This window comes from Musa acuminata, chromosome BXJ3-2, assembly GCF_036884655.1.
Source record: "Musa acuminata AAA Group cultivar baxijiao chromosome BXJ3-2, Cavendish_Baxijiao_AAA, whole genome shotgun sequence".
Classification (NCBI taxonomy): Eukaryota; Viridiplantae; Streptophyta; class Magnoliopsida; order Zingiberales; family Musaceae; genus Musa; species Musa acuminata.
The window spans coordinates 14,062,501-14,167,500 of record NC_088350.1 but is presented as its reverse complement, the minus strand read 5'-3'; the positions used below and the strand labels follow the sequence as shown (position 1 = coordinate 14,167,500).

The 105,000-nt window shown below is 38.5% G+C and overlaps 4 protein-coding genes and 2 pseudogenes across 8 annotated transcripts; 1 reads left to right on the top strand and 5 right to left on the bottom strand.

The window, feature by feature from the left end:
• Positions 1-17,505: 17,505 nt before the first annotated feature.
• On the bottom strand, positions 17,506-26,054 carry LOC135586905 (uncharacterized protein At4g15970-like). Of its 2 annotated transcripts, none has more exons than XM_065138788.1 (5): positions 25,789-26,054; positions 23,633-23,998; positions 22,879-23,360; positions 22,634-22,753; positions 17,506-17,962 (listed from the first exon to the last, which is right to left on the bottom strand). In XM_065138788.1, the coding sequence occupies exons 1-4, from the start codon at positions 26,002-26,004 to the stop codon at positions 22,732-22,734; spliced, it is 1,086 nt and encodes a 361-aa protein (XP_064994860.1). In that variant the 5' UTR covers positions 26,005-26,054; the 3' UTR covers positions 17,506-17,962; positions 22,634-22,731. The 2 variants fall into 2 exon arrangements, with proteins under 2 accessions (XP_064994860.1, XP_064994861.1); XM_065138789.1 differs by lacking the exon at positions 17,506-17,962 and adding an exon at positions 17,992-19,722.
• Positions 26,055-26,981: 927 nt separating this feature from the next.
• LOC135632170 (small nucleolar RNA Z103) lies at positions 26,982-27,073 on the bottom strand (annotated as a pseudogene).
• Positions 27,074-27,141: 68 nt separating this feature from the next.
• On the bottom strand, positions 27,142-27,259 carry LOC135632172 (small nucleolar RNA Z103; annotated as a pseudogene).
• A 536-nt stretch (positions 27,260-27,795) lies between these two features.
• On the bottom strand, positions 27,796-29,189 carry LOC135630754 (transcription factor bHLH52-like). The gene is made up of 3 exons (XM_065137918.1): positions 29,124-29,189; positions 28,078-28,782; positions 27,796-28,002 (listed from the first exon to the last, which is right to left on the bottom strand). Exons 2-3 carry the CDS (start codon positions 28,762-28,764, stop codon positions 27,796-27,798), a joined length of 894 nt encoding a protein of 297 aa, XP_064993990.1. The 5' UTR covers positions 28,765-28,782; positions 29,124-29,189.
• A 19,727-nt stretch (positions 29,190-48,916) lies between these two features.
• LOC135632060 (uncharacterized protein At2g24330-like) lies at positions 48,917-62,070 on the top strand. Its single transcript, XM_065140398.1, has 5 exons — positions 48,917-49,470; positions 52,774-52,918; positions 59,871-59,980; positions 61,118-61,532; positions 61,639-62,070. The coding sequence occupies exons 1-5, from the start codon at positions 49,192-49,194 to the stop codon at positions 61,857-61,859; spliced, it is 1,170 nt and encodes a 389-aa protein (XP_064996470.1). The 5' UTR covers positions 48,917-49,191; the 3' UTR covers positions 61,860-62,070.
• A 631-nt stretch (positions 62,071-62,701) lies between these two features.
• Positions 62,702-93,827, bottom strand: LOC135631715 (THO complex subunit 1-like). 4 transcript variants are annotated; one of them, XM_065139500.1, is made up of 21 exons: positions 93,589-93,827; positions 92,091-92,174; positions 88,286-88,360; positions 87,092-87,185; positions 86,800-86,945; positions 86,604-86,675; positions 85,400-85,472; positions 85,255-85,320; positions 85,087-85,133; positions 81,887-81,958; positions 81,626-81,757; positions 81,269-81,334; positions 76,944-76,985; positions 76,347-76,463; positions 76,107-76,189; positions 65,393-65,459; positions 64,262-64,333; positions 64,048-64,098; positions 63,757-63,816; positions 63,509-63,658; positions 62,702-63,211 (listed from the first exon to the last, which is right to left on the bottom strand). In XM_065139500.1, the coding sequence occupies exons 1-21, from the start codon at positions 93,691-93,693 to the stop codon at positions 62,924-62,926; spliced, it is 1,962 nt and encodes a 653-aa protein (XP_064995572.1). In that variant the 5' UTR covers positions 93,694-93,827; the 3' UTR covers positions 62,702-62,923. The 4 variants fall into 4 exon arrangements, with proteins under 4 accessions (XP_064995572.1, XP_064995573.1, XP_064995575.1 ...); XM_065139504.1 differs by having other exon boundaries at positions 63,071-63,211; positions 63,509-63,636; XM_065139501.1 differs by lacking the exon at positions 81,269-81,334.
• Between the last annotated feature and the right edge of the window lie 11,173 nt (positions 93,828-105,000).

Below are 105,000 nucleotides of genomic sequence, written 5' to 3'. Positions count from 1 at the left end.
TGGAACATGTCAGAAGATTGGACGTCGAGCCGGAGGATCGGTCGACGTATCGGTAGAAGTCTTTAGGCCATGGGTTCGGGCATCGGGTCAAAAGAGCGAAAATTTCACCAAGGAAATCGGAGTTGCAGAGGTCAACTAGCCGATTGAGAAATAGGCCGCAAGAGAGGACAATGTGTCGAAGATTTGGACAAAGCATCGATGAACCAATGACATGCCGGACAACATTTGATTAGCTTTATACTAATTGTCTAGATCGAAGTAGGTTTTAGGCATAATTGGGTTAGAATTGGGCCAACTCAATTAGGGGTCAATTGGGCCCAATTTTGGACTATGTTAGGTCAAGTGAAAGGCCCAAACAGTGACCCAACATGTGGAGCCATCATGGCATAATCTCCGAGATTGTGTCAAGTAGTGGTACCGCCCAAACGCAGTCTCCGAGAGACTATTAGGCGATGGTACCACTAGACTGGTCAGTGGTATCGCCTAGTGGCAGGGTGTCAAGTGGTGGTACTGTTAGGATCAAGAACACTAAGAGAGGGGGGGGGGGTGAATTAGTGCAGCGGAAAACCTTCTACGAAAAATAAAATCTGCGTTCGTTCGTTAAAAGTGATTTTGGTAAGAAAGTCGATTCGTAAATCACTTTAACTTTTGTTTAAGCAAGATGCAGCAGAGATATAAATGTAGTTTGCAGTTATGATTCTAATCAGATAATAGGTGCAAACTGAAGTATGATATTTGTACGAAAAAACTGCTTTACGTCTAAATGTTGATTCGTAAATCACTTGATTAAGCGAGATACAGTTTAAGCAAGGATATAAAGGCAGTTTGCAGTTGTGATAGAAATCAAAACGTAAACGCAAACAAAAATATGATGATCGTACGATGAAACTGTTTTACGTCTAAATGCCGATTCAGAAAGTGCAAAGCTTGAAACCCGATCGTATATGTTCAGAAAGCAGTAAGCTTTAGAGGAGGTTTGCACTAAAGATAATATGCTCAAAGTAAATGCAAACCGAAATTTAGAGTGGTTCGGTTAATCTTGACCTACTCCACTTTTGGCTTCCTCCACCGACGAGGTCACCGACGTCAACTAGAGGCCTTCCTTCAATAGGCGAAGGCCAACCACCCTTTTACAGTTTCACTCCTTTTGACGAGATTAGGAGACAACCCTTACAGAATTTTCTCTCCTCTCTTTAAAGCTCAGAACTTGGAAGAAAAGAGGGAGAAGAACTTTTGGCCTTTACAATAATTTTGAGCTCTAAAAATCACAGAACAAGATCAGGATTTCGGTGTATATGAGTTGCCTTTCAATGCTGAATGGGTGGGGTATTTATAGGCCCCAACCCAGTTTGAATTTGGAGCTCAAAACTGTCAATTCCCGGAATTCCGGGATCTGGCGGTTGCACCTCCTAACTAGAGCGGTTGCACCGCCTGGCAGAGCTCGAAGACTGAGCCTCTAGGCGGTGCCACCTCCTGTCAGGGGCGGTTGCACCTCCTGCCAGAGCTCAAAGACCGAGCTCAGGCGGTGCCACCTCCTGACTGAGGCGGTTGCACCGCTCAGCCAGAGCTCGGAGACCGAGCCCAAGCGATGCCACCTCTGTCGAGGGAGGTTGCACCGCCCAGTCTCGCTCGGAGACTTAGCCCAGGCGGTGCCACCTCCTAGCTTGGGCGGTTCAACCGCCTGGCAGAAATCAGGGTCCGAATGGGTTGATCCATTCGGCCCAATTTGGGTTTTTCAAGGGCCCAATTGCCCCAAGATTAAGTTAATGGGATCACCTCCCATTTCCAACTTAATCATTGTGCTAACTATGATTTTTCCTAAGATATTTACTGCAACTTGCTCCGGTGTGTCAATCGCTTCTTCCGGCGAGCTTCCGACGAACTTCCGACGATCATCCGATGAACCCTCGGTGATGCTCCTGCGGACTTCCAGAAAACTCCTGGACTTGTGACGATCCACTTGGCGAGTTCCGACGAGCTTCTTTGGCAAGCTCATGGACTTCTCGGATTTGTTCCCGCAGAACCTCCGACGACTGTCCGAACTTCCGTCGAACTCTCGAACTCCCAACGTGATCATTGTCTTGACTCTGACGCAACTCCTGCTACATATCTTACTTTCATCGTAGTTAATCCTGCACACTTATGTCAACATATAGATTAGATAACAAATGACAATTGACTTCATCATCAAAATCCGAGATTCAATAGGTACCGCCTAGTGTTAGTGATGTAGGCGGTGGTACCGCCCAACATAAGTGGTGGTATCGCCAGTACCCCAAAAACCGACAATAAGATACTTTTAGGCTCCAAATTTGAATCTACTTAAGGCCTATAAATACCCCTCTTATCCCTGGTTAACATATACATGAATTGAGTGCAAAAAATGAAGAAAATGTTATTGTAATCTTGTGAGAACTCCTCTCAAACTCTTAGTGTTAGTCTTAAAACAAGAATCTAAGAACAAATATGAACCTAAAAAGAAGAAGCTACAAAAGAAAAAGAAAACACTCAAGGTGGCTTGGGCTGAATCAAATTCATCCGAAGATGAAGAACAAACCAACAAAGGCGAGGTGACAAATTATGCCTTAACGGCTTTCGAAGATGAGGTAACCAAAACCCTTTGCTTTATTTTGAAATTACTTGGTGCATTTTATGAGTTGTTTTTTAATTAATTAGTAAAATAAAAAATATAAAAATATAAAAAATCTCATGCTTCTTTTTCTAGTGATTTAAAAAAAATTAGCATGAAAATTACATGTTAAACTCCTAGCACTAAGAATGAAAAGTTAGATTCATTTAAAAAGAAAAAATACATTACAAACAAAATGATTTTGATTTTGATTTTGATTGAAAATGCTTTATGTTTAATGAAATCATGTTTAATGATTTAATAATGCATAATGATGTAAGAAGTAATAAAAATGTTAAAAATTTTGGTGCTATGCTTAATGATTTAATTATGCATGATGATTTGAAGTCTTAGTGATTTTTGTAATTAATCTTTGTCTTTGTTTTTCGGTCTTAAACAATAATGCATGTTTTGATTTAGCATAAAAACTTGGGCATGCTAGTAAGAAATCAAATCACTTAAATTGAAACAACTAAAAAGTGGAAAGTATTTTTCTTGAAAATTTTCTCTCTCTATCTTATCAATTTTTCAAAAAGAGATTAATGACTCTATTCTTGAACTATTAAAGTGACTTTGTTGATTTGTCAAATTGAATGAGTTGAAAATAAATGATGATTTTTCTCGTGATTATAACTTGGGATATTTTTTATATGAATCATCATCTTGATTTCTCGATATTTGATACATGAGATTTTTCTATGAATCAAGATCTTGTTTTTGAACTCCCATGTTTCTTTTTGCTAATTACTAAAAAGAAAAATTATTTAGATGAATCATTCACAATTGATCTTTCTTGTTCTTCCATCTTTCAAGTCATGATTTTCATATGACACCTTTGTATTTATGTACTGCTTAGAGCATTGATGTAAGAAGGAAATAAATTGTACCATTATAAAATTCTCATCTTCTTCTTTCTTATTTAAAATGCAAATGGGGAGAAAGAAAATCACTAGCATCTCAAGAGATCTTTCCAATCGAATCATGAACCTTCTCTTGATTTCTTTACTTGAGATTTTCTTTTATTCTCATGTGATTCTTGCATTTTGAGAAAATTTTCTATATGAATCATGTCTTTTGGTATTCAAATAATATTTGATATTATATATTTCATGTCATTATTTATTTATGATACTACCTTGTATTCATAAATTATATACCTCATTATATTTGATTTAAATTTATCTTTGTCATGATGTGAAAATTGATGTAAAGGGAAAAGAATTATAAAATTGTATTCTTCCCCTCTTTTTGACAATGACAAAGGAGGAGATAAAATTTACTTGTTTGCACAATTCAAGAAGAAACAAATTACGCTAGCTTGCACATCGCAAAGAGAGGCCAAAACTTGCTACTTGCTCATTTCAAGAAGATGCAAAAATAGGCCATCTTGCTCATCTCAAAAGATGCAAAAAAAAGTTTTATCAACTTTCATATTTGAAAAACTTACTAGCTTGCATGTTCTAAACTTGCTATTTATTATCTCGCATTTTTTTTCAAAAACTTACTATTTTGAACATTGCAAAGGAAACAAAAATTACTAGCTTGCACTTCTCAAAAAGAAGAAAGAACACACTAGCTTACATATTCTAAAGTGATGAAAAATTTGCTAAATAGCTAAACTTTCATATTTCAAAAACTTGATAGTTACACTTCTCCTTTTTGTTGATGATAAAGGGGGAAAAGATATTATGACATGATGATCATATATGGTAGGATGTAATATACTTTGATATTTTGATACAATGATGATTTGAATGATGCATGCAAAACTTATGATAATGATACATACAATGCAATGATATGCATATAATGTATTGCAAATATTCATGATAAAATATTGCTTTGACTTGAATTTAATTTGAATTCAAGGTTCTATCAATATGGCATATTGATAGGGGGAGTTAAGATTAACTCCATCATCAATTGGTTGTCATCATCAAAAAGGGAGAGATTGTTGAATCTCGGATTTTGATGATAAAACCAATTGATGTGTTTATGATCTGATCTGCATTTTGAGTGACTCAGGAAGCTTCGATCAGGGAGAGATAATGAAAAGCAAGAAGAATCATGTTGGATCGGAGTGGACCATGTCAGAAGATTGGACGTCGAGCCGAAGGATCGATCGACGCATTGGTAGAAGGCTTCGGGCTATAGGTTCGAGCATCGGGCCAAGAAGAGTGAAAATTACGTCAAGGAAATCAGAGTTACGGAGATCAATTGGCCGATTGGGAAATAGACCACAAGAGAGGACGATGCGCCGAAAATTCGGACTAAGCGTCGATAAACCAATAACATGCCGGACAACATTTGATTAGGTTTGTAATAATTATCTAGATCGAAGTAGGTTTTAGGCGTAACTAAGTTGGAATTGGGCCAACTCAATTATGGGCCAATTGGGCCCAAGTTTGAGCTATGTTGGGCCAAGTGAAACGCCCAAACAATGACCCAACAGATTGAACCGTCGTGGTATAGTCTCTGAGACTATGTCACGTGATGGTACCGCCTAGATATAATCTCCGAGAGACTATCAGGCGGTGGTACCACTAGACTGGGCGATGGTACCACCTAGTGGTAGGGTGTCTGGCGGTGGTACCGCCTAATGTTAGTGCTGCAGGTGGTGGTACCGTCAGTATCCCGAAAATCGGGGATAAGACACTTTTAGGCTCCAAGTTTGAATCCACTTGAGGTCTATAAGTACCCCTCTCATCCTTGGTTAACATACACATGAATTGAGAGCAAAAAAAGGAAGAAAACGCTATTGTAATCTTGTGATAACTCCTCTCAAACTCTAAATGTTAATGAAATTTAAGAGATGAGGTAGTAGGGGTGTAAAGGTTCTCTCTTGAACCTACAAAAGGAGAATAGAGTTGTAAGAAGGTAGTTGGTCTTCGCCTAGTGAAGGAAGACCGTTAATGGATGCCGGTGGCTTCGACGGAAGAGGAATCGGGAGTGGATGTAGGTCACAACAACCGAACCACTATAAAACTCAATTTGCATTTACTTTAAGCTCTTTACTTTCATTGCAAACTGCGTTACTTACTTTACCTTCTCATTACACTCTTCCGTATGCTTTTAAGTTAAACTCACATTTCCGATATCGGTTTTCATCAAACATAAGAAAGATTTTCAAAACCAATGTTTTTAACTACTGCACTAATTCACCCCCCTTCTTAATGTCGACTCAATCCTAACATCTCCATGCGTCGCGATCGTCCAAATCGACCTCAAGGGTTCCGCCACCTCCAGGCTTCCGCCATGCATCTTGTATAATTACAATATAATTACATGCATGCATGCCCAACAATGAACGAAAAAATGGAGGCTTACGACCCCAATAATAACAATCACATACACACATTACACGATCCATGATCATCCTCCCACATCATACATCACATGTATATATTATCATGTAAGATTACTAGATAAATAATAATAGTTAATTAAACTTTTTTAATTAACTAATATTTTAAGAAATTAAGGACATATAAAAAAAATTTTAAATTATGAAGGGTATTTTGGTAATTTGGGTAAAAGGATATAATATGAAATTTTAGAATTTTTAAGGGGCAAAATTATCCTTTTGCCAAAAAAACCCTACGGCCCTTGCGGTTGTCGCCTTGCCACTAGCAGTCGCTAGTGCGGCGTCGCCATGTCCAAGCAATTGTCGCCTCATGCAACCGCCTCGTGCATAGGCGGTCGCCTCCGCGGCGCTGCCCCACGCGTGGGCGGTTGCTTGGTGAAGGCGGCCACTAGTGCGGCAGTCGCCGCACAGGTGGCTGTCGCATGCAAGGCGGCCAACCTTGCGGGCAAGCCCTGCCCTGCCTGTAGGCGGCTTGCCCATGGGTTGGCGCCGCCAGTCGGTGTCGCCTTGCCCGCAAGTGCCGCCTTTGCAAGCCGCTAGCCGCCAGCAAGTGTTGCCTCGGCCTACGTGCGACCTGCTAGTCATAGGTGCCCAGCAATCCAATCACGTGAGTGATGGCACGTGTGACTTATACAGAATCTTTTTGCTTATTATATTTTGGTGTATATCACTTTATAACTATTGCATATGTGCATATATATATTGTGATTTCCTTGGATTTGTGCAATAGGAATCGGATCGTGATGAGATCACGATAATGAGATCGATTCACCTTTAAACACATATCCTAAATAATCCCGGTCATAGGTTACTCGAGAGAGACATCGTGATAACCGGACAGACTGGTGCGCTGTATACCCATCCATATGATGGATGCAGCTGGTCTCATAGCTGCTCATGTAAGGACACTAGGGATACAGTACAAGTGCTCATTGGAGAATGAGTTCACTGATTGATCCGCTTACGGAATGCTGGATGGTTGATAATGCCTTATTGTTAGATAGCGATTCCGTAGTCCTAGTGGTGTATTTGGTCCTTAGACTTGAGACACCAAGGATGTCCGGTATGAGTGCTCCACTCTTTGATACCAGACTTATAGGTTTGGCTGTCCCAGATCTAGTATAGCTGGTCATTGGGAGTGGTAGTCGACCTTACGAGGGCTATTGAGTGTCGATAGAGGATCATCCACTCTCGGCGTCATGAGAGGTATATCCCATGTGTTCTTGCTCAGACAAATCCCTAGCTAGGGTCATTCGGGTTGAGAGAGAAAGAGTTCTCCAGGAGAATCCGATTAGAGCAAGACCCGAGTAGAAACTGTATGGGTCTGACAGCACCATGCTCGATATATGGTCTCTGGGATATTAGAGGGATAAGGGACTATAGGTACACGGTAACTGAGGACAAACAGGTCCAATGGATTGGATTCCCTTGTATCGTCTTGGGACTACGGCGTAGTGGCCTAGTACGTCCGTAGTTGATGAGTCAGAAGGAGTTCTGACAGGTATGACTAACGGCCAACTCGATATTGGGCCTAGAGGGTCACACACATATGATAGGCATTGCGATGAGTAGAGGTTCGGATATGAGATATCCGATGGAGCCCTTGTCTTATTGGATGCAAATCCAATACCCACTAGGGGAGGACCCATTAGGGTTTGACAAGGGACCTCTATAAATAGGAGGGATTCAGAGCCTTATAGGCTAGAGTCTTTGCTTGCCTTTCCTATTCTCCTCTCCCTCTCCACCTCAGAGCAAGCTTGGAGTTTTGAGTAGCGTCGTCGCAACCCTACTGTGTGGATCACCGCTAGAGAGGAGGACGCTTGACCTCCTTCACCCTCTCCTAAGGATCTGCAAGGAAACAGGGATATACGATCTCCCTAGGTAACACAATCTACTCTATACGCGGTTTTAAGTTTCGCGGATTTTGAGCACCAATCTTCGCACGACGACGAACATCTCTTTGGGAATCGGGGATTTTGTTTTCTTGTTCTTCCGCTGCGCATATGATGTCGCCCCCAAGATTTCCCAATAGTGGTATCAGAGCCAGGTTGTTCATGCGAATGATTGGTTTTGAACTGTGTGTGTTGTGTTTAGGAAGAATTTTGACCTCAAAATCGTTGACGCAAAAACAAGGAAGGGCAGCAATAGTTGCTGCCCTCGATCTGCGTGCGTGCAACGCAGCCGAAGGCGGGCAGCACAGGGGCTGCGTCTGTAGCAGCCGACCGACGGCCTGCTTGCAGCAGGCTTACGTCCGGCGGGGTTGGCAGCCCGCGGGCAGAGGCGCCTGCGGTCGCTTCTCCCGCGGGGTGAGGCGCCGCAGGGCAACGGTGCTTGCCGCCGCTGCTCCCACGGGCGAAACCCCACCCACAAGGGTGGCCGCTCGACGGGACAGCACCGCCTGCGGGCGTTGCCTCGCTGGTAGAACCGCCCGCGGAGGTGGCGACGCCCGCGGAGGCAGCGGTGCCCGCGGGGGCGCCCACCTGTAGCGGGCGTGCCGCCTGCAAGCGAGGGCAGCGCCCTCGCCCCGCCACACAGGCCGCCGCCAGCAGGGTGGCGACGACGGCAGTAGTAAGAGGGAATTAGGGTTTTGGGCAAAAAGATAGTTTTGCCCCTGTGAATTTGAGAAATTCTAGTTTCTATCTTTTGTCTAAATTATGAAAATACCCTTAGGAATTGAGAAATTCCCTACATGTCCTTGATTTCAAAAAATATTGATTGATTAAAAGGTTTAGTTGATTATTATTTTTATTATTATCTAGTAGTCCTACATGATGATGATTATTTATACATGTGATGTATGATGTGTGAACGGATAATCATGAACCGTGTGATGTGTGTACTTGTGATTATTATTATTGAGGTCTGCGAACCTCCATTATATTTCTCGTTTATTGTCGGGCCTGTGTGCCTATGATTAAGTTGTAATCACATGAGGAGGCGTAGCGGGAGCGTGGATGCGATAGCGAGACCCACGAGACGGACGATCGTGATGCAAAAAGATGCATCAAGATGTCGACGGAACCGACGAGGACGAGATGGACGATCACAGGGCATGGAGATGCACCGTTGCACACATAGATCTTGATGTGAGTGATTAGGCCTATTGGCTCGGGCCTAATCATATTAAGTTGTGGTCCATGATCATCTGGTGTGATTGCTTATACACATACTAGATATGTATATATATTTGCATGCGATGTAGATATATATTAAATATGTATATGTGTAACATATCATATTAGAAGAACAAATCATAGAAACATCTCTCGATAATATTAAGTCGGTAAACGTGAGGTAATTAGATTGACCCACGTGGCCTTCCATCGTTATGAGTAGGAACCGATTCCCGGTGTAGGTTAAGTTGGTCGAGTCCCTCGAGACTCACCTATATCGTGATTTGCTATCTTGCTTACGACATAGAGATGTCACCAGTGACCTAAGGGCATGGTATGCTTGGTCAAGTCCCTCGAGGGTATATCATCAAATCAGACTCATCTTGTAACGAAGGTGTTGACTTAACCGAGCATCATGGTTGGTCGAGTCCCTCGAGGCCATGGTGATTCGGAGGCCGAACAGGACGGGAATCACAAGGAGTTGTGATCGGCAAGAGTTGCCTACCTTTTAGGCTTAGTGTGATTGGTCGAGTCCCTCGAGGTTACACTGAGACGCTGATTAGATCCTGATCCCCACTAGAAGTCTGCTGGAGACTTCCGTTTCACGTGCTAAGGGTGTCGCGTGACTCGTTAGTAAAATAGTGGGAGCATATTAAGATAGAAGTCCATATCTTGATAGTTTATTTCTTACAAAATCTGCATGTTATTCATTTCTTCTGCATCTTTATTTTTAGAAAATATCGCTTTCAAATCCCTTACGTGGCATACTTGATGTCAACCGCCTCACTGGTACAAATTATACGGATTGGCTCCGTAACTTGAGAATTGTTCTCACAGCGGAGAAAATCGTGTACGTCCTTGATACAGTGATGCCTACGCCTGAAGAAGGGGCAAGCGAGGATGAGATCGCTCGCTACATGAAGTATATTGATGACTCCACTCTTGCTTAGTGCTATATGTTGGGCTCTATGACTCCTGAGTTACAGAGACAAAATGAAAAAATGGATGTCAGATCCATTCTCCTACATGTCCGCAAACTGTTTGAGGAACAGGGAAGGACTCAGCGATATGAGATATCCAAGAGCCTCTTCCGCGCTAGGATGACTAAGGGGACACTGGTTCAGAACCATGTCCTAAAGATGATTGAGTGGATAGAAAAAGTCACAAGTCTAGGAATGGTCCTAGAGGATAACTTGTGTGTGGACATTGTGCTTCAATCCCTACCAGATTCATTTTCACAGTTCATAATGAATTTTAATATGAACAAGCTTGAAGTGACTCCCAGAGCTCCTCAATATGTTGAGGGAGGCAGAGAGTACTATTATGAAAGAGAAGCCAGTTCTCTACACTGGTGAGACTAGAAAGAAAAGGAAAGCAGAAAGGTCCCTTAAGAAGGGAAAGGGCAAGGGCAAACCAGGTAAAGCAAAGGTTGCTAAGAAAGACCCAGCAAAGGATAAAGGCCAGTGCTTCCACTGTGGCAAAGATGGGCATTGGAAGAGGAACTGCAAAGAGTACCTTGCAGAGAGGGCGAAATAGAAGCTTGGAGAAGCTTCAGGTACATTCATGATCAATCTCTAATTGTTAGATTTTTATGATAGTGCATTGGTATTGGATACCAGTATTGCTTATCACATCTATAATTTATTGTAAATTCTAGCAAACCCGAGGAGAGATTGACGAGAGGAATATTGCATAAAGGTTTGTTTATACTAGATACTACTCCACATATCATGAATGTAAGTGTATAAGAGGAAACGAGATGAGGTGAAAAGTGCATACCTATGGCATTGTAGGCTAGGTCACATCCATGAGGGAATGATTCAAAAGTTGCTAAATGATGGATATCTAGATCCATTCGACTATGAGTTATATGCAACTTGCATGCCTTGCCTTCGTGGAAAACTGACCAACTCTCCATTTAGTGGAACTGGAGAGAGAGCCAATGAGCTGTTGGAACTCATACATAGTGATGTATGTGGACCCATGTCAACTCATATCATTGGTGGTTACTCCTACTTCATTACCTTTACTGATGATTTCTCAAGGTATGGATATGTGTATAAGAATGAGGTGGAGAACCAGACTGGAAAGAGTATCAAAACTCTTCGATCAGATCGAGGAGGTGAGCACTTAAGTACAGAGTTTACTTAGTTCCTCAAGGACCATGGGATATTATCCCAATGGACACCTTATACACCTCAGCTCAATGGTGTCTCTGGAAGGAGGAATCGTACGCTATTAAATATGATACGGTCCAAGATGAGTTTTGCTGACCTACCCATCTTATTCTAGGGATATGCCCTAGAGACCGCAGCTTACCTTTTGAATAGAGTTCCAACTAAGTCGGTAGTGTCTATACCATATGAGATATGGAAAGGGAAGAAGCCTGATCTTAAGGTTGTTAAGATTTGGGGTTGTCCTGCCCACGTTAAAAGATACAACCCCGATAAGTTAGAATCAAGGACAGAGCGATGCAAATTTGTGGGATACCCCAAGGAAACTTGTGGGTATTATTTATATCATCTCGAGGACCAAAAGGTCTTTGTAGCTAAGAGAGCAGTGTTCCTTGAGAAGGAACACATTCTTGGCGGAGACAGTGGGAGAATGATAAAGTTGAGCGAGGTTGGAGAACCAAACTCAAGCACCACTCTATAGCCCGAGTCTGTTCAGGTACCTAATACACAAGTTTCAACTTTACGCAGGTCTGATAGAGTATCCCATCCTCCTGAAGGATATGTGGGACATATTAAAGGAGAGGATGTTGAGGATATTGATCCTTAGACCTACGAGGAGGCTATTATGAGTATAGACTCCGGGAAGTGGCAAGAAGCCATGAATTCTGAGATGGATTCTATATACTCCAATAAGGTTTGGAACCTAGTTGATGCGCCCAAAGGTATTGTACCCATCGGTTGCAAGTGAATCTTTAAGAAAAAGATCAGAGTAGATGGAAAGGTAGAGACCTATAAAGCAAGGCTAGTGGCTAAGGGGTATCGTCAAAGGCAAGGTGGTGACTACGACGAAACCTTCTCACCCGTAGCAATGCTAAAATCCATCAGAATTCTATTGGTTATTGCAGCACACTATGATTATGAAATCTGGCAGATGGATGTGAAAACTGCATTCCTCAATGGAAATCTCGAGAAGGAGGTGTATATGATGCAACCTGAGGGATTCGTATCCAAGAACTGCCCAGATAAGGTGTGTAGGTTGCTTAGATCCATTTATGGACTAAAGCAAGCTTCCCGAAGTTGGAACATAAGATTTGATGAGGCAATCAGATCTTATGACTTCGTTAAGAACGAAAATGAGCCTTGCGTGTATAGGAAGGTAAGTGGGAGCGCTATCACCTTTTTGGTGTTATATGTGGATGACATCCTCATCATTGGGAACGACGTAGGAATGCTATCCACAGTAAAGGCTTGGTTATCTAGACACTTCTTCATGAAGGACTTAAGGGAAGCATCCTATACCTTGGGGATTAGAATCTATAGAGATAGATCTAAGAGGATGCTTGGCTTGTCCCAGTCCAGGTACATAGAAACTATTATCAAATGGTTTGGCATGGAAAATTCCAAGAGAGGTCTCATATTGATGAGACATGGGATATCGCTTTCTACGAGTATGTCCCCAAAGACTCCAAAAGAACGGGCGAACATGGATATGATACCTTATGCCTCAGCAATAGGGTCTATCATGTATGTCATGCTATGTACTAAGCCTGATATAGCGCATGCTTTGAGTGTCACGAGCAGGTATTAGGCGGATCCAGGCTTGGAGCACTGGAAAGCAGTAAAGTGTATCCTTAAGTACTTGAGAAGGACTAAGGATCTTTTACTAGTATATGGAGGTAGTAGCCTTAAGGTTGAAGGCTACACAGACTCAAGTTTTCAGTCTGATGTCAATGATAGCAAGTCGAATTCAGGGTATGTGTATACCTTAAATGAAGGAGCAGTGTGTTGGAAGAGTTCCAAGCAAGATACTACTACTGACTTGACCACAAAGGCGGATTACATTGTTGCATCAGATGTAACAAAGGAGGGAGTCTGGTTGAAGATGTTCATCACAGATTTGGGAGTCGTGCCGGGTAGCGAGGAGCCTATCTCCCTATATTGCGACAACAACGGCGCGATTGCTCAAGCGAAAAAACCTAGGTCTCATCAGAAATCTAAGCATGTTCTGAGGAGGTTCCACCTTATCAGAGAGATCGTAACCCGAGGAGATGTAGCAGTGGAAAGAGTTCCATCCGAATATAACATTGCAGATCCACTGACAAAGCCGTTGTCTCAGATTGTCTTTGAGCGTCACAGGGGTCTGATGGGGATCAGACACATAGGTGATTGGCTTTAGGTCAAGTGGGAGATTGCTAGTCATAGGTGCCCAGCAAGCCAATCACGTGAGTGATGGCACGTGTGACTTGATACAGAATCTTTTTGCTTATTATATTTTGGCGTATATCACTTTATAACTATTGCATATGTGCATATATATATTGTGATGTCTTTGGATTTGTGCAATGGGAATCGGATCGTGATGAGATCACGATAATGAGATCGATTCACCTTTAAACACATATCCTAAATAATCCCGGTCATAGGTTACTCGAGAGGGACATCGTGATAACCGGACAGACTGGTGTGCTGTATACCCGTCCATATGATGGATGCAGCTGGTCTCATAGCTGCTCGTCTAAGGACACTAGGGATACAGTACATGTGCTCATTAGAGAATGAGTTCACTGATTGATCCGCTTACGGAATGCTGGATGGTTGATGATGCCTTATTGTCAAACAGCGATTCCGTAGTCCTAGTGGTGTATTTGGTCCTTAGACTTGAGACACCAAGGATGTCCTATATGAGTGCTCCACTCTTTGATACCAGACTTATAGGTTTGGTTGTCCCAGATCTAGTACAGCTGGTCATTGGGAGTGGTAGTTGACCTTACGAGGGCTATTGAGTGTCGATAGAGGATCATCCACTCTCGGCGTCATGAGAGGAATATCCCATGTGTTCTTGCTCAGACAAATCCCTGGCCAGGGTCATTCGGGTTGAGAGAGAAAGAGTTCTCCGAGAGAATCCGATTAGAGCGAGACTCGAGTAGAAACCGTATAGGTCTGACAGTACCATGCTCGATATATGGTCTCTAGGATATTAGAGGGATGAGGGACTATAGGTACACGGTAACTGAGGACAGACAGGTCCAATGGATTGGATTCCCCTGTATCGTCTGGGGACTACGGCGTAGTGCCTAGTACGTCCGTAGTCGATGAGTCAAGTGAATTATTACAAAGATAATAATTCACTGAGTTAGAAGGAGTTCTAACATGTATGACTCACGGCCAACTCGATATTGGGCCTAAAGGGTCACACACATATGGTAGGCATTGCGATGAGTAGAGGTTCGGATATGAGATATCCGATGGAGCCCTTATCTTATTGGATGCAGATCCAATACCCACTAGGGGAGGACCCATTAGGGTTTGACAAGGGACCTCTATAAATAGGAGGGATTCAAAGCCTTATAGGCTAGAGTCTTTGCTTGCCTTTCCTATTCTCCTCTCCCTCTCCACCTCAGAGTAGGCTTGGAGTTTTGAGGAGCGTCGTCGTAACCCTACTGTGTAGATCACCGCTAGAGAGGAGGACGCTTTACCTCCTTCACCCTCTCCTAAGGATCTGTAAGGAAACAGGGATATACGATCTCCCTAGGTAACACAATCTACTCTATACGCAGTTTTAAGTTTCGCGGATTTTGCGCACCAATCTTCGCACGACGACGAACATCTCTTTAGGAATCGGGGATTTTGTTTTCTTGTTCTTCCGCTGCGTATATGATGTTGCCCCCAAGATTTCCCAACACGACCTACGCGCATGCGGGAGAGCTGCGCCCTTATGAGGGAGTATTGCCCCTACCCTCAGGTGGCCTTCCCACGAGCTCCTTGCCCACGGACACTGCCTCGGCGGACAAGCGATTCCTCTACAACTTTTGCGCACACACCGCCTCTGTTCGATGCACTAGGCAGCAATAGTTGCCATCCCAGTTTCCTTCATTTACGTTAACAAATTTGACATTGAAGGATAGTTCTAAGGACAACAAAATAAGGCATCTTTCATATTGAAAAATTACGTCAAACGCAACAAGAATGCGTAAAACAATTCTACGCGATTAAACATAACACATGTAGTTTATAAGCCAATCATCGCATGACGAACCTAGCTCTGATACCACTATTGAGAAATCATTGGTTAACATCTCATACGCAGCGAAAAACAAAAATAAAATAAGATTTTCTAAAGGTAAGTACTTAGTTGTTTTGCAACGATTAGTGTGCGAGAAAATCATAAAATCGAAAAATCACACATATTATATTAGAAGTGTCACCTAGGGAGATCATATATCCCTAAAATTTTCAAATCTGATGGAGTGGATGAAGGAGAACTCACATACTCCTCTCTAGTAGTGATCCACACAGCGGATGCAATGATGACGCTCCTTATATCACTGCAGGATCTCCCTCTCCACGCACACCGCAAGGCTACTAAAGCTAAGGAGGAGGAGAATAGGCTAAGGAGAATAGGAGGGGTGACCACCAGTAGTTCTAGCTTATGAACCATGAGGTTTCTCCTATTTATAGAGATGCAAGTAGCCTCTACTCATCGTAACATCCACCGTTTGTGTGTGATCCTTTAGGCTCGATACCGAGCTGGTTATGAGTCGATCATATCATAGCTCTTTCTAACTCAGAACTCCTTCTAATATAGTAAACTATTATCTCCATAATAATTCACTCAACTCATCGACTATGGACGTACTAGACCATTGCGCCATAGTCCCCAAATAGTACAAGGGAATATAATCCATTAGACCTATCTGTCCACAGTTACCATGTGTCTATAATTCTTCATTCATCTAATATCCCTAGAGATCGTATATTGGGCATGGTAACGTTACGGAATCATGTCTAAGTTTTGTTCTAATCAGATTCTCCCGAAGAACTCCTCTCTAAATTCGAATGACCTTGATCAGAGATTTTGTCTGACCAAGCACACGAGATATTTTTCTCGCGATACTAAGAGTAGATTATCCTCTATTGATACTCAATTACTTTTGTAAGGCTAGCTATCATTCCCGAGAACTAGTCGTACTGGATTTAGAACTTCCAAACTTATAAGTCCAACGTCAAAGAATGGAGTACTCATATAAGATATCTTTAATGTCTCAAGTCTAAGGATCAAACAGCAACTGGAACTATGGAATCGCTATCTGACGTTAGGTATCATTAACCATCTAGCATTCCATAAACGGATCAATCAATGAACTCATTCTCTAATGAACACCTATACTGTACCTTTAATATCCCTACACGAGCGACTATAAAACCAATCGTCTTTATCATATGGATGAGTATACAACATATTGATCTAACTGGTTATCTCGATATCCTTCTCGAGTAACCTATAACCAGGATAATTTAGGATCTATGTTTAAAGACGAATTGGTTACATTATCGTGATCTCCAGATCCAATGACATCACAATAAACATACAGATAATATTTGATAAAATATCAATAATAAACAAAAAGATCATTGTTATCGATATTATTACTCACATTGACTTGATATTATTACTCACATTGACTTGTATAACACTTTTATAACTAATAGAAGATTATTAATTGAAGCTTTCCAATGGTAGATGTACTGACAGACCAGCTGCTACGGATTGTAGCATGCATCAAAAAAAGAAAAGAAAAGATCTAATAATTAGAGCTTTGTGATTATAGAAATGTATTGGTAAGATCATAATCATGCGATCTATCACGGCGACTATTGTGAAACCTTTCAATCCTGCAGAATTTGGTAGCTTGATGACATGGCATTAAAAATATAACAATAAAAAAAGGAAAAAGTTTAAAAGCCATTTATCGAACTTGTATCACCTAATTCTTTAAGTAAACTTCAGCACTGCAGAATTTAATAATCCTGCATCCAAATTTATAACAAGAGAAAAAAAGCGCCAAATCACAAAAAGCAGCATGTTAGTCTTTCTCTTTGGAGCAAATGATGACAAAAAATCATCTTAATTTGTAGCACATGTAGTTGGATTACTAAGGCTAATGTTCCCCATCATGCAGTAAATAGTTTGGACCGGAAGCTGACCTCATCTCTAAATAGTAAATACTTGTGGGATAGGAACCACAACTGCAAGCTGCAACCGTGACTTTCCATGTTTTTTTGGCTCCAACTGTAAAGACCATTCTCAAGAGAAGGAGCAAATTTGATAAAGCAGTTAATACTGTGAACTCAGATTTGTAAATATTTTGCAAAAGAGTAAAAAACTTCATTCCAAAGGACCTCATGGAGGAAAACTTTAGTATCAAACTCAAAAATTTCAAGTCATTTCACTAACTTTTCTGGTCATACTTTAATGAGATGAGTAATATAGGATGGTAAAAAGAAATGTATAGTTCATCTTATCATGCCTTCTGGTGTAGTATGGTATCATATTGCTAGGAAACAAAATATGCACCGTCTTGAATGATGTGTGTACAAATTTGGAAAATGACAGGGCAGAAAGGACTATTTCCATTAGGCGAAGCCTATCTGGTGGTCTTAATGCATAAGCTGTAACATGCTCTTAGTCCAAAAACAAACCAGATGTATATGGAAAAAATCATCTTTGTTGTTGAGAATTTTGATTAGGGCAGGTCAGGATTTTTGCCTTCAGTTGCCAAGACAAGGAACATCCAGATCTAGGTTGCTGTTCTGAGACATTACATGAGTATTGCTTTAGAACAAAGTACTGAGACGCGGGTTTGTATTGGTCAGAAACAAGATTCACATCCTTTCGATAGATCTGCAACAATAGAGAATCAAAGAATATTAATCACAGGAATCTAATTTTTAGAAACATAATCAGAGACAGCATTCCTTCCAAAATATATAATACAGTACATGCTATTACGATTATCCTCAATCAGCATCCAATGTCTGAGAGCAATTAGTGATTTTAATCAAAAGCAAAGAACATATTCATTGATATCACATTCCTAGTAAATTTACTCTTTTTTGTTTATCTTCCGTTTTCCAAATTTTGATAATTCCTTGACTTCTAAAGTATATATACACACATATCTGAACAACAAGAAACAGATGAACACTCATGATAGTCACACACATTAATGCTAAAACTCCATCTAACTGTAATCCAATTTAGATATCACATCTAACCTCTTACAGAAAGTACAAGACAAAGATACCAATAAACTGAAATGAAATTTTACTGTCTAACAGAAGACCAAGAAAGCCAAAAAAAAGAGATAGAAAATTTGTAAATCTAGAACAATGTTGCTGAAGTTCCCAACCAAGGCAGCCCAACCTAACTTGAGTCACTCTCCCAAGAAAGCAATACTATCAGTCCAACAGATGGACCCAAGAGATCCGACTCCTCAACCAACTCATCCAGAAGTTGGGGAGCCACTCGCAAGTGTCACTGGATCCAAATCAACCAGACTGACTAGTCAAGGTTGGCATTGCTATGCCAGTAGAAAGAAGGAACAAGCTGGTCAACTTGGAAATCTTCACTTGGGTCAACTTCCTATGCCACAACTTGGCAGTCTTCGCTTGGGCACGAGTGGCATGTCGAGCATTGACCGTGCTGTGGCACACAATCAGCTTAACATCGACCTATCCAATAGAAGCCAAGGAGATTTGCCCCAGATCATCAGTCAACAATTGTAGAAGTAGATAGATTGATTGTAAGACGCTGACTTTACTTGTGAGGTCTTATCCTGAATGGCTTGTAAATATAGTTCTTGTAAAGAATAGTAATGAAAAATGATAAATGTATTGATTACACTTGATCTAACAAAACTTGTTCAAATGACAACTTCCCTTTGCCTCAAATTGACATGTTGGTCGACTCCAGTTCTGGACATGAATGATTAACCTTTATGGGTGCATTATCAAGGTATAACCAAATCAAGATGGCTTTAGAAGATGAAAAGCACACCTCATTCATCACCAATAGGGGCTTGTATTGCTACAAGGTTATGTCCTTCGGGTTAAAAAATGCTGGTCTCACTATCAAAGAATGATAACAAGATGTTTAAACACTAGATAGGTAGGAACATGAACGCTTATGTGGATGTTTGAAAAGCCGAGTAGCCAACACCCATTTGGGTGATTTAAAAGAGACATTCAACAATAATAAAACAAACTTAATGTGGCTGAAATCATCCAAGCATGACTTTGGTGTTGGCTTTGGGAGGTTCCTTGAATTCATGATCCATCGAGGGGGAATTGATGCCAATATGTAGAAGGTCAAGGCCATATAGACGAGAAGCCTTCGATATCATTCAAGGAAGTTTAGTAATTGACTGGTTGAATCACTGCTTTAAGATGGTTCCTCCTTTCTTCCAGACCTGGTAGGTGTCTTTCTGTCTTTTAAACCTTAAAGCGATCGAAAGAAATTCAATGGATTGAATAGTGCCAAATGGATTTCGAGCAGTTGAAGGAGTATCTTAGCTCACTTCAATAACTTTCAAGCCCACAACCTGCTGAAGAGTTACATGTTTATCTATCAGTGATGCCCCTGGCGGCTAGCTCCATGCTAATCTACAAAGAGAGCAAAATCCAGAAGTCAATTTATTACAGAAGCCACATATTGAAAGACATTGAACACTACTATCCCAACTTTAAAAGTAGGCATATGCTTTAATCTTGGCAGCCAGAAAACTCCATCCTTACTTCCAAGCCAAAATGTGGAGGACTTCCCCAGTGTGCCCTAAGTTGAAAACGCTAATGCACAAATCAAAGTTAGGATCTGGTTGAGGACTATGGGACTCCACTGCTCGAAGGATTTGCCTCCGAAAGGGCAACCTCCCTTTTAGTAGCAACTTCGACCCCTTCGAAGGAGGAAAACTTCCCAGCCAACAACAAAGGTGGTGATGGGACCGACTAGGGGTGTTCAAACCGGTTTGAATCAAACTGTTAAGGGCTGAGATGAATTGAACTGTTTTTTTGGTTCGATTCAGTTAAAATAAGGTAGTTTGAACCGAAACCGATCTGGACCTACCTAATTGAACCAATTCAAAACCGATTAATCCAGTTCAGTTAATCAGTTTGAAATTTTAAGTAATTTAAAAAATATATATTTTTCAAATGAACCGGTTCAATTCAATTGAACAGAACCAAAATCTTGATCCAATTGGATCGACACGACAAGATTTATGAAATTGAGCCCACGTTATTTGTAAAATTGGGCCTTTGGGTCAGTTTGATTAATCAATTTGGACTGGTTAAGGGCTTATGATAATAAACTCAATCGTACTAATATCTTTTAAATTAAAATCGGTTCAGTTTGATTTGAACTTGTTAACCGAACCAAAGAAGTGTACCCCCAAACCAGAATTGTTTATTGCTTTCAAAACCAAACCATTGGTGAACCAATTCTGATTGAACTAGTTTTGGACCAATTCGGTTCAAGTTTGATTCCGGTTCGGTTCAATTTTCCAATTTGTTTTAGGATCGACAACTCGTCCAAGTCCCAACTGGATGATGAGGAAGAGGACGAAGACATTCAAACCTTCAGAAGATTGGTTTTGAATCCTCTAAAGTGTTCTTAGCTTGAGTTGTTCAAAATGGTTCGAATGCAATGAAAGTGTGAGGAGACCAATGAAAGGGGTCTTTATTTATAGGGTTTGGGTTACCCTTGCATTCCATCGCCAGCCCGTTTGTTTGCCCGATGGTCCACGTAGACAAGCAACATGGTGGCACGCTGTTGGTCGGAGAAGATTGATCATACAGATTGTGATCCCTACAAATCCTAGACGATTTGACTGACAGTAACATGGGACTCACCCACTGGGTCAGGTATCAGATTGACAAGTAATCATTCATTGCAGATTATCAAGGATCATATCAGATCATATTATGCACAACAACCGAAGCAACATGCCAGAGGGTAATCAAGGTGACAACGATGGTTCACATGAGCATGTATGACACTTAGACATGTCTATCATGTATCCAGGAATCCAAAGCAACAAAGGCACATAGTGTGTGCTGCATGAAAGCCGAAGAAGAGAGTGCCAACCTAGTTTAGGTGATTCTGCATAAAAGTGGCATCGAACCACCTAAACTAAATGATTTTCGACACCCAGATCTATTGAAGAAAAGAGTGCTGATATACCATAAAGTGCTATGCTATGATGACAATGCGATTGAACCAACCATGAAGCGCTATGCTACGATGACAGTGTGACCGAATCAGCCATTATGCGCTACTCTACAATGACAGGGAGCCAAATTGACCGTGAAGAACTATGCTGTGATGATAGAGCACCAATTTGACTGTGAAGTGCTGTGTCACAATGACAACAGTCGAATCAACCATGAAGCACTATGCTATGATGATAGTGCGACCAAATCAGCTAGGAAGCATCCCATCAGCGATAATACAACTAAATCCGTCACCAGAAACTCTATATGATCCACAGTCCATCAGAACTAACATTATGTCTCGACCTGGCTCCACATGTCAAAACAGGATGGGGATAGATGATATGGCCAAGTAGACAACTGTCGACACCTTACATCTGAAGAACACTCGGCTAACATGTCATTTCTCTGATGCTTCGTCTTTACTTGGCCAACACCTCAACCCCATTCGATCAACATCGCATCCAACAAGGAGGCTGACTCAGCCTATGAAGTTGGCTATGTAACCATCCCTGACACTAACTACGATCTCGAATCCAATGGTCATATACCACACTCTTAAAGGGCCCCCTAGGATGCCATAAGGCATCTGATTTGTTGTAGCACTATTACATTCCTATATATTTGACACTTGACCGAATCCTCCAAACAAGAAACTAACTTGAGCATGGGAGGCTCTTGCGGGGCACGTCACATCACCAACACAGTTATGCAAGGTTTCAGCTTAGATCCCATCTTCACCCACACCACTCCATCCCATGACGAACACGAAAAAGGACCTTGATTCTAAATCAACACCCACATTGTTCAACTAGAATCTGAATTACACATGTATAATTAATTTAAAATTCATTCTCATCATATATCCATTAATTAGTGACCGATAATGCTTGAGATTTGTATTAGTGATCTATCAGAAGTAAATTCTACTTCATCGGACAGTAATGGCAATGCAAGTGATTCAGAATCTGAGAACTTTGGAAAGCCTAGGTTTTTCAAATGACTTCAAACACTTAATGATGTACCAACTAACAATACATCATCGAAGAGAATAAGTCCATTTAAAACAAATGATATAAGAGAATTTATTAACAGTGACCTATCTGCAGGGAAATAAAATTTAATGCACAAAACCTACTAGCACTACCTGATCATATACAGGCATACCTGTAATATAAAGTTACCAGTATCAAACATCAAATTATCAGTTTCACCAATGATCACTACCATAATGCATGAATTTTCATAAGATACACTGGAATAAATGATTGGGTAAATGAAAAGAAATTTTCCATTTCATACCAACCTGTACAAAGATGATCTTTTGGAACATCATGAAGTACATGCAAACTAAATTTGTAAAAGAATCCATTAATCTTCCACAAGGCATGTATCCACCAATCATCATGAGCCTAGAGGAGCAAGACTGAACAGAAGGATGAGATTATCATGTTAGACAAGAATCTTAAGTTACAAAAGTCTGAAGTCAAAACCAACAATATAGCTTAAGCTAGGGAATCATCTTTTAATGCATGCTTTTAAATATTTCACCTGCAATTCTGTGGTACCCTCCATGAGAATGCCCTAGATCTTTTTACCTTCCATGGAAGAGACATGTATGTCCTCCAGTCATCAAGCATAACTCTTAAATCATGAATCTTTCTACTTAAGCCAATACAGCAATTTGCGTGCATTGTACAAACCTTACTAAAATCTCTGCTGGGCTCACAAAGACCACCAAAATAAGCAGTGCTCAGGAATCTAACTCTTATTCCCATTTCCAAGAGATATGGATCATGCTTAATAAAGTTAAATACATCCTGGTCATGATGTCCTGGAAATTTCTCCCTTGATGCATGCCAAAACTTGTAGAATTCTATGGTCCGATTGTTAGACTTAACATAGTTGAATCCGCCATTAGGAATGTTTTCTAAATCAAAGGCATCACCCATGAAGTGATCACAAGCTATCTGAAAATCGACCTCTGGATAGAATTGTGGTAAAGGATTCCGGAACCACAAGATATCTACATCCTGCAATTAAACCAACAACAGATATTCAGAAAGTTCTTTCCTAATGAAGATAGATCCATATCTGCATCGCTTTGCTTTTGATTAAATACCAAATTACAAAAAAGATGGTATGAAAGAAAGTGAAGCACCATTTTGTCCACACCAAGAATGTAGATCTCTCATGCATGAATGATGAGCATAAGCTTCATATTAATGTTTGGTAAAAGAACATCAAACAATGGATTTACAGATCTCTTTTACATGTTCATTCATAAGAAAAGAGAATACTTTACCGAGAAAATGAAGTTGTATCCCTTTTCAAGAACTAGACGCAAAAACTCTATCCTTGTCCACATCATCGACAGATATCCAGCAGACATGAACAGCTTCTCATCAGAGAAATCCGCTCCCTCAGTAATAAGTGGAAAACAGTGGGCATGTATAGACAAGCACCGCATGTATGCTTGCTTGTCCAATGCAATGATAACCAAATGGTCGAGAAGTTTGCGTGTTCCATCACCAATTTGGAAGCTTTCAATGAATAAATCTATAATGGATCCAGGAGTTGCCCATGCCGCATTCAATGTGGTCAATATTACTGTTTTGTTTTCCATTGCTGCTTCCTCCAGAACCTTCTCAAGCCGAACATCCTCACTTTCCTGCAAATGCAGATGTATGGGGCTATTTATAAAACCAATGTGCAAAATTCTCCAAAATCTTGTTAGAGGTCAAGTAAAACAATATAAAGTATCAAGAAAATGTTGGAAAATTTCAAATACAATGTATTGTTCTAATAAGCAAACTCCTAATAAATGGTTCCTGCATGAAGTATTGTGGTTGTAGCAGAAAGAATCAGTCTAAATGTCAAAGACAACAATTTTCAATAAATAGCATGGAAAAATGTTCATGTATCATGCATTTTGGAATGCATTAAGACTTAAGAGTTAGCATAGTTGAGCAGTAAGAAATTACTAGCACTTGAAAAGCACCATAAGAAAGTAATAGCGGAGGCTGGCATGACTGGCAGATCTTTTCATTACAATGCTGATAATGCTGAAAAAATAGTTGTAATTGATCCCATTAATTACACATTTGGGTTCTTTAAAGGTGCATAGTTTGATATCTAGTATGCATATGCAATTTAGAATTCAGAGTTTAACAAGCTATGAGCACCTAACTATGCCAAGAACAATTTTTTTTCATAACGGCTGCAGCAACTATGGAATAAATTGCTACGGATTAATTGCACAAAAAAGTATATAATGGTGGAAAAAGAAAGTGTCATGACTAAACGGAATTGGGTACCTTGTAATTCTAGTAACATATATATGGTGAGATGTGATTCATATTCGATAGTAGATACATCGAGCGAGAAGGCTTGGCTTCGAGACACTTACATACAAGACGAACATGGTGTATCCCCATCTTCATGGAACTTTACCACATAAATTATACTCCTGATCCTGGAGGTAAACACCTCAGACTATTCATAGGCAATTTCATCATAAGATCTTTTACAATACAGTGCAACCGCAGCAATGTTTTCTTCTTCTCTAATTGCAACGTCAAGAGCAGTTCAATTTTTAACTTTTATCATGAGAGGAAGGGGGGGGGGAGGAAGAGATGGAGAGAATGATTCAATCATTCTAGCAACAACAAATAAAACAGCCTAGGCCAGAAACCAGCAAGGTGAACAGAACCAGTTAGGTCCAACTCCAGCTAAAGCAGATGAACCGAAAGACGAGTTGAAACTCGTTATAAAACAAAAGCACAATCATATTTATCCCTTTTAACTTGAGTCTAGAATATATGTGCTTGTCAATTCTAAAAATTTGTAGGTATAACTTTGTAATTAATCTCTATTAGCTTAAAACTCAAATTGATATAAGTACTCCTTAAAAACTTATGATGATAAGAATATTATGTTTATTTTATAACTTTATGTTTTTAAACTGAAACTAAGAACTGGTATACTCATTACCTTTTGGTTAAACTGAGTTTATTTGGATGGATGCCAATAGAAGGATATATGTGGAGAATCTTAATAATTAGAGCGATTTTATGCGACGTAAAAATCTGCAAATACAAGTAAAATAACTCTAAACTCTGCAAGGATACATGTAAAAACCAGAATAGAATGCAAACGCTATCGTCTAATTAATAATTATTCGTCCTAATTCGCCACCATAAAAAACAACTCGAGCTAAACAGAAATAAAATCCGAGGGCATTAGCGTCACTCCGTAGAGAAACGTCGCAAATGCACCGAGCTGCCCCATGGGACCAAGGGGGGAAGGAGGAGAAAGAGCAACGGATAATCAATCACGAGTTTCTAAGACGTGAAACGATCGCATTCTTGAAACCGTCGCTCGCTTTCGACCGTGCTCACTGGAAGATCCTCAATGATGATGATGATGATGAGGAGGAGGAGGAGGAGGAGAATAGCTCACCAATTGAGTGGCGATGGGAGAGGTATCGGGAATCGCAGGGCCGGGCCGCCACGATGGGGACGAGGTGGGCGCGGCGGCGCGGTAGAGCACGGCGCAGGGCAAGGTGACCGCGGCAACGAGGAGAAGAGAGGAGAGACAGCGACCCGGGATGGTGGATCTGGGGCTAGGGGGCCGCATCAGGGCCCGCGGCGAGAGGCGAACCCTCGCCTTCCTCATGTGCTGGTTTAACCTGTAGGGAATGCCGAAGAGAGAGAGAGAGAGAGGGAGGCGTGAATACTTGGGTCCGCTTTCGGAACTGAGAGGAATCGAAACGGGTCGATTCAGAGCTGTCGGCATCTCGTCTACGTGGTCGACTCGTGGAGCCCACAAAGTGGGACGGGCTCTGTGAGACACTGGCGACGTCGGTGAGACGAAACAACGTACATGTTCTTGAGTCTGCCACGTGCTCATCTAACTTACCCCATTTTGCTAAGTAGCTACACTGCATCAGGATAGTAAAACTGCAGTTTGCGGTCATCGAAATTAAGCACCTTTACAAGCTGAGGACGATCTCACACTATCATTCCCCTCGTGACCTAATTATACATGATTGGGATTTTAGCCCCTAGCATCGCTCGAAAACACACACACACACACAAACACACACACACACACACACACACACACACACACACACATATATATATATATATATATATATATATATAGTAAAGCACCCAAAATTGAATCGGTATACATAAAAGTTGGTAAGGACCATAATGGAATTGCCAATCATAGGTGATTAAAATTTACCCTATTCTTACATTAAAATATTTCATTAACAAAATTTACAAAAGATACAATTAGCTAAATAGAATTTGAGACAGGTTGCGATGCCTAAACCAATAAGTCAGGTTTAAGATGAGATTAGATGAAATTTCTCGGTCTACTTTCTTTATCATGATAAAGATTATATGATTCTGAAAATTTCATATTAATTTCGGACTGGAACAACGAAGTTAACCAGTAAATCTGTAATCCTTGGTAGAACGACAACAATTTTCCCGCGCTCTCGCTCACCAACTAGTCCTTTGTACAGATATTTGAGAGAGTTGTTCTGATTCGAGAGCAACCATGCTCTGGGCAAATCAGCTAAATCCGTGGTTGTTCGACGTAGCTAATGTACTGATGCCTCGGAATTGCGTCGAGGTGATGGAGATCAGAGTCCTGGCTCATCTCCTCCTTCGAGGAAAAAATGGCGCACAGTAAGTTCATATTCAATCATCCGGAGGAAAGGCCCATCACCGCATCATTACTGTTCACACAATCCACGCAATATACAGAACAAAAGAAGGTGAAAATGACGGAGGAATCGGGGATCAGAACTGCTGGCTTGAATTCTTAGCTCTCCACGAATTAGGGGAGAACAAGAAGAAAGGAGACGCGGTGAATTCATCGTCGATCATGTGGGGAAAAGGATCATCACGTCACCACAAACACCTCCGCCAATCTTCTTCAAATTGAGAACGAAAAAGAGAGATAAAGAACTAGTCAACAAAGAGAAACCAGATAGAAAACCCGGCATCTGCGATCCGACCGAAATCAAGGCCAACTCGCGAAAGCCGAGCAGATGGCGGAAGGGTTGCCTGCATGTGGCGTCGATTCGTACACGGCGGTCATCGCAGAGAACCGCCGGTAATCATTTTTCCGACGCACAGAGAAACGGAAACCCCAAGTAAAAGCTTCGACGAGGGCAGGAGCCGGCAAAGGGGGAGCTATTTATACGGAGGGACGACATGGATGAACCCTAATATCCATCAAGAAGTTAATCGACGATTGAGCTGTTGCCACGTCACGGGATTTATAAAAGCCCAACCAAAGGTAAATAGCCATCAGAATACGTTTGTTGGGCCGCCATGAGAGTGAAGAAATCTTTCAATCCATTTCTTCATACACAAGTGCAAGTTAAAGGTTACAAGTTGGGTAAGATGAGAGAAACAAGACGTCACCACTGTTAGTTGTGGAGAACTAATTGGATCGTCCCACTGATTCGATGAAGCGATCGAGATCCTTGGAGATGAGCATGTCGGATTCGATGTCCCGGCCCGTGGACATGGATTCGATCGCCTGCTCCGGGACGAGGCATCGCCCTTCGCCTGATAGCTTCTCTTGGACGACGGTAGATGCAAGAAGAAGTCGAAGCTTTTGCTCCACCTGCTGTGGCGCATTCCAGCCCTGCATATGAAGGCCAATGAATCCATCGCTGGCAAAGCTTTGAGATTGGATGTACTGAAGACGAGTCTTTTGTACCTTAATTGAGGCCATGAGCTCGAGAATCCCAACCTGTGCCTGCAAGAACTTGACATACTTGTAGGCAGCCTGAAACATTTCAGCTGTGTTCATCTTGTTGCCGCCAGGGATCAACCTTCCGAGCTCCTGAGTCTTCTCACTGATCCTCTTCCTCCGCGCCCTCGCTGCCACGCTCTGCGCAGACAAGCACCCGCCACCCGCCTTCCTCTCTCCGTCGCATGCCGGTGTCACGACTGCTGGTAGAGGAGGGGCCATGAACTCCGTCGAGAGCTCAGGTACCTGGCAGCCAGTCACGGCTGGTGCAGGCATGGCCACATTGCAGGAGTTGGCCTCGGGCATGAGTTCCCACGGGCGACACAGATCGTTGCAGCTCCTGGGCCGCTTCGGACGGTGGTAGAGATCGAATTCGTCGCTTGGTGCGTAAAGTTCGGGAGGGAGGGACACCACGGAGGGTGCAGAGAAACAGGGGTGTGGAACGAGTGAGTGGAGCAGGGTGGGGCCTGTGTCGTCGTAGGCATCGCCCGGTCGATCGAAGAGGGAGTCGATGGGAAGGCGACAAGCCTCGACAGGGTCGGAGAAGAAACCGAGGAGCGCATCGGCTACTTCGGATTGGCTTTCATAGAAGAGGCCTACGTCGGGGATCAGATGTTCTGCTGCTTCCCAGCTGCCGTCCAAGCTCAGCGCCATGGCCTAGCAGATCGTTGTCTGCAGTGCAACACTGTTGTCAGACCTCCTACTAAGCTAACAACGAAAAATAGGTGTGTGAGATGTAAGAAGATTGCTGCTGACATGCTCTAAAGATTATAAAGCAACAAAAAAGATCTTCAAATATCGAGATATATAAGAGAACCACTGCATGGCAAGTGCATGCATGATTAGAACGGTGGCCATGGGAATTCTATTGATCGTCTTCAACTACTAATAAACTTATGATGTATCCGAAAACTAGAGAGTAGGAGCATTTAATGTAAAGTTCAGTGAAACACACTGAGTTGAAAAGACAGGAAGACGAGAAGACAAAAGACACAGACAGCTTAAGGATTTACTTGTGGGTTGGATGCTGCGTCGTCAAAGGCGACTCACCAGAAGAGAGATCTTAGAGAGGATCTACTACCAACTATTAAGCAGAGAGGGGGAGACTTCCTTCGATGCTGGCGGTTTATCCCCTTACTCTCACGTTACTATAACTGATCCCTCCATTCTCGGCATCTCGCTCGCCCAGTTCTCTCGCTTATCTCAGTCTCTGACGCAGTCATCTAACTCTCTTCTTACCTTCCAACGGTGGATTCTCACGGTAACTCCCAAATTGCACGCTTTTGTGATTCCCATCGTCGCGAACTGAGAAGCTCACAAGATAAATGAGGCAAAATTGTGCGACACCTTTTTGTATTAATAATGCGAATAATGAAAATAGATCAGCTTTATTCAATTTTAAATCTTTTTTTTTACAACCTAAAGAACTATCTGTGGTAACATCATACCATTCATTGGGCGTGCAATTAACTTCTTTTAATATGCTACCATACGAGAAGTTTAGGACAGTTCCAACATTATATTCATGTTCGGTGCACATGTTCCTGATGATCCTGAAACTTCAACTTCAATAATAACTTCAACTCTACTTGAAGAATCATACTCAATCAACGGTTCAATGACATTCTAAACTTCAAGGAGAGGTTGGGTCTGCAAGTGAGGTTGAGTTTGTAATCGAGTCCAATATTATAAGAAAAAATATATTATAAATTTGATATCTAAAGATGAATAGGTTCGACAATAAATCCAACAAAGACTATACGTTGGGTTATATAAAGCAAAAGACTTTCCAATATTTAAGTTAGTAGGGGGATTTTGAGAGGAGCACATATGAGGCTTTGCTTTTTTTTATAGGAAGCTCAATACAACTAAAGTTAAAATGGAAATTAATCTAGGGATAATTATGCAGAATTACCAATAGCCATTATTAAAGGCATTTGCTGAACGGTTGAGTGTTAATGTTACCAAACATAGGCTCACATTTAATAAGATGAGAGGGTACATACGCTCACATTAATGAGGTGAGAAGGTCTCAACTGATGTGAAAGAATGACCGGGTATACAAGGTAATATCGAGTACGCATTGATATGTGTATAACGTTTGGTTGTTTTTGTTCAACTGATGTGGTGATTGATTGGATATGATGTAGCATAGGATATGTATAGCTAGTTCATAATTATAAATCAAAAGTTTAATTTTAATTTTTTTATTTTATTTATACTTTGTAAATGACTTTAATTATGTACCATATATTATGCAGTAGCACAAAATAAATTATTTATAGATTTAATATTTTTTAAAAAATATTTAAAAAAAATTGTTTCATTCATCTATCGGTTTAAAAGACTTTTATGAAAATCAACCTCGACAATATTCTATAATTCAAAATATATAGAAAGTAAAAAAAATTCATTCTAGTTTTCTATCCCATTAAACATAGGACAAATGAAGAAGTAATCATCTTTATTGTCTAAAAATGCTATTAGATCTTTCTTGGATATTAATCCAACTTAGAGAATCTTGTTTTAAGACTAATTGTTAAGATCTTAATTGTTAGTTACAAGTGCCCTATATGTCAATCAGGTGAGTGATGACACATGAGAGACTCTGCATAGTTTTTTTTGTTATTATAACTATTATGATATTTTCTCACTTTATATTGTCTAATTAATATATTATGATTATTCAATCTCGGATTTTGATGATGAAATCAATTGATGAGTTTATGATATAATCAGTGTTTGAGAAAAGTGATGAAGGACTAATTTCGATCGTGGAAAGGAAAATCGATTGAAGTAGGAGAATCAAACATTAGGTCGGAGTGGATTATGTCAAAGATTGGGTATTAGACTAGAAGAATCGGATATTGCATCAAAGATCAGATGTTGCGAGAGGTCAACATATCATTGGATCAGGCAATACGTCGTAGGAAAGCATGACATGCTAAATAACATAAGATTCATATTTATAATCGTTTGTGTCTTGATCATCATAGTTTAGGTTTTAATTGAGTTGGTTTTGGGTATAACTATACCAACTTGATTAGGGGCTCATTGAGCTTGAATCACGGTTGAATAGAGCCTATTAGAAGGCTCATTCAGTGACCTGCAGTTGGGTTAGGTGATGCATCGCTAGACCAGGCCGTAGAACCGCTTATAAGCTGGAAAACACGAAGTGTATGTTTTCGGAAGACCCGACGGTGGCACCGTTAGAGTCAGGCAGTCGTACCGCCTAGATTAGTGATGGTACCACCTAAACTAATGGTAGTACCACTAGTACATAGTCTTCTAGGCTGTCAAGCAGTAGTACAACCCAAACTAGTGGTGTTACCGCTATTGCTCAGTGTTGCAAGCGATAGTACCACCCATCACTGATGATAGTACCGCTAGTACCCCAAAAACCTAAGGATAAGACTTTTTTACTTTATTTTTTAAGCTATATGGGGCCTATAAATACTCCACTCATTCTTGCTTGAGATAGCAGAAAAAAATATGAAAAACTTATGATTCTAAGTGTGCAAACACTATTGAAAGTCTTTGAGTTCTTTTCTCCTAAATCTTCTAAGTCATTCTAAGGGAGTTGTAAGGACTATTTGTAAAAAAGAGTTATAAAGGTTCTCTCTTAAACCTATAAAAAGGAGAAAAGAGTTGAAGAGTTATAACAAGGTTGGTTGATCTTCACCCATTGAAAAAAGATCGTTAGTAAGAGTCAATAGCCTCGACAAAGGAGGAATCAAGAGTGGACATAGGTCGCAACGACCGAACCACTATAAATCCAGTGTGAATTTCTTTTGTGCTTTTCATTCTTATTGCTTATTGATTTAGTTACTCACTACTTTTACTCACATTCTAAGTTAAACGTATTTCTGATACGGGTTCGATCGAATGAATTTTAGAATTATTTCATCTTTTCGAAAGTACTAATTCATGTTAGGATGGGGGAGAGGGGGGGGGGGGGGGGGTAAATTAGTACTTACGATAAAAATAATGTAAGTTCAAAAAAACTTAATGAAGAAGGAAAGCAGTTTGCAGTAAGGGAAAGAAAAGTAAAACAAAAATGCAAACTAAGTTTTATAGTGGTTCAGTCATTGTGACCTACATCCACTCCCGATTCCTCTTCCATCGAGGCCACTAGCATCCATTAATTATCTTCCTTCAATGGGCAAAGACCAACTACACTTACAACTCGATTCTCCTTTTGATAGATTCAGAAGATAACCTTTACACCCCCACTATCTCCTCTCTTAAACTTCACCAACACTTAGATCTTGAGAGGAGTTTTCACAAGATTATAACAGTATTTTTTTTCCTTTTTTTCTCTCAATTTTTGTGTAATCTGAGCGAGAGGGTTATTTATAGGCCCTAAGTGGATTCAAACTTGGAGCTAAAAAGTGTCTCATCCCCATTTTTTGGGGTACTAGCGGTACCACCGCCTATACTGGGTGGTACCACCACCTATGTTGGGTGGTACCACCGCTTGCACCACTAACACTAGGCGATACCACTATCCAGTCTAACGGTACCACTATCTGATACAGTTTGGGAGACTATGTTTGGGAGACCATCGGTACCACCGCCTGACATTAGGCGATACCATCATCCAGTCTGACGATACTATTACTAGTCATAGGTGTCCAACAAGCCAATCACGTGAGTGATGGCACGTGTGACTTGATACAGAATCTTTTTACTTATTATATTTTGGCATATATCACTTTATAACTATTGCATATATGCATATATATATTGTGATGTCCTTGGATTTGTGCAATGGAAATCGGATCGTGATGAGATCACGAAAATGAGATCGATTCACCTTTAAACACATATCCTAAATAATCCCGATCATAGGTTACTCGAGAGGGACATCGTGATAACCGGATAGACTAGTATACTGTATACCCATCCATATCATTGGAGAATGAGTTCACTGATTGATCCGCTTACGGAATGTTGGATGGTTGATGATGCCTTATTGTTAGACAGCGATTCCGTAGTTCTAGTGGTATATCTGGTCCTTAGACTCGAGACACCAAGGATGCCCTGTATGAGTGCTCAACTCTTTGATACCAGACTTATAGGTTTGGATGTCTCAAATCTAGTATAGCTGGTCATTGGGAGTGGTAGTCGACCTTATGAGGGCTATTGAGTGTCGATAGAGGATCATCTACTCTTGGCGTTATGAGAGAAATATCACATGTGTTCTTGCTCAAACAAATCCCTAGCCAGGGTCATTCGGGTTGAGAGAGAAAGAGTTCTCTGGGAGAATCCAATTAGAGCGAGACTCGAGTAGAAACCGTATGGGTCTGACAGCACCATGCTCGATATACGGTCTCTGGGATATTAGATGGATGAGGGACTATAGGTACACAGTAATTGGGGATAGACAGGTCCAATGGATTGGATTCCCCTGTATTGTTTGGGGACTACGGCGTAGTGGCCTAGTACGTCTATAGTCGATGAGTTGAGTGAATTATTATAGAGATAATAATTCACTAAGTTAGAAGGAGTTCTGATAGGTATGACTCGCGGCCAGCTCGATATTGGGTCTAGAGGGTCATACACATATGATAGGCATTGCGATGAGTAGAGGTTCGGATATGAGATATCCGACGGAGCCCTTATCTTATTGGATACAGATCCAATACCCACTAGGGGAGGATCCATTAGAGTTTGACAGGGGACCTCTATAAATATGAGGGATTCAGAGCCTCAAAGGCTAGAGCCTTTGCTTACCTCTCTTATTCTCCTTCCTCTCTCCACCTTAGAGCAGGCATGGAGTTTTGAGGAGCGTCATCGTAGCCCTACTGTGTGGATCACCGCTAGAGAGGAGGACGCTTGACCTCCTTCACCCTCTCCTAAAGATCTACAAGGAAATAGGGACATACGATCTCCCTAGGTAACACAATCTACTCTATACGCAGTTTTTCAATTTCGCGGATTTTGCGCACCAATCTTCGCACGACGACGAATATCTCTTTGGAAATCGGGGATTTTGTTTTCTTGTTCTTTCGCTGCGCATGTGATGTCGCCCCCAAGATTTCCCAACAACTATCGCCTGACATAGTCTTCGAGACTATGTCTCAGAGACTAAGCCACTAGCGGTGCCACCGCCTAGACCGACAATGCCACCGCTTGACTCAACTTTTGGGTCACTGAATGAGCCTTTTTCTTAGCCCAAAACAATTCCACTTTGGGCCTAGTTGGCCCCTAATTGAGTTAGCCTAATTACATTCTAAACTGACTCAATTAGACTCTAAACTAACTCGATCTAGACATAATCGATTACAAGCGAATCCTATATTCTCTGACATGTTATTGGTTCATCTGGCGCTTCATCCGATCCTTCGACGCATTGTCTTCTCCTTCGGTGTATTGTCCAATTGGTATATTGACTCTTGTAACTTTCGATCTCCTTGGCGCAATGTTTGATCCTTTGGCCCGATGCCCGAATTCACAGCACGAAGCCTTCTGTTGACACGTTGATCGATTCTCCAACCTGATGTCCAATCTTTTGACATGTTTGCTCCGGCCCAACATCCGATTCCTCCTGCTTTAATCGATTTACCTTTTCTATCAAAGCTAGTCCTGCATCACTTAACACACATTAGATGACAATACATCAATTGATTTTATCATCAAAATCTGAGATTCAATAATCTCCCTCCTTTTTGATGATGATAACCAATTGATGATAAAGTTTAAACTAAACTCCCCCATCAATATGTTGTATTGATAGAATCTTTAAATTTAAAAAATTATAAGTATTTCACCATTGCATGAATCATGAATATTAAAAGGCCCAATTAATCATATCATTGCATGCAACATAAACTCATGCATAATCAAAATATCCAAGTACATCATCCCATGCATGATTGTCATCATGACTTCTCCCCTTTTGTCATCAATAAAAAGGAGAAGTGCAACTATCAAGTTTTAGATATATGAAAGCTTAGCAATTTAGCTAAATTTTTATCACTTTAGAACATGTAAGCTAGTAAGTTCTTTCTTCTCTTTTGAGAAGTACAAGATAGCCTATTTTTGCATCCTCTTGAAATATGTAATTTAGCAAATATTGCTTCTCTTGAGATTTGCAAGATGACACTTCTTATTTCTTTTTTGAGATGAGCAAGCTAGCAAGTTTTGTTTCTTTTTTGTCATTGTCAAATAGAAAGGAAGAATATAATGTCGTAATTCTTTTCCCTTTACATTAATTTTCAAATCATGACAAAGATAAATAACAAGGATGGATTTATATCAATATTTCAATGATAAAAAATAAAAGATCAAGTCATGAATACCAAAAGACAATATATCATATTTGACAAATTTCTTCTTTTGTAAGTAGAAGGAATGATAGGAAACGATCTTGATTTAAAAATAATACTCAAGTCATAGAAAATAAGAAATCAAGATCCTGATCCAAAAAATGTATAAGAAGAGTTTATGCATTTGGGAGATTTAAGTTTATCGTTCAAGCTAGCACTCTTTGGTTCTCTTTTGCAATATGCAAGCTAACAATTTCCTTCTTCTTTTACAATAATGATTCAATCATATCATGAGATATACAAATCATAAATACAAGAAAATTATACATAATAAAATTCAACTTATAAATATCAACAAGTCCAGTGTTATATCATGGTTAATTTGAATACATCCCCCCCTTTTTTTTTGTGAATACCAACAAGAATCGTAAGAGGATAATTTATGAAAAATATTGATTCATAATAAATCTCAATTCATCAAGTGAAAGAATCAAGATTTGTTTGGATAAATCTCTTCTTTAGTGAAAGGAAAAATTTGATTCATAGAAAACTTTCAAGTTATAATCAAATAAATAATCATGATTCATTTGGATGAATCTCTTCTTTTAAAAGAATGAATCATACGAGAATCAAGAAAAATATTTCATATAAAATACTTCTAAGTCATAAACAATGATAAATGATTCGATTGCATATATTATCTTATTATTAAAACGAATCATATGAAAAAAAATCTAAAATCATCATCAAAATCACTTTTCAAATAATTTAATGAAAGCAACATAGATAGATTCGTATAAGATTAAAAATAGCTCAAGTTTTTTTAGTTTCAAATTTTGTGATTGATTTCCTGCAAGCATGTCTTTGTCTTTTTATGCCAAATCAAAATATTCATCATTATTTAAACTTAAAAAATAAGATTTATCACAAAAATCATCAAGATCAAAGTTATAACACATAATTCCAAAGCATAAGATTACAAATCATCATTACTTCAAATCCTCATGCATAATTAAATCATTAAGCATGGTACCAAAACTCTTAACATTTTCATTATGTCTCACATCATTATGCATCATCAAGCATGATTTCATTAAACATAAGGTATTTTCAATCAAAATTATTTTGTTTATTGTAGTAATACATTTTTCTTTTTAAGTGAATCTAACTTTTCATGCTTAGTGCTAGGAGTTAACATGCAATTGTCATACTCAAATTTTAATAATTATTATTTCAAAATCACTAGAAAAAGAAGCATGATATTTTTTTTTACTAACTAATTTTTTAAAAAAAATAACTCATAAAAAACATTAAGTAATTTCAAATAAGATAAAGGAAATTCATTTGTGTTGTCTACCTCATTGTCGAGAGTCATCAAAGCGAAGTTCGCCACTTCATCTTTATCAGTTTACTCCTCGTCTTCGGATGTACTTGTTTCATCCCAAGTCGTCTTGAATACTTTCTTCTTCTTTGGCAGCTTCTTCTTTTTAAGTTTATTTTTATTTTCTGATTCTTATTTTATAAATTTTTTAAACTTTGTTTTTAGGAGTTTAAGGTCATCATCACTTGAGCCTTTGCTCGAATGGCTTCTTTTGTTCGATGTGTAAAATCCTTTATGTTCTCTGAAAGGTTTTTCTCATGTTTATCAAGTTCATCATATGCCTTGTGCTAGTCTAGGTGCCCTACAAGCCAATCACATAATGATGACACGTGTGACTTGATACGTAGTCTTTTTGTTTATTATTATTATTTGATATTTTATCACTTTATATTGATTGTTGCTTGAATATATTGTGATATCCATGGATCTATGCAATGGGAATCAAATCGTGATAAGATCACGATAATGAGATCGATTCACTTTTAAATATAGATCCTAAATAATCCCGATCATATGTTACTCGAGAGGGACATCGAGATTGTTGGGCTAACAACCCATAGTGGGTTCAGCCAATGGTGGGCTTTATCAGCCCACAGCCCACACCCCTTTGACCTAACCCTAGATCAATATAAGGGGGGTGTGGTGGTTGCATTTTGGAGGTAGGTGGTTGCGTTTTTGGGAGAAAAACTATAGCAATGTGGTGATCCTTGCAGCAATAAAGAGGAGAAGAAAAAGGCAGAAAAACAAGAGAAAGAAAGGGAAGAAAACAAGGACAACATAGAGAGACTGTTCTCAATCATCTAGTAGTGTTCTCATCTCAGGTTAGATCAAATCTACAGTAGACTCTTGTTGTGATTACTTGGGGAGGTTTTAGATATTGTGGACAATGACGTGATCCTTGTATCCCAATTATTCTCTTGTCATTGTTGCTAGGGTTTAGGGCAAAAGATTGAGATTTGTATATTCATTATTCTCATAATGGATTATCTCTAGTTTGCCCTATAGTTTTTACCCTTCACATTGGAAGGGTTTTCCACGTATATCTTGGTATTCTATTTTATTGTGATTTCATTTAATTCCGCTGCGTATTATAGTCTTCTAGTACTTGTTCATATACAAAGGTTATTTCACTTTATATCCCCATCAACTAGTATCAGAGTAGGATTTTGGTGATTTAATTTTGTATTTGAACATGGAGGCCAGTAATGTTTCTCGCATGATTAATTTGAATAGAAACAATTGGATGATATGGAAACCAAGAATGGAAGATCTCTTGTATTATAAAGATTTGTATGGACCTTTGTAGGGGGATAGTGCAAAACCCACAACTATGACAGATGATGAGTGAAAGAGGTGAGATCAAAAAATAATTAGGTTTATTCGACAGTGGCTTGATGATAGTGTCTTTCACCATATTTCTACTGAAATTTCTACATATTCTCTTTGGAAAAAGTTGGAAAGTCTCTATGAAAGAAAAACAACTAGCAACAAAGCTTTTTTGATCAAAAAACTTGTGAACCTAAAATATAAAGAGGGTGCTTCTATTGTTGAGCATTTGAATGAAATGCAGAGTATTACTAACCAGTTATCCTCTATGAAAATGTCTCTTGATGATGAGTTGCAGGCATTATTACTTCTCAGTTCATTGTCAGAAAGTTGGGAGACAGTGGTGGTTTCCCTCAGTAATTCTGTGCTAGATGGTGTTGTCACTATGAGTCAAGTAACAAGCAGTTTGTTGAATAAGGAGTTGAGAAGAAAGAGTTCAGCAACATCTCAAAATGATTCATAGGCACTTATCTCAGAGAATAGAGGAAGGTCAAAGTCTAGAAGCAGTTCACGCATGGGTAGGAGTAAGTCAAGATCAAGAAAAGATATTATTTACTATAACTGTGATGAGAAAGGACATTATAAGAACCAATGTAAACAACCCAAGAAGAGCAAGAAAAAGGGAAAAGAAGTGGAGTCTATAAAGTCAAAAGATAATATCACAACTATAGTGCAGGGTGGTGATTATTTGATTTTGTCTCCTTCTGATGATATTTTTTCTTATGTATGCCATGATCTTGAGTGGGTGATTGACATAGGTACTTCTTATCATGCTACACTATGGAGAGAGTTTTTTTGCTAAATACAGGTCTGAAAATTTTGGTGTTGTCAAGATGGATAACTATGGCACAGCAAACATCATTGGCATGAGTGATATTCATTTAAAGACCAACCTTGGCTGCAAGTTGGTGCTTAAGGATGTGAGGCATATGGTTGACTTGAGGCTGAATTTAATTTCAGTTGGAAGGCTAGATGATGAAGACTATGATAGCAGATTTCAAAGAGGACAATAGAAGCTCAGTAAGGGTTCTCTTGTTATAATTGTGGAAAGAAATATCATACTTTTTACAGATTGCAGGCTAAAGCTTATGGTGAGCAGTTAAATGCTACAAAAAAAGACTTCAGCATGGAGGTGTGGCATGGGCGATTGGGACACATGAGCGAGAAGGGGCTGCAAGCTCTTTCCAAGAGAGAGGTATTGCTAGACCTCAGAGGTATACATCTGAACCCTTGTATTGATTATTTGGCTGGTAAACAACACAGAGTTTCATTTGCTAATCATGCTTTGTTTAGAAAAATGCATGCCTTAGACCGTGTTTATACAGATGTAAGTGGTCCTTTGAGGATAAAAACTCCTGGTGGATTTGTTGATGTTCTTAGTATAAGTAGTGCACTTTATTTTATCATTTTTATAGATGATTTTTCTAGAAAAGTTTGGGCCTATGCTTTGAAGACCAAAGATCAGGTTATTAATATCTTCAAAGAGTTTCATGCCAGGGTTGAAAGGGAGACAGAAAGACAATTGAAATGCATAAGATCATATAATGGTGGTGAGTATATATGATTATTTAATGATTATTGTATGTCACATGGGATCCAACATGAGATGACAGTTCCTGGTATACCTCAGCATAATGCAATTGCAGAGACGATAAACCGCACCATAATGAAAAAGATCAGATGTATGCTTTTACAGGCCAAGCTACCCAAAAGATTTTGGGATGAGGCTTTGAGGACTGCAGTTGATGTGATCAACTTATCACCATGTACAGCCCTAGATGGTGATGTTGCAGAGTATGTATGGTCAGGGAAAGATGTTACCTATAAGCATTTGAGAGTATTTGATTGTCGTGCATTTGCATATATTCCAGACAATAAGAGGTCCAAGCTGGATGGTAAGACTAAAGAATGCATTTTTCTTGGCTATTCACATGATCATTTTGGTTACAGGCTTTAGGATCCAGAAAAGCAGAAGGTGTTTAGAAGCAGAGATGTGGTCTTCTTTGAGGATCAAACCTTTGAGGACATGAAGAAGAAGACACCAGCTAATACTTCTATAGAAGGATTAGTGTGACCCAATTACTCCTCCATTATATCAGGGTGATGGGGGAGATGTGCAGGAAGATGGTGTAGAGCCTGATGTTGATATATTTGTAGGACATGTTGAGCAAGAAGAAGTTGGAGAGTAACTTCCCGCAGAACCTCAGTTGAGAAGATCTTTTAGACAACATCAACCTTCCAGAAGATACTCTACAGATGAGTATGTGATGCTTACTGATGCAGGTGAACCAGAGAGTTACCAGGAAGTAGTTGAAAGTGAGCAGAAAGAGAAGCAGTTGCTATTGAATCTTAGATTTTGATGATGAAACCAATCAATATGTGTTTATATTTTAATCTACATTTTAAGTGACGCAGGATACTTCGATCAGGATGAGACAATTAAAGTAGGAAAAATCATGTTGGGTTGGGGGAACATGTCAGAAGATTGGACGTCGGGCCGGTGGATCGGTCGACGTATCAACAGAAGGCTTCGGGCCGTGGATTCGGGCATCGGGCCAAGAAGAGCGGGTATTGCGCCAAGGATATCGGAGTTGCGGAGTCAACTGGCTGATTGGGCAATAGGCCGCAGGAGAGGACGATGCGCTGAAGAATCGGACGAAGCGTCGAGGGACTAATGACATGCTGGACAACTTGATTAGATGCTTAGGATTAATTGTCTAGATCGAAGTGTGTTTTACATGTGCAGGATTAACTACGATAGCAAGGCATGAAGCAAAATGAAGTCTCAAAGTCAAGATCGAGATCACGTTGAGAGTTCGAGAGTTCGTCGGAAATCCAGACGTTGGTCGAAAGTTCTACGGGAACCAGCCGAGAAGTCATAGAGCTTGCAAGAGAAGCTCATCGGAACTTGCCAAGAAGATCGTTGTGAAGTCCAGGAGCTTGCCGGGAGTCCGCCGGAACATTGTCGAGAGTTCGTCAGAGGTTCGCCAAAAGATCGTCGGAAGCTCGCCAGAAGAATTGACATAGGGATTTGTTTAGCTTAGAATATGTCTTAGGAATCGTAGTTAGCACGTAATTGGGATTGGATTTGGGCCAACCCAATTAGGGTCCAACTAGGCCCATGTAAGAACTGTTTTGGGCCCAATAAGAGGCCCAAATAGTGCCTCAAGAAGACTCACCATCATGGCACAGTCTTCGAGACTATGTTAGGCGGTGATACCGCCAGTCTGGGCGGTGGTACGTCCCAACTCAGCCTCCCAGGCGGTGGTACCGCCCAGGACAGTGTCAGCCAAACTGACACTGGGCGGTGGTACCGCCCGTGCCCGGGGAACCTGGGATGAGATGTTTTTAGGCTCCAAGTTTAAATCAACTTAAAGCCTATAAATACCCCTCTCATCAAGCACACAAGTATTGAGAGTAAAAAAGTATAGAAACGCTGCTGGAATCTTATGTGAGCTCTTCTCATAGTTCTAAGTGTTAGAATAGTTTGAGAGAGGAGTGAGTGGGATGTAAGGGTTATCTCCTAAAACCGGTAAAAAGAGAATTGAGTTGTAAAAGGGTGGTTGGCCTTCACCTATTGAAGAAAGGCCTCTAGTGGATGTCGGTGGCCTCGACAGAAGAGGAATCGGAGGAGTGGATGTAGGTCACGATTGACCGAACCACTTTAAACAGTCGTCTTCTCTGGTTTGTATTTATTCTTGCTATTTAAATACTGCAAACCTCTTTAATAGCTTACTACCTTCAATACATTTACATACGCTTTCAAATTAAGTTTCTGAAAACGGTTTTACATCAAAAACGATTTTATCGTACGAAGGTTTTTTAAACCGATGTTATTTTACCGCCGCACTAATTCACCCCCCCTCTTAGTACCGTCCTCGATCCTAACAGTTGCAGCTTCAGAAAATTCACACAGATGATAATGGAGCAGACATGTTGACAAAGACTTTACCAAAAGAAAGACAGGAGATATGCCGATGGCTGGTCAGCATGGCTTCACATTGAAAAGTCATGGGACAGCCTCCCTTATGGGCTAAAGGGGGAGGTTGTTGGGCTGACAGCCCATAGTGGGTTCAGCCCACACCCCTTTGACCTAACCCTAGATCAATATAAGGGGGGTGTGGTGGCTACGTTTTGGAGGTAGATGGTTGTGTTTTTTGGAGAAAAACTGCAGCAACATGGTGATCCTTACAGTAACAAAGAGGAGAAGAAAAAGGCAGAAAAACAAGAGAAAGAAAGGGAAGAAAATATGGACAACGCAGAGAGACTATTCTCAATCATTTAGTATTATTCTCATCTCAAGTTAGATCAAATCTACAGTAGACTCTTGTTGTGATTACTTGGGGAGGTTTTAGATATTGTGGACAGTGACATGATCCTTGTATCCCAATTATTCTCTTGTGATTGTTGCTAGGGTTTAGGGCAAGAGATTGAGATTTGTATATTTATTATTCTCATAGTGGATTATCTCTAGTTTGCCCCGTAGTTTTTACCCTTCACATTGAAAGGGTTTTCCACGTATATCTTGGTGTTCTATTTGATTGTGATTTCATTTAATTCCACTACATATTATGGTCTTCTAGTACTTGTTCATATACAAAGGTTATTCCACTTTATATCTCATCAGAGATAACCGGACAAACTAGTATGCTGTATACCTATCTATATGATGGATGTAGCTGGTCTCATAGTTGCTCATGTGGGGACACTAGGAATACAATACAGGTGTTCATTGGAGAATGAGTTCACTAATTGATCCATTTACAGAATGCTGGATAGTTGATGATACCTTATTGTCAGACAACAATTCCGTAGCCCCAATGGTATATCTGGTCCTTAGACTTGAGACACCAAGGATGTCCTGTAAGAGTACTCCACTCTTTGATACTAGACTTATAGGTCTGGAGGTTCCAAATCTAGCACAACCGGTCATCGGAAGTGGTAACCAAACTTACAAAGACTATTAAGTATCGATAGAGGATCATCCACTCTCTGTGTTATGAGAGAAATATCTCATGTATTCTTGCTCAGACAAATATCTGGCCAGGGTCATTCGGATTGAGAGAGAAAGAGATCTCCAAGAGAATCCGATTAGAGCGAGACTCGAGTAGAAACCATATGGGTTTGACAACACCATGCCTGGTATATGGTCTCTAGGATATTAGATAGATGAGGGACTATAGGTACATGGTAACTGAGGACAGATAGGTCTAATGGATTAGATTCCCCTGTATCTTCTAGGGACTACGGCGTAGTGGTCTAGTACGTCCGTAGTCGATGAGTCGAGTGAATTATTATGGATATAATAATTCATTAAGCCAGAAGGAGTTCTGACATGTATGATTCACAGCTAGCTCGATATTAGGCCCAAAAGGTCACACACATATGGTAGGTGTTGCAATGAGTAGATATTCATATATGAGATATTTGTTCGAGCCCCTATCTTGTTGGATATCCAATAAGTCCATGAATTATTGAATCCTATAGGTGAGATCCAATAAAAGCTAATGAGAGATTATTGAATAGAGATCCACTAATCTAAGAAGCTTGGGTAGTTGGATGGAGATCCAATACCCAATAGGGCAAGATCTATTAGGGTTAAGTTGACAGGGGACCTCTATAAATAGGAGGGAACCAATGGTTCATAAGCTAGAGCCTTTTTGGGTTGCCTCTCCTATTCTCCTCCTCTTCTCCTCCTCAGATAGCAGGCTTGGAGTTTTGAGGAGCATCGTTGAAACCCTACTGTGTGGATCACCGCTAGAGATGAGGACACTTGACATCCTTCACTCTCTCCTAGAGATCTGTAGGGATTCAGGGATATATGATCTCCCTAGGTAACACAATCTTTCATACATAGTTTAAAGTTTTACGATTTTTGTGCATCAATCTTCACATGACGACGAATACATTTTTGAGAAATTGGAGATTTTGTTTTAATGTTCTTTCGTTGCGCATGTGATGTTGCCCCCAGATTTCCCTATAGTTGGTCAGCTGCCTCTTGAGTCGCAGTCGACTCGAACATTTTATGAGTCAAGACCTTGGACTTCTTGCATATATGGTCCTCCGAGGCTGGCACGGTTGGTTGCGAAGGCCGAGGGGCTGAAGAGGCGTAAGGCATCCCTCTCATCTCCTTCAAATTCACCATATCTACCCAAGAAAACCAAGATCAATCAACGAAAAGATAAATCCATGACCAAAGTAAGAGGACGGGCTCAGGCCATACCTCCTCGCCTTGACCAACCACTCCAGGATCATATTTATAATCGCTCACGAAGAAGAAAGAATCTCCTTCAAGCACCTAAGCTGCTTGTACTCATCGTTAGACAGACTCGGGGGGGAATTGTTGATCGACCGAAATGACCATCGAAGACCAAAACCCCAACCTCGACTATAACTAATAAAAAAGTACCAACTCTTCCACCCCTTGTTGTTGGAAGGAACCCCACTCACCCTAAAACCTCCTTGAGATGACAAATAGTAGTCGCCTGCTCCCTTGGAAAGACGAAAATAAGAAAAAAAGAGCGAGCAGGTTGGGGTGATACTTGCCTCTTGACATTCCCCGAGGAAGGCTATCAAGTAGCACCACGAGTTGGGCGCTATCTGTGATAGTGAGATCCACCACCATGAGAGGCAAGCCTCAATTACGAGGTGTAGGGGGAACCAAAGTCCCACCTCAAGCGCATCCAATGTCAAACCAAACCCATTCAGAAAAGGATCATAGGTGCGTTGTTCGGACCGAGGAGCATGAAGCTCATAATCGGCCGGGATGCTATAACGCTCACAGACACGATCGAGCAATTCCTTAGTCATGATCGAGTCGAAATCATGTAGTGATTTTGAAACCTCAAGGGCTCGAACGACCTTCTCGTTCACAAGGGAGGCCTCACCCAATGACATAATTGACTGACCACTCGAGAAAGAAGAAGAAGAAGAAGAGGAAGAAGAGGAGGAGGAGGAGGAGGAAAACATCATGACCGACCTGGACCACTAAATGATTGAGGAAAAGAAACTGAGGAGACGATGACTGAAGAAGAGGAGAACCAGGGAAACCATAGAGCAAATGAGCAAGATGAAGCCGGTAGAGGGACTTATAAAGAACTCCACCACCCGAAGCAACCCTTCGCCTACCCAGAAGAGGAAGATAGCTCATCTCATCATAATGGCTCATGAGAAGGAGCGCCTAGACCCAAACTCCCAAGCAGGGTGGTGGGAAGCTTGGCGAAAGAATTCAAAAATACCACCCAAAAATTTTTGAAAACCAAAACTCCCGCCAAAGCCAAAGTTGAAGTCAACTTTCCCTCTATCTCCTAGGAGACAAAAAATTCAAAACCTCCTTTAAAGACTCGTAGGGATTAGATACCTGCTCAGCCATCCTAGTCTCCAGTACTCGAGCTATGGTGCTCGACCACATCAGTCTCCAATACCCGAGTTATGGTGCTCGGTCATCCCAGTCTCCAGTATCCGAGCTATAGTGCTCGGCCACATCAATCTCCAATACCCGAGATATAGTGCTTGGCTATCCTAGTCTCCAGTACCCGAGCTATGGTGCTCGGCCACATCAATCTTCAATACCCAAGATATAGTGCTCGACCACATCAGTCTCCAATACTCGAGTTATGGTGCTCAGCCATCCCAATCTCCAGTACTGAGCTATGGTGCTCTACCACATCAGTCTCCAGTACCCGAGTTATGGTGCTCGGCTATCCCAACCTCTAGTACCCGAGTTATGGTGCTCGGCCATCCCAGTCTCTAGTACCCGAGCTATGGTGCTCGGCCACATCAGTCTCTAGTACTTGAGCTATGGTGCTTGGCCACATTAGTCTCTAATACTCAAGTTATGGTGCTCGGCCATCCCAGTCTCTAGTACCCAAGCTATGGCGCTTAGCCATATCAATCTCTAGTACCCAAGTTATGATGCTCGTTCATCCCAATCTCTAGTACCCGAGCTATGATGCTCGGCCACATCAGTCTCCAGTACTCTGAGTTATGGTGCTCGGCCATCCTAGTCTCTAGTACTCGAGCTATGGTGCTCTGCCACATCAGTCTCCAGTACCCGAGTTATGGTGCTCGGCCATCCCAGTCTCTAATACTTGAGCTATGGTGCTCGGCCATCCCAGTCTCCAATACTCGAGCTATGGTGCTCGACCACATCAGTCCCTAATACCCAAGTAGCATTACTCGGCTAGTCATACGTAGTCCATCGATGCTACGCTCAGTCATCATCCGAGTAGTTGCTCGGCCAAACAAGGGCCTGAGTAGTGCTCCTTGGCCACATCAATCCCCAATGCCCAAGCTATGGTGCTCGACAACGTCAGTCTCCAGTGCTCGAGCTATGGTGCTCGGCCACACCAATCTCTAATACCCGAGCAATGGTGCTCGGCCACATCAATCTCTAGTGCTCGAGCCATGCTGCTTGGCCAATCATATGGTCGTTCATCATTCGCTTTCGACAAGTGCAACTTTTGATCAATATCATTTCCCAAAGCTACACTGCCCAACCAGTCTAGCATCAACCAATTACCAAGCCAACAATTCCTATACAATTGTCGATTCACTTAGGCAAAAAACACCTAGCCATCCCCCGAGCCCTTCTAGGAGGAGCTGGAGCATGACTCTTTCGGGGGGGAGAGAATGATAGGGCATGTTTTGATACCACACCCTTTGGCAACAATCCACAGCCACATTAGCACTGACATGGAGCTTCAAAGCCGATGTGGCGGACCACATCGGCACAACACTTCGGATTCAAACAAAACAACCATCCTCCCGCGCTGTACAAGGCCGTGCAAGGTATGTCGCATGGTATGAAGCTACCCCGGAAAGCTCGGGATGGCGTCGACCCATATAGGTTGGACAAGCGTCCGCACTGGAGATATGGGCTGACCGCTCAAGGGGTCGGCAGTCATCATTGAACCATGCAGGTATAAAAACCCATCACCTGGACAATGATAGAGAGGGGACTTTTCTCTCTTATTCTGCTCCACTTTAACTCAAGCTTCAGAGGGATCGAGTCGGGAAATCCACCTCCCGACCCCGACCTAAGTGCAAGGGCTCTCGACGGGGAAGCGGATAGTGAGGCCCACAGCACACCCGACCCGACATCTACTTCCTCCACCTGAGTCTCCACGTGAGTAGCCTTACACATTCGGGATTGGATCGAGCGGTGCGGACTCCTCGACGATGACGTAAGGGTTCACCAACAGAAGTTGCGTGTGAGACCCACAACAATCTCAACACTGCCATCTCACGTCAACCATTTAAGGTACCGGCAAGAAGGTAGAGAAATTTCAAGAACAAAGACCAAAAGAAATCCCAGAAGTAATCTACCATGAAACTAACGATGCGCAGATGTTTCAAACAAGAACGTTTTCCTGCGCAGTTAAATCTGTTTAATGAACATATTCACATGAAGAAACAACAGAAACAAGGAAGAAAGACAAATTGAGGCGGGCGCACCACCGCCTTGCGCTTGCGTGCTTGCTTGCTCGGCAACAAATGCGGTCCGTTCCTGGACGTCAAAGAAACTCCCTTCGCTACACTTGCACATATCTGATCGCCCGCGTCACGTCTCCTCCCGCAGCTTCCATCATCAGCCCCGCCATCGTTTTTCCTCTAATGAAACGTTCCTTGCCGTCTTCATCCATCAATTCTGCAACTTCTGCCGACCATAGACTGTCCACGCCATTACTTGGCGCCTCTACAAATAGCCGCTAGCTTCCTCCACATTAATGCTGACTCAATAGAGAAGCAATTGGGCATCATGGGCGGCTGCATCGGCAGGAGCAGCAGCGTGCACCCGGCGGAACCCCACGACGGTCGGCGAGCCCCGACGATCGTCTGCCGGGTGAAGGTTCGGATGCCGACGAGGGAGTTCCAGGAGCTGCTCGCTCGCACGAATCCGGCGGAGATCGGGCCACTCATCGTGGAAGAGTGCCTGAGAGGAAGGTGGCCGGCCAGGGATGGCAGTCTCGCTGCCAGGAGTTTGGAGACGATCTTTGAGGAGATAGTTTGATCGTGTGACGAGCTCGTATGTACCCCAATCAATATACTTGTGCGTGTCGATCTTCTCATGAACTACTACGCATGAATGAGATTAATGGAGTAGAGCTTGTAAATTTAAAGCATTTCAAATATCATAATATAATATACTGCCTACCTACCATATTATATTGTACCTTTTTCTTTCTCCTTTCTCTTTCGTTTCTCCTCTAAATGCGATGCTCAGCGGAGTGGCTTCAATCTTAATCCACATCAAATCTTGATTCTGACTTAGTTTTCTTCGTATCCGTTGATCAACAATCAAGCATAAATCAATAAAGACCGCACAAAATTGTAAGAATCATTTCCCAATTTCTTCTTATCCTCCAGAGACGTTGGTTCTAAAAATCTAAAAGATTCTACCCATCTCATCAACATATTTGTAAGAATATTCTTAATGTCTACGTTGCTTTCGAAAGATACCTTCTTTTTATATATCTAAAAGAATAAACAAACATATTATAAATGAATTTCTACATATCTATCCCTGCAAAGTCTGAAGAAAACCTATCTATCTGCCCTTATAAATATCAGATGCATCTCTTCAAACATTAAGAATTACGTATGTGCCCCTCTTTTTAATATTCATTAACAGTTCTACTACTAATTATGTTGACCGATGACGGGTTTGAATCAATTACAGTTTCAACTGACAGTCAGAGATTAATAATAAAAAAAATACATATATATATATATATATATAATATATAATATTACATCAGATATATATCCTTTATATACATTTCACAATCAATCCTTTGCCTTTCCTTCCGACAGTAGAAAGATTAAAGTGCAGCAGGCAATGCGTGATGGGGGCGGAGGCTCGTTGAAAAGAGCAATTCTTTCTTTTGATGTAAAGAATAACCCCATTCCCCAAGCACATCCTATTTAATTCGGTAACCTCGGCCAAGCCAAGCCAAGAACCTACAACTTTCCTCTTCCTCTTCCTCTTCTTTTAGATCCGGTCACTATCATAAGACCGGTATCGATTACCGCTCCGATCTACACCCTCGCCCTCTTCCAATCGTCCCTGCTTCGTTGATCTGCTCTAATTTGCCTGCTTAGATGGCAGCGGACGATGCCAGTTCGGCCGGAGGTGCGGAGAACCTAGCTGCGGGGGCGCCACCACCACCACCTCCTCCTCCTTCTCCTCCCAAGAAGCAGCGGAGGGGGTTCGTGGCGCGGCTGTGGCACGGGATCTTTGCGGGGAGGAACGAGGACTATGAGAAACGGCTTCAGTACTTGTCCAAGGAGGAGGCTACAGTCCATTCGCGGATGAAGCACCGGGCGCAATCATCACGGCGGATCGTCCGCGATCTTATCGTCCTCTCCGTCATCCTCGAGGTGGCTCCTTCTTCTTGCCCATCGTTGAGTTGTTATGAACCTATCTGATGTTTTTTTTAGGAGTGTCTACTTTCGGATCTTGATCGGAATGACTGATTTAGCAGCCTATCGATCTTTAAGGCTTAGCTGATGACTGTTGCAATCCTATCATGGATACTTGGCTGTAGTTAGGGGGCGTTGGTTCATAGATTGGAGTAGGATACGCAGATTAGCTCTTAAATCTTGGTTCTAGAAGCGCCAAAAATTGCACAGTGTGGGTTTTCCCGATGACTAACACGAGGAAGTACCCCCTTTCTGTTCCTCCTATTCAATGAAATGACCGCTAGAATCAAATCAATATATTCCTAGAATTGATGGATTCTTTTTCCGAGTTTATTATTGGAGACACTTGTCCATTTGTTTGACTTTTTAACTAATGTTTTTTGTTTTTAGTCCAAAGTCCAAATTACATGGGTGGGTAATGTCATGATTTGGAACACAGTGTCAGTGAATTACTTCAGGCGATTCAGCGTGTTGCTTCGCTTCAGCCTTTTGGATTGTTTTTAAAATTTCTGCAGAGTTCGTTTCACAAGAATCCTTTGTGACTTGTGTGGGTAGTCTAGGTCTGTTCATGAGATGACATCTTAGTGGGCAACAAAATTGCCTTCCATCCCTTGAGTGTTTGATGTGGTGGACTTGCTGTTCTTACTAAGATATGTTTCCACATTTTGGCAACTTTTTTTTTTTTTGTTTAAAAATGAAGGGAGAACCATATTGAGACCTATACTTCTCAGTATTCAGTCACCGTCCTCTCTTTAAAAGATCAAGGTCATTGCTATTGCTGTTGATTCCAACTAATATATGTATCATTTGGTAATTTCTGTTTGTTAAACTAAACAGACAGATCACGGTAAAGTGCAAGGTGGTGTTAGCCCAGTAAGTGGCAATTGGCATAGGCAGCGCTATTCAAAACCAGTGCAATATTGGCAGACCCTATAAGGATTGACCCTCACGGTGATAGGTTTGGACATAGGCCCACTACAATCTGGTGTGGACCAGCGTGGACTGAAAATCAAATTCTTGATTACTATACTTTCTCAGAAAATGTTTGAGGCCATTGCTAGGATCCAGCTTCGGATAGTGGATCTTTTATTGTAAGCATATTATTTGTATTCTTTTAATCTATAAGCATTGTAAGAGACATTTCATTGACCCCACCAAACTTACATGTTATTGTTTATTCCATTTCTTGGTTTTTTATGCCATTTTAATGCTTGTAGTGGGGCTATAGTAATCTTTCAAATTCTGTCATTCGTTTTTGTTCATTTTTTTATTTCCTATTTGAATCAGTAAATTAATTATAGCAAGCATTTAATATTCCAAGGGATTAATTTTCTTGGTATGTCCTGAGAGTTCTTTTATGAATGCTTTTATATTTCGTAATATATTTTTTTCATTCATACATAAATATCTTGGTTTCTGTTTTGCATTAATACTTGGGAATTATTCATATTAAAGAAACACATAAATGTTCAAATAAATCATATTGGCTGATTTACTGCACAAGTTGCAGTTTTTTGTCTTTTTTCTTATTTCAATCTAATTTCATATTTGATGAAAGCTACATGCTTTAGTTTTTGAGAATTATCTCAATTTCTCCCAGAAATTATAAGAATAGCACACAAAAAAGGTTTGGTAAAATGTATGGAAGCCATGGAGGTAGAAAATTTTGTCGTTAGTGATTCATAATTCTGTCATCAAGTATTGGAAGAAGGCTTTTTGGTTATGTTCATGTTTCTTATCTCTATAAGTAAAAGCCAAAATGTGATGCTGTGAGGTTCACGACAACATGTTGAACCTTTGGAGCGACATAGATTGGATGGAGTGTGGAAAAAGGTTGATTTGAAGATTCATTCTGTTCTTTAAAATTATACAATATTCAAATTATTGTGCCCAAAAATTAGAAATCCTTTCACTTGACAGTCCCATGGATAATGAAAATCATCATTGCAAACAAAACCTTATGGAATGATTGATCATTTTAAGATATTGTCTTGCATTTTTAGCCCCCGTTGATCTCATGTTCTAGTTGCTCCTTTGCATTATGGTCAGGAGGAGTCAGAAAACCCATTTCTTTGTTTACAAGGGTAAGACTATGTCCATTGACCTCCTTAACCCCACATTGCATGGAACCTTGTGCATTGAGCCACCTTAGTGTTAGGTTGCATTTTTCAGTCTCTTGCTTTATTATGATTAAGAAACCTCTCATATTTATAATCTTATATATAGCCAATTAATAATATAATATGACATTTGGCAATTTTATTTTTAAATATGTTATAACTGCAGTTTACACAGTATCAGATTTCATTCTTTTTATTCTTGGGTTCAATTGATGCCCTAGAGATCCTATCTGGAGAATGTCATTCTCAAAAACAAAAAATAAAAAATTTCAATTGGTTAATTAGAAATCATAAGATCAGTTCAAACTTTAAAGTTCCTATGCATTGTATTGTATGTGATGTGCCCCATGTTTTTCTTCACTAGTCCTGATCCAACGATGGAATCTTTATTGTTTAGGAGCATCTTGATCTGAATCCAAGGTGCTTGATCCAGTCTGATAATCAACAGTAACAATGGTGACAGATATGAAGGATAATAGACATTTTAGTTTTAAAGTTTTGATGTGAGGCCTTAGATTCTTGATTGGTGTATTACTGTCTTCTCTAGTCACCAAAATGAATACGAGGAGAATTGACTAAATGTTGCAACAAACAGAAACATGATTTTGAAAATTTGAAAATTCAGAATATGATTCAAATTGTACGTTTTGGTTTAGTTCTGGCATTTTGATGATTGAAATGATATCCACTTTGATCTTTGAGAAATTCATATGTATCTGCTATTGAAGTAATGATAACTATGTTGGAAAAACTATTTATTTTATGTTGTTGAACAATTAACTTTGGTTACATTTAAGAAATTATCATGTGTTATTTAATTTGGATAAAAGTTTATGTTCATAATGTTGGTTGATATTATCATTTTAATCATATTCAATACGACTGAAGGTTTGTTTTAATTTGTTTAATATTGTTTTTTATTATTTTTAATATTTTATATTTTTACTACATATAATTTTGAATTATTTATATAGTTTAAAATATTTTAAATTAAGTATGTGGTCCGACCAGTGACCTAGTGATGGTCGGGTCGCTTTTTGATTCAGTTCTGATAGCTATGATCTAAAGTCTATAATATAAAATTTAATTATGCATTTTGCTAACATATTGTGCTTTTTGTGGTTCATGATATTTCTACTAGGTGGCAGCAGTGGCTTATGCTATCATGACAACCAGATCAGCAGATATGAGCTGGAAGATGAGGGCTATACGAGTTCTTCCTATGTTTGTTTTACCTGGTTTATCTTCTATGATTTATTCAGCACTTGTAAGCTTCATGAGGATGCGTAAATATCTCAATCTCTACACTTGGACCTATTTTGTTTTTAGATCATATATATACATATATATCATGTCTTTTTTATTCCCATAACATCTTCCAGCATTAATATACTTTCATTGGCCCAATTTTAGAGCCTTGCTTACCTCTTATCTTAAGTTTTTAGATGGTTTTCTGTTAATTAAATTGCCATGTATATATATTTTGCACTTAGAAGATTTTGTTACAATGTTATTTTTGTAACATGCAAACATGAAGTGGATATCACTAGAGCAGATTTGTCTAGGATTTTGGATGACTAGGGACATCCTCATCTGATTGTGGTGTTATTTAAAAAATTTACTACTTAGAAGAAAATTAGCAATAATTTTATTGGTGAAACTGGTCATGCATTTTGAAGGACCTCTCAGATTGGTTTGATTTTAAATTACATTTTAAATTCTGTTTATATCATCTTCAATATCATTTTGCAGCACCTTTCATTTTAAAGGGAACATGTATGCGTTGCATCTCATAATATATTTGGTATTCAAACCAATATTTTTAATTTCTGGTATCAGATCCATACTAGTCCTGGCGTAGACTGATACTGGTCCAAACTGTACTGGTAGCTGGTACTGGTACATAACAAGTTTCAGAAAAAAACTGAAAAAATGCTAAAGAAAAAAAAAGTTATTGCCTGTTACAAGTCCTGTACTCGGTGGTACAAGCCTGTATCACGCAATTGGTGCAAGTCTTGTATCCGATGTAATGTCAGGTTACCTTGGTCCAACCACCCATACTAAAATCTTACTGGGGGATATTTGCAAACCTTGATTTAAACTGTAAAGCCAGTTGAATGGTCAACACAAATAACAAGGAGATATGAAACTTAGCATTTGTACTATTCTATCTTGTTTTGTCTCTAATTATGCCACTTATATTTCTTTAAATCCGAAGGAATTCTCTCCTTACAAAATGCATTCACCTTGGTTACCCTTTCCCTAATCAGCAGCCCAATTGGCTATTTGGTTATCTTCTCTATAGCAGTGAGCGCATGAAATTAAACAAATTGCTTAATTATAGCTTCTACATAGCCAATTATATTCTGATCTCCCATAGAGGGAGTTTTGCACTTGCAGCAATCTTTATAATTATCTAAAAGTCAATATCCAACTGCACCCTATAAATACCTTCCTGTCAAGGCAATTTGAATCCTTCCTTAATTGCTAGAGCCTCAGATTGTGAAGGTGAGTAACCTTACATATATTTGTGTGCAGACAATGGACACATACTCGCATCATCTCACAACACAAAGCTTAGTCACCCGTCCTGCAAGAGAACAGAGCCACCAATATTTATCTTGATCACTCCTTTGGATGGTTTTTCCCATTTAAGAGAAATGAGATTCACTATTTAATCCCGTCAAAATTAAATTTTCTAGCAGAATTACTAGTGGCTGCAGTGGATTGAGCCCGGATACCTCTAACATTAGGCCACAACTGAGTAAAAATTTTAGCATTTCTACCTCTTTCCAAATAAACAAAAAGCATATCAGCTATTATAGCCATCAACAGGATTCCTTGCGGCACTCCCCTCCCTTAATCCGGTCAGTATCACAAGACCCCCACAAAATGAAACATGCTACCTTGTTTCCCAGCAACCAACTCCCAAACCTCTGAGAGAAATCACACTAAAAAGAACAGGTGACTCACATGCTCAGAAGCCATCTCACATGTAGGACATCTCAACATTGAAATTCAGCTAGCTAGTCTATAAGTAGTTGAAAGACACTTATGAAGAAGCTTCCAACAAAAAATTTATATTATAAGAGAAATAGGAATTCTCATCGCCTTTCTAACCCTCCCATATGACAGAATCAGGCTTCATATCCCTCAGGTTCATGGAGCCAGATTCAGCAGTAGCTAAGCCTCTTGGATCTAGCTTCCAAATCCATCTGTCCTTACGACATATTGCGATCTCTATTCTACTCAATCTGTTCATAACCTCGAGGTATTTTGAGGCAGATTTAGCCATAGCTAAGCCTCTCTACCGTTTGCAGTAGAGACATTTAAAGCTGACATCACAAGAATGCCACTGGTCTTACCCTCATATAGCATGCGCATAAGAAGGACTGTTTGATCAACACCACCTCCCTCCCTTGGCATGTGTTCCTCACTTGTCTTATTGTCAACCCTGTAACCCATCTTCTTTGACGCTAGCAACATCCCAAAAGAAGCCACAGAGGACTCAGAAGGTTTTTTCCTGCTGCTGAACTCTGCTCCGGGTGCCTAACCATTGATTTGAGTCACCCCTTGCCCACCTCAATCTCCAGTCGAGCCACCTTTTCCAAAGGTGTGGCAGCTCCATCTAGGAGAACCTTAAGGGGACAAACCTCTTTCTTATGACCTTAATTACCACTACTAAAACACACAATATGAATACTTTCATAGTCTAGATTTGGAACACCCCAAAATTAGGTTCACCTATCCAAACCCTTTAGAGAAGCAATTTGTTGGTATCTGTTTCCACATATACCATAATATAGTTTCCCTTTCTAACCTTAGTGACCTGATATCCACCTTAAGCTGTGATCAATGCGACTAATTGGAAGATGCATTCCTGGTTGCAATACTCCATCGGCAAACCTGGAAGTTGAATCCAAATTGGAGCAGTACCAATTTTCTTCATGAATGGCTGAAAATTATGTTTATAGGGTATGAGTTGTAGGACACCTCCCCTAAAATTTGTAAACACCTTAAGAGCATCTGACTCATTCTGAAATTAGAACAAGAAAGAACCAAATTTAATTATAGAAATAGACAGACCAAATATTAGGAAGAAAGTTTCTAACCATAGAGAGGGGAGGGGGTCGGCAGAAAAACTTATCTATGAAGCAAGTAGCCCAAGGGTGCCACTGCTCTAGCTTCAATTCCTCGAACTTGAGGGAGTTCCTAGTTGAAGCTTTTTGGTACTTTTGTTGAAGGGGTTTTTCTACTTCAGCACATTTTTGTAAAAGTATGTTTTGTATTAGCTGCATATGCTAGAAGTTATAAGTGTAGGAAAGGTCAACATCTTGTTATGTGCTTTGATTTAGTTACATCCTCAAGCAAGGAGTAGAATATTTGGGTGTTCTTGTAGTAGTTTTATAGTGGTACATGTTTGAAGGTTAATAAAGGAAATGATTGGTGTTAAAAATGAATTAGGAATAATAAATAAATCTAGAAAATTTGATGAATAGATATATTGTGGCACTGATAGTGCTGTTGATGGTGATGGTGACATCGGTGGCAACAGTGGTGGCAGCCATTGTTGTGATAGTGATGGTCAGAGATGATTATAGTGGTGTCTGTAAAAATTGTGGCAATGCTGATACTGACCATGATGATGGCGGTGTCATTAATGGTCTTAATGGGGTGTAAGGACAATAGTGATGACGACAATGATCGATAACACACATGGTGGTGACTCAGATTAGTAAAGTTGTAGACACAACTAAACTGAAAATTTTTTGAGAAATATTTGGTAGGTCTTCAAATTCTATTCACAATCAGGAAACTGGATATGTAATTTTCTAAGAAGTTTTCAATTTATAATTGTTAAACATGTTTTCATGTGGTTTTCAGCATTCTTAGAAATTTTATTAAAAATGAAAAAAATTTATGAAGCATTGTATATTTTCCTTGGAATCTGGAAAGTTTTCCTGAATTTTTAATTTTTTTTAACAATGTTAACATTGTGAAAGGGAATTCCCATGGAAAATCAATTCTCATGGAATCTTTCTGCAACCATAGTGCACCCTACAGTAGGGCACAACAACATGGATAAGTTCAACATCCATTTAATTGATTAGATATGGATTAAATATCTCTTACAAGTAGAGAACATGTGATAATTTGTCTTGGGAATCACCAATGATATCACACTCTTTTTACTCAAACCTGTATTTTCTTTGAAAGAGAGACATCTATCTATTTATTTGTCAAAAAGGTAGTTTGGTACATTGGCCATGCATTACAAAATCATCTCCCCATGCATGAGGAAAAACTATCAAGGCCACTAAAGTTGCTGAAACAATGTGCCAACTGATTAGAATTCCTGGGTAAGTAACTAAACCAAATCACATTAACTTCATTAGCTAATTCCAGGATATTAGACAGTTGGTTCCAAGGACCGAGTAGCGCTGGAGTTGTTGGGAAAGCTAATGATCTCCTAGTCATTTGTCCAATCCAGAGATGGAATCCTTCTCTTTAGCTCTTTGAAGTCCATGTAGCACCGCATATAATTCAGCATATGATGCATTCATTTTCCTGGATGCACCACATCCAACAACAAAGATGTCCCTTGTGGCTCCATTTTATGATGTAACCTGAGTCTTCAAAACTTGAAGGTGAAAGGAGCTATCATATTCAATCATACAGTGAAAATGATGTCCGATGCTGTTAGTAGAAGGAATATTCATTGGAGCCCCACTAGAAGGGTTGTTGGTCAGATCAAGCACTTTGCACAAAATGGACTAAGGTTTAGTTTGGTAGATATGAAAGTGGGACTTGTTACTGCTCAACCTGAGCATCCAAAGTGAATTAGTAATAATGCATCGAACCATAATAGTTTCTTGTTTCCCCTGGTCAGGCATTTCTTCAAGCTAATCACCATTTAATTAATTGTCAAAGTGTCTGAAACAAGAGTTTACATGTGATTGAATTACATTCCAGTCAGCAGAAGCAAAGGAGCATTTTGGAAAGACATGTGAATTAGAGTCATTGAACATTTTACAGGCAGGACAAGGGTTAACTTGAGAGAGAAATATTCGAGCAAATAGAACAAAACAGAGGAGTCTATTCCAGAGTAATTTCCGTAGGAAAAGTTTCACTTTGGGGGAAACGTTAAGGCTCCACATCATCTTCCAACCAAACCAAGCTTCCTCCCTATTATCAGAAACGTCCTTGAAGATCCCTGCATGAAGTAGAGATAAGCTAGTTTAGCAATTAGGCTTCCAAAAGGAAAACATGTCCAAACTCAAAAGGTCACTATTGGGGTATGAAGAACATAAATATCATATATTTTCTCCTAAAACAAAGGAATGAAAGAGACTGTTAATCACACTATGATTCCTTGAGAGTAGTTCGATCATCAGGGATAATATTGATGTGGTTGGGTCTAACAGATTTGAGCTTGGTCGATGTTTGACTCGAACCCAATGGCTGTATAGGGAGTCGTCTTCCCTAGGGGTTCTTAGGAGAAACCTTAGCAGTACCTTCCTGTATGCTAGGAGCGGTGGTCTCTTTGGCCAAGGAGCACGAGTTCATTCTATGACAGACCATTCCACAAGAAAAGCAGAGGTTGGGGAGGTTTTTGAAAGCCATGGATTAGAAAATCTATAAGGAGCTTACTCTTACCCAAAGTCCTTGAAGGATAGGGTTAGAGAAGGCCATTATAATGTAGACTCTAGTGAATTTAGCTCTCGTACTTGTGAGCATAATACTATCTATTTTTAGGGGTTTTTCTAGATGGGAGGCTATCTGTTGCATCAGTTCAAGGGAAAGGCCTAGAAATAAAATTCATGTAGGTGCTGAGACAACCTTCTCTCAAAGAAATTAGAAGTTCTCTGCAGCAAAAGAGTGAGGGCTCTTCCTTTGACAAACCAAGGGCCTCTTGTGAGGACCCTTAACATTTCTTCTTTGGTGGAGAAACAGAAACAAAAAAAAGAACTATTTGCAAGATCTATGATGATTATCTTCGATTGAAAGCCCCCAAAGATAGGTTTGGTTGTATATCTTTTTGATATATATAAGATAGGTACAATATTCTCTCAATTAAAATTGAAGCAATTTGATGTCTGATCCAGGCCCATATGACACGATCGACTGATTGAAGAGACAAACAATAGAGGTTGGAGATAGCTAAATAAATGGCTAAGGATTCCCCTTCAGATTATGTGAGAATTACCCAACTTAAGCTATGAGGATGAATGAAATTTCTTTTTTTATAAGGAAGAACAAAATAATGACTCAAATCATAGTCTAATTCATTATTTTATGTTTACTAATTGACATTATGTATAGCTCAAGCCATTCAAGGAGAAAAACCTCCAAGAAATAGAATTTCCCAAAGAGTGGTTAACGTATGATATTCATATAAAGATTCTATTTTCTTTTTTTTTGAAACCTCGGCGAAGATTAGTTTGGGAAGGAGAGGGTGAAGAGCAAGAAGAGGAGGTTATTGAGGATTTGGACCAGTATTGGTGGGGTTGGGGGGTTCACTGGGAGTAGGGAGTGGGGAGGGAGAAGGAGATGAAGCATCGGGGGAAGGAGAGGAGGAAGAGGCCATCGCGATCGGAAAAAAGTCAAACCTGTACTTTTTTGTTATATCCTCTAAATAATACATCATAAATAGACTTGCACTCATATAGATATCACCAACCCCTTATGAAAAGATGATATATTTAGATGGAAAATATGGATCTTACCAATATAACTGAAAGTTTCTAACAGCAAGAACCACAACCTGGAGGAAAGAATACATTCCCGACAAAGATTACTTTTCCCATATTTTGAAGTCCTCAATATAAACTTATAATCTCTACTTGTTTATACTGATCTATGTTTATAAAGAGTACACACACATGCACTATATATATATATATATATATATAGTCAGTCCATGTGGATGTAAGCTAGTTACTTCTAATGAAGGTTTCAAGTACATGTTACATCCTACATAGTCACATGTGTTTCTGCCAAAGTGGTTATTGAATTAGTAACATATTTAATGTGTTCCATTTCCTATAAAATTTACGTTGACATCTTTTGGCTTTTGTTGGAAAGTTAACATCTTTTGTTTGGTTCATGATTCACCTCAGCAGTAGTTTCTTTATTGTGTTGTATGTGGATTTTCTCAGGTTATTTACATTTGTTTGATCATTGTTTTTCCTATATGCCATTGTGCACTTCAACTAACTCCAAAATTGCTATATGTAGTTGATCACAAGGACCAGAAGACACTTGAAAGGCTGCGAGCTGAGAGGAAAGCGAAGATCGATGAGCTTAAAGAGAGAACAAACTATTACACCACACAACAACTAATTCAGGTGATTAGCTAATAATAGTCAGATACAGTGATTTTAAAAGCGCTATGCGTCAAAAGGCGCTAAGGTCCAAAAATGCCCGAGGCGCTAGGCGCTCGCTCGAGCGAAGCGAGGGGCTAAAATATAAAAATATATAATATAATTAATAAATATAATTATTTAAAATTTTAAATAAAAATATGCTATTAAATTAAGAAAATCTATTATTAATCTATTAACTGTATTAAAAATTAATAATTTCAAATAAACCTAACAATATTAACAGTATACTGTTGTATACTATTAACAGCATACAGTATACTGTTAACAGTATACAGAAGGAGAAGGAAGAGTGTAAGGGGGTGCTGACTGAGAAAAGAGGAAGCGACAGCGGCAGCCGGAGCGGGAGTGTAAGGAGGCAGCGGCAGTGGGAGCGGGAATGTAAGGGGCCAGCGGGAGTGGGAGTGTAAGGAGGCAGCGAGAGCGGGAGCAGGAGCGGCGAGCAGCGGCAGCGGTTGCGAGCAGCGACAGCGGCAAGTAGCGAGCGCGGGAGTGAAAGCGGCAACGAGTAGGGTTAGCCGGTTAGGGTTGGGCAATGACAACTGATATCGATTTTAATTTGTTCGATTGAACCAACTAACCACCGGAGACCGAACCAGACCTAAAATCTTGGTTCAGTCGCCTGGTTTAACACAGGCGCTTGCCCGAAGCGCCCAGCGCCTGGGCTCGGGCAAGCGCCTAGGCGGTGCCTCTTTGAAGCGCGTCGCCTGGAAGTTTAGTGAGGCGCTCGGGCCTCGCCTCGCCTCGCCCGAGCGCCTAGGCGAGCGCCCAAGCGCCTTTTTAAATCACTGGACAGATAATGTTTCTGTTAGATACTATGATACTACATGTGCATGTTATTACACACACACACATATATAGAAGGTTTTGCAAATCTGACCGGAGCCTGAACATCTCAGATGTACATCTTACACCTGTGTACATATATATTCCAAACTTCCACCCTGTTGGTTCTTGGACTATAGGGAATAAAAACCTTGAAAATCCATGGTAGAAATAAACATGGTGCAATTCAATCTCAAATCCTCAATAGTATTATGCTTCTTTTATTTGGTTTTCTTTTTAGTCGTGTTAAATTAAATTCTGGCCTTTCATCTCCAGAAATATGACCTTGATCCTGCTGCAAAGGCTGCAGCAGCAACAGTTCTGGCATCTAAGTTGGGGGCTGACTCTGGTCTGAAAGTTTATGTTGGAGATGAACCAAATACAAGTACAGTGGCAAAAGGCAGTGATGCTGACCCTGTCATAACCACTGGGCTGAGGAACAGGAAACAATCACATGCAAGAAGCAATAGCACTGGGAGCACTATTGTATCTCAAATGGTCAACGAAACTTCGGACGAGCTTGGGGTCGATGACCAAGAAATTTCCGCTCAGACTCAGAAGGTTGTTGAACACTACAAAGCCTCTGGTGCTAGTGATGGTGGTTGGATTGCTCGTATAGCTGCATTGCTTGTGGGTGAGGATCCATCGCAGAGCTATGCACTCATATGTGGCAACTGCCATATGCATAATGGTTCGTGGAATGGACATTCATGTTCCCTTTTTTATATAAGTAGCAACAAATCGCTTGGTGCTATATCTATAGAAAGCAAACTAGTCAACTGACTTTGTTTTTACAGGACTGGCAAGGAAAGAAGATTATCCTTGCATATCTTACTACTGTCCTCATTGTCGTGCGTTGAATACATCTCAGCAATCAGGAGAGCCTGATTCAGGTTCCAGTTCAGGCAGGGGCATTTCATATGCTTCGGTTGATGCCAAATATGATAACAATGCAGAAGTTCCTAAGTTGCCAACTGGTGAAAAGGATGATAAAGAAGATGCCCTAGAGGTTAGTTGATGATTATGGAATTACAGATTCTTGTTGTGCTTTCTTCTTCTTTGTTCTATTGATTGTGGCACTTGTGTTTGGAATAGTAGAAGTTCTCTCTCTCTCTCTCTGTAACATAATGACACCACATAATTGCATGTTTTAGTGGTTGTTTTTGTTGTCAAGTCATCCTCAACATATCAAGTTTGGGAACTTAAAAAGAGCCTTTCAGCTTGTGGGATCCTCGAGTCACTTACAAGTGTTGCTTGAATCAGATTCTGCTTCGAGACATTTTTGTTATGAAATGAAGAATTAGTCAAACTAAGGATTCTGATTTGAAATAATAATAGGTAGGACTTGAATGATCGCTCGACGATTTCCTACATCCGCAAAGGACCCAAGGTTACATGTGGATGATCTCGAGGCCCTGTAGGCGCATTTCACAATGGACAATACTAGCTGATTTCATTTCGAAGACGAAGTGTCTTTAATAATATGATCAACGGTTAAATAGATGAACCAGGTAAGAAGGTAACCGTGTTATTTTTGAAGAGCAGCAGCGAGCTGCACTTGTATCCCTTCTTATACGGGACATGGGATTTTGTGTTTGCCGTGTTGCCTCGGGAAGGAAGCCACAACTGGTAGCTGGAGAATTTGATGGGCGTTGTTACTGCGGGCTCAGGGATCCGCTCATATCACAACCCATCTGATAATAAGCATCTCTAACGATCGTACAACATGGTTACTATTAAATTCCCTCTCGTATCAGTTGTCCTAACCTACCCTTATTATGTATGACATATAACGTTACATACTCTCCAAAATTTTCCGATGATATATTCTATAACGTGAGTCGATCATGACACATGGAATGTCTTAAAAGGCCTCAATTGAGAGTGTTTATAGACAGAAAAAACATCTGGTTCTTGCTCCCGGTTAGCAATATACAACTCATTAAGATTTGAAGAAAATGAGAGCTCTATATAACAGTGCAGTTTCATCTTTTCTGGGATTCTATTGCTGTCTCGATCAGCAGCTGAGAGAGGCAGAAAGCTGCTACAACTCACCTTTCCTGATTTGCAGAGACTAAGAAATCAGTTTTCTTTGCGAGTGCTACGTGTATCTCTGCTTGTTGGGTTGCCATCTTCCTTTGGACTTGTTTCATCATGAACTGCAGCCTCAACCTCCATTTTGACATCATTTTTAGCATCCCCTTCGGCTTCACCTTCAGCTTCAGATTGGCCAGCCTCATGGCCAGAGTCCATATCAGGGCTCTGCTTCTGAACTTCTCCAGCTGTAGCATCAGAGTCCATAGGAGCCACTCCATCTTCAAGCTCAGCTCCACTACCAACACCATCAGTCTCAACTGCAGCTGATGCTACCTAAACATAGAAAATTAGTTTACATCTTCAGCGCCTCTTGCTATAAAGAATGAGTTTGAGATATTCTGAAGAAAGGATGTTAGAGTCGATCATTCCAAACTCAAAATGCATCTGTACAATCAGTGTTGATGTTGGTTCTGAGTTAATGGTTTGTAGTATAGCAAAAGAAAAAGGGCAAACCACTTCAACAACGTCCAAGCAGTTAAAGATTTTGAAATTCTTCAGAATATAGATTATCCGAGAATAAAATCGAGGTGCGTGGTGTTTAACATAGGTTATCAAAGGATTTGCAACTACCTGACTATCTTCGGGCTGCGCTGCGGCACCTTTTGCTTCTTCCTTTTTAGCTCGTTTTGTCTTGTCACCAGGTTTTGTATGAAACTTGGACCGAACCTCCGGTGGTAGAAGTTCTGGTGGTACAACTCCTTCAATGCCATGATCAGTAAACTATATCAAACAAATAATTGCAATTGTATCCAGTTAAAGAACAGATAATTGTGATCCTCTTGTAGATATTCATATGTTCTTTAGAAAGTGAACCGTACTCGAGAAAATCCTTCCAAGTCCTGTCGAGCTGAAAATCGTAGGCCTTTCCAACAGTAAACCTGGCATATCAAAACCATAAATAGCAGATAACTTTTGGATCATAATGAATTTTTCATCTCAACAGAAAATTTAAGCTAGTAAGGTTCCTCAACAAATAATTAACTCGAAAATGAGACATTCGTTTCAATAACTACTGTATTGTATTGTCCACTAACACTCCAAGATGCATTATCATTCTGTGGCAGTTAAATAGTCAAAACCAAAAAATATCACCAAAACCTGTGACTTACACGATTGTTTTTATGATGATATTCAGCTTCAATTCCAGCAGAAACATCCATCTGCAATAGTCGAAGACACGTTACGTGCTTAAGACATCCAATAAAAGGATCCAACAGTGTATAGAGAGGAAAATAATTTCACTACTCAGACAATACTATTTTAAACCTTGCCTGTTTAAGTTGAACATAAATAACTACCGAAAATAGGTGATAAAATGCTTACATCCTCTCCAAGAGGTTTCCAATACTCGGTGACTGAGGGCATTCGAACACGCTGAGGGTCAGTCAAAGCATTCTGAATTTGGAAGACAACAAAATTAGAACAGGCAATAGAAATCTAATAGTGAAGTTGTTAAGTTAAGCAATGTGATACAAAACCATCATGTACACACATGTATGCAAACTAGTCTTATCAAAGACTAGTAGGCAATTTATAAGGAAAAGTTTGACAGTAAGTTTAGGTACTTTATTAACCGGAAATCAGGGAAGGGCATGACTTGGTCAAGGCTAGGTCTTTCACCCTTATGACCCCTGCTTGCCTATAGCCTCTGGATGATCTGAAAGGCCCATAATGATCTATGCTTCAACAATGTGAGGACAAGTCCCTTGATTATTTCCTATAATGTGGTGGGGTTGGTGATTCACTGCAACCCCCTTTCTGAATATGAGGGAACCCAAAATGAGATATATGTAACAATCTAGTGCATTGGATTAAACCTAGTTTAAACTTAATACAGATCGTGCCTACAGTGTCCAGTCTAAGGAGGGAGGAGCCAGTTTTCCTGATTTGCTCAAGTGAAGGGAGCTGTAGGATCACAGGCTGCAAATTCATATATGGAGGTAGCAGATACAATGAAGGCCATTCAAGAAGGTGACCTCATCGCAATGCAAGAAGGAACCTAGAAACTGAAAATTGAAGCAGCTGATGCTGAGCTGGTTAAAATTTTGGATGAGGGATCTCCCTGCTTACAAAAACCTCCATGCATACAGAGAAGCTAATTGTTGTGCTCATTGGTTAGCTTCCCATGCTAAATCCTCTAAAATTTCTCAACTCTAGAGGCACCATTGACAGTTGATGTAATATAATTTTTTTTTTTTGGAAAAAAAAGTGAACTTGGATAGAGGAGGTCAGAACAAGGATTGAGGTGCTATACACATCAATTTCTGCTTCATTAAACAACAGCTGTAACTCTCCTAGTTATGCAATTAAACCTAGGGAAAAAGAAGCACGAAACGACCATGATCTGAACATGTGAATAGAAGAGCAACAGCAAACTTATTCCAGAATATCCACAAATATTCAATATTTATTAAAATTAAGAATACGAATAACAAAATAATGATCATTACGTACAGGATTTTGTTCTGCCCATTTCCATAGTTGAGATAGCTCTTTGTTTCCTAGCCTCCACCTTGGTTTGCTATAATAGTGAAGTGGATGGCATTAATCAGTTCGGTTAAACAAAAAAACCTTTTACGCATAAGTAGCTTGGTTCTAATTGGAAGACTTGAGAACAATCCAAAATGTCCTACAGATCTTTCTCTGTTGTGTTAACAATTTCATTCAAGACTACCTGCAGAACTTTGACTAGCATTGCTCATTATAGAAAACAAAAACACTCTTAACATCCGTGTAGGTACTAAAAACGAAAATTATTACAAAATATTCTGAAAACCTTCAGCAAGATAAATAAGTAAGCAATTTGTAGCAAATAATTTGGTCATGGTGAAGCACTTCTGTGATGAATGGGCAAAATATTGCATGATAAGACCAAAATGCCAAGTGAAAAATTCAAATTACTCCAATAAGAAGCTAAAAGGTAAAATGGCTTAAGCTGATTAAAGAAAGGTTATTTGCTTATCACAGTGCAGAAGAGCAGATGAATTGTACCCTTACCCAGTAATCAGTCAATTGTAATTATCTAAGTAGACATGCAAAAAGACAAATAGCAAAGTGATCAAGAGGATAGGCTGTCTCCCACAGCACACTGTATCCACAGGGAGGTAAATCTATATAATCAGTGTCTAAAGAGTTTGGGAAGTGAAGACCCACTCTTGTTAGTGATTATCATGCAAGAAAATATACATGCATGGATTAAGTGCCAATCGCCACTGCCATAACATGACACATATAATATTGACACAAACCCATGCTGGCCAAAAAGAGTATCTTGCATACAGATGGGTACAGCACAAGTACATGACAACCACTTGCAGGCACCAAGCTTGCTATATAATGAGCTTGACAGTGACTTGAAATGTGCAGGGGCATAGCACATGATAGTTTGATCCTTTCTAGAGTTTGTATGCGAAACATAAATTTAGTGATATGCTTAAGAAGGGATGATCGGTTAACTACAAACTTATATAGGGAAGACTCATATTACTTCTGAAGGAACAACTTATAAACTGCTCCTACTAGGAAAGATCAATATTGGAACACTAGGTACAAAGGAAAAAATATCACTCAGACAGTCCAGACCAACCAGAACAGGTTGCAGACCGAGCAATTTAGGGTTCCCTAACCCTGCTGAATGAGATTACTGCCTGGTTTTAATACTTATACTTGGAAACATTGGGTTGTAAGCCTACCACCAAATACCATGTCATTTCTTTATCTTTTTTATGAATGCCTCCCTCTTTTTTAAAATTTTAACTCCCATGTCATGTGTTCTCCCTTTCTTTCTCTTTTTATCTATCCCACTGCCTCTTCGTCCTCATCCCTGACACCTTGCTGTTGCTACTGCTGCCTCCTAGTTCTTCTCCTCCTCTTTCTTTGCCTTCTCTTCTCCTTGCCTCATCTTCATCCTCCTCTCCTCGTGGTATAAGCCAGAGACCAGTATAGGTCTCAAATTGAGACATGTAACCTTGTGATGTATTAGCCGTCACCATAGGGTACACCTCGGCAAGGATGTCGTATCATGTACCAAACCAATACCGATCATAGATAGGTACATAACGGTCGGTACTAGTGTATCAACACATTTAGATATAAATGTTTCGAAGATGAAGGAGAAGAGGAAGGCACAATGGAGGAGAAAAGAGAGAGAAAAAGAAAGGAGAAGGAAGAACTACGAAGAGGAGCAATGGAGGAAGAAGAGGAACAAGTGGAAGCGGTGGAGGAAGGAAGGAAGACGGAGGAAGGAGGGTAAGTGGTGGAGGCTGACACGGGAGTGTCTAATTTGCTACAATTTGCTCATATGGATCTTGTTAATGCTATGGTATATTTTTTAGCCCACAATGTTGCCTCATAGTTTTCAACTCAGCTCACTCAATTATGACAGTTCATGAGCATATTCCCTACACAAAGCTAAAGTTGTTTCAATATGTTTTTCTTCATGGCTAAGGAAAACATTAAAGGAATTAGTTACCAATTATAAGACACTTAATCTCGTAATTCCCTATGCATGAAGGGTTGTTTCATGCACTAGTACTTATTTTGGTGTTCTAGGGTTAGAGAGGGTTTAGAAACTGATGATATTTTGGCAGAAGCTCTCTTGGAGTGCTCCCTTAAAACTCTGTATCTCTTGAATGCTTCCTTGAGTGGTGAGTCTTTTATTTTTCAATTATGTATCCTTGTTTAATTTCCTTGGGATGGTGAACTTTCTGTATCCCTTTGTGATTTTAAACTTGGTGGTGAGCTGTTTTTTCGATCTTATTGAAGTATTATCATGAGTTCATTCCTTTTCTATCTGAAAAACTTATTCTAGCAAATACAACTGTACTATCAATTTTTTTCTGTCAAAATCTATTCTGCATCACCCCTGGTATCAGTTTGGTATCAGAGTTAAAGGCTAGAGATCATAGCAAGGCGGAATGGAAAAGATATAGTTGATGAATCTACAAGAAAAAAATGAAATAATTGAATAACTTCGAAGTAGAAACAACCAGCATGAAAATGATGTCTACGAGTTTATTTCTGATGATGATACACCTCCTCTTCCAAGGGAGTCGAGAAGATTTCGAACAAGACATGGAGTCCAAGACAAGTGGCAGAATAAATAGAACCCAAGATTGGAGATTCTAAAGTTTGAAGGTAAAATAAATGTTGATGACTTTATCGATTGACTTAATATAGCAAAAAGAATTTTTGATTTTCATGAACCACCAGAACAAAAGAAAGTAAAACTTGTGGTACTCAAACTCAGACGGAATGCATCTTTTTGGTGGGAAAATCTAAAGAAACAAAGAAAATGTGAGGGGAAGAGTAAGATCGTGACATGAGAAAAAATGAAAAGGGAGCTAAAGAGAAAGTATTTACCTCAATTATAGGCAAGAGATCCTTCTCAAAATCCATGATTTCAAGCAAAAAGATCTTAGTGTGGAGGAGTACACAGCAGAATTCGATAATCTCATGTTAAAAGGAGAGCTTGTGGAACCGGAAAAACAAACCATTGCAAGATACTTAGGAGGTCTAAAATATGATATTGCTAAAGTGGTTCAACTGCAACCATATTGGTCTTTAAAGAATGTGAGCAAGTTGGCTTTAAAAGTTGAAAAGCAACAGAAGTTTGAAAAGAGTTCTCGGTATGGGTCAAAAGAAGGCTATATGAAAGGAGGAAATTCCAAGCCTACTGTCCAGAGCAAGGTATCAAAGATGCAAGACAAGGATGAAGGACTTGCTGGCAGCAAACAAACACATAATTCTTCTACGCCAAGTGGTCGAAAATGTTTTAAATGTAATGGTTTTGAGCATATTGCTTCAGATTGTCCAAATAGGAGGATTATAACTTTGGTTGAAGATCATAGTGATGGAGGAGAAGATGAAGCCGACGACAAACCAAAATATAATGATGATGAGGAAGAGGTTACTTATGCTGATCATGGTTTGTCTATTGTACTGCAACGTAGCTTACAAGTGTCCTATGTGGCCGAGGATGAAAGTTGGGTGAGAAAGAACGTATTTCACACTAAATGCACTTCTCTTAGCAAAGTGTGCTTAGTTATCATCGATAGTGACAGCTTTTAGAATGTGGTATCTTTGGAGGTGGTGCAGAAGCTAAAGTTGGACACGATCCCTCATCCATATCCTTACCAATTATGTTGGCTCCAAAAAGAAAATGACATCAAGGTAACTAAAAGATGTTTAGTTTCGTTTTCTATTGCAAGTATTATAAAGATGAAGTATGGTGTGATGTTGCTCCTATGGATGCTTGTCATTTGTTGTTGGGAAGACCTTGGAATTATGATAGAAGGGTGTTGTATGATGGTTACAAACATACTTATTTTTTTAAGGTGAATGAAAAGATGATTATTTTGGCTCCTTTACAACCTTCTGAAATCAGTGCACCAAAGAAGGAGGTTAGCACTTTTATATCTTATGGTGAATGCAAGGGTGAATTAGACAAGGGTGGTCACTTTATGGCTCTAGTAGTAGTAGAGGCAAATGAACAACACAAGGAGACACCAGCAGTCATGAAACCAATCCTGGAGGAGTTTCAAAATATTGTACCGAAAGAGATTTCACATGGCCTTCCACCTTTGAGAGACATCCAACATCATATTGATCTTATTCCATGGGCTATTCTACCTAATAAGGCAGCATACAGAATGAGTCCCAAGGAGCATAAAGAACTTCAAAGGCAAATGGATGAGTTGGTGAATAGGAGGTTAATTCGGGAGAACATGAGTCCTTGTGTAGTTCCAACCTTATTGGTGCCTAAGAAGGATGGTTCTTGGAGAATGTATGGACAGCCGCACCATCAACAAAATCACAATAGATTATCGTTTTCCTATTCCAAGGTTAGATGATTTGCTTGATCAATTGTATGGTGCTTCTATTTTCTCAAATTGATTTGAAGAGTGGCTATCACCAAATAAGAATAAGGCTTGGAGATGAGTGGAAAACAACATTTAAAACTAGAGAAGGCTTATATGAATGGCTGGTTATGTCATTTGGGCTATCTAATGCTCCTAGCACTTTTATGAGATTTATGAATCATATACTTAAGCCATGCATTGGAACTTTTGTTATGGTTTACTTTGATGATATATTGGTGTACAGCAAGAGTTCAGAGGACCATATGAATCATCTTAAGGAGATCTTTTTTATTTTGAGAAAGTAAAAGCTTTATGCTAATCTAAAGAAGTGTGACTTTTTTACTCACAGTGTGATATTTTTGGGGTATGTTGTTTCAAAAAATGGAATCATGACGGATCAAAACAAGGTAGAAGCTATTCTCAATTAGCCAACACCTGCTTCATTGGTGAGGAGTTTTCATGGCTTAACTTCCTTTTACATAAGATTCATCAAGGGTTTCAACTCTATTGTCGCTCCAATAACCGAATGCCTGAAATGTGATAAATTAAAATGGACTAGTGAGGCTAATGATACTTTTGAACTATTAAAAGGAAAGGTGACCAAAGCTCCTATCTTAGTACTACCTAATTTTGACAAGGTGTTTGAAGTTGAATGTGATGCATCTAATGTGGGAATTGATGTTGTTTTGAGTCAAGACGGAAAGCCTATTGCCTTTTTTAGTAAGAAGCTGAATGATACGATAAGGAAATATTCTACCTATGACAAGGAGTTTTATGCCATTTATCGAGCTTTATCTTATTAGAGTCGGTATCTTCTTGCAAAGTCATTTGTCCTATATTCTGATCATGAGGCTTTAAAGTTCATTAATCAGCAGCACGAGCTAAACAAGAGGCATGCAGCTTGGGTGGAGTTCTTGCAATCTAATAACTTTACAATCAAACACAGATCTGGTGTTCAAAATGTAGTTGCTGACGCATTGAGCAAAAAGCATTCTTTATTATCAGCAATGGAAGTCAAAGTGGTTGGATTTGAGACATTCAAAGATCTATATGAGAATGATGTAGATTTCGACTCAATATGGCGGAATTGTAAATCAGGTTCCTTTCAACAATTTTCTATCTTTTATGGTTTTCTTTTTCGAGCTAATGCCTTGTGTGTTCCATCTTGTTTTTTGAGACAAGTAATTCTAGCCGAAGCTCATGGTGGTGTTTTGGGAGGACATTTCGGTAGGGACAAAACTCTAGTTCTTGTTCAATCAAATTTTCATTGGCCTAAAATATTCAAAGATATGGAGAGACATGTGAAGCAATGTCGAGTGTCATTTGGTACAAACAAGAAGTCAATATTCTGGTTTGTACACTCCATTGCCAATGCCAAATGCTCCATGGGAGGAAGTGAGTCTTGATTTCGTTTTGGGACTGCCAAGAACTCAAAGGAATACGGATTCTATCATGGTTGTTGTTGATAGATTTTCAAAAATGTTTCATTTTGTTACATGCAATAAATCGAATGATGCATCTTATATTGCTGATTTATATTTTAAGGAGATTGTTAAATTGCATAGTATTCCAAGAACTGTGGTGTATAATCGAGATTCAAAATTTATTAGTCATTTTTATAGAACTCTTTGGAGGAAGCTGGATACTTCTTTGAATTTCAGCAGCTTGCATCATCCATAAACCGATGAGCAAACTGAAGGAACAAAAACTTGGAAAGAATCCTTTGAGGTTGTTTATGGTGCTAATCCTACTAGTCCTTTGGACTTAAGTCCCTCATTCGACAACTAAGCAATTTAATGGAGATGCTGATGAGAGAGTTAAGCAGATAAAGAAGCTGCATGAGAGTGTTAAAGCAACCATAGAAAAGCAAAATGAGAGGTACATGCAAGCTGCCAACAAACATAGAAAACATGTGAAGTTTAATGTAGGTGATTTGGTCTGGATTCATCTAAGGAGGGAGAGGTTTCCACCGGACAAATTTGGAAAACAAAAACCAAAGGCTGATGGTCCATTCAAGGTGCTTAAGAGAATTGGCAAAAATGCTTATGAGATCGAGCTACCTGAAGATTACGGAGTGTCCCCAACATTTAATGTAGCAGATTTAAATCCTTTTCATAATCATGATGACGAAACAAACAAGGACTTGAGGACAAGTCTTTTTCAACCAGGAGAGATTGACACGGGAGTGTCTAATTTGCTACAATCTGCTCATATGGACCTTGCTGATGTTATGGTATATTTTTTAGCTCACAATGTTGTCTCATAGTTTTCAACTTAGCTCACTCAAGTATGACAGCTCATGAGCATATTCCCTACACAAAGCTAAAGTTGTTTCAAGATGCTTTTCTTCATGGCTAAGGAACACATTAAAGGAGTTAGTTACCAGTTGTAAGACACTAAATCTCGTAATTCCCTATGCATGAAGGGTTGTTTCATGCACTAGTACTTATTTTGGTGTTCTAGGGTTAAAGAGGGTTTAGAAACTGATGATATTTTAGCAGAAGCTCTCTTGGAGTGCTCCCTTAAAACTCTATATCTCTTGGATGCTTCCTTAAGTGATGAGTCTTTTATTTTTCAGTTATGTATCCTTATTTAATTTCCTTGGGGTGGTAAACTTTCTGTATCCGTTTGTGATTTTAAACCTGGTGGTGAGCTGTTTTTTCGATCTTATTAAAGTATTATCGCAAGTTCATTCCTTTTCTATTTGAAAAACTTGTTCCAGCAAATACAACTGTACTATCAGTTTTTTTCTGTCAAAATCTATTCTGCTTTACCCCCCCAATTCTGCATCACCCCCGGTATTAGAGGAAGAAGGAAGAATCGATATAGAAGAGGACGGAGCATACCAGAGAGGTAGGCCACAGCGAACAGCAGTGGCGGCGACATCGAACGCCACTAACGATGACATTGATTCCATGGGCTCAACAAGAAGAGGCCTCATGTACATGAGCCCTAATCAGTGTTTTAAGTGTTCTTTTTTTGTTTTTATATTAAGTTGGACTGTACCATATGAAATGGGGCAGTCCATGTATCGATCCATGCTCGGACTAATGCGTATCACCCGTTTCATACCAATCCGAGTGAAATAGATTTTCTTGCTCCTCAGTGCACCAATTAAGATAAATAAAAGACCATTTACCATGTTTGTACTAAGGTTTGGCATACCACCCAAAATGGTATAAAACAAACGATACATACTAGTTCACTGGCCGGCTGATCGGTATATAAACCAGCCTTTCTCGAGTGATACATAGAAATCAAGCCTAGAATCAGCCGACTGATACGATCAAAACTCAACCATTATCAACTGTCGATTATCGGGTTTTGACTGATGCAACCCATAACAACTCAAATCTAGCCCTAATCATCAAATTGACCATTGAGGTCTCTTTTGGGATTTAAATCCTTCTCCCTCCCCGTCTGTCATTCACTCTCTCTTATTCTCACACTTTCTCACACTCTTACTTGTGATTAGAATTCCTAATCGGCGATTAACAGTAATTAAGCTCTAGATTAGTGATTAAAGTTCCTACTCTAAAAGATACAAAGATAAATTCAGTTTTGCCTCCTTATAACTTAGATTGTCAATTCATTTATGACTTAAATACATTTTATTCTTATTTAAATATTATGTATATACCAATAAATAAGGAGGAAAAACCTAAAAGGGGGCTTTTTCGAATTTCTGGACATTTTTGGGAAACCAAGTATGTGTCCCAACATACTGACACCACCAGTACCGACCAGTACATAGTGGCCTGCCCAATGATCAATAAGCCCAGTTGATATGTGGCGTTCCTTGACTGTTACATCAATATACTGGTACAATATGGTATATATAGCTTGTATGTAAAATGAAGACCATGCATGATCATAATTAAGGCAATCAATTTTGCAAAATGCCTAAACAAGGTAATATCACATATAAGACTTATTTAGACAACAATTCTGCTGCATTTTATAGAAAGGATCCATAGAAAATCAAAATATCCACAATATTCTACTTGATAAATAGATTAAATGAATGATTTTGCTATTCAAAATATTTTTTGTACCTTATTTAATATCTATATGTAGCTTCTTACACTGCATAGTTTGTCAATCGTATGTCACAAACCCAAGGCGCTCTATGTTTTAGCCTAGTGCTTATTCTACAAGACTATAATGATCAAAAACAGAGTAGAAGGGTCATTGAACCAAATTCATCCTTCTCTTACAGCTGATACAGTGGCATATTGATTCAGGTATACAACCTAAACACAAAAAAAAGAGAAGAAATATGATACTACCAAAACAAAATAATATGAAAAATATAAGGGCGGTCCTGATGCATGAGGCTCTTGCCAATATGAGGTTTGATAGAGACAATGTACACAACCTTGCCCTAATAAGAGATTGTTTCATGATTCAAATTCTAATCATATGGTCGCAAAGAGGCAATCTTGCCACGACAACAAGGCTCGTTCTCATGCAAATAGATTATATATCTCAATTCTCAAATTCAGTGTTCAAAGCTTCTTTTCCATTGCTAATGAATGCATATTTCTCATGATCATGCCCCTCTAAAAATCACAATGCAGTTGCAGCCCCACGAAAAGCCTTAAAATCTTTGAGAAATCGAAGGACACAGACTCGTGATTCCCAGTAGTACTGTTTGTCGTCATGGAAGGGGCAAAAAGAAGGCAGTGACAAATTTGGGCTCTCGTTACTTACCTGCTCACATCTCAAATTCTCAGAGATACTAGTTAAACACCAATTCAAAGAGTGAACAAAAGAAGGAAAAGAAACACAAACAAAATCCTGATATGCAAATTAATTATCATTTGCTGCTCCCACATGAGCTCAGTGTTACAATCCATGGCAATGCTATCCCTAGTTTCCATTGTATTATCTATTGAAATAATTCTTAACTATCAATCTCAACAAAAGCAACAGATGGCTTACAGGGGGCTTCATTCCTACTATGTATATCATAGATTTTTCTGGTATTATTCACTAGTTTTCTTTTCATATAAACTGGAATATGCACATATGATATTTCCAACACTAATCCTACTAAAAAAGTTTTATTTGCCCAAAACTTTCCCAAAGCATGGTACCATATTGAGTTGTGAACTCTCCAAACTGTCTTCAGGTGGATCTCAACAAAGCAAGCTGACATTGCTTATTTTAGTCAACATAACCAAATGAAATTTGAAACAGCCAGCAACTTGGACAAACAATCTTATTTTAGTCAATTATAGTAAGTTATGTTCATGTTACTAAATTATTTTCCTAACAATTTAAGGATAATTACAAAGCCCAGTATAATAGATCATGTTGGATAATTATATATAATCTAGTTTTCCTGCATCCTTTAATAAATATCTTTAGACACTTAATATCAATATCAATAGTTGTTCCATTCAAGGTTCACTGTACCATACCGTACCAGCGTTTCGACCCGGGCTTGGTACAGTATGATACCAGTGTACCGGGTAGTACATCAGAGTGTACTGAATATTTTTTTATTTTTATACTGTAGCAGTGCTACAGTATAGTACTGTAGCGGTACCGGGCGGTACGCTTCGGTACGGCAGACCTTGGTTCCATTAATACAGGTAGTACAAAATTCATGTTTTACTTCTCCAATTATACAGCCTATGCAATTCAACAAACACCTTCCAGACATGTTGCTACTTTCAGGTTCACGTCTTAGGACAGCTTTCTTCTGTAAGCACCTATAAGCCTCACATTCACACATTATGCGCCATGTATAACCACTTCTGAGAGTTTTGAGATTTAACCACATGCCATAAAGCTCTAGAATTCAAATCATTGACATATGCACAAGTCAAAAGAGGCAGACCATATGGCTAAATGTTGCTTATGGAAATATGTATAACCAAACTACATTATGTGCATGGGTTTGCAGAGAACCACATACTCGAGTTTGCTAGAAGCCTGGAAATATAACTTGTCTTCTACATTGTTTCCATGTAGTCAATGAGAACCCCTCCTCCAGACCAGGTATAAGCAAAATATAGTGGGAAAACCTTAATACCAGGTAAATGGCAGTTATATTAATCATTATAATCATAATGTACTTTATGGTTAAATACCAGGGGTCGAGCAATAACAAAGTATAATGAGATAACACGTACTGGCTGGAAAAAGCTGCATAAGTTGTAAATTAAGATAGTGATTTATATAGCACTACTTTCATGTCTATTCAAAAAAAATAAAAATAAAAATTTATTAAAAAAAAAGGAAGATTGCAAAGCTTTGTTTGTAACAATCAGGAAAATTGTGAGAATACGCATGCGTACCGTTTCTTGGCTCCATCATGACCAATCTTTCTCTCAGTAGGTTGTTTCTCAAATGCTGGGCAACCATCTCGTTTCCACCAAACCTTGGGGTACAATGTCAAATGAACAAGCACAAATCAAAATTAATCTCACCTCAAAGGAACAATCTTAGCAATGAACTCATAAAATATATTACCATTTCAAAGGTAAACAATCTCTCATAATAAAAGAAACAAGAGATAGTTTGAAGATATTACTCACCCAATTCTTTTCACGTTCCAATATGTGCTCTATGCTTTGAAGGAACTCCTTCCCCTTTGGAGGAATGACCTCTAGAAGTTTCTTAACACGCTCTTCACAAGATTTAATTTCTTCTTTCTGAATATATGAAGACCAACATCTTATTTGGTAGCTCAGCAAAGAAAACAAAACTAAAACTCTAAAGGTAACAAATTAATAATATATTAGGAATGAACTTCTGATGGTGCCCGACAAAGCAAACACTAAACTGAGAGAACAATAACTAGGCTAGCACTATGAGAAAGTGTAGCTAGTTTATAGAACTTGTAGAACATACACAAACTTTTATTTAAGAGAATTTTGTAATACATGACGTGAAATCATTTGTATTAGGGAGAATAATGCATCATGTACCAGCAAATTTAAGTAAGCTTCTATCTACATTTCTGATATCTAAATCTTTACTGAGTGAAACTACCATTAGATTTTTTTTTTTTTTTTGCATAGTGTGCTTAAGAGATGAGATCATAATAATGACGATTAATTAGGATGTCCTATTACCTAAACGATTATGGATGAAATATAGAGAAAAGCACCAACAAAAATAGAGGCACTAACCATGCTTTCGGAGGGCCCATCTTTGTCATTCTTGCCAGGGGTCTATATATCACAAAAAGAAAAAAAAAGCAAAAATATCAACTCACAGGTATGATGATACAAGTACTGTAGTTAGTGCTAGAACATAACCATCACAAGCAAGGATTTCAATCCTGGGTAGTAGTGTCATAAGCCCATGCCAAACCAATGACATTGCGAAGGTGGTGTGGTCACCCTTTGGGAACGTCTATGAAGCACTAAATGATGATATGTAAATCACAGCATTTTAGTATGACAATCATGTCATATGCAATAACTTAGGAAGATCCACTCTAACTACACTAAAATTATAACATAAGATGTATAAACTACATGGTACAAATGTCAGTTAAAAATGTAAGATGCTGATACATTATGTTCTAGTTGAAGTCTAATTCCCCATCCTCTGGCTAATTGAATGTAGGTGACAGAAACCTATCAGCTAGTTAGATCTAAACTACCACTATACAAAGAGCTAAGAACCAATAGCTTGTATCATTAGAGCAACTACATTAAGATTACAATAGAAGGCATATATGCCCTGGCCAAATGTCAGTCCAAAATGAAGGATGCTAAAATAACTTCTCCATTTAGTTTAATCTTGACCACTAGAAGTTTGCCCATATTTTCTCCATGTCAAGCCCTTGTTCTGTACAAAAGAATCTAGGTGATGGAAACCTATCAGCTGGCTTGGAGAAGAACCACCTGGAGATCACTATTGGAAAACCACTAAGAACATGAAATTAGGTTAAGACAAATTAAACTAAAATTGAATATAAAAATGTATTCAGGATAGATATAATTCATGGATGTGATGACAGGTGACAAATCCTTTAATCACTCAGAACCCGTATGGATTTCAAAGTGTCCTATTCATCATAACCCCTTGCCACAAATTCCTAGAGACATATAACGATGAGTTGCTGGTCAATCAATATATCAAGATTGGAAGATCATTAATCATAGGTGTAGCGCCCATATGGATCATATTCTCAACACAGGTAAAAGAAAATCCAAATTCATACTGAAAACCGTACTGGTCCCATTCCGGACCAATACATATGGTCAATACTAGCGTACTGACACTGCTGGGGAAGAAAAAGGAGGAAAGGAAGAAGGATAAAAAAGAAAGAAGAGGGAAAAAGAAAAAGAAAAAAGAGGTTCAAAGAAAAGGAAGAGGAAGAAGAATGAAAAAGAGGAGGTGGTGGAGGAAGAAGGAAGAGGAATAGGCATACCGGAAAGATATGGATGACCAAAGAAGAAGAAGAGGAAGAAGAAGAAAGAGATCGATGCCGCATGATGAGCGACAAGTGGTGCACATAGGACGATCACAGCACATGAGCGACAAGAGGGTAGTGGTCTCAAAAGATGAGGGTGACGAGCTCAAAAGAGAAGATGGTGTGTACTAATTCATGCTTGGACCAGTAAATACTCACCATTACAAAATCACAGCCTACGCACCCAACCATACAAGTACCATATCAATCTTATCAATCTGATCAGCAATGGACCGAGACATGCAATTTTGCCCGCCATTATTTGTTTCTCTGCACCATTCAATGAGCAAGTTTTTAAATCTCACTCATGCTGATATTGTTTGTCAGTATGATTCCAGTAGTACAAACCCATGGTACCAACACTATATACGGATCAATGGGTCTATAGACCTTGTACCACCCGGACTAAGAAGGAGAGAAGAGCGGAGGAAGAAGAAGAGAAAGCGGAGAAACGGAGGAGGTTAAGTGGCAAAGGAAGAGGAGGCACAGGGGGTAAAAGGGGAGTAGGACATGGAGGAGGTATACTGGAGGAAGAGGAGGAAGTAACAAACCTTACAAGGATGTGACGACAAGCCACGGAGTGGCAGAGGTGACCATAGCGATAGTGACAAATGCATGAAAGAGAGAGAAAGGGGAAAAGAGCATGAGAGAAGAGAAAGAAAAAACATAAAAAGATGGTCGCTTATCAAAAGTTGTCAAAAACATAATGCATTGTGGTTACATAAAGTACTCCATCAAAAAGATAATGGTGGTACCAGATGGTACTCTTGGACTAGTAATTTGCATATCGTTCATATTAGTAAATATTGACTTGTACCAATTTGTATGATGGGGATTTTCTGCCTTGTTCATATCTCACAAAACTTATTGTGACACCACATTTTGACCCAAAATAGCGATCTTAGACTGGTAAGCATAATAAAGGGGAAGGAATGAACATGGTTTTTTTAAGACTTGAACAGGGCATTTTATGTCCTAAGGTCTGCCATACCGAATCGTACCGCCCGGTACGAGCAGTATGTACCGGTCCGATAGGCTACTGGTACGCAGACCGCCCGCTATCGGGCGGTACGTTCAAAAAAACCCCGTATCGGACGATACGGGGTAATATCGGGCAGTAACGGTCGAAATTTCAACCGTTACTGCCCAGCACAACTCGGTAATGGTCGATTTCGATCGTTACCGCACTGTAGCAGTACTACAGTGCTTCAACGGTCAATTTGATCGTTGGAGCCCTTTCTCATTCTATTTAAGTCATTCTTCTCTCCTCTATTTAAGCCAAAGGGGAAGGCAGTAGCATCAGTTACATCGTTGGACAGAATCGAGTCGGACGACGAGACACCTTCACAATCACATTCTCTTTCTCGCTCGGTCCAGAGACATGACAGCAACACGGACAGCAGTGCCTCGACAGATGATGGCGGTGATGCCGGGCAGTCGTTGGTCTCGTCTACACAACTTGAGGGTGGTAAATGGACTGAGGAGCAATATTTTACACATGCCACTCAAGATTCAGATCATGGAACTCGACAAGGTACTTATCTAGTTTATGCGCGGAAGGGGAAGGGGAAGAGGAAGGGGAAGGCAGTGGATGAATATGAACAAATGCGACAGAGCATAAATGATATAGACACAGAAAGAGGCTCATCGTATTCACAGCCATCGTATTATAGAGAATCATATGGGCAACAATAGTATGGTGATAGTTGGTCATCCTTTTCTGAGCAACAGTATGATACAGAACAGCAGATCAGTAGCGAAAGTAGAAGCTCTGACATTCACCAATATATGCCTCAAGAGCTGCCTCAGACAAATATGATTCATGAGGATCAGTCTCCGATCAGCACCACATTGATGCATCAATGACATACAGTGTATCAATACACTATGTCATGGGATCAATTTCATGATTGGATCTAACAAACGTATCATATTGATATGCAGATGTATCGGATCGAAGATCCCAATCCACCACCCGTGGAGGCCCGTCGTTCGTTTTGGTGGTAGAATCAAGTAATCAACAATTAGGTATATCTACATATGTGATTATTTAATTCATTTGAATTTTAGAGTTTATATTATAACAAAATAGTCTAATAATTCAGCTGATTTTTCTGTAGATATTTCAATCTATAACGGGCTGAAATACGAACCTCGAACAAGACTACCTCAAAGCCCGAAAAAGATATGTGATACTATTCTTACCTAATTTACATTGATTTTGCTAAACTTATACTATTACTATATTTATTTGTAACTTGAAAACCCTATCCAAACTTTTTTTACAATTTTCAGGTATTTTCGGAGGGTTAAATCTGTGAAATCAGGTGTACCGCTCGGTACACCTGGGTGTACCGCTCGATACACGGTATCGTACCGTACCGAGCCCAGGTCGAAACGCCGGTACGGTACGGTAATGCGAACCTTGGTCCTAACCAAATTGGTTGGGGTCGTTGACTCATTTATTCCTGAATGGTCATAGTTTCAAGTTTTGTGAATGTATTGGGATTTTCAATTATGTCCATCTCACCTTTGCATTATTAGAGGCGACACTCTACATAGTTCTCATTATTCTCTTTTTTTTTTCTTTGTTATGCTTCTAGCACCCTTGCACGAGCACGACAAGTTACCACATTGTGCTGGCAACATATCTAGGGCCATGTAAGAGCTGAAATTGGACAATTGGACCATACAAAAATAACTCATCTATTCTTTTCCAGTGGAAAAAAGAATAACCCAATGCATAAGGCTCCCACCGATGCCAGGTTTAGAAAAGGTCAGTACATGGAGTCTTACCCTTTCGAGCAAATATGATGCGTCGGTGATATGAAACTTAGTCACCTAGATCGCAAATAAGCAACAATAAACTTACACCAACAATTGCACTCTTTTGAAGCTCCAAATAGTAAAACATTACTTTAATTAACCAGGAAAAAAAAGAGTACCCTGAATTAAATGAAAGAATTTATATCAAAACATATGCAGTCACCTAGTTAAACCAGCTGATATTTAGCAGACTAAGCAACATACCTTTAGAAAATCAAACAATATAAGACATTGAACAAGGATATGGCGGCGAAAACTGGGATCTTTCAGCTATAGAAAAGGGAAATTGTTAACCAATGATATCAAAATAAGCATTTAAAATAGAAGATATATTGGAAAAAAAATACAAGATACACTTCTGACATCACTTGGTCAAACACCCATCTGTGGATGAGACCAGATACTCTTTCCAACACCAACACAACTGTGCCAAACTAAGTGCACGTCATTATCATCTACCTTGTTAATTTTGTAGGTTTTTGACAGGGTGTTTGACCAAGTGAGCACCAGAAGAACTTATCTTAACAGTACATCCCAAAAACACTTGTTCTAGCGTATCACCTCTAGTCCCATTAATTTACTGCTTGTCAAGTACTTGATGTTGAAAACAGCATCCTCCTCTTCTTGCTCAAGAGTATTCACATTTCCATCATCATCATTAAGAGGCTGCGCTTCAAATGTGTCCAACACAACCTAAAAACTCGAAACATAAATCAGGAAAGAGTTCATAGTTATGCTGTCTTACAATTGAATACATGTTTGCCAAAAATGCAAGAGGTGATATAAAGACGGATAATCCTTAAAAAGAGGCAAAAAGTATACCATCAAGTTAAATGCGAATTTTTGCCATTTGGACGGTGCAAGGGTTGTTGAAGTTGGATTACTGAAATGCTCCTGATTAGAAAAGGAAGGAAAATAACACAATTAACTCAGTTCATTAATGGCCATACCATCCTTTAAGTCTTAGAATAGTACGACAAGAAAAAGTGAAAATGCTCTTATGCACTGCTGTAGCAAGAAGAGAAATCTGATGGACAAATTAATTGTTTAGATAGTCTAAATATCATTGAAGGTTTTTTTTTTAATATGGTAAATTCCAATTTCAGCATACATTGGCAAAATTATTTTCTGATTAAGGTTTTAGAAGTATCAATACTGTAAGTGAATACCAAGTTATATGAGAAGGTTTAGGAATCCATTTACAAATAGACGAAGTCAACAAACTACAAAGGCATATTAAATGATGCAATAACCACTTTAATGAAATTTGATGGGTGCCAAAAATTATTTTTGACAGGTGTATAGTAAGGTCCAGTGATTTAAAAAGCGTTAGGCGCCACGGTCCAAAAACACCCGAGGTGCTTGGCACTCGCCCGAGCGAAGCGAGGCGCTAAAATATAAATAATATAATATAATTAATAAATATAATTATTTAAATAAAAATATGATATTAAATTAAGAAAATCTTGTAAAATTACAATATCACATTAACAAAAAGTCTCAAAATTCAAAACAATAACAATAATTTCAAATAAATAAAAATTAATAGTATTAAAATCAAAATAATATATTATTAATCTAATAAATAAAAATAATGTTACTAATATAAAGTTAGTAGTATACTATTAATATACTGTTAACAATATACTATCAAAGTGAGAAGAGTGTGAGTAAGAGGAAGATCGAGGCTGCTGACTAAGAGTATCGGGAGCGGTGAGCGACGATAATGGTAGCGACAGTAGCGAGCAACAGCAGCGGAAGCGGGAGTGGCGAGCGACGATAGTGGCGACGGCAGCAGCAGCGGGAGCGGCGAGCGATGACAGTGGCAGTGGCAGTGGGAACAGCGAGCAACGATAGTGGCAGCAACAGCGATAGCAATGAGCAGCGACAGTGGGAGTGAGAGTGGCGAGCGACGACAGTGACAACAGTAGCGATAGAAGTGAGCAACGACAGCGGCGAGCAATAGCAGCGGTAGTAGCCAGCAACAGCAGCGCAGCGGTAGCAGCGAGCAACGGCAGCAAGAGCAGGAGCGGCGAGCAAGGTTAAGATTGGGAAGTCGCGAGAGGAAGGTTATATCGGTGCTTTAGTTGGTTCGATTGAACCAACTAAAGCACCGGAGACCGAACCAGACCTAAAACGTTGGTTTGGTCACTGGTTTAACCCGGGCGCTCGCCCAAAGCGCCCGGCGCCTGGGCTCGAGCGAGCGCCCAGGCGACGCCTCTTTGAAGCGTACTGCCTAGAAATGAAGCAAGACACTCGGGCCTCGCCTCGCCTCGCTCGAGCGCTTATTGAAATAACTGGCAAGGTCTCCCATTTTTCCAAGCTTCAATTACGAATAAACAAAGAAATCCACTATTTTTCATACTACCAATTGATAAATAAGTATTTCAAAAGGATACACCATGCCAAACTGAAAAAATATGGTGCAACCCAACATTCGAGGCACCTATAATGTACCATGGGATCTATGATGGGGAGGTGTCTAAGGTAATGCTTGTAAAAAAAAACCATGGATCTTGGGGAAAATCATTATAGTATCCAAGGTCTGCAATTTCGTATCGCACCAAAGTTTCGACGTTCGCTCAGTACAGTACGAAATTGTATACCGAGCGGTATATATATATATATATATATATATATATAACTCGGCGACGTCGCCTCTCTTTTCTCCCAAGCAGAAGCGACGTCGCCTCATTAATATATATATATATAAATTAATATATATATATATAAAAGATTATATATATGTTTATATATATATATTTTATTTAAAAGGCGACGTTGCATCGCCTCGACGACGTCGCCTTTTCCTTCCCCACGCGGGGCGACGTCGCCTCGTTTATATATATATATATATATAATCCGAGGCGACGTTCTAAAATATTTATATATAAATATAAATAAATATATATTATTTTATTATTTTTTTCGTTCCGTCGGGTAGCGGACGATCCGCGTACCGGTATGCCATCGGACCGGTACGTACCGCCCGTACCGGGCGGTATCATTCGGTATTGCCTACCTTGATAGTATCAAAGGCAAACTAAATTAAAAAGGCTTAATAAGTATAATTAAGATCCGCATATCATTTACAGGCATTAAACCTAATATGCTCTCTAATTTTTCGTCTTTTCATACTTGGCAAACTATATGGTTGCTAACATTATTCGCCTTACTGGTTCGTACTAGTGTACCGATCGACCATTACTATGGTATGTACTGAGCCATACTAATGTGCCAACACACGATATGGTGGGGCATACCGACAAACCAGTATGTACCACTAATACCAATCCTCTGTTGGACCAATATGTATCGCTCATACTGAGCGGTTCATCACAGTATAGTGAACCTTGGTTGCTAATATCAATAAAGTCCAAAGAGAAGAAATTGGAAATGCTCATGGAAGCACCCTCATACTAGATATTACTAAAATGCTAATCCAAAGCCAAACAATGTAATGTGCAAAATTCCTAGTCTACACAACGAAACCCTCAATCTTTTATTACGCTTTTACCATATTCATATTATTAGTGGAAACCAACTGCTTGACAACTTTATTCACTTCAAAGAGTTCAAGCAGAATAAAAAGGTTTATGCTACAGTGTTCATCAAAAATTGAATCAAGACATTTAAAAAGGCTGTCAATGAGTCCTTTATTATATTTAATCAGATCTGCATAGAAATTTCCTCCAAGCTTTAGTAACCTATCACTAGAAGCAGCTAAAATAAAATCTTGATTATCCATCAACTCGAGAATAGTTTTAGCACAAACATTCACAAGGTTTCGATAGACTACAAAAGTACCTCTATCGATTTCTTAATATACATGATGTTCCATATTTCACCATGCTTAGCTTTTACTTGATAGATTAGTCTACGTAAGTACTTTTGGATTATCTGGTTCAGATGTCAGTACTAGTATCACAATGTTCAGCAGGTTTAAGCAATAAAAGGCACAAGATGCTAAACTCATGGAGAGGTGAAGCTATGCCCTGAAGAGGGAAAATCGAAAACCTAACCTGTAAACTCCAAAAGGTTTTGTAGAAGTTGAAATCAACAGTAATTCCTGTAACATTAATGTGAAAATTATACCGATAATGAGTCAATTAAATGACATACAAACATGTTTAAGTGAAAAGGAAAAAAAAACAAAAGAAACAGCCAACACTATGTTTCTCTGTGCATACCATCAGGAGAATCTTTCTCATACTTAGTTTCATTTGATGTGTTGAAAACTCCCTTAATATTTACAGCTGTAAAATATTGTTCCAAAAGAAACCATGTCACAAACAAAAAAAGTAAATTAACTGTGGTTGGTATTGGTGAAGGTACCTGAGCGCTCTGATAGTGGGAAAAAATGGGCAAGAAACATAAGAATACGTCCACAGAATACAACATCGTTTGCCTGGAAACTCCAATTATTAGTACATCAATGAGATAATGGTGCAGTAACATTAGATTATAACGAAGAATGCACTGACTTATCATAAACATTCCAAGAAGTCCTGAACCTAATGACTACTTATCAAAGTTTAAGTTATCACATGGTTTGCTTGCATCAGTTGTGGCATGGCATGACATGAATTGTACCATGTCAAACAATGCCATTACTATTATGGCACTCACACAATGATGTGCCAAGGCATGTTATTGGATCTATTTTTTTCATCACCACAAGGAAGTTTCTTGTTGACCAAAGTATCTACAACGAAAAGAAGTCCAACAAGCAAGTATTTTATCAACAAGGAACATTATTTGTCAAACCAAATATGAAATTATACTTCCTTAGAGAAGGAAACATTAAGTTATCCTTTCTTTTCGTTTGTTCAGGGTTTAAAAAAAGGAGAAAGGGATTGTAACCAGGATATCAATTTATGAATGGAGGATTAAATATATTCTTTTTCCCACATTATTTGTGACTGATGTCAGGTCACATCTATTATAATAATATTATTCCATCGTCAACATATGAAATGTGCACTGATGTGAGGCTTTTGACCCTTGATGTTAATCCTTGAACAATAGTGGTTCTAGTCAAGGTTTTTAATAACACATGCTACCGTTCATTATGGATAATATTTACTGGTCCCACAGATGACCAGGGTAAACCGGGTGATATGCATGGTACTGGACCTGTACCAGATTGTACAGGCTCCATACTGCCCAATATACCAGGTACAAGGCTGGTACAGCCTGGTACAGTGTGGTACAGGTTTTATACCAAGTATTTTATTTTTCAGTATTTTTTATTTTTTTAACCACCAATGTATCAAAACTCGGTACACAGGTACGAACTGGTATGCTACCAGTCCGAACTAATTGCTATAGTACCGGTACATAAAATTGTGAACCTCGAGTCCAATATTTATCTTTTTTACTTTTTCTATTATTCAAAATATTTTTTCTTTTTTCTACAATTACAAGTACTAGAAAAAATATATGTTCTTTGCCCTCCACACAACTGTCCTACATCAAGATGGGATCTATGTGCATATAAATACAACATAATAAGAGAAAGATGTTTTATGTCTAAAACCTTTGACAGTCTTCGAAGGAGTTGATTGCACGTTCTGAGCATCACAAGCTTCCCTCTACCAAAAAGCTCTTGCTGCAACAAATTAAACAAGCTGCTTAAACAATAGAGTGACAAATCAAGGATTCTAGTCGGATATGTAATCAGCAAAAACTGACTTTTAAACAAAAACTATAGCTTAAACATCCAAATTACTCACCTTACCCAAGATATCTTGCTTGCTCTCAATGTATCCAAAAATTTCTTTGCAATCCTTGATGGTTGACATCTCAGTCAAATCTTCTAACAGCTGGAATATCATGCCACCTTCAACATGTCCTCTTTCACAGAGATGAAGAACAATATCTACAAGCAGAGGAAAGAAAGGATAGGTCTCATCATATTATAGAAAATTTGCATGTGTGTCCAACATACACATATATACAAAGTACCAAACTTGGTGCAGCATCATTTTGCAAAGCAAAGAATGTTTACTGCAGTTGTCTACCAACCAAGAAAGCGTGGTATTTGTCCATGGATACTTTCTCCTTCATCAATCGTTTGGCCATATTGCATCGTCCTTTCACCTGATTGAACTGCAGATGACTGGAGATGAAGATATAGAATGATGTCATCAACTAATATGAATCCCAAGACAAATCCACGTACCATAACAGCAGAACTTACAACAGTTTTTCCATCAGTCTAATCTATTTGGCAATCCACAGAGAGCGCAATCCCACTTCTTCCCCATATAATACACACTAACATAAAGTACAGGTGGCACATTCTAACTTAAACTCAATACCCGCCTGAATATACCAAAAATAAATAGATTTCAAAAAGGTCCCTTTGGTCACAAACTCAAAATGAAAAACAACGGAGAAGAGTTTTCCCCCAAGACTCCTATTCAATGAAAGTGGTTTGGATTGTATGAAAAAAAAAAAGAAAGAGAACTTCTTTTCTTTACCCCTTTTGATGTCTGAAATGCAAGAAAAAGTCACTTATCGAAAAAGATACCTTGAAAAGAAGGGGAAAAAAATTCAGGAGAAGTTTTCTTTTTTTCCAGCCAGAAAAAAAATTATTTTTTCCTAAAAATTTGGAAAATAGTTTTCCAACCAAACAAGCATCTTAAAGAATCTTTCTGAAAGAAGACATTTTCTTCATGAACTTTTCCATGCACCCAAGCACATATTTAGGTATTTTCATTAATTTTCAGTTGTGAACCAAAGTTCTACTCACCCAAGCTTGCCCCAATGCCAGTCTAGCATCTGCATAGTATGTGTACTGGAGCAGGGTAACATGCCACCCAACATGAACTCATATACAATGATTTACAAATAGGAAGGTTTCTAATTTAAAACCTTATAGGCATGCTACTTACCTGCTTTGCACAAGTTGATGTGCCCAGATGACAATATATGCCTGTTAGAACTTGGTCAGCCATTAGTTTCCCTCACCTAAGCGGTTCATTGGCCAGGAATTATGAATTAAATGGATCAGGAATTGATACATGAGGTACTCGAACAAAGTCAAAAAATCTCTTTTTTTTTCCTTAAATGAAAAGTGTAGAACTTGAACAATCAGCTAAATGCATCCTTTAGCCTAATTGTTTTACATTCAACTAGAATTATGACAGTTATTATTTCAAATGAATTTAAGTTAAATTCAATCAATTGAAACAAGTAAACAAAAAATCAGCTCACCACTAATTCCTGAAGTAATGTCCGAAGTGCATTTTCCAGGGATTGGTTCTCATCTTGGACCAGCACAGTTTGTTTCTGTTGTGAGTTGAAATTACAAATAAATGACTACTTACTCGTGGCTTAATAAGATATAACATAATAACATGCAGCAAATTCTGCAAGCTAATAAGAAAATAAGAAATAACAGAAATAAAGACATCTTAGCATGCTAGTCCAAGTTTGGCATGAATAGGCAGACATAAAATTCCATCTTAGCGACCTGAGAATCTGAGATTAATGTGTCAATATATGCCCTATGATAGAATAGTGCAGGTAACTCTTGGGCATGGGCCGTTACTTAACCATATAAGTAGTGCTCCTCAAATGCCATGGCAATACTACACAGAGCAACTAGACATCCTTGTAGCCCCTTAATTTTTTTTCTAATTCTCTTTTGTTAAACACAAAAAACTTGGGGTTTCCTTTTGGGTTATGAAATAATTTGGTTTATTTGACTTCAAGACCATTAATTTTATCTACAATATAAGGTATTTTGATTTATAAGCTCTCATGTACAGAACAAAATACAAAAGATCTAGGCTCACATGTATATAAAGTGATGTTAAGGGATATGTTAAGATTAATTCATAGCATCCTCTAGGACAGATCTAATTTACATGTTTTGCCACATACAACAACTGAAAAATGTAGAAAGTCTACATAAGCCAAAAGGTTGAATATAATGTGTACATGTACATGCCAGGTTCCTGCACTTGACCCATAGTTTCCCATCCACAAAGCAGTGTTTTCAAAAGGCGCTCGCCTAGACGCTCTAGTGAGGTGGCGCAAGGCTTAAGTGTCTTGCACGACCTCCAAGCGATGCGATTCATTGAAGCGTCGCCTTGTCACGGACTTAGCTGGTTTTGCCTAAGTCATGTGATACCCTTGCGTGTCCAACCGCAAAGGGTCAATCTCTCCGAAACTTCTTATGGTCCCTTAAGGAACTGCAAAAGAAAAGACAGGTTAGAGAAAGCGTTTTACTCGGGATCCCACAAGCAACCATCTCTACAAACACTTAATAGACAATGGAAATTACAAACATAGACTTCACAAGCTTTGAACAGTCGCACAACAAAAGGTCCAAGGTGTTTTGCAGTAGTGTCATGTGGGCACTTGTAGGGCTTTTGGCCGCGGCAAACCACCTTGAATCCTTTGTCGCGCGACCGTTCAAAACTTACTAAGTCTATGTTTGTAATTTACATTGTCTATCAAGTGTTTCTTGAAATGGTTGCTTGTTGGATCCCAAGTTAAACGCTTTCTCTAATTCATCTTCTCTTTTGCAGGTCCTTAAGGGACCATAAGAGGTTTTGGGAAGGCTGACCATTTGCGGACAGACACATAAAGGTGTCGTACGACTTAGGCAAAACCAACTAAGTCCGTGACAACCTGGGTGCTCGCTTGAGCCCAATTGTCGAGCGCCTCGGGTGAGCACCTAAGTGAAAGTGGCGTAGCACAAGAAATTGGAAGAGAGAGGGTCTAGGACAAAAGGAGGGCACTAACCTGAAGGCGAATATAACAAAATCGATCAGTGCTTGGCCGCGGAGAATTCAGTGGGAGGGCAAAAAATGTGATCTCATTAGAAGGCAAAGAGCTAGGGATTTGAAGGTGGGATGGGAGGGCAGAAGTGATCTCGTTGGAAGAAAAGATAAGATTTTAAAGGCGGCGGATGGGAGGGTAGAAGACTAGCTAGAAGACTTAGCACACTAAGTAGCAATAGTGGTAATTAGTGCGCTGTGAAAAGCAATAAGTAGTGCACTAAGTAGCAATAAGTAGCACACTAAGTATTAAATCGCAATAAATAGCACTCTTGCTCTAATTTCATTGCGTCAAGATGCCAAATGACTCGTTCGTTTCTAGATTTGGGTCAGAAGTCACCTTATCAAATGAGATTGAGCTTAAATTATGAGTCAACTTAGGCATAGCGGTCAAAGAATTACATCCCATAATATATATTTCAAGTCAACTATGTGATTTGAATTTGATGTGGCAATTTTATTTTTATGATCATATTTATTAATTATAATATATATTTTTTATTTTAATATTTTGAAGCGCCTCGTTTCGCTTGGGCAAGCGCCTAGCGCCCCGGGCGTTTTGAGACCTTAGCACCTGGCGTTTTTTAAAACACTACCACAAAGGGAGTGAGCATGCTACAACTAGTGACACATCCTACACTGGTCACTGTCAAAGATGAAATCCTGCAAAACCTAGCTAAGATTAAATTTTCATCCTAGTTCACTCTTTGGCAACAATAAAGTAGGATCTAAATCTCCCCTTCTAGACTCACTCAAATCCTTCCCTACATGGACTACACCAACACAAGAAATTTGAGACCCCAATTCCCTAACACATAAGCAGCATCCAATACTGTCCATGTCCATACATAGAGATTGATCTTGTTACCATGACTCTAGCACATAATTCTGAAATCCTCAGTATGTGGTGCATTCAATTATCGAAGGGAGATAAACAGTCAAAATCTAAATCCTAGGTCCACTCTATTCTTGGTTGTCATAGAGATGATTATAAATCCACCCCTTGTAGACACCACAATTTGCCTCTTCATAGGTCAAAGTCAAAGCATGAAACTGGTCTCTCGCACATAAATTGCCAGTCAGTGTTTAATGGTTAAATTGCAAGTCAGGGTTTCAAGTTAGCCCAAGTGAATATAGAGACATCAGAGTGGAGATATCAGGGTGATTGTCACTAAAAATCCCTCAAGCACTTTCAATCAGAACAAAAAAGAAACACACATGATTCTCAAATCCTCGACAATTTTTCTTGTCGACCATGGGTTAGCATCAGTTTCTTCTTTGTAACTCCACGTAAACATAGCTAGATTATATAGACCCCTAATCTAGACACACAATTGATAATATTGCCAAAATAACAGAATCTCTAGATCATACATGGGAATAGCAAGTGCTACACATCCTTGTCGCATATAAAAAATGTTACCATATTCAGCCAACCATTTGTTAAGACATGACACAAACCAGCATATGAACACCAACATATGATGGGCATATCGATATCACAGTTTCAAATACTTATCACTCAGAGAATGGCATGTGTTTAACAGTTTGTAATTTTCAATTATGCATTTAAATTTTTAGCGATCAGGCCTAGTTCAACATCAATTTCACTTTTTACGTTGCCGAAATCAAGAAACAGACTACAATTTTGTCTTTTTTTTGTTAAGCAAAAATCAAGCTTTGTGAAGACAGCAACGAAATGGGGGGTTGTTTTATCAATCTCCACCTCTTACAGTATAGGATCACATAACGTATACTGGCCCTTGAGGTGTCATTGCACATTATCAAGCATTTTCTAGTTAGCAATTAGAAATGTACTTCAATGACAAAATTCTTTCAAATGCCTATCTTATTGGCAAATAAAGAAATACAAAGCAACAGAAAAAAAAGTAAAAAGTACTGCATCTACCATCACAAATAAAAGTAACAGACATTTATAGAAATATTTGCTAGTCATATCAGGAAGCTATCTCAAATAGAGGTAAAAATAAGGCTGACTGAATATTGGCTATGCAATATAAGTTACTGAATGGACCATTATTGTTAAACTTTTATACACACATTTACTTTGTATATTTAATGGTACTTAGTAACTACAAATGCAGTTTAGTGGCAAAAATTCTGTCACATTCCTGGCTTATTGGCAAATAAATAAATACAGAGTAACAAAATAAGCATAAGTATTGCATCTTCCATCACAAATAAAGGTGCTACAATTTAATTTTATCTACCTGAGGCTTTATAGCTTCTTGGACTGCTTGAAGAGCAAAATTTTCAGGAAGGTCACCTTTCAGCAATAATTTTCTAAATACTTCCTGTTAGAACAAATATGTGACTTTAACCATAAACACATTCGCACAAAATGCACTATTCTTCTATAGAAAAGGCAGCAATTAATACTTAGAAAAACAATATAGGAAAATTATACTACAACAACAACGAGCAGAAATATGACAAGTACAACAATATGAGTAATGATACTTGACAAAAAGAATGCCATCAAAAATTTAAACCAATCACAATGTATAGCTATTTTCATAACGGAACTGAATCAGAATTATCACTTGTAGGGTCTACTAAAGTAAGTATTTGATAGTTTTAGTAGTGGTGCATTGGAAAAAAAATGAAAACTTAAAACTGACAAGCTCAGAAAATTTTATCAACTTTTTGACACTATTAAAGTGACAATTTACCATGCCTCCAACTCATTGCAGAATCGTTGCACTCTCCTCCAAATATGAGATTCAAAAAAATTATTTAGAGTAATTTCTTCCAGTTTTGGGAGAATACCTCCTTTACTGCCATGTGATTGATAAAAGCCCACTTAAAATGGCACATATTCCATCTAGTTAATACAAAAGTTACCTCCTCGCTTTGTCTGGAGCAATCATCCTTTTATCTCAATTGAGTCAATTGTAAATTCCTGTACATCCCTTAGTATCCATCGCACCATATTCTTAGGTTTCAAAAGCTCATCATTATTTCAATACGCATTTTCACAATAACTTTCAGCAAATACCCCACAGTTCTTGATTGTAATTTAGGTTAAGACCGTCACAAGCATGCTGCTCAAACTAAGTGCTCAACCTAGAGAGCCTCTTAAAGTGATCGACTTGACTAAATTACAACAGGTAGAAATGAGTCTTTGTCAATTTGTTGCCCCACAAGGGAGGGTAAACAACCGAGATGACTTCTCCAAGTGAAGTAATAGAGTTCCTTCAAACACCCACCATCCTCGAGTAACAGTAAAAGTCCCGGGAAACAAACTTAGAATACCACAATCTAATTTTACCCAATTAAAAACTTACAACAGACTCCCCCGAACGGCCATCAACCAGCCACCTTTTTCTTTGTCAAGAACCTATACAATCTGGAAAAGTTGTATATGTTTCTGTGACAGTTTCTTTTATTCTGTCTAAAATCAAATAATATCCAATGGCAGAACTTTCTTTCCTGCAGGAATCCCATCAACCCTCCCTCCACTGTTTCTTGATTCTATTCATCTGCAAGCACCTACCTTGATTCATTCAAGAAAAAAATAAAAAAATAAACCTGATTCACTGACCGCTTCGACGTGGAACCAAGATTCATTTCCCAAAAACTTAACGATCGTCTTCACCGAACCCTAAGTATCTCCCGTAAATCATCGATACAAAGGCATCGCTACAGCAAAAAGAAACCACGAGAGTCGAGAGACGGAGGGCAAGGAAAGAGTTCGAGCTCGCTTACAATGACTCGGTCCCGATCGGCGTGGCTGGAGAAGGGCACGGGACCGCGTTCCTTGACGTTCTGGTGGAGAAGGATGCGGAGGCCCGACGGAGCTTCCGCCGCCATGAGGAAGCGTCCGCAGCTGCGCTTCACCCCCCGCTTCTCGCGGTCACTTCGGGTAACTTGTTGGTTCTCCCTCCCTCTCTGTCTCTCTCTATCTATCTATCTATCACTGCCGACGGAGGTGAACTTGCCCTCGGCTCCAAAGAGGCGGACGAGTACTTCAAGCTGGAAACTTTGGCCCGTTACGAACTGGGTCTCCTAGTTTGGATCACTTGAGCCGGCCATATCGCGAACCGGGTTTACATTGCCTGCCCGATTATGCCAACATAATGAGAGCCCATTCAATGATTCCAACATAATTAGCCACTTTGTACACAAACTCACGTACCTAAATAACTTTCAAGTTTTACTCATTTTGATCCCTTTTTTGTTTTATAAAAAAATAATAATAACTTTCGAGTTTTACTAATTTTGATCCCTTTTTCTATTTTATAAAAAAATAATAACTTTCGAGATTTACTAATTTTGATCCCTTTTTTGTTTTATAAAAAAATAATAACTTTCGAGTTTTACTAATTTTGATCCTTTTTTGTTTTAAATAATAATAATAATAATAATAATAATAATAATAATAATAATAATAATAATAATAATAATAATAATAATAACTTTCGAGTTTTCAAGAAGCTGTCTACGATAGCCAGCAGCTAGCCAAAATTCCAACAACTCTTTAGCCTTTTTAACTAATGACCCAAGAACTCTTTCGCCTTCGAGAAGCTGATTACCAAAGCACCTAAAATTTTATTCAACTCATCGAATCGAACAAATAGAAGATTTACCTAAACTATCATCATGTGCATGAAACTCTTTTAAAGTTCACTAATCGTGCAGAATGATTCAATGAGACCAAACAAATACAAGATACAAAACTAAGCTTTTAACCATAGAGATTTTTGTTTAAAGTATTTTTGGATGTGTAATTACATTCATACTATTTGATAGATTAGGATTCTTAATTCAGATAGAAAACTAAGTTTTTTGTGAATTAGAATTTATTGTTATAAGTACTCAATATTACTCAACATATCTCAATATTTTGATGAATGCGAGAGGCTTAATAGGAACACTCGGAGGTTTTCTTTAATGGATATAGAGCGAGTTAAGAAAAGAGTTTCATGTTTAGATAAAAGAGTACAGAGATATTCATTGTATTTGATTTTTCTCATATAGTAAAAAATTAGGTTTTCTCCTTAGATACAGACAATCAGTATTGAATCATATTAGTTTTCTATTGATTTTTTGGTATATTATCTTTGAATTTTTTTTTATTTTAAAATCTTTTCTCTCATAATTATCATAACTAAATCGAAGAGCGATCTGGCCAAGCCTCAGGTCACTAGTTGAACCAATGGATTAATTAATTGGACTATATGTTTAATGATAGGGAGACGTTTAGGGTAAACACTTTCGATATTTTTAGGGTTTTCTTAGTGGATCCACATATAGGTTTCTAACTTGAGTCCGAGTTTGTTCAAGAGAAATATTCATTGTATTCAGTTTTTCTCATATAATAAAAAAATTGATTTTATTTCAGAGGTAATGATTATTGAACCACATAAAGTTTCTAATGATTTTTTGGTATATTCTTGGATCTCTGAAATTTTCGTTTTGGTTTCAAGACCTCTCTAATAGTTATCATAACTTAATCGGGGAGCAATCCGATCGAGCCTTGGGTCATTGGTTGAACTAGTGGATCAATTGGTCAGACCACATATTTAATTCAAAAATATTAAATATTATAGAAATTATATATAGTAAAAAATTAAAATATTAAAATTAATTAAAAAATAAATTATATTATTAATGATAAAAATGATAATATCAACCATCATAAAGTGTCCTTATTAGACATAAGCATCTAATGTGTCCAATACTTCCTTCATGGATATAAGTATTCTAAATGCTCGAGACAATCCCTTCATAAACATAAACATATAATACATCTCATACGTTTCTCGCAAACATAAGCAACCTAATCACTCGATGCATCATTTATTAACATAATCATCTGAAGTATTTGATATGTCCTTCACGGGAATAAGTATCTCAAGTGTTTAATGTGTCCTTCGTGGACATAAGCATATAAAACATTCGTTGCGTCTTACTAGACATAAGCATCTACGTGTTCAATACTTCCTTCATGGATATAAGTATTCTAAATGCTTGAGATGTCCCCACATAGACATAAACATCTAAAGCATCCGATATGTTCCTCACAAATATAAGCATCCCAAGCACTCGATGCATCATTCGTTAACATAATTATTTAAAGCATTTGATATGTCCTTCGCGGGCATAGCATCCCAAATGCTTAATGTATCCTTCATGGATATAAGCATCTAAAGCATTCGTTGCGTCTTCATAGATACAAGCATCTAACACATTCAATACACCCTCCATGAATTGTTGAATCTCATATTTTGATGATGAAATCAATTGATGAGTTTGTGATCTAATCTGTGTTTTTGAGTGACACAAGATTAGCTTCGATCAAGGAGAGGTAAATTGATTAAAGCACGAAGAATCATATTGGGCCGGAGTGAACATGTTAGAAGATTGGACGTCGGGTTGGATGATTGGTCGATGTGTCGGTAGAAGACTCGTGCCGTAAATTCAGATATCGGACCAAAGGAGCAGACATTGCACTAAGGAGATCGGAGTTGTAGAGGTCAACATGCCGATTGGGCAAAAGACTGCAAAAGAGGATGATGTGCCGAAGGATCGAATGAGTGTCGGATGAACCAATGCAATGCCGGACAAAGGATTCATGTTTTATAATCATATGCCTAAGATCGAAACAGTTTAGGGGGCTAATTGAGTTAGTTATTGGTGTAATCATGCAATTTAGGGGATCATGCATTTCTTTTTTATCTAATTTTGAAAATGATAATGGCAATTACATGCTTTATGAAAATACAACAAAATATTAGATTTAAATTTAATGATTAATTTTATATATGTTTTTGTTAAAAAAAAATTAATGTGTATCTAAATTGATGATTTCTGACTTTGATTGAAAATGCTCAATGAAATCATGATGTTTTAATGACATAATGATGTAAGATGTAATGAAAATATTAAAATTTTGATACCATGATGATTTTATACTATGCATGCGATTTTGAAGTTATGCATGATGATTTTTATGATTCATGACTTATTGATCTTTGTTGCAATGAAAGTTGTTTTTTCGGTTTTATATAAGATGGATGGTTTTCAAAAAGTGATTAATGAATCTATTTATATTATTTTTAATGAATCTCTTTAAAAGTGATTTTGATAATTTGACGATTTAAAATTGAATAAGGAATAGTTTGGTTTCATTTGAAGAGAATTAGGCATGCTAAATCTTCCAAATGTATGAGTTCCTTTTTCGAATTTCTCGATTCTTCATAACTTCAATTTTCTTTTTAAATCAAGATCATCTTTTTATTTGCAAAAGAAGAGCCTTGATTCATGGATTTTTGGATTAATGACTTAATTAATTCTTTTGAATCCTTCTTCCTTCTATTTACTAAAAAGGAGATTTGTCAAGATGAAATATTTATGAATTGATCTTTCTTGATTTTTAATCTTTCATGTCATGATTTTCATATGATTACTTTTGTATTTATGTGATGCTTAGAGAATTGATGTAAGAAAGAAATAAATTGCACCATTAAAACTTCTTCTTTCTTATTTGCAATGACAAAGGGGAGAAAGGAAATCACTTGCATTTAGAGAGATTGATAAATCTCTTTATTTCATTTTGAATCTCTTGGAAATAACTTTGTTAATTTGACAAATTGAATGAGTTGAAAATAATGATGAATATTTTGAAAATAATTGTTTGTATCATGATGATTTTACATTTTGATATTGTGCATGATGAGTTGAAGTGATGATGGTTTAAAAAATATTTAGTCAAATGCATGAATCGACAAACTTTTTATCAAATGAATCATGATTTTTCTTTGAATTTTTATAATTATAACATGAGATTTTTTTTATGAATTAAGATAATTTACTATGATTCTTCTTTTCGCTATTTAAGTCATCCAAAAAGAATCATAATTTGTCTTTTGATAGTCGTAATTTGTCTTCATGAATTGTATACCTCATCACCAAGTTAATTTTTCTTGATATATTTCATATGATGATTTGAAAAATGATGTATTGGGAAAAGTTTTGCACATTAAGGGAGATAGTTTTGCTAGCTTGGATAAATTGGTGTAAAACTTACTTGATATGCTTTCAAACACTTGCATTGTTGAATGATTCTCCTTTTTGCCTATGACAAAGGGGGAGAAAGAACTGGCTTGCATCTTCTAAAATGATGTAAAATTTGCTAGCTTGCATGGTGCAAAATTTGTTAGTTTGCTTGATGTAAAACTTGTTATCTTACTAGCTTGTATTGTAAGCATAAAAATCTGTAATATGCTGTATTAAATACAGAAATAATATTTTATGCCAAGATTGAAATCAAATACATAGATCTGGTTTAACGATACGTACCTTTTGATACTATCTGTTTAGAGATCTCTGTTTGATCTGTAAGGCACCGTCTTTAATCCAAGATCGCTGTCAATTTGCAAAGAGGAACTAGATCCTTTCTCCTCTTTTCCTATCTTTTCACAGGACCACTTAGATTGATGATTTAGGGAGAGAGATGAGGGGAAAACTGTAATCCCTCAACTATGTTCGTTGTGAGACGTGCACACGTTCAGTCCTTAGAGGTCCTATCTATTTATAGGTGAGAGCAGAGGGTCTAGAATAAGATGTCTCCTAAGGAATCAGTTGACTTCTATTCTATTGGCTAAAATATTTCAATAGAATCCAATTAGTTATATTATATATTTTATCTAATTATAAAGGGCCATAAAATCTAACATTCTCTCATTTGACCCATTAATTGATAACATATAAAAGAGATATTCAAAATTAAAATAAATAAAACAAAATTTGTTTGAAAATAAATTTTCCTAATTAGATTCCAAAGAATTTTTGAAAAGCATTTTATACATAGCCATAAATTTTAAAACAAGCCAATAAGTCCAATAAACACAACAATACTATATTATGTCCAACCATCAATGCGAATCATAACGGTTGTATTTATCAATGTCATACTCCTTTCTATGTACCACAACATCGTTAGTCTTTTCTAATATAGTCCATAATGACTCCTATAATTTGTTTTGTCAAGACAATCCTATTATTACATTCAACCATAATATGTATAAACATAAATGTAACCAGGATAGCATAAACAAATAACTTTAATTAAACAAGAAGAATGTCAATAGCATCCACATAAACATGCATCACCATATCTTTTATGACTTACTCACAAGCCTCATTCTAAGAATATGTTCTTTAAATATTTTACACTGTAAGACTTTTATCAATGGATCAGCAATCATCATAGTGGTGCTCAGGTTATCAATTGACACTTGCTGTTTCTGGACTCTTTCTCTAACCACCAAGTACTTTATCTTAATGTGCTTGGAACCACTAGAGTATTTGTCATTTTTAAAGAAGAAAATTGTTACGGTGTTATCACAAAATATCTTCAGTGGCCTAGCAATTGAGTCGACCACATCAAGTCCTGAGATGAAATTTCGCAGCCATAAAGCTTGATTTGTGACCTTAAAGCATGCCACAAATTCAACTTCTATTGTTAATGATGCAATAAGCAATTGCTTTGCACTTTCCCCAAAAATTACCCCACCAGCTAACATGAATACAAATCTTGAAGTGGACTTCCTACTGTCGAGGCAATTTGTAAAATCAGCATCTGAATATCCTATCACTTCAAGCTAATTTGATCTCTTATATGTGAGCATATAATCTTTTGTCACTTGCAGATATCTCACTATTTTCTTTGCAACTTTCCAATGTTCCATTCCTAGGTTGCTTTGGTATCTTCCCAGCATTGCAGCTACAAAACTGATATCTGGAATTGTATAGGTTTTTGCATATAATAGACTTCTAACTACGCATCCATAAGGAATATTTTTCATTTGATTCTTTTCTAAGTCATTTTTGGGCACTGTTTTGATTGAATTTTTCACCTCTAGTAATATGTATATTATTGGCTGAGCAAAGCTACACATTAAATCTCTCCAAGATATGATTAATATATTCTTTCTAAGACAATCCTAATAATCCTTGATATTTATCTCTGAATATCTCAATGCCAATAACATAGGCTGCCTCATTCATATCAACCATCTTAAAGTTTTTATTGAGAAATATATTGGTTTTGTGTAATAAACCAAGTTCACTACTAGCAAGTAAAATATCATCTATATATAAGACCAATATAATAAACTTGCTCCCACTTACCTTCATATATATACACTGATTAACAGTGTTTTCCTTAAATTCGAAGGAAGTAATAGTATTATGAAACTTTATATACCATTATCTAGAAGCTTGTTTAAGGCCATAAATGGATTTCTTAAGTTTACAAACCCAACCTTCTTTTTCCTTTTCTATAAAATTTTTACATTATTCCATATAGATTTTCTCATCCAAATCCCCGTTCAGAAATGTTGTTTTCACATCCATCTGATGTAACTCAAGATCATAATGAGCTACTAATGCTATGACGATTCTCAATGAGTCCTTTCTAGAAACTGGAGAAAAAGTCTCATTATAGTTGATGCCTTCTTTTTGAGAAAAACATTTGGCCACAAGTTTGGCTTTATATCATTCGATATTGCTCGTTGAGTCGAATCTTGTCTTAAAGACCCATTTACAACCAACTCTTTTACAATTATTGGGCAATTCAACGAGTTCTCAAACACCATTCTGAACCATTGATTTTAACTCTTCTTTTATTACATCATACCATTTTTCACAATCGTTACTTTCTATGGCTTGTGAAAATGATAAGGGGTCTCTTTTTATTCCTATATCATAATCTAATTCTTGTAGATATACCACATAATCATCAGAAATGACATGTTTCATTTTCCTTTGAGATCTTCTCAAATCTATCAATTGTGATTCTTCTATAAGATCATCAATGGCGACATCAATATTATATGAGAGTTCTTCGATGTTATTTTATTATTTACCCTTATCAATACTCTCATTGATTTGAGGAACAATAATTTCTTGAATAGGAGATGATATGGGAGAATTAACTTGAATCTCCTCAATATCAAAATTGATCCTCCGAGATTTTTTACTCCCACCGATTTCATCATTTTCTAGGAATTTTGCATTACCAGATTCTACTGTCCTCGTACTATGATAAGGGCAATAAAATCTGTATCCCTTAGGATTTTTTTGGATAACTAATAAAATATCCTGAAATAGTTCTTGGATCCAATTTTTTTTCATGTGGATTAAATACTCTTATCTTTGCAAGACATCCCCAAATATGTAAATGTCTCAGACTGGGCTTCCTACCAGTCCATAACTCAAATGGAGTTGATGGAACTGACTTACTAAGAACCCTGTTTAAGATATACATAGTTGTCCTAAGAGCTTCACCCTACATCGACTCAAGTATAGAGGAATAACTCATCATGCTCCTAACCATATCTACAATTTCGCCTTTCAGCAATATCATTATGTTGTGGCACACCTAGTAATGCATATTGAGCACAAATACCCCGCTGTTCTAGGAATCTAGCAAAAGGACTAATATTCTGACCAGATCGATTATATCTGCCATAAAATTCACCACCCTTATCAGATTTGACAATCTTAACTTTTCTATCTAATTATCTCTTAACCTCATTTATGTACACTTCAAGAGTATCAACGACTTGAGACTTTTTATGTATTAGATAAACATAACCATATCTGGACAAGTCATCTATAAATGTGATGAAATACTTTTCTCCACTAAAACAAGGAATATGGAGTTGTCCGCAGATTTTAGTATGAATAATTTCAAGGGGTTCTTTACTTCTTGTGGCATTTTTCTTTATATATTTAGTTTGCTTTCCCTTAATGTAATATGCACAAACATCAAAATCAGTGAAGTCTAAATGTTCCAAAATATTATCCTTCACTAATCTTTCAATTCTTTCCGTAGAGATATGCCCCAATTGTCTATGTCACAATATAGAAGATATTTCATTATTGAAACTACGTTTCAATCTAACACTTGATTACAGGGTCATTAATGTCTTTGTAAACTCAAGATCCAAATTAATTCTGTATAAACCATCATACAGAATTCCAGAACCAACTTTTATTGAATCATAAAATATACTGAGTTTACCACTACCAAAAGAAAGACAATATCCCAACTCATCAATTCTAGATAGAGAAACTAAATTTCTAGAAATAGTCAAAACATAATATATGTCAATAAGATCCATCATATGACCCGTTTCTAAGCGTAGACGATAAGTTCCTACTAATATCACTTTTGCTTTAAGATGATTTTCTATAATGATAAATCTTTCTTGTTCCTTTGGTTTCCGGATTGAAAAATATCCTTACATATTATTGACATCATTAGTTGAAGCACCAGAATCAATCCACCAAGTGTTAGAAGGAACTTCTATAATGTTTGATTCGAAATATACAAAGGACGAGTTAATACTTTTCCTTTCGAACTAAGTCTTGTGTTTAATGCAGTTATTCTTCACATGTCCTTTCTTGCCATAAAAGATGCACTTTATAGTAAAAGCTTTCTTTTCATTAGTCTGTTTAACATTTCTAGATCTGACAAATTTTTTTGATTGATGATGCTTCAATTTTCTTTTCTTGTTACCAGCTCCCTAAGTAGCAGTCATGACATTATATGAACTTTCCTGCTTTAATCTCAATTCTTCCTGAACACACATGCTAGTTAACTCATTCAAGTCTCACTTATCCTTATTTGTATTATACTAAATCTTGAATGAGCCAAACTAAGAAGGAAGAGGATTGAGAATAAACTGCACGAGGAAAGACTCATCAACATTCATGCCTAATGTTTTAAGTTTTGCAGCTTTATCAGCCATATTGAGGATGTGATCCTGAATTCCTCGAGTGTTATTATATTGAGCCGTAGTCAGTTCTTTCATTAATGTGCCAGCCAATGATTTATTAGTAGATTTAAATCTATCTTCAATAATCTTTAAATATTCCTTTGCGCTAGTTGCAATCAATAATGAAGTCTTTATATTATTTGCAATTGTCATTCTTATAAACATTAAACTAAGCCTATCGGATTTTTCCCAAGTTTTCATTTCATTAACTTGTTCTATAGTACTTTCATCAATCAAGTTTGCAGGCTTTTTAACAAGCAATGCTAAATCAAGATCTAATACACCTAGTGTAAATTTCACATGCTCTAACCATTCTGAATAATTTGATCCAGAAAGTACAGGAACACCAGAAGCATAAGAATGTATGGGCGGAAGTACCATTGCAAAAATATAGAATAATATTAATGCTTTGAGTTTGTCAAAAATTGATGAACTATTGATATCATATATATTACACCTTTGGGTAAAATATTGACATATCTAGTGTTCACTCAAGAACATTTATGGAGGATTGATACCATCCTTGTGGAATAGTATTATTACGTTTGGGTATACAACCCTAAACTACAAGAATATCCAAAACAGTATCATCCTACCCATCACATAATTATTTGAATTAGATTCTCCTTTAGGATTATCTAAATCTCATAATTATATGTGCTATTATGAATATTATTTCCTTAATGTCATTTAGGACTGATTCCTTATTATTATTTTATAAGTAATCCATCTAGGTCACTTTGGTGGCTACAAGATCAATACAATAATATAAAATATATTTCAAAATATCCTATAAATTATAAAACTTTTATTATAATTCACATCACAAAAGTTTATCATCCTATGCCACTTTGACAGCTATAGGTCAGATAAAACTTAGGGAGATGAATTATAAATAATATTTATCAAATTTCTTTAATTTATGCTAAACAGTTCAATAATATAATAATAACCATAATAATTATTGAATATTAATACTAAGTAGTTCAATAATAGAATAACAACTATAATAATTATTGAACATTAATGCTAAGTAGTTCAATAATAGAATAATAATCATAATAATTATTGAACATTAATCAGCAAAAGAAAACTCATATGATAATCATGAAAACATATAAATCATGCCTTCATGTGAAAGTAAACATTATTTCATAATTTTAAATATATACATATGAATAAGTAAATAAAATTCTAAGAACAATAATTGAATTTTGATTTTATTTACCACATGTATAATCAATAATTCATATGAGAAAACTATAAAACTAAACCATAATTTATAGTTTTTTTTAAAATCAAAGATTAATTCCAATCAAATAGTCAAAATATAATCCTGATTAAATTTAATCATAATTATAATGAATCATATTTATCAATTTTATAATTAAGAATATAAATTGAAATTCTCAATTTTATAAGGGTAAAACTATCAATATGTTGTCAGGACATAAATTGGAATTACTAAATCTGTAAAAGGTAGAACTGTACTTTGACAAAACCCTAGCCTCGAGGGCAAAATCGTAAATATGCTAAAACCATAATATGCCTGCGTTGTAGTCGCCTGTGTGTGCAGCACTACCGCTTCCCGCGCGTGGCCACTACGGTAGTTCTAGCCTACGCACGGTCGTTGCAGCCATGGTGCTACCGCCGCGAGGCTGCCACTTCTCGTGTGCGATCGTCATAGCGCTGCCGCTGCAGGGTTGCCTCTACGCACAGCTGCTGCGATGGTTCCTACCTTCATGCGACCGACGCTTGGACGGGTTCTGCCCAGCGCAGCTTTGTCATCAATAGATTCGCAGCGAGATTCACAACAAGATCGATCATCGGAGAAAAAGGGATCATTCATGCATCAAAACCAAAATAATAGATCTAATGTATTTGATCTCAAGAACCTAGGCTCTGATACCAATTGTAAGCATAAAAATCTGTAATATGCTATATTAAATGTGAAAATAATCTTTTATGCTAGGATTAAAATCAAATATTTAGATATGATTTAACGATGCGTACCTTTTGATGCCATATGTTCATATATCTTTGTTTGATTTGCAAGGTCTTTAATCCAAGATCGTTGTCAATCTGCAAAGAGAAACTAGATCTTTTCTCCTCACTTCCTATCACCTAGATTGATAGTTTAGGGAGAGAGTTGAGGGAAAAACTGTAACTGCAATCCCTTAACTATGTTCATTGTGAGACGTGCACATGTTCAATCCCTAAAGGTCCTGTCTATTTATAGGCGAGAGTAGAGGGTATAGGATAAGATGTTAGGAGATTTCCTCCCATCAAGATTATCTCCTAAGGAATCCTACTTTAAGTGGACTTCTAT

Bases quoted from the DNA above. Each gene is read 5' to 3' on its own strand.
- LOC135586905 (XM_065138788.1), bottom strand. From the start codon at position 26,004: ATGAGGAAGGCGAGGGTTCGCCTCTCGCCGCGGGCCCTGATGCGGCCC. The intron at 23,999-25,788 runs GTGAGCTATTCT...CTGCATTTGCAG, and splicing joins CTCCCATCGCCACTCAATTG to GAAAGTGAGGATGTTCGGCT. The intron at 22,754-22,878 runs GTGAAATATTTA...CCTTCTGTTCAG, and splicing joins AGGGTACCACAGAATTGCAG to TCTTGCTCCTCTAGGCTCAT.
- LOC135630754 (XM_065137918.1), bottom strand. From the start codon at position 28,764: ATGGCGCTGAGCTTGGACGGCAGCTGGGAAGCAGCAGAACATCTGATC. The intron at 28,003-28,077 runs GTACAAAAGACT...CTTCATATGCAG, and splicing joins AGCTCATGGCCTCAATTAAG to GGCTGGAATGCGCCACAGCA.
- LOC135632060 (XM_065140398.1), top strand. From the start codon at position 49,192: ATGGCAGCGGACGATGCCAGTTCGGCCGGAGGTGCGGAGAACCTAGCT. The intron at 59,981-61,117 runs GTGATTAGCTAA...TTTCATCTCCAG, and splicing joins CCACACAACAACTAATTCAG to AAATATGACCTTGATCCTGC. The intron at 61,533-61,638 runs GTTCGTGGAATG...TTGTTTTTACAG, and splicing joins CAACTGCCATATGCATAATG to GACTGGCAAGGAAAGAAGAT.
- LOC135631715 (XM_065139500.1), bottom strand. From the start codon at position 93,693: ATGGCGGCGGAAGCTCCGTCGGGCCTCCGCATCCTTCTCCACCAGAAC. The intron at 87,186-88,285 runs GTGAGCTGATTT...CTTCATCTCCAG, and splicing joins CATTACTTCAGGAATTAGTG to TCATCTGCAGTTCAATCAGG. The intron at 81,959-85,086 runs GTTAGGTTTTCG...TTTTCTAATCAG, and splicing joins AAACCTTTTGGAGTTTACAG to GAGCATTTCAGTAATCCAAC.